At 43.2% G+C, this 144179-nt stretch overlaps 1 protein-coding gene across 1 annotated transcript; it reads left to right on the top strand.

Annotated features, from left to right (window-relative positions):
• Window positions 1–30709: 30709 nt before the first annotated feature.
• Window positions 30710–124639, top strand: PAX4 (paired box 4; the record flags this gene model as incomplete). The annotated part of the gene is made up of 12 exons (XM_082256298.1): window positions 30710–30926; window positions 33553–33683; window positions 37825–38040; window positions 39063–39141; window positions 48658–48810; window positions 67566–67648; window positions 68744–68822; window positions 77616–77710; window positions 79566–79668; window positions 81652–81767; window positions 105933–106226; window positions 124622–124639. The coding sequence occupies 12 exons, from the start codon at window positions 30710–30712 to the stop codon at window positions 124637–124639; spliced, it is 1584 nt and encodes a 527-aa protein (XP_082112424.1).
• Window positions 124640–144179: the final 19540 nt, after the last annotated feature.

Below are 144179 nucleotides of genomic sequence, written 5' to 3'. Positions count from 1 at the left end.
ATGCAGAGACCATTGTGCGTGCCCCCTTTCAATGCAGAGACCAACGTGTGTGCCCCCTTTCAATGCAGAGACCATTGTGCGTGCCCCCTTCAATGCAGAGACCATTGTGCGTGCCCCCTTCAATGCAGAGACCATTGTGCGTGCCCCCTTCAATGCAGAGACCAGCGTGCATGCCCCCTTCAATGCAGAGACCAGCGTGCATGCCCCCTTCAATGCAGAGACCAGCGTGCGTGCCCTCTTCAATGCAGAGACTAGCGTGCGTGCCCCCTTCAATGCAGAGACCAGCATGTGTGCCCCCTTCAATGCAGAGTCCAGCGTGCATGCCCCCTTCAATGCAGAGACCAGCGTGCGTGCCCCCTTTAATGCAGAGACCAGCATGCGTGCCCCCTTCAATGCAGAGACCAGCGTGCGTGCCCCCTTCAATGCAGTGTGCCCCCCCCCCCCGAGACCAGTGCACTTACCTGCAGCAGCAGCGGAGGCTTCTCCTCAGTCCCCCGGCGTCTCCTCGAGTCCTCCCTCCTCCTCCTCGGCCAATGGCATGAGGTTTGCCTTGCGGCCAATCAGGAAGCGGGTATTAGACCCGCTTCCTGATTGGCCAGGAGGAGGATCCGTGTGACAATAGCAAATTTTCATTCACTATTGTCACAAAATGGGTGGGCTCGGGGCACACTGCTCTGCGCCCCGGGTCCACCCTTCTGAAGCCTAGCCGGGCCGGATTAAAAGGTCCGCCGGGCCGTAGTTTGCCCATTCCTTTCCTAACTGAAGTGCTTATTGCCACTTTAACCACTTCAATACAGGGCACTTTCACTCCCTACCTCACAGGTGTCAAACACAAGGCCCGCGGGCCGAATGCGGCCCCCCAGGTCATTTCATGTGGCCCTTGCATCTCTCTTGCAGCTGTGGCACCCCCCTTGTCTCTGTCCCCACCTTGTCTCTATAGTTGGCAGAAGAGAGGACAGAACTCCCTTGCCAGACCCTGTGTAGAAAGGCTCATCTTTGCCCCCCTTCTCAGCAGTCCGCAGCAGAGAGGAGGGCAGAACTCCTCCTACAGATCCTGCACCTCTCTGTGCAGCCGCAACACCACCTTGCCTCTGCTTCCCCCCCCCCCAGTCTCAGCATACAGCAGACTCTGGAAGCTGACTCCAGCCCTCCTCTGGTTCTCCTCCAGACCATGCACTTCTTCCCAGATCCACCCGCATCTTCTTCCTGGCAGCAGCACAAGGAAAGGGTTGGCATTGTGATGTAAGGAAGGGTGGGTGACTCTTGACTGCTGATGGTGGGGGGGCTCTTGCACTCATGTAAGGGTGCGTGGGGTGCTCTGGACATCTTACAGATATAACCGGCCCTTTGGGGGCAACCATAAAGTTGATGCGGCCCGCAATGAAATTGAGTTTGACACCCCTGCCCTACCTGCCCAAGCCAATTTTCAGCTTTTAGCGCTGTTGCATTTTGAATGACAATTGCACGGTCATGCAACACTGTACCTTAACCAAATTTATGTCATTTTTTCCCACAAATAGAGCTTTCTTTTGGTGGTATTTGATCACCGTAAGGTTTTTTCTTTTTTGCTAAACAAATAAAAAAAGACAGAAAAGTTTGATAAAAAAAATTTTTTTTGTTTATTTTATAAAATTTTGTAAATAAATACGTTTTTTCCTGCACTGACGAGCACTGATGAGGCCGCACTGACAGGCACTGATGAGGAGGCACTGATGGGGTGGCACTGATGATGAGGCACTAATATGCAGCACTGATGGGCACTGATATGCAGCACTGATGGGCACTGATATGTGGCACTGATAGGTAGCATTGATGGACACTGATAAGCGGCACTGATAGGCGGCACATATGGGCACTGGTAGGCTGCACTGATGGGCAGTGATGGGCACTGGTGGGTGGCACTGATAGATGGCAATGATGGGCACTGGTGGGGGCACTGATAGATGGCAATGATGGGCAGCACTGATGAGGAGGGCACTGACAGGCTCCCTGAGCACTGATTGGCATCCCTGGTGGCCCTGGGTGGGCATCCCTGGTGGCCATGGGTGGGCGAACCCTGGTGGCTCCAGTGGCATCCCCCAAGGGTCTGCACTGGTAATCAGTGCTCTGATTACCAGCACAGACCCCCCCTGTCAGGAGAGCCGACAATCGGCTCTCTTCTACTCGCGCCTGTTAGGCGCGAACTGAAGAAAGCAGATCAACGGCACTTCCTATTTACTATGTGACCAGCTGTGATTGGACACAGCTGATCACATGGTAAAGAGCCTACGCCATAGGCTCTTAACTGGCATCAGAGATGCGGTGTGTCAGAGTGACACACCGCACCACCGATCACCGCTCTGCGTGCCCCCGAGCCGCCTGTTCTGCGGGACGTCATATGACGCCTAATCAGGATGGGGCAACCACTTTGCGGCTGTCATTTTGCTATATGACGGGCGGGAAGTGGTTAAAAAAGTTGCTAGCAGGCTTCAGCACTTCTTGAAGCTTGTTGAAGCCTGCCAGCAACTTGCTTAAAGTGGCAATCAAAATCTGTGTTCAAAATTTACAAACTGGAGGGGAATGGTACATTAAACACTTCAACAATGCTTGCTGAAAGCTCTGCAAATGCGTTGTCAAAGCTTGCTGTTCACACTGCTCTTAAATAAGCTAAAGACCGCATAAATCAGTCCTCTTGGAGTTGCTGTCAGTGATTTACAGTGAATCCGGAAAGTATTCACAGCGCTTCACTTTTTCCACATTTTATGTTACAGCCATATTCCAAAATGAATTACATTCATTATTTTTCTCAACATTCTAGAAACAATACCCCATAATGCCAATGTGAAAGAAGTTTGTTTGAAATCTTTGCAAATTTATTAAAAATAATAAACAAAAAATCACATGTACATAAGTATGCCATAACTCTCAAAATTGAGCTCAGGTGCATCCTGAATCCACTGATCATCTTTGAGATGTTTCTACAACTTGATTTGAGTCCCCCTGTGGTAAAATCAGTTGGTTAGACATGATTTGGAAAGGCACAGATCTGTCTACATAGGGTCCCACAGTTAAAGAGGTTGTAAACTCGTTTGAGTTTTTTTTTTTTTTTTTTACACCCTGCAAAAGAAAGACATAATGAGCTAGTATGCATCGCATATTAGCTCATTATGCAATACTTACCTCAGAACGAGCCCCCGCCGTGCCGCTCACTCACCTCTATGACGGGCGACATGTCTAGTCGCCCGTCTTCCGGGATCGCGGCATCCGGCCATCTGATTGGCCGGAGCCGCGGTGACGTCACTCCCGCGCACGCGCGCTAGAGCCGACAGTCACGGCACGGGGCTCTGAAGGAACGGCACGATCGGCCGTTCCTTCAGAGCGCATGCGCCAGTGACGTCACTGGCGACATGTAAGGTAAATATCTCCTAAACGGTACATGTTTAGGAGATATTTACAGTACCTATAGGTAAGCCTTATCATAGGCTTACCTATAGGTACAAGTTGTAGAGGAGGGTTTACTTCCTCTTTAACAGGTCTTTTCAGGGCTAAAATCAAGCCATGAAGTCCAAGGAATTGTCTGTAGACAGGATTGTTTGGAGGCACAGATCTGGGGAAGGGTACAGAAAAGCTTCTGCAGCATTGAAGGTCCCAATGAGCACAGTGGCCTCCATCACCCATAAATGAGAGAAGTTTGGAACCACCGGGACTCTTTCTAGAGTGGGCCACCCGGCCAAACTACGTTTTCAGAGGAGAAAGGCCTTAGTCAGGGAGATGACCAAGAACCCAATGGTCACTCTGACAGAGCTCTAGCGTTTCTCTGTGGACAGAGGAGAACCTTCCAGAAGAACAACCATCTCAGCAGCACTCCACCAATCAGGCCTGTATGGTAGAGTGGCAAGACGGAAGCCACTCCTCAGTAAAAGGCACATGGCAGCCCACCTGGAGTTTGCCAAAAGGCACCTAAGGGGGAATCTTAGACCATGCGAAACAAAATTCTCTGGTCTGATGAAACAAAGATTGAACCAAAGATTGAACCTTTTTGCCTGAATGGCAAGCATCATGTTTGGAGTAAACCAGGCACCCGGTCAATGCCTACAGTGAAGCATGGCGGTTGCAGCATTATGCTGCGAGGATGTTTTTCAGCGGCAGGAACTGGGAGACTAGTCAGGATTGAGGGAAAGATGAATGCAGCAATGTACAGAGACATCCTTGATGAAAACCTGCTCCAGAGAGCTTTGGACCTCAGACTGGGGCGAAGATTTATTCTTCTAACAGGACAACGACCTTAAGCACACAGGCAAGATAACAAAGGAGTAGCTACAGGACAACTCTTTGAATGTCCTTGAGTGGCCCAGCCAGAGCCCAGATTGGAACCCGGTTGAATATCTCTGGAGAGATCTGAAAATGGCTGTGCGCCGACGCTCCCCATCCAACCTGATAGAGCTTGAGAGGTCCCGCAAAGAAGAATGGGAGAAACTGCCCAAAAATAGGTGTGCCAGGCTTGTAGCATTATACTCAAAATGACTTGAGGCTGTAACTAATGCCAAAGGTGCTTCAACAAAGTATTGGGAAAAGGCTGTGAATACCTATGTACATGTGATTTTTTTTTTTAGTTTTTTATTTGTAATACATTTGCAAAGATTTCAAACAAACTTCTTTCACATTGTCATTATAGGGTATTGTTTGTAGAATTTTGAGGAAAATTATGAATTTAATCCAGTTTGGAATAAAGCTGTAACATAACAAGATGTGGAAAAAGTGAAGCACTGTGAATGCTTTCGGGTTTCACTATATGTCTTTTTTTTTCTGTGGAATACAATGTTGTATCAATTTATTTGAAGGTCTAATTAACAAACTGTATTGACCATCAAACACTTATTGGCTGTTTTCTAAACAGCGGGGTAACATGGTATCACCAAAACACATTTTCTAATATACACTATACTGTCAAAAGTATTGGGACAATACTCTGTGCATGACAGTCAAGTTCCTCCACCCAAAACTCGCTTGTCCATGTCTTTATGGATCTTGCTTTGTGCACTGGTCCAAATCATTTGGCGGAGAGGAGAAATATGATGTGGGGTCGTTTTTCAGGTGTTGGGCTTGGCCCCTTAGTTTCAGTAAAGGGAACACTTAAAGCGTCAGCACACCAAGACATTTTGGACAATTTCAACTTTGTGGTAACAGTTTGGGGATGGCCCTTTTCTGTTTCAACATGACTGCACACTAGTGCACAAATCAAGGTCCATGAAGAGCAAGTTTGGGGTGGAGGAACTGGCCTGCACAGAGTTCTGACCTCAACACCTTTGGGATGAATTAGAGCGGAGACTGCGAACCAGACCTTCTTGTCCAACATCCGTGCCTGACCTCACAAATGCTCTTTTGGAAGAATGGTCAAACATTGCTTAATGAAAAAATGGTTAGGGTCTTGTGAGACAAACAACCCCTCTTCGACAAAATATGGTCTCCCTGGCTTACCTATTTGAAAGGTTCCAGATACTAGGTGCTGATTCCAGGAGCAGTTGGCGGTAGATCCCCGGATGGACTCACCATCTTCTCCTCTTCCTTCTTCTCACTCTTTATTTCTTCCTCCCTTTCTTCTCTTTCTTCTTTTCTTTCTTGCTATGCTGGTCCTACGACCGATACCTGCCCCCCCCCCCCCACCCCTCTCCCCACCTATGATACATAAAGGATTAGTAGTGGGAAGTGTTCTAATTGTGTTGGGATAAAGGAGAAAGTAATTGAAGTTTACAAAGCAAGTTCAATGCTTTATATTTCTGATGAACATCCCATAAAGGTTTCACAGTATTGTTGTATTAAGCCTCAGAGCCTAGATATGTGCCATAAATGGATCTGTAGATCTGACCTGAGAGGGCTCCCAGATCTGCAGGTTTCTATTATGCAACTACCCTTTAAAAGTTAGTTTTTTTTATGTTTTTTCTTGGTATGTGACTATAGAGGACACCAACGCTGGTTTATCTTATCAGGTGCTCCTATTATGTGGTGCCCCCTACTTCCCTTTCTTTGTATTTTCTAATCATTTATGTTATAGAATAATCAGAGAGTGGCAAGAATTGTTTGCCACTCTACTTTTTAATGTTCATTTTTATTGTTCAGAAAACTTTAAATGAAAACAATTGAAACACAATGGTCAAACATTTCCATAGACACACTCCTAAACCTTGCGGACAGCCTTCCCAGAAGAGTTAAAGCCGTTATAGCTTCAAAGGGTGGGCCAACTCAATATTGTACTTTACAGACGCAGACTGGGAAGCCATTAAAGTTAATGTGCATGTAAAGGCAGGCTTCCCGATACTTTTGACAATATAGTGTATATTTTGGCCAGATGTATGGCCAACATTCAGAAAACTCATTGTTCATTTCTCTATTGACACAAAGCAGTGATTCGTAAAGGTAAACTAATGCCTTGCTTAAATAGTAATTTAGAGGTTATATTACAATAGAAAGTTAATTCTGACATACTTGTCAATAAACTGATGTCATTTTCATGCTCATGTTTCCTGGGGGAGTTGCAGATTATCCTTCATATAAGAATTTCAGATTATCCTTCATACAAAAATTGCAGATTATACTTTTATCAGCATTCTTACTGCACAACAGCTGTAATAAAATCAGTTGGATGGCACCCGGGTGACACTGATTTGAGCATACACATTTATTGGGGAGGATTTGTAGTTTAGAAACTATTAAAAATGATGATTGCAGTATTACCACCAAACGTCTGCAGTGCTTCCACATTTATTCCTGACTAACAGGGATATCAATAAATTTATAGCAGTTAATGTTCTCTTGTCATGTGATCCTCAGCACGCTGAGTTTTAAATGGAGCTGCTTATTGCCTGAAGCCTGTCAGAAAATATCTTGCTAGTGTGTCAGCCTAGGGCAGGCAGAGAGGCTTTAAAAATAGAGGTTCCTTATAATTGTCATTTTTGTTTCCTTTTATTTAAGAATACTAAACACAAAAAAAACAGGAAAAAAAAAAAAACAAAGGTATAATAAATACTATATATACTATAAATAATATATATTAAAATCCCACAGTCTGTTTAAAACAACTTAGCATCTGTAAGGAAGAGGTTAAAATCCATACTTTGCCAAAACCACTGGTATGTGAGTTATGCAGATTTATTTTAAACCTTACATTTTCTGTAGTACCTAAATTGGTTGTAAAGGTAGAAGATTTTTTTGCTTTGATGCATTCTATGAGACTTGATTCTTGAAACTTAAGATGAGACCCCATATTTTTGGAAAACTGCTGCTTATTGGCTGTCTCAGGACCTTCCATGAACCACATGTGGTGGTCAGCTGCAGGCACTCTGTTAGTGTGTTCTGCCCAGGTTGGATGGAGTAGGAGAGTTAGGCCCCTTTGACACATGCTGTCCGTTTTTCCGTTTTTCATGCATCCGTTGACGGATGAAAAACAGACATCAATGTATCTCTATGTAAAAACGGATGACAACTGATGATCATCAGTTAACATCCGTTTTCATCCGCTTCCGTCAATGTCCGTTTTTTTTGAACGTATGAATGCCCTATTTTTCATCCGTCAAAAAAACGGATGACAACGGATGAAAAACAGATGACAACGGATGACAACGGATGAAAAAACAGATAACTGACGAAAAATGGATGAAAAACGGATAACAACTGATGAAAAACGGATGAAAAACGGATAACAACTGACGAAAAACGGATGACAACTGATGAAAAACGGATGAAAAATGGATGAAAAACGGATGGAAAACTGATACATTTTGACGTGACTGAACTGATAAACTGAACGGACCGTATGTGTGAAAGGGGTCTTAGAAGTTTGCTTTTTGCGTGCCCCCTCCATTGTTTTATCAAGTCCCACTTTAGGGGCACCTTTGCCATGATCAGGCCCACAAAATACTATGCATATGTGGTTTACTGACAATAACCCTCACAGTAAGTCCAGAGGAGTAGCCATAGGTTTACATTTCCCTCTCCCTGTTTCTGATGTCCAGGACCTGGTAAACAAAAAGGGTAGATTTCTTATTCTAAAAAATAAAATATACAATAGATTGTTCAGATTGGCTAGTATTCATCTGTCCAATCAAGCACAAGGGACAGTGTTCACCTTCCTGCATTATGGACTAGGTAACTTTATGAAAATGGTTACAGTCTTCAATGGAAACTTTAAAGGCTAAGTCCAGATTTTTTGTTACTTTTAATTTGTTTGGACCAAGGTGACACAAATGAACCCTTTCCTTACTAGTAAATATGCCAGTTGTCAGCGCTGTATAAATTGCATCTAGCATCAGCTACATACAGTATAGTCATGTGTTGCAGCCACGCTATAGGGACTTCCTGTCCTATTCCTGGAACAAAATCATGTCGGGCTGTGTGCTGCTCAGCCATTCACAGGAAGCTTTGTAGTTTTATGAATAAACACAAGGCTTTTTCTGATTGGCTGGGGTGGAGATAATGACATTACAATTAGAGAAAGCTTTGTATTTGTTCAAGTCCCCACCTCTGGAAATTAGAGAAAGTCTTGTATGTATTCATAAACATACAAGGCTTCCTGTAAATGGCTGAGCAACACTCAGCCCAACTTGGTTTTGTTCTGGTAAACGGATGCAATTTAGGACGATGAAACACCTTTGGTTAATAGATCCCCAGATTATTTTACACCATCTAGATTGGGACTTTACCTGTCATTCACTGACACTCTCTACTATAGTAAAATTGACCATCATTAAACTTCTCATTCACGTTTTCAGCTGGCAGCCACAGGGTCTCAACTGTAGTTGGACCAATTTCCCATCTACTTTACAATTCAACTTATTAACACCTCTAAATCATTCTCCTTTTGGAGATGAACAAAACACTTTTGAAGGACTTGTTCACTAAAATAGCAGTAACCCAAGCTGTCTCTGATTTCCTTCAACATCATAAATATAGAAGTTCAATCCCTTGAAACATAGTATAAGCATACTAATGATTTAAAACGTTTTTCAGATCTTGCAACAGAAAATAATAGATCTTCATACACTAATGGACCAATCCCACCAGCGTCCTAAGAACTTTACCCATCAGGCTTTGGCAACAAATGTAGTAGGCCCTTAGCACAATCAATCAGCAAACAGATGCCAACCTACATACCTAAAGTGCATTGCTCAAATAAACAGATGGTACATATATCAGTAATGATTGCACTAACTTTCCATAAGTATTATACATATCTGTATGACATAGCAAATCAGGCAACAGAGTCCACCAATTTATTGAAAACTATGCAACATTTTGATTACATATCCCAAACTGCTCTGCCTCAAATAGATCCATCAGTCAGCACCATCATATTCGTGAGATTCATACCATGGTCCATTTTCTACCCTCCTATATAGAATACCACCTTTATTGCCATTTCAAAAGCATGCCTATTTCCCTGACAAACACAGGAGACACATATCACTTAAATCTCAGAAGATCAAAAAGGTCCTATGCAGTGTTGGAGTTATAGACCTATCACCTTGATTAACATAGACCTAAATATATATACACAAAATTGAATTGTCTTACAGTTTACAATCTTAAATTGCTATGTATATTAACCCAGAACAAGTGACTTTCGTACTGCAATGCGATGCTCGAGACACAACATTTTTAAAACACTCTTTCATATAAACTATTCTTGTAAATATAAAGCCTCAATGTTTATTGTCCCTAGATGCCAAGAAGGCAACTGACCGCCTAGATTGGAGATTCCTTGGTGACTTGGTTTTCATAAACAAGATTATGGCCTGATATGCCTCTTACATGATTACAGAGTCAGGATGAAAAAAGACACAAGTCCATCTGGCTCAACCAATAAAAAAACAATAAACGGTAAAGAAAACACAACCATACAATCCCATATACACAATCCTATACCCGCAGTTGACCCAGAGGAAGGCAAAAAAATCACAGCAAAGCATGATCCCAATTTGCTACAGCAGGGGAAAAAAATCCTTCCTGATCCCCCGAGAGGCAATTGTATGTTCCCTGGATCAACTTTACCTATGAATATTAGTACCCAGTTATATTATGTACACCTAGAAAATAATCCAGGCCTTTTTTAAAGCAATCTAGTTAGCTAGCCAGAACCACCTCTGGAGGGAGTATATTCCACATTTTCACAGCTCTTACGGTGAAGAAACCTTTCCGTATTTGGAGACGAAATCTCTTTTTCTCTAGACGAAAAGAGTGCCCTCTTGTCCTCTGTAATGACCTTAAAGTGCATCACTCAACACCAAGTTCACTATATGGACCCCTTATGTATTTATATATGTTGATCATATCCCCCTTAATCACCTCTCCTCAAGAGAGAATAAATTCGGTTCCCCTAATCTTTCCTCATAGCTGAGCTCCTCCATGCCTCTTATCAGTTTGGTTGCCCTTCTCTGCACTTTCTCCATTTCCCCGATTTCCTTTTTGAAAACTGGTGCCCAAAACTGAACTGCATATTCCAGATGAGGTCTAACTAATGATTTGTACAGGGGCAAAATTATAACTTTATCTCTGCAGTCCATGCCTAGATAGATAGATAGATAGATAGATTTAAAAAATCACAAATCTAATTTCCTAATAAATTTAGGCCAATATGTATTCTGCTACATGTTTTTGGTTCAAAAAATTATTCCAATAAGCATAAATTGATTGGCTTGCGCAAAAGTTATAACGTCTACAAACTATGGTGTATATATATTGGAAATTTTATTTATTTAATTTTTTTTAATACTAGTAATGGCAGCAATCAGCCACTTATAGCGGGACTGAGATATTGCGGTGGACAATCGGACATTAACTGACACCAATGACGCGGATACAGTAATCAATGCTTAAAAGTTGCACCGCCACTGTACTAATGACATTGGCTGAGAAGGGGTTAAACAACTAGGGCAATGAAAGGGTTAAATGTGTGTCTAACCAGTGTTTTGGTGCACTGTGTGTTGCTTTTACTAGAGGGAGTAAAGGATTATATTCCCTGCTTTTTGGGCAAAGAAAATCCAATACTTCCCCGCTGACAGGACAGAGCTTGGGCCGGTTTACATAGGCAGGGCTCTGTCCTGTGTGTCTTCCCGACGATCGGCGGGTGCCCACTGAGCCATATCTGCTGTGTCTAATCACAGCACAGCCAGGTCGCTAATCACAGCACAGCCAGTGATACCCATCTGGGGGACAGCAGCAGCCACCAGCCCTACCTCCCTAGGGGACAGCAGCAGCTAGGCATATCTACCTGGGGGACAGCAGCAGCCACCAGCTATACATGCCTGGGGGAAAGTAGCAGCCAGCCATACGCACCCGGAGGACAGCAGCAGGCAGACAGCCATAATCGCTGGGGGACAGAAGCAGCCAGCCATACCCACCTGGGGAACAGCAGCAGCCAGCCAGCCAGGCCCGTCTGGGGGACAGCAGCAGGTAGCCAGCCATGCCCACCTGGGAGACAGCAGAAGCCACCAGCCATACCCATCTGGGGGACAGCAGTTGCCGTCAGTCAAATCCACCTGGGGAGAGCAGCAGCCAGCCATATCCACCTGGGGGACAGCAGCAGCCAGCCATACCCATCTGGGGGACAGCAGCAGCCAGCCATACACACCTGGGGGACAGCAGCAGTCAGCCATACTAGTAGGATTCCTGAGGAAGAAGTGAAGATTGAGGTCAGTTTTTTATGAAAATCAAACAGCAATGGGCATGTAACGGACCACCAGGCACCCAGCTTGGGTGCCTCCATCAAGATATAGTTTCCTTCACTCCCGGGGCCAGGAACCAGGTATTATAATGGAATATTGACACTAGCTTAGGTGAAAACTACTACTTAATTTATTGTGATTTTCCTCTGACCATTAACCTGTACAAGATTAATATTACACCTTTCTAGCCAATCCAGAATGGAAGCTTTATTGTTCTTATTCAGGGAATTAATCCAAGCCTAATTCTCGGCATTCATCACGTTGTTGTCCATCATTAGAGAATGATCTGCTCTCTCCATAGGATCAAAGGCTAAACTGGGCTCTTCACCATGATCTGACCAGAAGAAGCAGACAAAATCCCTGGTCTCCTTCATGGGCTATAATCAGTGGATAGGAGGCTTGCTGATAAACCGCAGCTCATCAGTGTGAAAGTAGCCTTAGGCCGCTGTCACATGATCAGTCCGATTGGATCCACTTGTCTGTTTTTCAGGCAGACCCAATCGGACCCTCCATTCACCTCTATAGAGCCACAGATGTAAACGGATTTGTGTCCATTTATAAATATACATAAATATTTCTGGCGCAGCAATATTTACGTATTTTCTTTCTATGGTGTTTTGTGTATTGCACTGATTGTTTGCAGCCTTGTGCGTTTATTTATTCACCACATTTGTTCACATATATGGTTTGCGCTGATTTTAATCACTTATTACTGTTGTGTCCATTTATACCCCCCTACCTCCAATCCGATTCGCTAAAATAAACCAAAGGAGATCCATCCCCTTCCGTCTGGGCAGTAAGATTGGAGGACCCATAGAGTGAAACTGGCTGTGTCCGTGTCAACGCTGCATATGTGGAGTGGACAAGGAGCTGTCATCCACCCGCTCGTCAACGGTTACCAAGTTTCTTAAGTGGCCCTCGCACTTAAAAAGGTTTGGCACCCCTGTCCTACAGGATTGGCTTGCTACAGGTTACTGAAATGGAGTGCCTCTGAGTGCTCTTCGATTTTTCAGGCTACATGCTGACCTAAACATTTGACAGCACTGTCCCCTACAGACCTGCCTCGGCCAGGTAAATGCCTTCATTATCTGCAACTTAAAGGATAAGTTTACCTTTGGTGACATGTTACGCCAATATTACTGATTGACAGGACTATATGCATTGAAAACTACGAGGTCCGGCAGCCTTTGTGGTAGTTCATTCATGCTTCCTGTCAGATTGTATCTGCTTGCCCGGATGGGATACACTGGCAGATCTGCAGGAGACGTGTATAGCACCAGTGATCTGCTGATCGCTGGTGCAATACTTTATAGGCTCCAAAAAAATTAAAATAATAAATGCACTTTTTTTTTACCTGCAAGAAAATGTGCATTAATTATTTTTTCCAAAAAGTGAACCTTTCCTTAACCACATAAGAAACCGGAAGGTTTTACCCCCTTAAAGACCAGGCCCTTTTTTGCGATACAGCACTGCATTACTTTAACTGAAAATTGCGTGGTCGTGCAACTCTGTACCCAAATAAAATGTTCCCACAAATAGAGCTTTCTTTTGGAGGTATTTCATCACCTCCTGTGATTTTTATTCTTTGCGCTGTAAACAAAAAAAGAGCAACAATTCTGGAAAAAAAAAATATATATTTTTTACTTTCTGCTATGAAAAATTCCCAATAAAAAAAATAAAAAAAATCAAATGTTTTCATTATTTTAGGCCAATATGTATTCTGCTACATATTTTTGATTAGAAAAATCCCAATAAGTGCATATTGATTGGTATGCGCAAAAGTTATTGCATCTACAAACTAGGGGAAAGATTTATGTAATTTTTATTTATTTATTTTTTACTAGTAATGGCAGCGATCAGCGTTTTTTAGCGGGACTTCGACATTGCGGTGGACAGATCGGACACCTAACTGACATTTGACACTTTTAGGGGGACCAGTGACATTACTACAGTAATCAGTGCTAAAAATATGCATGGTTACTATACTAATGACACTGATAGGGAAGGGGTTAACACCAGGGTCAAGCAAAGGGTTAAATGTGTGCCTAGGGGATGCTTTCTAACTGTGTGGGGGATGGGCTCACTGGATGAACCTAGAGACCTGTGTTCTCAAATAGGAGGAACACAGGACATCGCAGCCGCCGGACCCGCTTATTGGCTCCCCCTCTAGCCAATTGGCGCATGCACGCGCCTACACTAATTGCTACACGAAGCGATGTACATGTACGTCGTTTCGCAGAACAGAGCTGACCTGCTGCTGTATAACTAAGGCGCCTGGTCGGCAATTGGTTAAAACACTTCCATGCATGACTTAGCACCATGGGACACCTGTCCAAGCCTCATATCTCAACAATATTAACTGAACACATGTTGTCTCTTAGACCTATAATATCCTACTGGCCTAGGGCTTCCCAGGTCAACCTTTCTACAGCAGGGACTGGGAGAGGAAACTGGGACACTCCATCCTGGATGCTGACTTTGGTGAAATTCTTTCTACTGTCCTTCAAATCAAGCATAGCCTAGTCAAACCCAGGAGAGGAATTACAAGTTGTTAACCAGATGGAATAGTTGCCAAGCTTTGTTGCACAAGCTATTTCCATTGATCTTTAATCTGTGTTGTGGAGGAACAGCAGGGAGGGTGATAGCATGCTCCTCGTTGCCGCTGTATTAGACCTTAATGGGGGGCACATTTTCAATTATCTCCTAACGCATGGTTGCAGCCTGGCTAGAGACTCCAGAGGTGGCCTTGCTGTCTTTCATCCCAAAGTATGTTACAGCTGTTAAGAAGTGCCTTCTTCTGCTGGCAGGGCCTTGATAGGCACTGGAGACCCATTCCTGAACATACTGCGAGGAAGGTGAAATTAACAGCTGACCTATGAGATCAATACACAAGCTTCATATAAACATGGAGCACTTGAAATCATTTTTCTAACTCTTCACACCTTCAGTCTTGCCTATTATTTGCATATGACATATCAGTGCAAGAGCATTGATGTTTTCAAACCAACACGTGGCCGGACACCCTTCCTTTTTTTCCTCTCTGTTCCTTTTTGTTCCCTCAACCTCATAAATGTTTGTATTTTGTATGTTGCACTGCATTAGCCTTATGCCCCATACACACGTGCAGATTATCTGCAGACTTTTGTCTGCAGACTTACCAAAACCATATAATATGAGGTCAAACCTAAACATTTTCAATTTGTATGCAATCCGGCAGGCCCTTGCACTACATAGAAAAGGTAAGTCTGCAGACAAAAGTCTGCAGATAATCTGCACGTGTGTATGGGGCATTAGGCCCCTTTCACACAGGCGGACCGTTCACATCCGCCTGTCCGTTTTTTTGGCGGATCTGAACGGTCCCCCCATGCATTCCTATAGGGCATCGGATGTCAGCGGAGACATGTCCGCTGACATCCGACCCGATCCGATCCGTCAAATCTGGACGGATTGAAACCCTATTTTCCATCCGTCCAGCGGATCGGATCGGGTGAGAGTGGACTGACGGTCCGTTGACATCCGATTTTCCCCATAGAGATGCATGGGGAACTGACAGCTGTGTCTCCGCACACAGCACGGAGACACAGCTGTCCTCCTGCTGCTCAGCGGGGGATCGGCGGCTCGATCCCCCGCTGAGAAAAACGGACTCCGTCCAACGGACGGAGTGTGTGAAAGGAGCCTTAGGCTACATTCACATGTCAGCGTAGCGATCGCGGGCAGAATCACAGCGATTCTGCCCGCGATCCGGAAATCATTGCAAATCGCGGGACGCCTGTGCGTTGCCGAATCGCGGTAACATCGCGCAAAAAAAATCGCGGGACGCATGGCGCCCAAAAAAGGTACAAGAACTTCTTTGGGGCGTCATGTGTCCCGCGATTTTTTTTTTGCACGATGGTACCGCGATTTGGCAGGGGGAAATTGCGGCAACATCGCACAGCGTTTGGGGTGCTATTGCAAATCACGGGCAATGCACAGGCGTCCCGCGATTTGCAATGATTTCCGGATCGCGGGCAGAATCGCAGTGATTCTGCCTGCGATCTCTACGCTGACATGTGAACGGAGCCTTAGATGGGTTTTTGCTGTAACAACCACAAGGGGGGTGACTAACTTTTGCCCATACACTCCTTTTCTTTCCTCCTTTTGTGTGTATCTAAGTTTGACTTTTTTTTTTTAAACTGTCATTTTTATTTAATTATTACAAACCATAACAGAGTAAAAGAGAGGGGAAAAAAATCTACAATAACATACAATCAGGGACTAATTTGTTTTATAATACATCTCATTCGGAGAGGCAGAGGGAAAATTCCCAGTTATTAAAAGTTCCACTCAAACAACCACATCAAGAGGTATAACAGGCATTACATCATACAATTAGGTTGAAAATGTAATAAAATTTATTCTTAAAAAAAAAATAGTATTGTGTAGTAAAATTATATAAATAATATTGATAATAATGGTTTTGTAAAAAGATATCCAATAATATCATTGTCTATGGAACTATTTTCAAAATTAAATTATACCAACAGTTACCGTAATATGCAAATATTATAAATTATGCAGGTACATATGGTTTAGTGAAAGGGTGTCATGTAAAAATCTAAGCTCATGCTTTGACACTGCAGAAGTAAATACAATTCTGCAGCTGTAGTCATTTTGATTATCTCTGGAAATAATGACTTACAATCACATCACAGTTCTTAAAATTCTTCCTTTGTGTTCATCTACTTTGGAAAATTAAAATGCATCTTTAGCATTGTGCCTTTGAAGCTTTATAACAATCTGAATCAATCTGAGCTGAAAATAGTGACACTATTTCAATTTACAATTATATGCTGAGTGATGTTCTGTTGTTCCTGTCTCTTATATAATTGAGATTAGAGAATTCTTTGTAGTAAAAAGCCACAATGCTAATAGTGATTCTAATATATTAGACAGAAGAGAGAAAGAAAGAAAGAAAGAAAGAAAGAAAGAAAGAAAGAAAGAAAGAAAGAAAGAAAGAAAGAAAGAAAGAAAGAAAGAAAGAAAGAAAGAAAGAAAGAAAGAAAGAAAGAAAGAAAGAAGTTTTTACAAAATATGCCTTTCGCTTGCGTATCTCAGACCATTATTTTGTTATTTTATATTATTACTTTATGCCTATGCATTGGTGGAATTCGGAAATTTCTACTAAGATTCTCAGGACCTAAGTGACTAGCAAAGCATCACTTTATTTGAGTGAAAAACATGTTTATATCTGATGTTCACATACACTATATCGATAAAAATATTAGGACGCCTGCCTTTATACACACATTTTAATGGCATCCCAGTCTTAAAGAGGAATTAAACCCTCCTCAGGAAGTTGTACCTATAGGTAAGCCTATGATAAGGCTTACCCATAGGTACTGTAAATATCTCCTAAACATGCACCGTTTAGGAGATATTTACCTTTAATGCAGCCAGTGACGTCACTGGCGCATGCGCTCTGAAGGAACGGCAGATCGTGCCGTTCCTTCAGAGCCCCGTGCCGTGACCGTCGGTTCCCGCGCGCGTGCGCGGGAGTGATGTCACCGCGGCTCCGGCCAATCAGATGGCCGGATGCCGCGATCCCGGAAGACGGGCGACTATACATGTCGCCCGTCATACAGGTAAGCGGACGGCACGGCGGGGGCTCGTTCTAAGGTAAGTATTTCATAATGAGCTAGTATGCGATGCATACTAGCTCATTATGGGTTTCTCTTTCAGGATGTAAAGAAGAGAAAAAATTTTTTTCTCGTGTACAACCTCTTTAAGCTTAGTACACACGCAACGATTATCGGCCAACCGATCATCCGTCTTTAGTTGGTTGGAATGTGCCTAGACTGCACACGAATTTTCTCGCCCGACAAAATTCTACTTCAGAAGTGATGTCATGTGTTGGTTTGCTTTCTTTGTGTTCTTTCTTCTCTGAGCATGCCCAGTCTTGCTCATTAGATTTTTCCCTGTCGAAATCTGTACTGACTGCACGAAAATCGGCCGTGTTTTGACGCCTGCACACCAGATTTTTTTCGGCCGAAAAGTCGGATGTCGGAAGCATCATACTAACAAGCCGAAAATCGGCAGATCGGTCGTCGGACAGAAATTCCCTGCCGATTTTCGACGCATGTGTATGAGGCTTTAGTCCGTAGGGCTAAATATTGGATTGGCCCACCCTTTGCAGCTATAACAGCTTCATCTCTTCTGGGAAGGCTGTCCACAAGGTTTAGGAGTGTGTCTATAGGAATGTTTGACCATTCTTCCATAAGCACATTTGTGAGGTTGTTTTTCAGAGGCTGGGCTTTGCCCCTTAGTTCCTGTGAAGGTGTCCACATACCAAGGCAGTTTGGACAATTTCATGCTCCCAACTTTGTAGGAACAGTTTGGGATGGCCCTTCCTGGTCCAACATGACTGCACACCAGTGCACAAAGCAAGGTCCATAAAGACATGGATGAGTGAGTTTGGGGTGGAAGAACTTGACTGGCCTGCACGGAGTCCTGACCTCACCCCAATAGAACACCTTTGGGATGAATTAGAGCAGAGTCTGCAACCCAGGCCTTCTCATCCACATCAGTGCCTGACCTCACAAATTTGCTTCTGGAAGAATGGTCAATCATTCCCATAGACACACTCCTAAACCTTGTGGACAGTCTTCCCAGAAGAGTTGAAGCTGTTATAGCTGCAAAGGGTGGGCCAACTCAATATTGAACCCTACGGACTAAGACTGGGATGCCATTAAATTTCATGTACATATAAAGACAGACGTCCCAATACTTTTGAGAAAAATTGTGTATTTTACAATGTTCTATTCTGCTGTGTTTTAATCCATCAACACAACAAAAAAGAAACATTTGAATAAAATCAGAGGACCATATTCTGTTTTTTTTTGGCTAAATATCTTTTTGTTTTTTTATTTTCTGATTTTAAGTTGCATTCTTCATAAAAGAACAGACTTCTGTAGTAAGGACAAAATAATACTTTGCTACCCTATTTTAGAGGCTCATGTTGGATGGACACTTGGTATAATGTACAATCATAAACAAATGTTAGGTATAAATTTTACTCCCGAAAGGTACATATTAACACATAGGAAGGTACATACTAACACATACGAAGGTGCATACTAACACATACAAAGGTGCATACTAACACATACGAAGGTGCATACTAACACATACGAAGGTACATACTAACACATACGAAGGTACATACTAACATATACGAAGGTACATACTAACACATACGAAGGTACATACTAACACATACAAAGGTGCATACTAACACATACGAAGGTGCATACTAACACATACGAAGGTACATACTAACACATACGAAGGTACATACTATACATACTAACATATACGAAGGTACATACTAACACATACGAAGGTACATACTAACACTTACGAAGGTGCATACTAACACATACGAAGGTACATACTAACACATACAAAGGTGCATACTAACACATACGAAGGTGCATACTAACACATACGAAGGTACATACTAACATATACAAAGGTACATACTAACACATACGAAGGTGCATACTAACATATACGAAGGTACATACTAACACATACGAAGGTACATACTAACACATACGAAGGTACATACTAACACATACGAAGGTGCATACTAACACATACGAAGGTACATACTAACACATACGAAGGTGCATACTAACACATACGAAGGTACATACTAACACATACGAAGGTACATACTAACACATACAAAGGTACATACTAACACATACGAAGGTACATACTAACACATACGAAGGTACATACTAACACATACAAAGGTACATACTAACACATACGAAGGTACATACTAACACATACGAAGGTACATACTAACACATACGAAGGTGCATACTAACACATACAAAGGTACATACTAACACATACGAAGGTGCATACTAACACATACGAAGGTGCATACTAACACATACAAAGGTACATACTAACACATACGAAGGTACATACTAACACAAGTTATAGACAATAATAAGTTAAAAATTTCCAAACTAGCCAACTAATCTGTTTAACATTAGTTACTTTTCTATTGTTCAGATCATAATCCACGTTTAGCTATTGGTCACACATGTACAATAATATGCACTTAAGGGGGCTTCAGAGGTCTTCAAGCCATTTACCAAGTAAAACATTCTGAAACATGCACCTATGCCCCAGGGCTCAAGTGTGTGGAGTTACTTAGCTGCTGTGTTCCTTTGCCTTTACTATTGTTTTTGGCTTTATTCTGAGCAAAGTAGCCAGGCTTTGCTCCTTAAACCCTTCATATAAATTAAAATGGATATTAGCTCCTAATGCTGCCAACAAGAACTAGGGCACTGTATTACCAGAGGGTTTAGGGCATAAACTTGAGTATTATACTAATTTTAAAAGCAATATTATGGCCAGGGCATAGATAAAGACTGGCCATAGATTTCCATCTAACCAATTTCCTCTCTGAAGCAGGGGAGTAACTACAGAGGTTGCAGGGGTTGCAATTGCAACCGGGCCCCATGCTCCAGGGGGCCCTGTGCGGCTCCCCTGTACACCTGGATAGGAGGGGCAGCAGGGTCAGCATGTAGAGAAATCACTTTCCTCCTTTTTCCTCCTATAGATGCAAGAGGAAAATGGAGGAGATTGGTTCCTCTGTATGCTGCCCCCGCCACTCCTCCTATCCAGTTCACTTGAGTTCTGTTTTCTGTCTGGGCCCCTATGTGCTCCCCTGGCCCCCACCCCCCACTGCGCAGCCCCCCCCCCCCACTGTGCTCCCCCCCCCCTCTCCTGCCGGCGGCGGCAGGGGATGTATCCCAATAGAGAACCAGGAAGGGTTCGGTAAATATGTAATTTACCAGCTCCTTCCTTTTCTGAATGGACAGAGTCATAGTCAGTGACCTTGTAAAAAATGAAAATAAAATGATAAAAAATAATACAATTAAAATACCAAAAAATAAAAACTACTGACACCAGTGGGTGAACTTCCAGGATCGCAAAGGTCACACTTGCAACCAGGCCCTGGCATTCCACCACCGTGTGGAGGCCCCAAGATGGCAGGAAGGGGGCCCACTGCAGAACTTGTGAAAGGGTCCCGCAATGAGAGTAAAGGGCCCCAGGATCAGTGGGAAGAGCCCCAGGCTTGAAGGGAAGGGCCCAGGCCAGGGGTCTGGGGGGCCCTTCACGGTTTCCTGCACTGGGGCCCTGAAGGTTCTAGTTACGCCTCTGCTCTGAAGTACCAGCTGTAAGAAAGCAGTAGATTTAAGGACTGAGCAAAGAATGTGGTACAAAAAAACTGTTGGAGAAATAGGGATAAGGCAGGCTAAAAAACCTTGTAAGGTCAATGTTGGTCCTCCTGCCACCGCTGGTGTATGTACCTGGCTGTATCCTGCTTCCTCCTGCTATCACTGTAGCATATACAAAAACACAAGGGCAACCCAAATGTTCATCAGTGCACTGCAGGTTTCATACAGAGACATAAGATTTTTCCCGCATGCCAACATGTTATTCCTTGTCTTTGGACAGCAAAAAAAAAAAAAAAAATGTCCATGTTGAGCTGAAATGTATAGATGTTCCCCTGGCTAAATTACCATAAGACACTTGTGGGAAAGTGCCTGTAGTAATAAGACAGAACCTTGGTGAACAAAAATCCAGTCTCAGTTTTTTCCCATTTCCACGTTCTTTTTTTCTGCTAATTTGAGGATACTTGTGAGAAAATTTCGCTTTGCAAAGAATATCATTTAGCCACTTGCCCGACCGCTAGCAGTACATATACTGTGGCAGGTCGGCTCTGTCCCACGAAACAACGTAACCGTAGGTCTCTTCATGGGACCATGAGTGGGGCGCGTGCACGCCCAATCGCCACAGCGGAAGCTGATCTGCGGGACCATGCGATCGCTCCCTATGGAGACAGAACTGTGGTCTGCCGTTGTAAACACGTCAGGCCGCTGTTCTGTCAGCAATGAACACAAGGCCTCCTGTGTTCCTCCTATTTAGGAACGCAGGTCCCTGTGTTCATTCCATAAGTACATCCCCTACACAGTTAGAAAGCACCCTGTAGGGGCACATTTACCCTTTGATCGCCCCCTGGTGTTAACCCCTTCCCTTCCAGTGTCATTTGTAAAGTAACAGTGCATATTTCTTAGTACTGATTACTGTAGTAATGTCCTTGGTCCACCCCAAAAATGTCAAAAACGTCAGTTAGGGGTCCGATCTGTTCGCCGCAATGTCGCAGTCCACTAAGAATTGCTGATCTCTGCCATTACTAGTAAAAAATAAATAAAAAATTACATAAATCTTTCTCCTAGATTGAAGACGCGATAACTTTTGCGCAAACCAATCAATATACTCTTATTGGGATTATCTTTTACCAAAAATTTGTAGCAGAATACATATTGGCCTAAGATGATTAAAAAATTTGATTTTTAATTTTTTTTATTGGGAATGTTATATAGCAGAAAGTGAAAAATATTGGGTTTTTTTTTCAGAATTGTTACTTTTTTTTTGTTTATAGCGCAAAAAAGAAAAATCGCAGAGGTGATCAAATACCACCCAACGAAAGCTCCATTCGTTGGACAAAAAGGACATCAGTTTTATTTGGGTACAGCGTCGCACGACCGCGCAATTTTCAGTTAAAGTAACGCAGTGCCGAATCACAAAAAATGGCCTGGTCATTAAGGGGGAAAACTTTCCGGTCCAGAAGTGGTTAAAGGCTGATTTCTATGGGTCCTGTCACTTTAAATAGTTCATTTGGACCAAACTGGTACAAACAAACTATTTATTTTACACTTGTGCGACTTGTCATGCAACTCTGGACAGATAAAGTCGCATGACAACCAATGGCCCATGTATTTCAATGGAAGCCATTCAAATATTAGACTTAAAGCCACAGTGACTTTAAAAAGGTTCCTGCACTACTCTAATGCAACTGTAACACTACTTGAGTGCCATAGACTGCAATGTAAACTCTCAAAAGTTACATAAAAGTAACATTTTAATGTTATCAATGACACAGTTGTGCAACAGTCAAAGCCAAAATCGCATCCAAATTGCACCCATCCAAAGTTGCATCAAGTTTGCATCAAGATTGCATCAAAGTCGCAAGGGAAACCGCATGACTTTGGAGTCTCACAAGTGTGAATGGAGCCTAAGTGCTGAACTGGCTATAAGCATTAAAGTTAAGTATTAAATGTAGCTTCAGCTACTTAAAGTACACAGTTGTGGGTTCCAGCTGTGAGACTTCTCGTCTTACACCCGGAACAATGCAGAGGCAGTCTGAGTAGTGCTCAGCCTTTCATAGGCAGCTTTGTATTCTGTGTTTTGTTTCGGATGTTAGATTGAAAGTCTCTATCTCACAGCTGGGACCCAGCACTGTGTACTGTATGTAGCTGAAGCTTCATTCAATAAATCAATGCTTAGAGACGCTGCAGGAATGAGTGAAGGAATATTAGTTTGGACCAGCTTGGTCCAAACAATCTATTTAAAGTGACAGGAAACATGGAAATCAGCTTTAAATATCATTGATCAAAAGCATCAGTGCTCTGCATCAGCTACATTTATACATAAACAATAGTGATACCTGGTAAAGGTAAAAGTCGAAAATGCTATATTTACACACAATAATAAAAGCAAATAGGCTGTTCACTTTGCATGGGAATGTGTCCCAGAGTTTTGGGAATGTGGTAAACTTTCATTTGACAAAGAATACACAACCATGTGTAAGGAATTTAAATAAAAAAACAGCATTTTTGATGGCACTGATTGGATGATGGAAGTTAGCATAACTTCATCCTGTTCACGAAGCTCTAGGGAAAATTACCCAGCAAAAGAAACTTTCTATTTAGGACACGTGTAAACACAAGGCCCGCGGGCCGAATCTTGCCCCCAAGGCTATTTCATGTGGCCATCGCACCCCTCCTGCAGCTGTGGCACTACCCTCGTCTCTTCACCCACCTTGTCTCAGCCATTGGCAGCATAGGTGGGGGACAGAACTCCTCCTACAGATTCTGCGCGCCTCCATGCAGCCGCAGCATGCACTGGTCTCACCCTTCCCTGGTCTCAGCATTCAGCAGACTCTGGCAGCTGACTCCAGCCCTCCTCTGGTCCTCCTTCAGACCCTGTACTTTTTGCTTCCCAACTTTGCCCTGAGCGACCTACCGGCAGCAGCACAAGAGGAGTACACTGTGATGTAAGGTGTGGTGGGGGACTCTTCACTTCTTTTGGTGTGGGGGGGCTCCTGACATCTGATGTAAGGGAGGGTGAGGTGCTCTGGACATCTGGTCTTACAGATACAGCCGGCGCTTTGAGGGAAACCATAATGCTGATGTGGCTCACAATTAAATTAGGTTTGACAACCCTGATCTAGGAGAATAGTAAACCAGGGATATTTTGGATGGAATTTTAACAAAAGGAGCAAAGAATACTGGGTATCATATGAGATTAAGCATAGGTGTTCGCAGCCTATTAAATTAGGGTGTGCACCCCAAAGCTCCAACACAAGTGTTTGTGTGTGTCTACATACTGTATATATGACCCCAGCACATTTATCTCCCTTTCCGGCACATTGAAAGGCAAGTGACTAAAGACTTCTCTTATGGCAGAGCCAGTAAGAGAGAGATTTTTGCCATCTTCCTGCCAGCACAAAAAGTGATAATGTTAATGTACATGGTGTGATTAGGGTGTGCCCAGGCACACCTGGCACACCCTGTGCGCACGCCTATGAGATTAAGGTAGAATTTGGAGCAGAAGTCAGTTTAGTGGACTAGTTCAGAATATTGGTCCTTTGAGAATAGCTTAAATGCATCATTTGTAAGTTTTATATACTTTTGTGCATTTAAAAACTAAACTATTTTTTAAGCCCTTGTTCAAAACATCAGTCATTTCTGAAAACCGCTCATGCTGCCCAGAAGGTGTAGAATTTGGCACAAATGCAATTTCTATACGCTGATTTGTGTGCTTTTATCTCCAGGTCAGAAGACACATCCTTGGAATGCTTCGGTACAACAACAATTTATCTATTTTTACACAATGATAGGGGCTACAGAAATTTACAACTGAGAAATAAAGCCTTCACAGAATGTCACAGAGATATGTCTCCAAGTTTTATATGCTTGCAAGGCAATCAGTTACAGATATGTCAGCGCTAGAAAATAAAGTCAGCTATCAACTTTTCATTTCTGGACTGGATTTTTTATCCTCAATCATTAGGAGATAAAGGATAAAAAAAAAAAAAAATCAGAATAGGCTAAATGCATTCATTACTTCAAATCAGCACCAAAATATAAAAATAATACGTATACTCAATGCTTCATGTTTATGGTCCAACACATTGTTAACCTTCCATGTAACACATGTGTGTGGTGGCAAAGAGGGTGGGCATTAATGCCCACTCACTGCACATGTGTCCATGGGTGGTAGAGGTTTCTGTACTGAAAGTGTGCTCACTAAGTTGTCTAAAGCTGGCCATTAATGGTGGGATTTTCTTTCCTGTGTTGATTCTCCCATCAACACAGTCAGTGCTGATGTAGAAAGCCTCCTGCTGCGGGGGGGCCGTGGGGAGCTGGCCCTGCCAGGAGAACACACAGCGATTATTGCTAGTGGCTATAGCCACTGGCATTAATCGCATGAAAAATCCAACATGCTGGTTGTACTCAAGTTAATCGATCAATCAACTTGTGTACAATCAACCTGCCCATACATGGTTCAAATCTCGGCCGATCCCTGCAGAAAAGGCTACAATTCTGTCTATGGCCAGCTTAAGGTCCGGTTCACATTAGTGCGATCACAGAGATCGCATGTAATTCAGAGCGCACTGCTCCTAAATTACATGCGATCTCTGTGCGGTGCAAATTTTGGCCATACAGTTCATATGGCTGAATTCACACCGCATCCACACTAAACACGCACATGACCCGTTTTTTTATCCGCAGCAGAATCGGATCGCATGGTGGTTCACACTTGTGCGATCCGATTCTGTGCGAACTTGCAGATCGCACTGCAATATGCAATCTCAACTGGGGGTGTCGTTAACTTTTAATTGACACTCCCTGCGTATCGCATATGGCAGTGTGAACTGCCAAAGGGTCAGATGCGATGCGGGAACACGCTGCATATTCGCAGCATTCCCGTATCGCAGATGTGTGAACCGGGACTTAAACAGCTTCCAGTCTCTAACAATGAACAGGAGCCAGCAAGACTGGCTCCTGGTCATGTGACCACTGTGACAGCTAATCACAATGGTCAAGAAATCAGGCAGACCTTCCTACCCCCTTTGCATAACAGCTCAGTTTAAGGGATGCCTGGCTAGGCAGGCAGGGCTTAACCACTTTCCAGGTGACAATTTAAAAACAGGGACAGCAGTTATTTGTTTAAGCACCATCCAAAAATGCTACAGAGAGTGTAGGTTCCAGGCAGCTTCAGCAATGGAAGCTGGCAATACACAGATCAAGATGTTGACAGTTCAGTTGAATTTAATTCCCATTTGAGAGGAGTTGATCCAGTGACAGTTTCTTCCCGGAAGGGACTGTAGGTATATTTGTCAGTAAGGCAGAGATTGGTGTCAGTAGAGAAGTGAATGGTGTCAGTCAGGAGAGCAGTGGACAGAATCAGTAGAGCAAAGGTTGGCATTAGTGTGACAGTGGATTGTGTTAGTAGTTTTTTTATTTTTAATATTTTATTTTTTATTATTTTTTGCAATTTTATTTTTATTATTTTTTACGATACAAATTTTTTACAATTTTTTACCGGGGGCCCATCAGGGGGGCTTTGGTAAAATATCAGATCCCTAAACAGGTCCCTCTATTCTCACTTTTTAGACAGAGAAATGGAGAGAGATTCTATGGTCCCTTTCTCTGCAGCCTCAGCTGCGCTGGACAGTGAGTAAATGGGAAGCACTGAGCAGTTTTCTGATCATTTACAAACTGAAGCATAGTAAACACAGTTTACTGTTCTTCGGTTATGAATGGACACAGGAGCGATCAGTACCAATCACTCACTGTGTTCAGGAAAAGGAAGGGGCTGGGAAATATGTACTGTGGAACCTAAGGGGTTAATCCTCCACATTGTGTAAAAAGGCTGTTTGATCCTATATGCACAGATCTGCCTCTTCCTGCATTGTCCCAATAACATGTCCGGATAAGACAGAGTCACTGGAGTCAGGCTGAACATGGTCAGTTTGGTGTGTATTGCTAGTGTTTTTTTTTTTTCTTGAAAGAGTGCATGTGATCAGCACAGGGCCAATAAGCACTGTCCAGACAGAAGGTCAGGGGTCCTGCATCCTGATAGGACAGCCAGTGCAGTATGAGAACTCCTCCTTCAAGTTTTAACCAGGCACTGATAGGAGTCACAAGACTGCTATACAGTATACTGCCCAATATGGACATTTTCACTTAGGGGTGTACTCACTTTTGTTGCCAGCGGTTTAGACATTAATGGCTGTGTGTTGAGTTATTTTGAGGGTACCGCAAATTTACACTGTTATACAAGCTGTACACTCACTTTATTGTAGCCCAACCATTATGGTGGAGCACTCATGGTAATATCCCTTTAAGAACTGGTGCAGGCACTGTCACTGTATTACTTATGGACAAATCTGTCTCTCTTTTAGCAGGGTTGACCATTGGCCTCTCACCACTCTGTGTAACCAGGGAGATCTCCTTCTGCTCATTGGCAAAGTGCTCAGCATCCAGTTTCTTAATTAGGCAGCAGGCTCAAACAGCATTCCGGGCATCCTCTGGTGCTTCAGAATGGCTGCCACTGTGTCCTTCTTTCAGTCAGAGGCAGCAGTCCCCTTGTAGTCTCAGTTTTCTTGCCAAGATGTCTATCCTTCCTTTCCTCACTGGGAAAGATGCAACCATTCCTCTTTTTTACCACAGAGTCTTTGGGATTTCAAGTTCAAGAACATAACTGTAGTACAGGCAGGGCCGGTGCAAGGATTTTTGACTACACAGGCGAAGATGCATTTTGGTGCCCCCCCCCCCCCCAGTCCACTCTTCTCCCGCCCCTCTACCCAGCGGCAACAGGTTAAGTCTCTTTGGGGACTACATCTCCTGCAGTCCTTTACACTTCTCTGATTTTCGAGCAGTTTACATCCTAAGTGCACACCCTAGTGGATGGAAGGTGGCTTGACACTGGCTGCTCCATATTCTGCAATTGGAGTCTCTTCTGCATTCATGCATTCCCCAGGCACATAGGGGTTTATTTACCAAAGCTGGAGAGTGCAAAATCAGGCTCAGTTCTGCATAGATACCAATCAGCTTCCAGGTTGTATTGCCAAAGCCTAATTGAGCAGGCTGAGGTTAGAAGCTGATTGGTTTCTATGCAGAAACCAGGCAGATTTTGCACTCTCCAGCTTTAGTAAATAAACCCCATAGTCCTTTTTCTGCCTAAATACACAATTAGTACTGTAGTGACACAACTAGGTATATACAGTTGTGATCAAAAGTTTGCACACCCTGGCAAAAATCATGTTATTTTGGCATTGATATGAATGATCATGCCAAAAATATGTATTTTATCTAAGGATAGTGATCATATGAATGATCACTAACATGTCACAATTTAAAATTTGTGCACACTCATGGAATGGTGACTAACTATGGTACTTAAAAATGTCCAAAGGCGACATTTTAAACGCCTTTACAGGTCACCTGTTTAGAGTTACAGAGGAGGTCTAGTGCTCTTGCTCCAATGATTGCAGCGATACCTAACTTGTGGTGCGAACATTGTTTACAGTGCCTTGCGAAAGTATTCGGCCCCCTGGAACTTTGCGACCTTTTGCCACATTTCAGGCTTCAAACATAAAGATATAAAACTGTAATTTTTTGTGAAGAATCAACAAGTGGGACACAATCATGAAGTGGAACGAAATTTATTGGATATTTCAAACTTTTTTAACAAATAAAAAACTGAAAATTGGGCGTGCAAAATTATTCAGCCCCCTTAAGTTAATACTTTGTAGCGCCACCTTTTGCTGCGATTACAGCTGTAAGTCTCTTGGGGTATGTCTCTATCAGTTTTGCACATCAAGGGACTGAAATTTTTGCCCATTCCTCCTTGCAAAACAGCTCGAGCTCAGTGAGGTTGGATGGAGAGCGTTTGTGAACAGCAGTTTTCAGTTCTTTCCACAGATTCTCGATTGGATTCAGGTCTGGACTTTGACTTGGCCATTCTAACACCTGGATATGTTTATTTGTGAACCATTCCATTGTAGATTTTGCTTTATGTTTTGGATCATTGTCTTGTTGGAAGACAAATCTCCGTCCCAGTCTCAGGTCTTTTGCAGACTCCATCAGGTTTTCTTCCAGAATGGTCCTGTATTTGGCTCCATCCATCTTCCCATCAATTTTAACCATCTTCCCTGTCCCTGCTGAAGAAAAGCAGGCCCAAACCATGATGCTGCCACCACCATGTTTGACAGTGGGGATGGTGTGTTCAGGGTGATGAACTGTGTTGCTTTTACGCCAAACATAACGTTTTGCATTGCTGCCAAAAAGTTTGATTTTGGTTTTATCTGACCAGAGCACCTTCTTCCACATGTTTGGTGTTTCTCCCAGGTGGCTTGTGGCAAGCTTTAAACTACACTTTTTATAGATATCTTTAAGAAATGGCTTTCTTCTTGCCACTCTTCCATAAAGGCCAGATTTGTGCAGTATACGACTGATTGTTGTCCTATGGACAGAGTCTCCCACCTCAGCTATAGATCTCTGCAGTTCATCCAGAGTGATCATGGGCCTCTTGGCTGCATCTCTGATCAGTCTTCTCCTTGTATGAGCTGAAAGTTTAGAGGGACGGCCAGGTCTTCGTAGATTTGCAATGGTCTGATACTCCTTCCATTTCAATATTATCGCTTGCACAGTGCTCCTTGGGATGTTTAAAGCTTGGGAAATCTTTTTGTATCCAAATCCGGCTTTAAACTTCTCCACAACAGTATCTCGGACCTGCCTGGTGTGTTCCTTATTCTTCATGATGCTCTCTGCGCTTTAAAAGGACCTCTGAGACTATCACAGTGCAGGTGCATTTATACGGAGACTTGATTACACACAGGTGGATTCTATTTATCATCATTAGTTATTTAGGTCAACATTGGATCATTCAGAGATCCTCACTGAACTTCTGGAGAGTTTGCTGCACTGAAAGTAAAGGGGCTGAATAATTTTACACGCCCAATTTTTCAGTTTTTTATTTGTTAACAAAGTTTGAAATATCCAATAAATTTCATTCCACTTCATGATTGTGTCCCACTTGCTGTTGATTCTGCACAAAAAATTACAGTTTTATATCTTTATGTTTGAAGCCTGAAATGTGGCAAAAGGTCAAAAAGTTCAAGGGGGGCGAATACTTTAAATTATTTTATTTTACTTTTTATTTTTTGTCTTTACACTGTCCCTTTCATTTTTTTTTTTCATCACTTTTTTTCCTATTACAAGGAATGTAAACATCCTTTGTAATAGAAATAAGGATGACAGGTCCACTTTATGAAGAGATCTGGGGTGAAAAAAAACACAAATCTCTTCTTTACCTTTAAAAGCAAATGATCAAAAACAAGAAAAAAATAAAAATGATTTACTTCCAGCCTGGACCGGAAGTGACGTCATGATGTCGCTCCTCCAAGGCCAAAGAGTCAATCAAAGAATATCTAGTCTTTTATCACCTATGGGAGCAGCCGGCCGCAGCGTCAAAGCGGGTGGAAATGAGAAACACCGGAAAGCAGCAGGAGGGGGGGATGTCCCCTTCCACTGCTTCAGAAAGCATTCCAGTGGCTCATGAGCTACTCAGAATGCTTTCATGGGAAAGCCGGCTGCTGACTGCAAAAAACAGTACTGGGGTTTTGGCTGATATATAATATATATGTATTGCGGTCGGAAAGTGGTTAAATTTCAATTAGTGTCTGTGTATAAATAGTCAATTTGTTTGTTAGCACTCACGTGGATGCATTAAGCAGGCTAGATACTGAGCCATAGGGAGCAGAAAAGGACTGTCAAAAGACTTGAGTAACAAGGTCATTTACATTTTTAAAGATGGAAAAGGATATAAAAAGATATCCAAAGTCTTCAATATGTCAGGCAGTACTATCCAACCACTTATTAGAAAGTGGAAAATTTGAGGATCTCTTGACACCAAGCCAAGGTCAGGTAGACCAAGAAAGATTACAGTCACAACTGTCAGAAGAACTGTTTGGGAAGAAAAACCAACAGGTAACCTCAGGAAAAATAAAGGCTGCTCTGGAAAAATACAGTGTGTTTTTTTTCAAGAAGCACAATACAAGGATACTTCAACAAAAATGAGCCGTATGGTCGAGTTGCCAGAAAGAAATCTCACAGCTTCTGGCACACTGCAATCTTGAATGACGAGACCAAAATAGAGCTTTCGGGTCACAACCATAAACATTATGTTTGGAGGGGTCAACAAGGCCTATAGCGACAAGAATACCATTACAACTGTTAGGGGAGGGAGCTCTAAAGGCTTAGGGAATCTTGTGAAAATTAATGGTAAGATGAATGCAGAATATTATCAGAAAATACTGGCAGTCAATTTGCATTCATCTGCACTAAAGCTGCCAAGGGACGCTCATGGACTTTCCAGTGTGACAATGACCCTAAGCACAAGGTTAAGTTGACCCTCCAGTGGTTACAGCAGAAAAAAGTAAAGGTTCTGGAGTGGCCATCACAGTCTCCTGACCTTAATTTCATTGAGCCACTCTGGGGAAATCTCAAACGTGCGGTTCATGCAGGACGACCAACGACTTTGCATGACCTGGAGGCATTTTGCCAAGACGAACAGGTAGCTATATCACTTGAAAGAATTCAGGGCCTCATAGAAAACTATTACAAAAGACTGCACAATTTCATTGATGCTAAAGGTAGCAATACACATTATTAGGAACTAAGGGTATGCAGACGTTTGAACAGGGTTCATCTTATTTGTTTACTTGTTGCCATGTTTTGTTTTATGATTGTGTCATTCTGTTATCACCTACAGTTGAATATGGATTCCCCAAGAAATAAAAGAAATGTGTTTTGCATGCTCACTCATGTTTTCTTTAAAAATGGTACAAGCAGTACAATACCGACCCTACCCTAAATGTTCCTGCAGAGACAGAATCCATTCTGGAGTGACACAATCACAAATGTGTTCAGAGGAAAATATGTTTTGATGTAGCACTTTTAGTTCTGCTGTGATTTTAGTATGGTGATTGGAAAAGAGGTAGTGTTTAAATGCTTTCCATCTGTCAAATGACAGCTGAGAGGAAGCTTTCCCATCCTGGGTGGACATTATATGATGATCTCCCAGTCACACCCTGCAGCTCGATCTGTCACCCACTATGTTCACATTTTTCTTAGTTTCTGTTATAAAATTTGGCAAACAAATAATCCTTCTTCAAAAATGTAGGCCAAAATGTAGTCTGCTACATTTCTTTGGTAAAAATAACCCAAATCAGTGTATATTATTTAGTCTTTGTGAAAGTTATAGAGTCTACAAACTATGACATATACAGTATATTTGAAAATTGATCAATCCTGATGTATTGATGGAATATCTCATATCTTGAGGCCCTAAAATGCCAGGGTAGTACTAATAAATGACCCCTTTTTGGAAAGTAGACAGTTAGTCTGTTTAGTAAGAGGCATTGCAAGTTTTTTGAACTTGTATTTTTTTTTTTTACATATTGTCACCAGTGCAGTACAGCATCATTATATGACTGGTGTGGGTGTGGTGGTGATCAGGATTACTAACTGGTGACAGTTTATATAAAAAAAGAAAATTAAATAAATAAACTACAAAAAATATAATAATTTTTTATTACACTTTTTTAAAACATTTTTTTTTACATCCTATCATCAGAGTGGTTCAATGTCACCATAGTGACACTGTACTACTCTGAGAGTGGGGGGAAGGGGGGGGGGGTTATTGGCAATAGTTTTAGCTGTCATGAATGGCTTTCTTTCATCACAGCTTGCTTACTATTGTGATGTTTTCATGCTAATCATGTGATCATAGAGATCAAATGATACCCTGGCTGCTCACAGTGGCCAGATACTGATTACCATGTGGACACAGCAGTCACGGGTTTGCACCGATGCATGCTTCAGGTAGGCACGCAAGTGCGCATGTGCTCAGTTATGTACCATTATGTTGCTGAGCCTGCAGCTGCCACCCACTATCATTCTTAGTTCAAAAGGTTTCCTTTGCTGAGTAGTTCCCTTTAAGAACCAAAACATTCATGTCTTCCATAGTGTGGCCTGGTTGAAATGATGTCCCACAGGTATGCAGAAATCATCTTCCTTAAGTCCCTAATTGTGTTTCTGTGTGAATTCATTCTTTTTTTTTTGTAATTTTTGGTTTGTAAAAAATGGCATGTAAACAAAGACATTTTTTGAAGGTAGTTCAAGAATGAAAAGACACAGACACACACACACACACACACACACTTTTTCCAGCATCTGAATCTTGTATCAATTTTACTTCATTGTTATTGCCAATAGTAACACGCAACCACACCCCACCACATGTCTATTCCAGGGTGGAATTTTAGTAGTTCCAGCAGCAGCTCCTGCCGAATAGCTAAATTTGGCCAGCAACTACTGCAGTAATTCTATCACCACACAATCCACCACATTTCTGTAATTGCAGCCGGCGTGAAATTTTAGCTAGCCTGGCAGCACTCTTACAGTACACCCCTTTCTGCTGGAGGAAAGGAATGCTTGTACTTTGTCTCTCTATAAACTGCAAGTATAAATGTCAAGTGCCCTGGTCACCTAAACACCACCCCTCCAATGCATGTTGCCTAGGCCAAGGCTTATGTGGCCAATAGCAAATCTGGCCCTGCCTGCAAACTCAAATCCATTTCTGTTTCTTACAGGTGCAAGCAGTGTGAACCAGCTCGGTGGGTTATTTGTGAATGGACGCCCCCTGCCCACATGTAAGAGGAAGAAGATTATAGAACTTGCATCAAATGGAGTGCGGGCCTGTGATATTTCCAGGATGCTGCAGGTAATTTTTCTTTGCTCAGTTTATGCTTTAATATGTACCCCATTAAACCTTCCTATTGGACAGTTAAAAGAGCTTAGAAAGAAGCTTAAAAGAAGAGCTTAAACAGAATTCAAACTTTTTTTTCACTAGAACTGAATGGAATAATCAATCCCAGCATAGATCATACCTCTGTATCATGTTGCCCTGCTGTCTGCAGATCCCCTGATATTCTGGATTTAGTTGTAGCTTTGTATCATGTGACAATCTGTATATCCTCCTCATAGACTCTGTCCTTACCAAAGCCACTTCATGAAGAGATAGAGTCTATAACAATCCCCTTTGTAGTCTTTTAGACTCTGTAATTAATTTTACTTCCTTTACAGCTCTTTACACGAAGAGTACAAACCTCCCAAGTCCCGCCTCACAGATCACAGCATTATTCAAGAAGGAAACACCTTCATACACAGCCTGTTCTGAAAGCTAGCTGTGCTACTGCTATACAGTATTTATAGGATCACAATTAGAATCCATTCCTGCCCAGTTGAATATGCCAACCACTGCCAGTGTGAACAGGGGGAGTCCCACCCTTAAGATCCTGCACTCACAGAGACCTGCTCTCTGTGAAGTAATTATTTACATGAAGGAAACACCTTCACAATAACCCCCATAGCCCTATCACTACAGACTTGCAGTAAGCCTGCTAGAAACCATTTGTTAGAAACTGCTAATTGGCTAATACGAATTAGCCAATGCGCTAGTCATGCGTTCTCACGTTTGCACGCACTGACCCAGACGTTCTGGCGCCAAAGAAGGCCTATTTAAAGGCAGCTGATGCACTGGCACTTTGCTGTCTTGTCTTCAGCTCTTGCCGTTGTTCCTGAACCTGTGACCTGTTTCCTGCTGATTTCCTGTTGACTTTTGGCTTGTTCCTGACTTCGCTCGTCTGCTGCCCGTCCTGACCCCGGCTTGTTTGACCATTCTCTCGGATCTCCCTTGTCTGTTTACCTGCCTTCAGACCTTGACCGGTTCTCCCTTGGTGGGGCGACCCTGAGGACCGCGACCTGGTATCCACATGCAGCAAAGTCCATCCTCACCACCAGAGGCTCTGGCGAAAACCGGTGGATACTTAGATTCCGCACCTCAGGCTAGCCTGTGTCACTTACCTTGGGGGTTCCCATCCAAGCTCCGCCCTCTAGCGAACATCGGAGCCTATCTCTGCCGTCAGGTTACCACCAGCACCCTAACAAAGCCATTCTTTGGCATGCTACAAGACAGGAATGACACAGGAGGAGGTGTGACACATTTACACCTTTCACCACCCACAAGCTACAGCGGCTCAAAGGATCATGGGACATGTATCAGGACTGGAAAATAAAGGAAACAGGAAGTCAGATCTTTTAGAAAACCAGGAGGAGGGGGTGACATCACAGATACAGATACCTGCTGTATACAGCTAAAGGAGGTGTGTTAAACACAAACTGACAGCAGGATTGTGATTCATTCACAAACCCAATACATCTGTTGTTTTGGGGAGGAAAAGCTGGAGTTCTCTTTAAAGCTTTAATAAACCCAAAACCCAGAATTTATATATAGTGTAGCTTAAAGATATTTGTAAACGATCACCTTGTAAAAACATCCCATTCAGTTTAAAATAGAAATGAAAGGCAATAGATGTAAAGATATTTAAAAAATCAAACATTTTAGAGTTGTCCAAATAACAAAAAGTGAGGGAAACCTTCTAATGTGGACACCAGTTCCAGGAAAAACTGTCTAAGAGGGGAATTGCCTCACTTTAGGAGATTTCCTCTAACTTTTTGTTGAATTCCTGAAACAGGAATTAAAGGGAAATGTTCTCAATGATACACAACAGTGTAAAAAAACTGGTAGGGGTTTGAACCCTTCTATACTCAATCCAAAAACAAAATAAAAATGCTTTGGCTATGCATACACACTTACAACTGTTGGTATCCTAAAGTGATCCTGTTTTTCATGGATTCATCTATTTACATCTGTTTATGTCCATGGCTGTTAAGGTCCTTTGTTTGAACGGAACAAGTCTCTATTTTTGTTCTGTTTAAAAAGCAAAACTGAACCTAAATGGACAAATAGTTAATGTTTGCATTGGCTGTTAGGAGCCAGCTCCCGATGACTTCCTAACAAACAGTGACAGGCAGCAGTAATGAGTCATTGGTTGTTAAGGAACCTGCACCCGCCAACTTCCTAACAATAATGAGTCATCTATGCTGTCAGCAGGGAATTCTTCGCTGACAACAGAATGTAAATATAAGAGCTGAAAAAAATGCACGAGGCCCCCCCCCCCAACCCATATCAGGCCTTTCGGGTCTTGTACGGATTTTGGGGGGGACCTCACACCAAAAAGTAAAAAAAAAATGGTGTGGAGTCCTCCCAAAATCCATCCCGGACCCTTATCTAAGCATGCAGCCCAGCAGGGCAGTAAAGGGGGGGGAGGGACTGAGTGTGAAGAGGTCCTCCCTAGCAAAGCACCTTTTCCCCATGGTGATGAGGACATAGGCCTCTTCTCCACAACCCTGGCCCAGAGACTTTGGGGGGTGTGGGGGGTGACTTATCAGAATCTAAAAGGAGATCCTTAGAACCCACTCTCAAGTGAATGAGTATGCGGTACATAGTACACCTACTCATTCACAAAAAAAATGTACTGGTGTAAATAAACACAGAACACAGTTTGACAAAATTGTTTATTTAAAAAAAAAATGTCCCCCAATGTAGATTCTTTATCAATCACGTCAAGCGATGTAGGTCCATGTCAATCACGAGGAATAACGGCGAGTGCTGGCTCCTAACAACCAATGCAAAAGAGGACCGTTTGTCCATTTAAATACATTTAGATCTGCATCCTAAATGGACATCCGTCAACGAATGGATGAAAAACAGACAGACAGAACGCCCATGTGAAAAGACCCTTACTGATGCCCACTCAACCAAACACCAATGTGATAAATAAAACAGGTCCCCAGAAATATACTGGTAAACTGACACTCCAGGAAGTGGAGATGTCCTGGGTTGTTCCCACAGCTCTTACTGGTTCCTTCCTCAGAACTCACATCACCACTCTCTCCTGCAGTGACGTGAGGTCAGAGGGAGGAACCAGAGAGAGCTGCAGGGGACCCAGGAGATGTTTGGGTAAGGTGAGTATCTACTGCCTTATTTCACAGGTAACAGATGTTTTAACAAAAACGTTTTCCATTCTTATAGCAGTAATATATCTATACCATCTATTAACATTCAGTTCTCAAACCTGTATACCTCTTATGAACCAGATTTTTTTTTTAAATTTAAGCAATGGGTCTATTGATTTGACAATAACCTTGTAATTATTTAATGTAACAAATTAATGGATACTATACTGTATATGTCGTTTTTTATACACCTAGATATAAAAAATAAATAGAAACGTTTTTTTTCTAACTTGCATGCATACTTTAATTGACATCATATGCAGAGCATGCAGGATACAAATGAACTAGACTAGAGCACTTACAATGTAGCAAAATAGAATTGCTACATTGTAATTCTTCTTGACTGCAGACGTTATTCTGTAAGTGTCAGACCCCGTTCAGACAGGGGCGACGCGACTTGCTGGGGCGACCTGTGAAGTTGCGGTGCACAGCGTGCACCGCGACCTTGGCGCGACATGCACGGACTTCATATCATTGAAGTCAATGCAAGTCGCCTCCAGGTCACCCCAAAGTAGTACAGGACCCTTTTTCTAAGTCGGAGCGACTTGTGTCGCTCCTATTAGAACGGGTCATGTACTAATCAATGGCAGGTGACCCACCGCGACTTGTCAGGCGACCAAGTCGCCTGACAAGTCGCGCTAGTGTGAATGGGGACTCAATTTACACAGAAGCAGCAAGTTCTGCATATGTTGATATTAAACTAAGTCCTGGGTGTCAAAATGGCATCTGGGATTTTGCCAATAAAGAGCTTTGGGGAAGAAAAGGTAACAAGGCGTACCACACAAGCCCTGGAAATAAGGATTACATTTTTTGGGTGTGTGTGACACACCAAAACTCCTAGTTTGGTTAATAGTGTTAGAGAAGAGAGAATAAGCATATATTGTACATTTCATAGTTATCAGTATAGACCCTAATTACTAGATATATTTGTTGTCATGTTGCAGGTGTCTAATGGCTGTGTAAGCAAAATTCTTGGTCGCTACTACCAGACTGGTTTTGTAGAGCCTAAGTCAATAGGGGGGAGCAAACCAAGACTGGCAACCCCCAAGGTGGTCATGAAGATTGCTCAACTCAAGTGGGAGAATCCATCAATCTTTGCTTGGGAGATACGGGACAAGCTGTTAGCTGAAAAGATTTGTCCTGAAGATAAAATTCCTAGTGTAAGTAAAAGTTTCATACACCTTGCATCAGGGAGCCATACCATTTTGTTACTGTATAATATATCCAGATTTTGGATCCATTGTTTACAAAATTGTTGCTTCTATGGTTAAAAATAAAATTAGCTTTTTTTTCAGATAAATATTCAGTTAAAACTGTATAAATTAAACTGCAACAACAAGTACATCTGATTACCTTTTATAGCTTCTTGTAATTATTTACTAAAGATTTTAGATCAGCTATTCAGGGTAATACTGTCACGTTGTCCTGGGGGAATTTTGCAAAAAATGAAAAATAATCACCTCTGACTCTTACCCACTCTAATGAAAACCAAAATGTTTCTGAAATAATTATACCCTATTTTATTGGCTCTGCCCCATCTACTCTTGGCCAGTCACGAAACGCATGACTGACCAAAGTGTTAACACAGCATACAGTATAGTTGAAATGCTGATATGCTACAGTATAGGTAAATTTATATCTTGCCTGAATTAACTTATGACTGGCATTTATTATTTGTGGCTGGCATAGGTATAGGGTGTGATGTTGATAGGTAACTGGCTAAAGCTTGGAAAACATTGCAGAAGAAAATACAGTGCATATTTTCTATAAAGATTAATTAAGCTAGCTTTGATGCCCAATGATGTTAATACAAAGCATCAGGCTGATAAGCTAATGGATTTAGTCAATATATTTAAGATTAAGCTTTTCCACCAGATGCTATGACAGGGAATGTATTTTATTTGCCTTTGACAAACATCATGCCATAAAAAGCATTTCTTATAATTGCAAAATTCAGAGTTCAATATGTTTATGACATACATTAAATAGTTGTGGCTAGATCTTAGCTACTTAAATCAAATTACGAACATCTTTAGCAACAGATAATTGACAGTGATAAAGAGATATTAGCTAGATATTGCAACTTGCCTCTTTAAAAGCCTTATGTGTACATGCACAGGGAAGATTTAAAGGTATATGTATGTAAATATGTAAAATGTATACCTACACTCGTTTCTCTTAGGTATCATCTATAAATAGAGTCTTGAGGAATCTGCCAATAAATATGAACTTCCCAACCCCTTGGGATCCATCAAATCAGGGTGAGCAATATGTTTACATGCAAAATGCATTGTTGTAACTGCAGAAGCTTAATGCATTTATGGTGCATTTACTGTATCTGTAATGTATAGTTTCTATAATACTAAAGTAAAAGTTTAAACAAATACAATTATGAGCCTGCTTTTGGCTCCTTGATCCAAACCTACACTTCAGTTGAAATAATGATCCTCTGCCTTGCTTTTTCCTGTCAAATACAGCAACTGAAGCTCATAACTACAACATATTACAGACGTTAAACTGTTTTATGTTAGCCTCACACATACGATAATATTATGGAACACAAGTGGAGGGGATGGGATGTCCAAGACAAAGTTAAAAACATACCTTAACTGTCCCTATTCTAGCTGGATGTTTGTGCTAATTGTCACCGTTGCCATTAAGAACTTTTATTTCTGATCTTCTTTACAGTCCCCAGTGAGCTACTATGCTTCTGATCTTCCATTCAATTATATTTTCCACTACTCTTCTTCACTGTTTCCACCCAGCTCCTGTGTCTCTGCTCTTCTTTACTGTCTCCACTCAGCTCCTGAGTCTCTCTTCTTCTACACTGTCCCCACTCAGCATCCTGGTGACGCTTTCCTTCACAACCATGCTGAACTCCTGTGTCCTATTATCTTGTTCACTGTCCCCACTTATTTGTTGTGATTCTACTTTCCTTCAATGTCTCTTCTGAGCTCCTCTGCTATGTTCTTCTTTATCCCCGCTAAACATATGAGTCATCCTACCTACTTAACTTTTGCATTTCTACTCTACTTCACTGTCCCTGCTAAGCTCTTGTATATCTACTCTCATGCACTATGTCATGTATCTTATAGCAGAACCTGATGTGTAGAGGGAGGCCTCACTTACAGCCTTGGCTCCATGACCACTGATGTTGAGACAGTTGTCATGAGAGCCCGACAATGTATGAGTGCCTGTAAGGTGTCCAGCCCACCGTAGAGGTGAGTAGCAGGTGCTGCTTCAGTGATCGTTCAGATAGCCAGAACAGCAAGTGGCAGCAGGAGCAGCAGACCTTGGACTTGGCAGACAGCAGGCAGGCAGTTGCTTGGCTGGTCAAAGCTGTAAAAGAGGCTTGCAGCATGCAGCAGGTGAAGGACCAGCAGGAACCAGGTAGCCTGTAGAGCTGAGCAGATGGATAACTGGATGCGTGGTCAGACGAGCCATGTCAGCAACAGATGGTCAGATACAGGAATGGACGGCAGGCATAGAATGGTCAGCATACAGGCAGAGGTCAGCAATGGTGGAGCAGGCAGATAAGCAGAAGGCAGAACAGAATCTAGAGACAGGCCAAGGTCAGGGAATGTAGTGTTTAAGCATGGTCAGGACCAGCCTAGTCAATCACAGAAGTCAAACACAGGAACAGATGCAGGAACATGGGAATAGCTGTATATTAGACAGCACTGACTAGTACAACTGCTGCGCTTAAAAAGTCCATTTGACGTCAGTGTTAGCAGGGAATGCGTGCGTGCCCGCACATGCTCATGCACATCTGCGCACATCCATGCACAGAAAAACCAGCACCCGCCACCCTGCGCCTGCGCATTTGTTTGCACCTCGAGCCTTCATTTGTACTATGGCCAGTGTCTTTCTGACATTACCTCCTCCTTACAGGCAGCCTCCGGATGCCCAACCGGCTTCCCTTCTCTGTATGGTTATGAAAGAAGGCACGAATTAGCTCCTTAGTGTGGACATTCTGTTCAGGCTCCCAGGAATTCTCCTCAGGACCATGCCCCTTCTATTGAAGTAAATATTACAGCTGTTTCTTCCTTCTCACACAGTCCAGAATGGTCCCACAAACTTGGCGTAAGTTTCTTTGACTGACGCGCCACCTTGGGTTTCACTGTAGAAAGCCATACTCGTTTGCCTAATTGGAGACTCTGTTCCCCCTTTTCTTGTTGCCAAATGCTTTTTTGTAATCTGCCTGTGCCTTAGTCACCACTTCTTGCAGCAATTAATTATTGTGGTTGAAGAAGTCCACCATGCTTTGCACAGCTGGATTCAAAGTCAGTAAGAAAGGACGGATGCAAGCCATAGTTGGCTGAATGACTAGCATTATTGTAGGCTAATTCAGCGCACTATCCAATGGACCTGGACAAATGATGTGAAACATTGAATGTCTCAAGTGTCTGGCTGGTCCTTTCTGTTGACCCATTGGTTTGTGATTGGTATGCAGAAGACAAGGAAAATTCAATCTTCAAGACCTTGCATAAGGCCTTCCAGAAGCATGAGGTAAATTGAGCACCTTTATCTGAGACGATATTTAATGGAACCCCATGAAGTCTTACGATTTATTTGACATAAACTTGAGCAGTCTTCATGGCAGAAGACATGTTCTTTAGTGGCAGAAAGTGGACCATTTAGGATAATCGGTCCACCACCACAAAAATACCCTTGCACCCTTTGGATGGAGAAAGTTCCACTCTGAAATCCATAAATATCATCCTCCATGGTCTTTCAGGAACTGGCAAGGGTTTGAAAAGACCACATGTTCTCATACTAGTGATCTTACTCCGAGTATAAATGGTACATGAGTTCACGTGTTCCTTACAGTTCCTCTTCAGATTTGGCCACCAGAATATGCGCTGCACTAGTTCAAGTTTCTTGTGGACTCTGAAGTCGCCCGCCAAGGGGTAGTCATGACAAAGTCTCAACACAGCTACCTGACCAGTTTCTGACACAAACGCTTTATTCTCTTGCCACAGCAATCCTACCTTAGGAACCAATGTGACTCTAGTAGGACAGGGAACTACCACAGAGGCTTGCCTAATATGCGAGAGGAGATAAGTTTGTGAAAAAAAGTTACCTGCCTACAGCGTGGTTCCTTAGGGTCATCGTACATACAGGAAAGTGCATTCGGCTTGACATTTTCTTATCCAGGTTAAAAGGTAATATGGAACACAAATGTTGACAAATACAAAGCCCATCAAGCTTGGTGTGGCTTCAGGTATTTAGCAGTCCTTGGATATTCAAGATTTTTGTAGTCAGTATAAATTAGTATCATAATTTCTCTCTGCTTGAGAGAGCTTATGTGAAAAGCAGGCCACTGGGTGCATTAAGTCCTCGAGACAGTGGCATTGTGATACAACTGCCCCTGTTGAGGTTTCTGATACATCCACTTCAAGTACATATGGCAGGGATGGATCTGGATGACTTAGGTTAGGGGCTGATGTATAAAGTCTCTTTAAAGTTTCAAAGGCAGCCTGTGCCTCAGGTCCAGCAAAAACAAATGTTCTGCTTAGTCAGTTGTGATGGGGCCGATGATGGCAGAGAATCCTTTGATGAACCTCCGGTAGAAGTTTGAAAACTGCACAAAACACTGCACTCCTCTTTTTTCTGTAGGTGCGACCCAGTCTAGGATGGCAGAGATCTTTTGGGGGTCAATCTTATTCTCCTCTGTGAAAACCACTAGTCCCAAAAATTGGATGTTCTGTTGCTCTAATTCACATTTTCCGAGCTTGGCATACAGTCCATGTTGGCAGAGCTGGCAGAGAACACTCTTGACATGCCCCTGGTGTAGATCAAAGGACAGAGAAAAAAATCTAAATATCGTCCAGGTATACAAATATGAAAATGTCCAAGAAGTCTCTTAAAATGTTATTAATGAAGTGCTGGAAGTTGGCAGGAGCATTGTAAAGGTCGAAGGGCCTTACTAAACATTCAAAGTTGCCAAATGTGGTACGAAAAGCAATCTTCCACTCATCCCCTTCGTGAATATGGACCAAATTGTAGGCCCCTCACAGATCCAGCTTGGTGAAAATGGTTGCAGATGTTTTTGGAACAGTTCAGTTACAAGGGGAAGAGGGTAACAGTTCTTTACCATAATCCTATTAAGTTCCCGGTAATCTACACATGGCCAAAGGGAGTGGTCCTTCTTCTCCGGAAAGAATATTCCTGTACTCGCTGGAGAAGTGGATGGATGAAGCCTTTCTAAGTTTTCCTCAACATACTCTTTCAAAGCTTCCTGCTCTTGTTCTGACAGTGGAAAGAATTACCAAAAATGAATCTCCTCTCCTGGAAGTAATTCAATTGGGAAATCTTATGGTCGATGTGGGAGAAGGATGTCTGTTCCCCGTTTAATGAATACGTCAATATTTTCATAAGACTCAGGCACCAGCTGACGCATTACACTATCAGAGCAAGGTTGTAGGAGTGTTTGGTGATTCTGGCAGACAATGCTCCCAACAGTAGGTTATTTGGAACCTGATACAGTGCCTTGCGAAAGTTTTCGGCCCCCTTGAACTTTGCGACCTTTTGCCACATTTCAGGCTTCAAACATAAAGATATAAAACTGTAATTTTTTTTGTGAAGAATCAACAACAAGTGGAACACAATCATAAAGTGGAATGAAATTTATTGGATATTTCAAACTTTGTTAAGAAATAAAAAACTGAAAAATTGGCGTGCAAAATTATTCAGCCCTCTTAAGTTAATACTTTGTAGCGCCACCTTTTGCTGCGATTACAGCTATAAGTCGCTTGGGGTATGTCTCTATCAGTTTTGCACATCGAGAGACTGAAATTTTTGCCCATTCCTCCTTGCAAAACAGCTTGAGCTCAGTGAGGTTGGATGGAGAGCGTTTGTGAACAGCAGTTTTCAGTTCTTTTTACAGATTCTTGATTGGATTCAGGTCTGGACTTTGACTTGGCCATTCTAACACCTGGATATGTTTATTTGTGAACCATTCCATTGTAGATTTTGCTTTATATTTTGGATCATTGTCTTGTTGGAAGACAAATCTCCATCCCAGTCTCAGGTCTTTTGCAGACTCCATCAGGTTTTCTTCCAGAATGGTCCTGTATTTGGCTCTATCCATCTTCCCATCAATTTTAACCATCTTCCCTGTCCCTGCTGAAGAAAAGCAGGCCCAAACCATGATGCTGCCACCACCATGTTTGACAGTGGGGATGGTGTGTTAAGGGTAATGAGGGTGTTGCTTTTATGCCAAACATAACATTTTGCATTGTTGCCAAAAAGTTTGATTTTGGTCTCATCTGACCAGAGCACCTTCTTCCACATGTTTGGTGTTTCTCCCAGATGGCTTGTGGGAAACTTTAAACGACACATTTTATGGATATCTTTAAGAAATAGCTTTCTTCTTGCCACTCTTCCATAAAGGCCAGATTTGTGCAGTATACGACTGATTGATGTCCTATGGACAGAGTCTCCCACCTCAGCAGATCTCTGCAGTTCATCCAGAGTGATCATGGGCCTCTTGGCTGCATCTCTGATCAGTCATCTCCTTGTATGAGCTGAAAGTTTAGAGGGACAGCCAGGTCTTCATAGATTTGCAGTGGTCTGATATTCCTTCCATTTCAATATTATCACTTGCACAGTGCTCCTTGGGATGTTTAAAGCTTGGGAAATCTTTTTGTATCCAAATTCGGCTTTAAACTTCTCCACAACAGTATCTCAGACCTGCCTGGTGTGTTCCTTGTTCTTCATGATGCTCTCTGCGCTTTAAACGGACCTCTGAGACTATCACAGTGCAGGTGCATTTATACAGAGACTTGATTACACACAGGTGGATTCTATTTATCATCATTAGTCATTTAGGTCAACATCGGATCATTCAGAGATCCGCACTGAACTTCTGGAGAGAGTTTGCTGCACTTCAAGTAAAGGGGCTTAATAATTTTGCACGCCCAATTTTTCAGTTTTTTATTTGTTAACAAAGTTTGAAATATCCAATAAATTTTGTTCCACTTCATGATTGTGTCCCACTTGTTGTTGATTCTTCACAAAAAATTACAGTTTTATATCTTTATGTTTGAAGCCTGAAATGTGGCAAAAGGTCGCAAAGATCAAGGGGGCCGAATACTTTCGCAAGCCACTGTATCTCTCATAATCAAATTGATTTGTGGATTGTTTGCCTGCAGCCAGGGTAGGCCCAAGATAACAGGAAACAGCAGGTTTGAGATGGCATTGAGACTTAATAGTTCTTTGTTTAGTAGGGGTAACAAGTAATGGAGGTGTCTCCTGAGATAGCAGTTCTGACTTGATGAAGGAATCATCTGCCAGGTATACTGAGAATCCCTGAGTCTTTGGTTGTAATGGTATGTGTTGTTGTTCTGCGAAGGCCAAATCAGTAAAACAACTTCCTGCCCCGGAATTAATAATTACGATGACCAAGATTGCTCATTCCGGAAGCTGAAATGTGATTGGGAGAGCTAGGTGAGTTTCACTGGCAGATAACAGTGGCAGTTTAGCAGGAGAAATAGACAGTTACGCAGCTTCGCAGGTCATGTGCATACATAATGGCCGGCATCCCCACAGTAACAGCAGAGGGTGTTTTGCCAAAGACATAGGTGGTCCTCAGATGACAAGGAAGGACTCATCAACCCAAGTTGCATAGGCCCCGAAGTCTTAGATGAAGGAGAAGTAGGACTGGCTGAAGCAGAGTTGACAGGAATGGATTTGGCAAGAGCAAAATGAGCAGGAACCGGAACTCTAGGCATCATCCATACAGGACAGGACTGCTGGGTAGATCTCTCCAACCTGTGCTCACGGAACTGCCGGTCAATCTGGATGGTCAAAAAAAACAGAGCCTACAGGGAATTTGGCACTCCTATCTGAGCTAACTCATCTTTTAGGCTTTCACAGAGGCCTATGCAAAATTGGTTCCACAGAGCTATATCGTTCCAATGCATATCTGTGCTGCAGTGTCTGAAGTCTGTAACATAGTCCTTGACCACTCTGCCACCTTGCTGGAGCACATGGAGAGCAGCCTCTGCTGTAGCAGTTTGTAGTGGGTTGTTGCACAGCTGGGCCATAGCATTGAAGAAAAATTACATAGTATGTAGCTGTGTATTATTCTCTTCAAGCAGCCGATAAGCCCAGGTCTGATTTCACCTTGGAGCAGTGAAATAATGAACCCCACCCTGGTGGTTTCCATGGAGAAAGTCTGTTGTTGCAGGAAGAAGTATAGCTGGCATGCCTTATGGATTGCTCTGATTGTACTTCGGTCCCCTGAGAACCTTTCCGGTGTGGGCACCCTTGGTTTAGGAAGCAGCATCATCACTGTGGGTCTGGTAGCAGTCTCTGTTTGTGCTGCAGCAAAAAAAGAGGTGGAAACTGTGTCAAGGGACTGCAGAGAATAGTCAGAATACAGGCAGAGGTCAACAACACTGGAGCAGGCAGATAAGCAGAAGGCAGAGCAGAATCCAGAGACAGGCCAAGGTCAGGGCAGGTAGTGTTCAAACACAAAAGTCAAACATAGATCAGACAGCACTGACAAGTACAACTTCTGCACTTTAATAGTCTATTTGGTGCCATTGTTGGCTGCTGGTGCCCCTGCATGCTCATGCGAACATGTGCGCGCATCTGCGCACTTCTACCCACAGCAAAACGAGCATCCGCAGGCCTGCACATTTGTATGCGCCTTGAGCTTTCATTTGTATTATGGCCAGTTTCTACCTGACACACTGTCTTGACTCTTCATCTGTGTTTTTATTCTCCTTAACTGTCCTCATTCATATTTGGTTTACCTGTTCGCCTTCATCGTTTCCACCTCTTTCTTTGTCTCTTCTCTTATTCACTGTCCTCAGCTCCTGTTTTTCTGCTCTTCTTTGCAATCTCCACTCAGGTCCTTTGTCTCTTCTCTCCTTCACTGCTTGCAGTCAGCTTCTGAGAGTCATTCTCTCATTCACTCTTCCCACTCAGTTTTCGTGTCTCTTGTGTTGTTCACCGACCCCACTAACCCTCTGAGGGAGATTTACTAAAAGTGGTGCACACAGAATCTGGTGAAAATGTACATAGTAACCAATCAGCTTCTAACTTCAGCTTGTTCAATTAAGATATGACAATAAAACTCAGAAGCTAATATGTACAAAATTCCTCAGCCTTACGCCTAAACTGTGAATTAATCTCCGCGCTCCAGGGAGCACCAGCACACCGGCTGGTAAAAGTTAAAACCAATATAGCAGCTACTTAAACAAATATACAGTATATTTGATGATAGAATGAACAAAGAATAATAGTAGCGCTTGAAACAATGTTAAAAAGTCTCTAAAAATAAACCATAAAGAATTCCCCAAGATGCCAGTCTGGTTAGTGTCAAACTCCTCCCAGCATATGGAAAATAGTCCTGCAAGGTTATTCAATGTTGGTACATCAGAACATCCGTCCCCTGAGACTCCAAAGCTCCAACAATTCACAAACCGCAAATCATTCGTGTAGTTCAACAGGGTCACCACTATTCCACCACCAAGTGCAGGGGGACAATAGGTAATGGCCACTCACCAGATCATGTTGCTCACTTACTCTCATAAGTGAGCACACCTCGCATATAATAGATGCCCACGTGAGTATAGATCAGCAAGGGTTAAATCCAAGATTGGTTCAGTGGTTCTCTTCCTCTCATGCTCCCATGTGCGTGGAAAACATACTAGTGGGGAATGTTTTTTATGTTTTCCATGCACATGGGAGCATGAGAGGAAGAGAACCACTGAACCATTTATTATATGCGAGGTGTGCTCACTTATGAGAGTAAGTGAGCAACATGATCTGGTGAGTGGCCATTACCTTTTGTCCCCCTGCACTTGGTGGTGGAATAGTGGTGACCCTGTTGAACTACACGAATGATTTGCGGTTTGTGAATTGTTGGAGCTTTGGAGTCTCAGGGGATGGATGTTCTGATGTACCAACATTGAATAACCTTGCAGGACTATTTTCCATATGCTGGGAGGAGTTTGACACTAACCAGACTGGCATCTTGGGGGATTCTTTATGGTTTATTTTTAGAGACTTTTTAACATTGTTTCAAGCGCTACTATTATTCTTTGTTCAAAACTCAGAAGCTGATTGGTTACTATGCACAGCTTCACCAGATTCTGTGTACACCAGTTTTAGTAAATCCCCCCCTCTGTGTCCATTTTCTAATTTATTGTCCACACCCTGCTCCTTTTATCTCATTCATGGTTTAAAGGATAAGTTCACCCTTGGGAATGTGTTACATGTTCCACCCATTTTTACGGGGGGAACATGTAACATGTTCCCACTGCTGCAGCCGCTCCCCACTGCCTTCTGTCCCTGTGACAGAGGTATGGGGAGAAGTTCTCCCGTACTAGTTGTCACTTTTTGAACAGTGTGGCCGTACAGAGTTCTGTGTATGAACTACAAGCCTCGACATCCTTTTCAGCTGTCGGTTTGTAGTTTTCAATGAACTACCACAGTGCTGTTGAGCGCTGCGGTAGTTCATTGAGTCCTCCTGTTAGTGTGAAACTGCCTAGCATGTACGGCCAGATAGGTGACACTGACAATCTGCTGATTGCTGGTGCAGTGCTTTCCAGGCTCCTAAAAAAAAAAAAATGGTAAATGCAATTTTTTTTTTTAACCTGGAAAAATGTGCATTTATGTTTTTTTTTAAAGTGAACTTGTGCTTAAAAATCCAAACTCAGATCCTTTACAGTAGCTCTCCTCTTGTCCACTGTTCCCACTCAGTTTTCCTGTTTCATTTTTTATTCCCTGTTCCCACATGTTTTATTGAGCATCTTGTGCAGGTTCACTGGATTTGAACTGGACCACTGTGAAAATTCCATATAAAAACCTATGTGCAAGTAATACCGAGACTCAGTCTACAGTACTTCAACCAAGCAACCAGCACCGCAACAGGACCATATTTTCAACAGAGCAAACAGATATCCTGGAAAATGGTACGATACAATTTCCAAATTTGTGGTCAGTTTATATAGAAATTCAAAAGAGAAAGGTGCCTTTTGACAAATGACACAATACTAAAATATAAAATAAAGTTAGCCTGTCAATGGAAACAAACCCAATACAAGGCATATTAGATGAAAGACTCTTTTGGTCTCACCACAATTAGAGGTTAACGCCATACCCTTATGATGCTACAAACAATTGTTTCATTTTTAGATTCGATGGATTGCTCTGAATGAATCCAATATCTAGCGAAAACTTGCAAAATCAAGCTCATGCTTTCAGTGTTTACAGTGCAAAGTCTTTTCTGCTGAAAGTGTGAGTGCAGTGCTGCAATAAAAAATGAAGGCGTAGAAAGTAAAAGAATGTTAGGAGACTGTAAATAGTAATATTAAAACGTCTCCACTTTTGCGTTAAGCTTCTCTAAAAATTGTCCCCTGTGTGGTCTTATAACCTAACTCTAGCTAAATTTTTGATTTTGAATAAGTGTGGGAAGAACAAATATTTCTGTAAATTGTTTATTGCTGTCTGTGATACCATTTTGGAAATTGAAAGCTCTGGGAACATAAAAAAAATCCTCCTTTGCAGTGTGTCCAACACTGCAGCCTCCTTGCTTTATCATACAGGGTTAATGCCCCTGTATAGTACATGATGACGCTGAGGCTGTGCCCACAGATTGGAGCTTTAAGCGGAGCAAGGAATCAGGTATTTGAAACAGCCTTTTCATCTCTCCCCTAGACTTAACAAGCAATAACCCATGCCCCACTGCAAAGGTGGATTTTATTATGTTCCTGGAGTTGGGCTTTAACTTCACATTTTCTCCCTGTGACAATGGGACAAGAATGGGATAAGAGGAGTGGTCATCACCAAGACAGAAGCAAAAAGAAAGTAATAATTTACTGACAAAGACAGATCTAACTATTAAGTATTCTTCTAATAGAAAAAATTATTTCCTGACACAAACATGACAGCATAAAGGTATGGGTATTGGCTCCGCCCCTGACCCAAACAGGACTGGGTATACTATATAAATGAGTTGTCTCTCCCAAGGTGGCATTCACTTTTTGTTCCTCAAATGCTCAACCAGTTATTACTATGGAAAGAAGATTTTTTATTTTTGCCCTCACCTTGCCGGGTTCATACGGTCAGCCGCACAGGTTCAGCCTCTCCTGTGTCAAAGTTTCCTCCGTTTGGGTGTAAACTGCCTATACGAGGGAAGCTTCCCCCAGGTCCAGTAACTGGGGGTAGGATACTGGTCTCTGGGGACAGGTAAGTAACTCCTCCGGGGACATGGGTTTCTCTCTCCTTTGTCATGGCTGTAAGCTTCCCTCAGGCTGCTGGGTTAGGGGATGCGCTGTTTTGGGGGTGCAATTCCAGGCAGACAGCAGAGAGATGACCGGCATGGTAGCTGCCTAGTTCCAAGATGGCGTCCAGTGACTTCTGGCAGGCCTGCTACAGACTACCCTATCCAAAATGGCGCCCAGTAGACTTTCGGTCAGAGGAGCTGCACCAAGATGGTGCTGGGTGACTTCTGGTTCGCCGTTGGCTGCCGGGAAGCTCTGGGAGATGCTCAGACAGCAATTAGGGGACACCTGGAAAGTGGGCAGGACCCCCTCTCCCCCCTTTATAGTGGGGGAGTATGAGACAAGCCAGGTGCACAAGACAGGAGAAGATGCAAGTGGCAGAGGCCATGTAAGGGAGAGCATCCGGGGTTGCTGGGTAGTATGAAATGTGTGGTATGCAGGTTGTGAGAATCTTCCTTGTTTGAACAGATTGTGCTTGTTTTGTGCCGTTCCTGTTCAGAGCTCCTGTGGAGGTAAGACATGTGCTATTGATTACATGCAAGAGTGGAGATAGTATGCTTACCTAAACCTTTTGTTGCAGATTCTTAAAAGCATACCATGAGCTCTCCCAGAGACCAGCCACACAATATAAGGTGAGGGTCAGGTAAGTAGGTATTAAATCCATTAAAAGAGAGTGCATGGCTAATGAAATGCTTCTAGCCCTCACCACCAGCACTGTTCCTCAAGACGTGCAGACAGAAGCCCTTCTATGGCTGCAAGCTATTCAAAAGACCTCCAGGAAGGCCGGCAAGCAATGGTGGAGACACAGGCTGAGGAAGGCGCAGAGGATCAATGTTTGGGCTGCGACCTAAAGGCATTACCTAGGAAGATATTAGGTCGGTCTTGTCTGCTAGGAGCAACAACAGATAAGAAAGGTGGAAAAGGCAAATATGATCTCCCTAATAAAAAAACCTTTAAAGATTCCCTACAAGAAATGGCAGAACCAGCCCATCATCAGCTCAGAAGCTCCTAAGGGAACCATCACCAGTGTCGGGCTCGGGAGATGAGTCCCCCTTGGAAGAGGAGTTGTTTATCGGTTTCGACTTCACCTTAGTGCAACCCCTGATAAGAGCAATAGGAGAAGCTTTTGAATGGGAGGAGGAAATCACGCAAACCGGAAAAACTAGAAAATATCCACAATTAAAAAGGTCGGCACTCTCATTTCCATTGATTGAGGAGGTGAAGGATATTATCTATGATGAATAAAAGAAGATAGACAGAAAACCGTCCTTATCCAACAGGTTTGAGAAGATGTATCCCTTCAAGAAAGAAGAGGTCAATGCACTGGAGATGCCACCACTAGTGGATGCAGCTGTTATTTGATTGGCCAGACATGTCGCATTATCTATGGATGATGCAGTTTTCTTCAAGGATGTTTCAGAAAGGAAGATAGATATAGAGCTAAAGAAAATATATGCATCAGCAGGAAGTGCCTGGCAGCCATTTTTGCCACTGACATCAGTAGCCGAGGCAATAAAAACACGGGCAGAGAGCGCAGAAGCGGAGTTATCCACAGAGACCGAAAGTGCCTATGTACTGAAAATACTGAACAAAATCAAACTGGTGGGCGATTTTGTAGGTGAAGTGGCGATCGACACACGGTGTTTAGCCAGAGTAATGCTATTATCAGTGATGGCAAGAAGAGCATTATGGCTCAAACCATGGACGGCAGACTGATTGTCAAAATCCAACTGGTGCTGTATCCCTTTTGACGGAGCAGCCTTGTTTGGCAGCAAATTGGAAACTGCTATTTCGAAGGTGACAGGGGACAAGTCAGGGTTGATTTCCCAAGATTTGAGACCAAGATGCCAGCACCAGTCACAAAGGAGACAATTTATAAGTAAAATAAGGGACACATTATCCTTTAGAACAAACAGATACCAAGAGAGGGTGGAAGAACTCCCCAGACATCGGTGGCTCAGTTGAACAAATCAAGACAGAGCACAACACAGAAACCCTCTTGATGGTTCCTCCATCCAGACTGGTCCGGTTTGTACCCGACTATGCCAATTTGCGTCGGTCTGGGCGGAGAAAATCAAGGACCCTTGGGCCATAAAGATAATCCGGGAAGATCATCACTGGGAATTTGTGACTCCTCCGGAGGTTCCCCATTTTACCCGCACAAAGATCCCTCAGTGGCGACAGAAGATACAGATAATTTTTGAATATGTTCAATCGCTCCTACAAGAAAGAGCCATAGAACCAGTCCCTATGCGAGAAAGACATCAAGGATTCTATTCTCCTCTTTTATTATTAAAGAAAAAACAGGCCAGTATTAGACCTTCGGAAGTTGAAAAAGTACATCCAAGTGCAAAGCTTTCAAATCGAGTTGCTGCAGTCAGTCATACAAAGCATCAGACAGGGGGAGTGGCTGTTATCTTTAGATTTGAAAGATGCCTACTTACATGTCCCAGTTTATCAACAATGTCACAAATATTTATGCTTTGCGATAATGGAATACCATTTTCAATTCATCTGCCTACCATTTGGCCTGTCAAAGTCACTGAGGATATTCTCCAAGGTGCTACTCCCAGTCATAGCCATGTGGCGCAGACAAGGTCCACAAGTATTCCGCTATTTGGATGATGTCCTCCTAGTAGCCTAAAACCCGCAAATCCTGACAGAACATCGGGAGATTTTGGTCTAAACCCTACTGAGCCTAGGATGGATAATTAACTGGCAAAAGCATCAACCAGTGCCCACGCAGAGAATGCTGTTTCTGGGGGCAATCCTGGATACCTGCAGGAACACAGCAGAACTCCCTTCAGAGAAGGCAACGGCGCTTGTCTCTCAACTAGAAAAGATATTGACACTCTCATACCTCATGGCCTCCCAATGTCTCAGGCTGTTAGGATCGCTAGCGGCTACAATACCCATGGTAAAGTGGGCCCTCTGGCAGATGAGGACCTTCCAGGGGGAATTCCTGGGACAATGGAAGAGCCACTACATGCTTCAACGAATCAGACTGTTACCAGTGATGAAGCGTTTCCTCAATTGGTGGCAGAAACCAGCCAATTTGTCAAAGTGCCACTAACTCAACTCACCGACACCAGTAGTGATAACATTGGATGTATCAGCGGTAGGCTGGGGAGCACATTGCAACGGGCAACTAGCCCAAGGCTCATGGAGAAGCAGACAGAAGGAAGTTTCCAATGTATTAGAACTGAAGGCAGCCTTTCAAGCTCTAAAAGCATCTCAAGACCATGTCCGAGGTACCAGTGTAATACTACAGATGGACAACAGGGCAGTAGTCACCTATGTATGCCCCCCAAGAAGGAACAAGGAGTCAAGCACTCCTAGTGGAGGTCGTGCCCATTATGAACTGGGCTCAACAGAATGTGTCAAGCCTATCAGCCACTTACATCCCAGCTCAACAGAATTACTTGGCGGATGCACTGAGCTGAAAAAACATTGGACAACAACAAATGGGCACTGAACCAGTCAGTCTTCCAGTGGATTTGCATTCAGTGGGGTCATCCAGACCTCGACTTAATGACATCCCCGACCAACAGAAAATGCAGACATTTCTTAGCGAGAGCGAAATTCCCACAGAAGGAAGCGTTAGATGCACTCAGCTCCAATTGAATCTGTACCCTAGCATACATATTTCCACCAACACCTATAATTCCTAGGTTACTCTACAGAATACGCAAACACCCAGGGGTGGTGATAGCAATCATTCCTTGTTGGCCCCACTGGCCGTGGTTCCCACTACTACAGTCTACAGCGTTGGAACCCCCAATCCTACTACCGGGAATACCAGATCTCCTCCAGCAAGGTCAGTTGTGTCACGCGAATCCTACCAGGCTTCATCTTGCAGCATGCAGATTGTGAGGAGAAGGCTAGGGGAGGCAGGTTGCTCGGCCTCAGTTATCGAAACCTTGCTGAAAGCAAGAGCGGCAATGATGAACAGTACCTACTCGACTATATGGGAAAAGTTTGCCACCTTTGCCGAGTCCAGAGGATTCGACCTATTAATGGCACGGGAATCACAAGTGCTAGAATTCCTTCAAACAGGCCTTGAGAAAGACCAACAGGCAAACACACTCAGAGTCCAAGTCTCAGCCCTTTCGGCCTTGTCAGGGGTAAGATGGGCTACCCAGCAGTTAGTACACCAATTTCTGAAAGCTTGTAGTTTGTCCTCAAAGAAGGTAATTTATTCCTCCAAGGGACATAGAGGTGGTATTACAGATGTTGTCCCAATCTCCTTTTTCAAGTGACCAAGCAACTTCATTGTGGAATATAACGATGAAAGCAGTTTTCCTCACTGCCATTATATCAGGGAGAAGAATATCATATATTTAGGCCTTAAGATACAAACCTCCTTATTGTTGATACCTTCCGGATAGAGTGATTTAAGAACTCTGCCATAACATCTGCCAAAGGTAAACAAACCATTTTATTGGAAACAGGACATCGTTCTCCCAACAATGCGGATAGACACATCTAACCAGACGCATGAGTTAGATGTCGGGTCTATCTTGGAAGTATACATACAGAGAAAAGCCCCTTTGAGAAGAACAGAAAACCTGTTTGTCATCCCAGGTGGGAAAAGAAAAGGACTAGCAGCATCTTGGTCAAGACCATCAAGAGGGCTTATAAGGCAAGAAGTCTAGAATGTCCAACCGATGTAAGGGCTCACTCGACAAGAAGCCTATTGGCATCCTGGGCAGAATTCAAGGGTCTATCCTCAGAAATAATATGTAGAGCCAACATGGTCTAGCACATTTTTGACTCACTACAAATTAGACCTGGCAGCCTTAACTACTGTAGAGTTTGGGAGTTCTGTACTGACCGGAGTTAACAATGAATAAAATACTTCAGCATACCCCCTTGTTTTTTTGTTTTTGGACATGCTACATCCCATACGTGTATGCTGTCATGCTTGTGTCAGGAAAACAGAAAATGTTATACTTACCCAACGGTAATTTTCCTTTCCTGATGCGTAGGCATGACAGCATACAGGTCCCTCCCTTGGGGGCTTTGCATTTGAGCATAGTTAAGAGAATGCCACCTTGGGGGAGGTGACTCGTTTATATAGCATTACCAGTCCTGATTGGGTGAGGGGTGAAGCCTATACCCATACGTGTATGCTTTCATGCTTATGCATCAAGAAAGGAAAATTACCGTCAGATAAGTACTGTATAACATTTTCCATTTTTTTTGTGGTATAAATATAAAATTGGCTGAAGTTTAAAGCTTAACCAAATGAGAAGTGACAGAAATAAAACTTGACTTACAAAGACTTTTCTAACTTTATCCCAATTGATTTTGAGAGTGCAGATTAGTTACAAGCACTGTCGGGCGTTTAATGCTGTCTGTCTATGCTAGGGAGATTCATCCTGTCTATCTATCTAGGTGGCTATTTACATTGGTACAGAATGTGAAGGGAAAACTGGATTTTTGTCTTACCGTAAAATCCTTTTCTCTGATGTTCATTGAGGGACACAGCTCCATATCTTCTTTGACCCTTGGGTTATGCTGCTCTCCTTAGGAGTAGGACACTAGGCGCAAAATAATTGTTAACACTTATAGGGCAGTCCCAGGGGGTATACTCCCACTTCCTGCTATAGGACTTCAATTTTGTAACAAGCAGTGCCGGAAGAATAGAGATGTATAGAACTGTTCGCCGGCGAACAGTTCCCGGCCAACTTAGCATGTTCGCGTTCGCCGCTGCCGGCGAACATATGCGATGTTCGGTCCGCCCCCCATAAGACATCATTGAGGCAAACTTTGACCCTGAACTTTACAGTCAGCAGACACATTTCCAGCCAATCAGCATACCTCCCTCCCACACCCTCCCACCTCCTATAAATAAGCAAGGGCAGCATCCATCTTAGATCATTCTGAAGCAGTGTGTGTAGTGAGAGTAGGGAGAGAGCTGCTGCTGCTGCTGCTGCTGCTGTTAAGCTAGGGACAGTTAGTCAGTGTTCCTGGTCTTGCAGTGTTCTTGGTCCACTACTGCTGTAATATCAGCACCCCAAAAAGCCCTTCTAAGGGCTGGTATTTGTGTTTTTTTTTTTATATATATATATATATATATATATATATATATATATATATATATATATATATATATACCTAGCATCCCCAAAAGCCCTTTTAAGGGCTGGTAATTGAGTTGTTTCTTCTTATATATATATATCTATCTATATCTATCTAGTGTCCCCAAAAGCCCTTTTAAGGGCTGGTAATTGAGGATTTTTTTTATTTATATATATACATATATATATATATATAGTGTCCCCAAAAGCCCTTTTAAGGGCTGGTAAGGTAATAGAGTTTTTTCTTTATATATATATCTATATATATCTATTGTACACTGCAGTTGCCTGCCCGCTGTGTGTGAGAGGCCACAGACCTACCACAGACTGTACTGTGTGCACACCACACTCATTTCGGGTGGCACAGGCACAGTACCTTGCATTTTAAAAAATATTTTTTTTTTCCTCTGTCATAATTGCAGTGAGTGCTGTGTCAGGTCCACAGAGTGCACTGTACCCACTGCAGTGCACTGCCCACCACTGATATATATACGGTGGCACAGCATCTTGTTGCAATAAATTGAAAAAAAAAAAATATTTTTTATTATTGCAGTTGCCTGGGCTGCCAGTTACTGTCAGGTCCACAGAGTGTACTGTGCCCACTGCAGTGCCACTGTTTGCCCACCCACCACTGATATATAAGGTGGCACAGCAGCTTGCAAAGTAAAAAAAAATATATTTTTTTTTAATTGCAGTTGCCTGGGTGCCAGTGACTGCTGTCAGGTCCACAGAGAGTGTACTGTGCCACTGCCCACCCACCACTGATATATAAGGTGGCACAGCAGCTTGCAAAGTAAAATAAAATATATATTTTTTAAAATTGCAGTTGCCTGGGTGCCAGTGACTGCTGTCAGGTCCACAGAGAGTGTACTGTGCCACTGCCCACCCACCACTGATATATAAGGTGGCACAGCAGCTTGCAAAGTAAAAAAAAATATATATTTTTTTAAATTGCAGTTGCCTGGGTGCCAGTGACTGCTGTCAGGTCCACAGAGAGTGTACTGTGCCACTGCCCACCCACCACTGATATATAAAGTGGCACAGCAGCTTGCAAAGTAAAAAAATATATATATATTTTTTAAATTGCAGTTGCCTGGGTGCCAGTGACTGCTGTCAGGTCCACAGAGAGTGTACTGTGCCACTGCCCACCCACCACTGATATATAAAGTGGCACAGCAGCTTGCAAAGTAAAAAAATATATATATATTTTTTAAATTGCAGTTGCCTGGGTGCCAGTGACTGCTGTCAGGTCCACAGAGAGTGTACTGTGCCACTGCCCACCCACCACTGATATATATGCCTGCAAGAGAAAAAGCCAGCCGCAGAGAAGCCGTATTCCTGAAAATATAAGAAAAATGCTGTTTTTTAGGGGTTCTGGACATGCTACAGAGCTGAAACTTGACAGGTACACTTTTTAGACCCCCCAGACACTAAATACAAAAAATGACATGCCTGCCTAAAAAAATGCCCGCTAAATGCCTGCAAGAAAAAAAGCCAGCCGCAGAGAAGCCGTATTCCTGAAAATATAAGAAAAATGCTGTTTTTTAGGGGTTCTGGACATGCTACAGAGCTGAAACTTGACAGGTACACTTTTTAGACCCCCCAGACACTAAATACAAAAAATTACATGCCTGCCTAAAAAAATGCCCGCTAAATGCCTGCAAGAGAAAAAGCCAGCCGCAGAGAAGCCATATTCCTGAAAATATAAGAAAAATGCTGTTTTTTAGGGGTTCTGGACATGCTACAGAGCTGAAACTTGACAGGTACACTTTTTAGACCCCCCAGACACTAAATACAAAAAATGACATGCCTGCCTAAAAAAATGCCCGCTAAATGCCTGCAAGAAAAAAAGCCAGCCGCAGAGAAGCCGTATTCCTGAAAATATAAGAAAAATGCTGTTTTTTAGGGGTTCTGGACATGCTACAGAGCTGAAACTTGACAGGTACACTTTTTAGACCCCCCAGACACTAAATACAAAAAATGACATGCCTGCCTAAAAAAATGCCCGATAAATGCCTGCAAGAGAAAAAGCCAGCCGCAGAGAAGCCGTATTACTGAAAATATAATAAAAATGCTGTTTTTTAGGGGTTCTGGACATGCTACAGAGCTGAAACTTGACAGGTACACTTTTTAGACCCCCCAGACACTAAATACAAAAAATTACATGCCTGCCTAAAAAAATGCCCGCTAAATGCCTGCAAGAGAAAAAGCCAGCCGCAGAGAAGCCATATTCCTGAAAATATAAGAAAAATGCTGCTTTTTAGGGGTTCTGGACATGCTACAGAGCTGAAACTTGACAGGTACACTTTTTAGACCCCCCAGACACTAAATACAAAAAATGACATGCCTGCCTAAAAAAATGCCCGATAAATGCCTGCAAGAGAAAAAGCCAGCCGCAGAGAAGCCATATTCCTGAAAATATAAGACAAATGCTGTTTTTTAGGGGTTCTGGACATGCTACAGAGCTGAAACTTCACAGGTACACTTTTTAGACCCCCCAGATGCTAAATCCAAAAAATGACATGCCTGCCTAAAAAAATGCCTGCTAAATGCCTGCAAGAAAAAAAGCCAGCCGCAGAGAAGCCGTATTCCTGAAAATATAAGAAAAATGCTGTTTTTTAGGGGTTCTGGACATGCTACAGAGCTGAAACTTGACAGGTACACTTTTTAGACCCCCCAGACACTAAATACATAAAATGACATGCCTGCCTAAAAAAATGCCCGCTAAATGCCTGCAAGAGAAAAAGCCAGCCGCAGAGAAGCCGTATTCCTGAAAATATAAGACAAATGCTGTTTTTTAGGGGTTCTGGACATGCTACAGAGCTGAAACTTGACAGGTACACTTTTTAGACCCCCCAGACACTAAATACAAAAAATGACATGCCTGCCTAAAAAAATGCCCGATAAATGCCTGCAAGAGAAAAAGCCAGCCGCAGAGAAGCCGTATTACTGAAAATATAATAAAAATGCTGTTTTTTAGGGGTTCTGGACATGCTACAGAGCTGAAACTTGACAGGTACACTTTTTAGACCCCCCAGACACTAAATACAAAAAATTACATGCCTGCCTAAAAAAATGCCCGCTAAATGCCTGCAAGAGAAAAAGCCAGCCGCAGAGAAGCCATATTCCTGAAAATATAAGAAAAATGCTGCTTTTTAGGGGTTCTGGACATGCTACGGAGCTGAAACTTGACAGGTACACTTTTTAGACCCCCCAGACACTAAATACAAAAAATGACATGCCTGCCTAAAAAAATGCCCGATAAATGCCTGCAAGAGAAAAAGCCAGCCGCAGAGAAGCCATATTCCTGAAAATATAAGACAAATGCTGTTTTTTAGGGGTTCTGGACATGCTACAGAGCTGAAACTTCACAGGTACACTTTTTAGACCCCCCAGATGCTAAATCCAAAGAAATTTTTTATTTTTATTTTTTTTTAATTTTTCCAATAATTGGCTCTCTATCAAAAAATTATAATTTTTAAGAACTTTTTTTTGCGTGATCCCTCTCCGGCATGCCACAGTCCAGGTGTTAGTCCCCTTGAAACAACTTTTCCATCACTATTGTGGCCAGAAAGAGTCCCTGTGTGTTTTAAAATTCGCCTGCCTATTGAAGTCTATGGCGGTTCGCCCGGTTCGCGAACATTTGCCGATGTTCGCGTTCGCCGTTCGCGAACGGCGAATTTTAGGTTCGCGACATCACTACGGAAGAATACATAACCCAACTCAACAGAGGGGTGGGTGCTGTGTCCATTAATGAACATCAGAGAAATCCAGTTTTTTCTTTTGTTTATTGACAGACACAGCTCCATATCTTTTTTGACCCTTGGGACATCCCAAAGCAGTGTCAACATGAGGGGTGGGAAAAACACAGCAATAAACATATTTCCCAAAGGGCTAAACCAGGTAAACCAGGAGCTTAACCAGGAACAACTGGAGCTCACCTACCAGGAAAAAAACCCTCAAGAGGCAGGAGCATCTGCAACAGCAGCCTGCAAAACTTTGCGGCCGAACGCAACATCCGCAGATGCTAGTACATCCATCTTGTAAAACTTTGTGAATGTGTGTACAGACGACCAGGTGGCTGCCTTGTAAATCTGGACCACTGACGCCTGATGACGGAAGGCCCAGGAGGCACTAAGCACCCTTGTAGAATGCACCTTAACAGGGAAAGGAGGATCCTGACCCTTGATAGAATAGGCCTGCACCACCGCCTGCCTGATCCATCTGAAAATGGTTGCAGCAGATGCAGCCTGCCCCTTACCAGAATCATCCGTAAGGACAAACAAGGAATCCGATTTGCAAATCAAATCAGTCGCCACCAAGTACACCCTGATGGCCCGAACCACATCCAGGGAATGCAAGAAAATTTCTTTTGGATGTTTCGGCTTAGGATATAATAAAGGCAACACAATGTCTTCATTTAGGTGGAACCCCCGAGACGACCTTAGGAAGGAATGACTGACAGGGACGTAGTACCAATTTGTCCCTGTGAACCACTAAGTAAGGTGACCGATAGGACAATGCAGCCAGCTCTGAGACCCTGCGTGCAGAAGTAATTGCTACCAAGAAAGCCACCTTCTGTGACAGAGTAAGGAGAGGAAGTTCACGAATATTATTAAAAGGTGGTTTTTGAAGGATTGACAGTACCAGATTAGGATCCCACGGAGGCATCGGGGACCTTACCAGAGAAGCCAGATGGCAAACCCCCTGCAGGAAGGTGTGAACCAAGGAATTTGTGGCCAAAGGGCATTAGAAAAAAATTGACAAAGTTGAAATCTGACCCTTGATGGTGCCCAGGGCCAAACGCTGATCTACACCTCTTTGTAGTAACTCCAGCAGACGTGAAACCGAAAAGGAACGGGGGGGAAACTCCCCAAGACTCACGCTAAGTAATGTATGCCTTCCAAACGTGATGATAAATCTTCCTGGAAGTGTACTTCCTTGCTTTTAACCGAGTAGGAATTACCGAATCTGACAACCCTCTGTTCTTCAGTACCTGGCTTTCAATAGCCAACTGCAAAGTAGGATGGAAGATCGGTCCTTGGGACAAAAGATCTTCTCTGAGGATAAGTCACCAAGGGGCATCGGCTACCAGTCTGACCAGGCCTGCGTACCAAGACCATCGAGGCCTTGATTTTGCTTAGAAGTCCCGGCAGAAGCTGTAGCAGAGGAAAGGCATACATTAGACGATTCTGGCCCCATGGGGGCCACCAGAGAATCTGCGGCGTTTGCCAGAGGATCCCAATACCTTGCTACAAACCTCAGAACCTTTTGATTAAGGCGAGAGGCTAACAGGTCCACATCAGGGGTCCCCCACCAGAGACACATTTGTTGAAACAACAGGTGAGGGGACCATTCGTCAGGCCTGCTGACTAAGGTAGTCCGCCTGCCAATTTTCCACCCCTGGAATGTGCAGAGCAGAGAGGGCTGGAACAAAGTATTCTGCCCACCTTAGAATGTAGGACACCCCTGCAGACGATCCTCCACTTGGACAGGCAAAGCCTGATCGTCCAAATTTCCAGGATATTGATTGGTAGGCTGGACTCCTCCCAAGACCAAACTCCCTGGGCCGATTCCGTGCCCAGGACACCTCCCCACCTGGACAGGCTGGTGTCCATGGAAACCACCATGGAGTACAAGGGAAGAAAGGACTTTCCCTGCTGGAGCGCAGGGGTACGGAGTCACCACAGCAAGGATCCCCTTGTACCCTGGCACAACAGGACCAGATTGTCCAGAGACCAAGGATTCTTGTCCCATTTGGTCAAAATCTCCTTTTGCAGAAGTCTAGTATAAAAGTGAGCAAACGGAACCGCCTCGAAGGTGGGAGCCATCAAACCCAGCACCTGCATGCAAGTCCTGAGAGATGATCGGTAGTTGGATAACAGGAGCCGAATCGCATGCTGAAACTTCAGCACCCTAGCTGAGGCTGAATCCAGGGTCAGGCCCAGGTAGTCTAATTTGTTGGATGGAGTCAGAGCTGATTTCTGAAAATTCAGTGTCCAGCTGAACTTTTGCAGAGTTTGCACAGTGATGTCCAAATCGTCCTGTAGGACAGAGGGAGACTCGCAGAAGGTACCCCAGTACCGCAATCCCCCTCTGCCTGAGCAAGGCTAACACCTGGGCCAACAATTTTGTGAACACCCAAGGAGCTGAGGCAAGACCAAAGGGTAATGCCACAAATTAATAGTGCTCCTCGCCTACGGCAAAGCGAAGAAAACGCTGATGCCCGACATATATTGGGATATGAAGGGAAGCATCCTTAATATCGATAGAGGCCAGAAAATCCCCTTGATGAAGGGATTCCACTACCATGCAAATGGACTCCATTCTGGATTTCTGAACTCGCACAAAGTGGTTCAGGGCCTTAAGGTCCAAGATTGGACGGACCTTGCCCTCCTTCCTGGGGACAGTAAATAGGTTTGAATAAAAACCCTAAAAAAAGTTCCAACTCTGGAAATGACTCCTTGTGAGAGCAAATCCTTAACCGCCCCGAGAAGGCCCTGTAGCCGATCCAGGGACAGGCACAGGCTGGAAGGAAAGAACCTTGCCTGAGGCAAGGACCGAAACTCGATCTTGTAACTGGACCGAATCAACTCGTGGACTCATTTGTCTTGAATGAAGGAGGTCCACGGGTCCGGAAAGAAACAAAGACATCCAACCACTCCATGTACGGATGAGGGCGGCCCTTCAGGCAGAGGAGGACTTGTCTGCTGGGCCAGCAGAGCCCGCTTTTGATTTACCAACCCAGGAACCTCCTGAGAATGTATGGGAGGATTTAGAACCCTTGTCCTGTGACCCCACAGGATGAAAGGGCTGCTTGGGGGCCAAGGAGACAGGACCACATTTGCGGCGAGGCTCTCTGCTTTTAGTAACCTGCGGAAGCAAGGTGCTCTTACCTTCTGTGAGACCTTTAATGATCTCTTCCATAGAAACTCCGAACAAGTGGCCCCCCACAAAGTGGAGATCCGTCCGCACCTTTTTGAAAGCCTGGTCCGCAGACCAGCATTTCAGCCAAATCATGCGGCGAAGAGTCACTGCTGTCACAGACACCCTGCAGGCCAAAGGGGCCACATCCAGAGAGGATTTACAGATATACTGTAACCCCTGTATCAACTGATCCGCCAGCTCAGGGGGGATGCTGACCCCCTTCCAAATCCTGGCATAGAAGCTTTTACCATTTCGTCAAGATCTGGGAGTTCAAGGTTATGGCAAACACCGGTAAAAAGGTAGGGGACCAGAGATTCCGCCTTCCGGTCTACAGGGTCTTTAACCACTTTAAGACTGCTCACGTTGCTGCTACTGTAGCACAGTGGCAGCCCTGGGTCCAGCGACGTAGACCTACGTCGCTGGATTCCTGCCTGTCTCAGCAGCGTGCGCGTGCTGCCGGAGGCCCGCTCCCGCTGTGTCTAAAACCGTCTCTCTTCCTCGATCATTGGGGAAAGAGTGAGAAAATCCGCCCGCTTGTGTAAACAAAGCAGGCAGATCTTCTCTGTGACAGACAGGGACAGATCACAGGATTCAGCATAGCTGAACCTGCGATCTCTGTCTCTGTCACAGAATCCCCTCACCCCACACACGTCAGTAAGCATGAGGCACACATTTAACCCCTTGATCACCAACAGTGTTAACCCCTTCCCTGCCAGTGTCATTATTACAGCAACAGTGCGTATTTTTAGCACTGATTACTGTAGTAATGTCACTGGTCCCCCCAAAAGTGTCAAAAATGTCAGTTAGGGGTCCAATCTGTCCGCCGCAATGTCACAGTCCCGCACAAAAATCACAGATCGCCGCCATTACTAGTAAAAAAAAAAAAAAAACAATAAAAATGACAAATCTTTGCCGTAGTTAGTAACTTTTGCGGAAACCAATCAAAATACGCTTATTACGATTTTTTTTACCAGAAATATGTAGCAGAAAACAAATTGGCCTAAAATGTTAAAAAATTTTGATTTGTGCGGTTTTTTTTGGGAATGTTATATATCAGAATGTGAAAAATATTGTTATTTTTTCAAAATTGTCGCTCTTTTTTTCAAAAATTAAAAATCGCACAGGTGATCAAATACCACCAAAAGAAAGCTCTATTTGTGGGGGAAAAGACGTAAATTTTATTTGGGTACAGCGTCGCACGACCGCGCAATTGTCCGTTAAAATAATGAAAATCTTCCGGTCTTAAAGTGGTTAAAAATACGCTCATTGAGAATTTTTTTGTCATAGACATGTAGCTAAATACATTTTGGCCTACATATATTACAAAAATTGAATATATTGGATATTTTTTAACTGTCAAAGTAGAAAATGAAAATCTTTCGCAAAATTTTCGCTATTTTTTTATTAATATCGCAAAAAATAAAAAGCGCAGAGGTGATCAAATACCACCAAATGAAAGCTCTGTTTGTGGGAAAAAGAGGACGTAAATTTTGTTTGGGTACAGCATCGCACGACCGCGCAATTGTCCGTTAAAGTGATGAAAATCGTCCGGTCTTAAAGTGGTTAAACATACGCTCATTGAGAATTTTTTTTGTCAAAGACATGTAGCTAAATACATTTTGGCCTAAATATATGACAAAAATTGAATATATTGGATATTTTTAACTGTCAAAGTAGAAAATGTAAATTTTTTGCAAAATTTTCGCTCTTTTTTTATTAAAATCGCAAAAAATAAAAAGCGCAGAGGTGATATAATACCACCACAAGAAAGCTCTGTTTTTGGGGAAAAAAGGGACATACATTTCGTTTGGGTACAGCATTGCATGACTGGGCAATTGTCAGTTAAATTCGCGCAGTGCCAAGTTGAAAAAAGTGGCCTGGTCATTAAGCAGCCAAATCCTCCGGGGCTAAAGTGGTTAAAAAGACAGAGGCGTCCTCCACTGGTAATAGTGTGACTTTATTTAACCTGGAAACCTGAGAATCCACCACTGGTGGATCTGTCAGTTTCTTTAAGAGCGACTCCTCAAAAGGATACTTCCTAGCTAAACGTTTGGTATCCCAACCATGCGTTTCGGGGAACCCCACTGACTAGCGATAATCTCGTCGAAATAGGCAGGAAAGGGGAACACCTTAGTCACCTTGGATGGTCTGCGGGTACCAAACTATACCGGCGCAGCTGACGCAGCATTAGCTGTGTCCTCCATTTTTAAAGTTTCCAGCACTAATACAATCAGTAAGTCCCGGTTCACATTTCTGCGATGCGGGAACGCTGCGAATATGCAGCGTGATCCCACATCGCATCCGCACCCCTGGCAGTTTACACTGCCATATGCGATACGCAGGGGGTGTCAATTAAAATTTAACGACGCCCCCTGTTGCGATCGCATATCACAGTGCAATCTGCAAGTTCGCACAGAATCGGATCACACTAGTGTGAACCACTATGCGATCCGATTCTGCTTAAAAAAAGGTCATGTGCTTGTTTAGTGCGGATGCGGTGCGAATTCAGCCATACAAACTGTATGGCTGAAATTTGCACCGCACATAATTTAGGAGCAGTGTGCTCCGAATTACATGCACTTTCTGTGATCGCACTAATGTGAACTGGGGCTAACTCCACCAGTGCCTTTTCTTGCGCAGATGTAGTGGAAGAGGAATCATCCTCACTGTCAGAGCACTCCAAGTGCATGGACTGAGACCCTGTGGGGTGACTCACATCTGCAGCGGCCAAATCAGCCTCAGAATCTGAGGATGCAAGTGAAGATGGGGGCGCTTTGTGCCAGGTTTTTTTGAAGAGCCATGTCCACTTTGGACACCATGGCGGACTGAGACCCAGAGGGTCCCACAGCTTCTGAGAGTGGGTCAGGTGGTGACATGTGCTCTAGGGACTCCATAGTAACCTGGGGACCGCCAGCAATAGCTGTACAAAAAAGCTGTAAAAACGCTGTAAAACCTACTTCTGCACCGATGGCACCACAGGTTCCAGTGCACCAAGCAGCGCTGCTATAGCAGAAGAGGGAGTATGTATAGCCCCAGGGACTCACCACCACCAACTTAGGAGGGACAGAGAGTGCCAAGCTGCCTGCTGCATGCCGATCAGAAAGGAAGAGGAAGCGGAAGTACCGCCACTAGGGCCCACCGCTGAGCACCGCTTCATTCGGCTAAGAAAATGGCTATTGCATTGATTTAGATGGGAAACCAATAAAACATGTACACCAGACTACACAAACATGGCCGCCATGCTCCCATGCAGTCAGCCATGCATGATTTCTGAGACCCTTTAGGTACTTAAGCCCAGCAAGGGGGGCTTATCCAGGGACCCCCCAGGACATTTTTTCCCATAAAAATGGCAAATAGAGCCGCCGCAGCACGCTCCTTCCCCCCCCCCCCTAGCCACAGCTCACCTTACACCCCACACAAAGGACAGTACAGCCACTCCAGAAGTGGGGACTAGGGGGGTGGTTGTCAGTGCAGGGGAACCCTGCTAGTTAGGAGGGGGTGCCATTAAGATAGGAAGGACACATGGGAGTTCTACCAACCCAGGGAGGGACACACGTCCACCCCGAAATTTCCCAGAGGGTAGAGGGGACACTACTCACCACACCTTGGGACTGGCAGGCACCACTCCGGGTAGACCACCTCCCCATTTTGAAATGGGGGGGGGTGCTGCGGGCCAGAGGTAAGCTGCGACTCAGGCCACGACCAGGTCGTGTGCATCCTCGCGAGGTGTTTCAATCGCAGGCCAGCTCCCGTCCAGTGGGGCTATGTCGCGGCTGACCTAGCGTGGAGCTGCAGTCTGCATGTACTCGCTGGCCAGACTGGGAAGACCGTAAGTATCTAGAATATTCAGTGCGTCACCCAGTCCGGCAGTTGATTGTAGTTCTCACTGGAACACACTTGATTGTAGAAAGAAAACCACAAAAGGAAAAAAAAGTTCAGTTGAAAAAGGAAAAAATGCTAGGACCAAAGATCCTAGCAGGGAGCTAGGTCCTTACTCCTGACTAGGCAGAAAAAACTGAAGCCCTATAGCAGGAAGTGGGAGTATACCCCTGGGACTGCCCTATAGGCGTAGTCAATTCTTTTCCGCCTAGTGTCCTACTCCTAAGGAGAGCAGCATAACCCAAGGGTCAAAAAAGATATGGCACTGTGTCCGTCAATTAACAAAAAATAAATCTATAATTTTTAGTTGTCACCAGAACAGGAATATGGAGGAAATCTTCCAATGGGGACTTTAATTTGCATTAAAACTTTCTAAGAGGGGATTTCCCTAAGTTTGCAGAGATTTCCCCTCACTTCCTGTTGTGTGTGCAGGAAAAAAGTGAAGGGAAATCTCCCCAATGGGCATAGATGGAAAAATAAAACTGGGAGGAATTTTAACCAATCTATTTTGTACTTCGTACTGCTGGGCAGACTCTCCTTTGTTTCCAATTTCAGAGTTTCTACGAGTTCAGTATCCAGATATCGTCACCAGGGAGAAGCTTGCAGCAAACACAGAACTTCCTGAGGTTACCATAAGAGTGCGTACATTTAAAGGAGATGTAAACGCTAACTGAATGACATTTCGTTTGCCAAGGCATGGTGTATCATACAACATAACAATTGCCATTTTTTTTTTTTAAAACAAAACACTTGTTTCACTTTTGTTTAATTCTTTGATGCATCCCAGTGCTGTTGATCTTCTGCATCAACTTCATGTCTACATACATGCACTTGTGATTGATGGCTGCATGGATGATAGTCACATCAGTGGACCATGCTTACATAATGTGTTTCAAAAAACACTCCTTTAGATGCCTGTGTGATATATTGACAACACAGGAAGACAACAGGGACACATTGACAGAGCGTTGTTGCCCTATTACAGGAAGTGCCTGAACAAGTACATTTATGGCAGGGTCATTAGATATTGTTTTAACGAAAGAGGCAGATTTAGAGTAGTTAAACATTACTGTTAAAATTACATTAACAGGTTGTATATTAAATGTGATTTTAATGATTCAGTTTGCATAAATACCAATTAGGAAAATTTTTTTCCCTAAAAATATGTAGAAAAAGGATTCAGGTATGCAAATAAATAGAATTATTGTTAAGTTATCGAACAGATACTGACACTGCTAAATTTGTCATGGGTATCTAGGCATCAAAGGCATTATTAACTTTAATAGTACTATAGTAGTAGTAATAATAATAATACATTTAACAAGTATAATAATTAATTTTGCTATTGCTTATAAAATGTAATCTTCATTATCATCAAAGCTGAATTTCCAACAGTGTTTGCAAAACATGGCTATTGTAATGATGACATTACCTTATTACGTATACTATGCATACCCTTTTTAAAAAATAGCAACACCAATATCTTACTATGCAAGCATAGTTTGCAAAAATCTGTCATGTGTTTGCAATTCAACAACCACCAAATTAAGCATTTGGTCCATAACTTGGCACTCTTATTAACATGTGAAATATTAACATTTTTAAAAAAACCTAATTCACCACATCATTAATTGGACAAAAACATATCAGGAATAACATGTCATCCAGAAATGTGCTCAGCAACATCTGTATTTAACAAGGTATCCTTCTAAAATTTGTTTCACTCTTCTCAGATTTGGTTTTCCAATCGAAGAGCAAAATGGAGACGTGAAGAGAAGGTGAAGAGGATTGTGCAACTTTCAGGTGGCTCAGGTAAATTTTATCCATTTGGTTGTTTAAAAAAGTAGACAACACCAAAGATGAGAGATGTTACAATAAAATGCATTCCATGTGCTACAGTTCACTAAATAAAAAGGACCTATCTGCAAAAGAAAATGTAAAAAGTAGAATCTAAGAAGATTTGTTTGCCTGGATTATACTGTATCCTTTTCCAATGATGGGTGCTTAGTCTGAATTACTGGCATATGAAAATTTAGATTTTAGACCAGTCATTGACAGCAAATCTAACACTGGTTACATCTTAGCGAATGTTACTGTAACTAAGATTTCCCACTGAAAAATGTGAAACCCAAGATACAGAGCAAAATCAAGGAATGTCTTGATGATACAAATAGGTAAATTCAGAAGGTGGATGAATGTTAGAGAGTGCTTAAAGCTAAACTCTGGGCAAAACAAAAACACTTTAAAAACATTATTTTTTTTTTTACTTACATATAGTAGTTCCTTTATGAGGATAATCCAAGTTTTTGTCTTGTGACATCATCACAGGACCCCCTTCCAGATCTCTGCAGCAGTAGAAAGTTGGAGGAATTAGCATGGTGCCCTATACGTCTTCCCGTACATAGTAGACATGTCCTTCCAGATGAAAGATACAGCTTTTGTGGGTGATCCCCTGTCAATGTTCTCCAAGGAAACTTTCCACAACAGAACATATACTCACAACACCACAAGTCCAGCTGACACTTTCTGGTCCTTAAAAACTGTGTCCCCGTTAGCCCTGCAGACTAACCGAAAACAAGTGTTTTTCAGCCTGCTCCAGCACTCAAAAAAGTAACTGCGCTGTTTGGCTGTGGCTGAGAAAAGCAGGATTTGTCTTCTGTCAGATTGCTACTGTTCTTCCCTGATGGAGTGTGCAGCATCTGTAGTTGGCTGTATATCAACATGAAACACTAACAGCTATGCCCAAGGTAACAGAATAGCGATCTGGCTGCAAACAAAGCCTGCCTTTCCCTATCTTTGTGCAGAGTTTATATATCCAAATAATGGGGTCGCTTGTTAAAGACACCGCATGCCCAATTTTAGCATATTTATGTTTGATCTCACTGGATTTGTAAGATGTCACACCCATAAATAATATTATTTTTGTTAAAATTATAGTTTTATTTGATGTATTAATAAAGACACTAATTAATAATTATTAAGTATTAAGTATTATTAAGTACTAATTAAGTTTAGTTTATTTTAAGTTTAATTAATTATATTAAGTATAATAATTAAGTATTATTAATGTATTAATAGGGACACTAGTACTCCCAACAATATGTTGTTACAGCATTATGAACAGTGTGCAATCCACATATACTACCCTTAAGAATTCCCCTAAACAGCTATTATGTTCTGAGAAGAGGAAAATATCCTTTCAGAATATGCTGATAATCATTACAAAGTTGGAGGGTATTAGTTTCTTTGACATATTTCCCACAATAAATCAGTTTCTTCAGAAATATGGGACATGTATTGGAGAAGAAAGGAAGGCAAAACCTGTTTAATTTTAATAGACCCACCTAAAGTAAAGAAAAACTACATGGGGTTACTGAGGGGACTGGCCCCCTTGCTTCACATGCAGCAGACAGAGGTGTTTAGTCCCCTGGACAGGAGACGCTGGGGAGAAAGCCTCTGAAGAGTGACTTCAGGAGATAACTCAACATTGCAAAAGAAAATATTTTATAATAGGACAATAGGAGATGCTATCTCAGATGCAAAACTGACCTCTATACTAATATAATACTCCTCAGCAAACATTTCAGGACAACATGGCAATGAATAGAAGAACTCTCCATCCAATAATTAAAGTGGTTGTAAAGCCACTTTGTTCTCTTCATATAATCCCCAGTAATAGATAACATTATGTGCCCCAGTGTATGTGCTTTTTTAAAAAAAGAAATGCAGTTTTATACCTTATTTCAGAGCGCCTCTTGGCGCTCACGTGACTTCCACACGCTCTCCTCTCCCAATCTAAGAAATACAGTGGGAGGGGCTAAGAGTCCCCCGCTGATGTCAGCCTGGAGGAGGGGAGGAGAGGAGGAGAGCGGCGGGCGGTCACTTGATCACTGAGCAGCGCTTTGAAATAAAGTATAAAACTGCATTTTTTTATAAAGCACATACACTGGGGCATATTTCAGTTTACAGAGGGGAGGGCAGCACCAGGCAGGATCAACCAGGTATTTTAGATGATACAATGGGGCAAATTTACACAACACAAGCACTGTGCTGTTAATAATGTTTTTAAGAAACCGCAAGGTAACAACCGCTTTAAGGATACAAATTATTACTTGTATAATTTCATTAAAAAATCCAATATTTAAAAAGCCAGGAGAACAAAGATGGGAGGCGAAATGTGCAAGTGAGAGGGGTGCCATATTCAGTTTACTCTTCTGATATTAAAACATGCAAAAAGACCTAAACCAGCCAATTTGAATGTTCAAAAGGCAATCCCTGGAATTCAGAAAGTCTGGCACAGACAGATTTTGCTAGTCTGTGTCTTGTGTGCATTCTAAAAGTGGTGCAGCATGCGCCAAATTCATGTACCTGTCTAGAATGGACGCGAGACACTTTTGCAAAATCTATCTGCGCCAGGGTCTCTCTGTACGCCAAAAAGAGTTGGTCTTAATTAGATCCACTTTTATAAGTAACAAACTGTCGGTATTTTATTTTGAATTTGTCACATTCATTGCACCACAATGTAAAAGTTGCGCATTTTATAACTACCTGAATTTGGCACATGGTTGCTGTCAGAACCAAAAGTGTTAAAAATGCTTTATGAATATGGTGCAGTGCATTACCAAGAGCGAATAATGCCAGAAAAGTAATGCAGCAGCTTTATTGAATACCCCCCAATGTGCTTTGGCTTTAAAGTGGGCGTAACCTCCCATGTATGATTTTTACCTATAATAAGGCTTACCTTAAATATCAAGATATTTACTTTAGATGCAGTCGGTGACATCACCAGTGCATGCATTCTGAAGGAACGGCATACCTGTGCCGTTCCTTCAGAGCCGTACCGTAAACAGCAACTGCAGCACATGAGCAGGAGTGACATCATCACCAGCTCGGCCATTCATTTCGCCGAAGGCCGTGAACCCAGAAAGAAAACTGGGTGAAGATGGAAGTGCCTTCAATGGTGACAGCGCTGCAGGGCTTTGTTTTCTGGTAAGTCTATCATAATGTGCTAGTATGTGATGCATACTAGCACACATTATGACAAAGTAGTTGTAAAGTCAGAAGGTTTTTTTATCTTAATGCATTCAATGTGTGCAGCTTCCGCCCTCAGCCCCCCTAATACTTACCTGAGTCCTATCTCGATCCAGTGATGTCCACTGTCCAAAACTCTCCCTCCTGTTTGGTTGAGACACAACACCGGCGCCATTGGCTCCTGCTGCTGTCAACCAGAGTCAGTTAGCCAATGAGGAGAAAGAGTGGCGTGGTCAAACCACGGCTCCGTGTCTGAATGGATACACAGAGTTGTGGCTCAGCTCAGGTGCCTCCATAGCAAGCTGCTTGCTGTGGGGGAACTCAAAAGGAGGAAGGAGCCAGAAGCGCAGATGAAGGACCTGAGAAGAGGAGGATCTGGGCTGCTCTGTGCAAAACCACTGCACAGAGCAGATAACTAAAACATCTTTGCTATTTTTATAGTAATAAAAACTGAGACTTTACAATCACTGTTGCATCTGAGGCAGTTTAGGGATTGGATTGCTGTTCTGCAAGGTTCCAGAAGCTGCAGTGCTGGGACCTAGAAGCAGCCTGGATCTGACTGCAAGCTTTCTTCAAAGGATCTGGTCTCCCTCACAGATTCTTTTCCGAAGGAAGATGGAAGGGGGCAGCTGTCTTGGGGGACTTGTCAGTACAGACCCTAAAAGTGATCCCTGTGACTGTATAGCGCTCTGAAGATTGCACTGGGTAACAGCATTTATACTTTGGAACAAGTTAACTAGATGCCAGCCAGGGGCTTTTAAACTAGGAGACGGGGGGGAGGGCTCAGAAGTAGAGTCAGTCAGGAGGGAGCAGAGGACTGAAGGCAGCTGTAGGGTCAGCAGCGACAGTAGGTCCACAATGTCAATTGGCAGGTCTGTGCGGCAAAATCTCAGACCAAACAGGAATAAACATAACCGCCAATTGCGCTTAACTTCCGTAAAACTAAGAGGGGTATATGCTAATGCCAGGAGCCTAGCTAATAAAATGGATGAGTTGGAAATATTGGTACATGAGGAGGACATAGACCTTGTGGGAATAACAGAGACTTGGTTCGACCCCTCACATGACTGGCTGGCCAATATCCAAGGGTAGTCGGTGTACCGGAAGGACAGGGTAGGAAAAAGAGGGGGAGGGGTATGTCTCTATGTCAAGAACAATATAAAGGTGATAGAAAGGAGTGACATTACGGATTGGATGAGCATGGATTTAGAATCTGTGTGGGTTGAACTCCATAGGGAAGGAGAAAAGGGGAAAGTAATTGTGGGGGTTTGCTATAGGCCACCTAACCAAGGGGAGGAGGTAGAGCTGGAATTCTTAGCACTAATGAGTAAAGTGGCAAAATTGGGATCAGTCATCATATTGGGGGACTTCAATTATCCCGACATTGACTGGGACGAGGGGACTACACACTCACAGAAGGCCCGCCTATTCACGGAAACCTTACTGGATAATTACATGTCACAGTTGGTGGATTTCCCTACCAGAGAAAATGCAGTCCTGGATCTATTGCTCACTAATGACCCAGACCTAATCTCGGAGGTAGGAGTCCAGGACAACCTGGGCTCTAGCGATCACAGGATGATCACATTTAGTATAAATAACAATATAACAAGGCAAGTGGGGAACATAAGAACCCTAAACTTCAGAAGGGCAAACTTTCCAAAATTGTACTCATTGATGGAAAGGGTAAACTGGGACCAAACCCTGGGATCCCTGACCACAGAGGAAAAATGGGAATGCTTTAGGAACATATTAGGCAAAGGCATCTTCAAGTGCATTCCTATGGGAAATAAATTTAGAAGAGACAAAGCCAAACCTGGCTGGTTAAACCGTAGCGTCAAAAAACTTATTAGGGGAAAAAAATTGGCCTTCAAGAAGTATAAATCAGAGGGCACAGTATCGACTTTCGAGCAATACAAGGAGGCAAATAAGAAAAGTAAACAAGAAATCAAGATGGCTAAAATCAACTTTGAGAGACAAATAGCGGAGGATAGTAAAAAAAACCCAAAGAAATTCTTTAAATATATCAACAGCAAAAAAACTAGGGCAGAGCATATTGCACACATAATTAACAATAATGGGAGGATGGTTACAGAGGACACTGAAAAAGCAACCGTGCTGAATGCTTTTTTCTCGTCAGTCTTTACACAGGAAACGGAGGGGTACACTGACCATGACTGTATGGTTAGTAGTAATACACAGGACTTGCCACTATGGCTAACAGAGGGTGAAATCAGGGAAAGGCTGGATAAACTTAACACAAACAAATCACCAGGCCCGGATGGCGTACATCCGAGAGTACTCAAGGAACTCAGTAAGGTTATATCCAGACCACTGTTCCTGATCTTTTCTGACAGTATTAGGACAGGACATGTACCAGGGGATTGGAAGAAAGCTAACGTGATTCCGATATTCAAAAAGGGCCAGAGGCATATCCCGGGAAATGATAGGCCTGTCAGTTTGACATCAATAGTATGTAAACTTCTGGAGGGGATGATAAGGGACTATATCGTAGAGTTTGCTAAAGACAACAACATCATCAGCAGTAATCAGCACGGGTTTACAAATGGGCGTTCTTGTCAAACCAATCTATTAACATTCTACGAGGAGGTGAGCTGTGAGCTAGATAGGGGGAGACCAGTGGATGTGGTGTACTTGGATTTCGCTAAGGCGTTTGATACAGTTCCCCACAAGCGCTTAATTTATAAAATAAGGTCTGCAGGTATCGACAGCAGGGTTTGCTCTTGGATACGGAATTGGCTTAAAGGGCGTGTCCAAAGGGTGGTAATAAACAGCGCATACTCAGACTGGTCTGAGGTTGTAAGCGGGGTGCCCCAGGGCTCAGTCCTGGGACCAACCTTGTTCAATTTATTTATAAACAACATTGAGGTCGGGATCAGTAGTTCAATATCAGTTTTTGCAGATGACACAAAATTGGCCAGGGCAATAACTGCACAGCATGAAGCAGATATCCTACAGAATGACCTGGACAAAATTACAGAGTGGGCAACGACATGGCAAATGAGGTTTAACGTGGAGAAGTGTAAGGTTTTGCACTTGGGGACTAAAAACATAAAAACACAATACACGTTAGGAGGGGAACCCTTGGGGGAATCAAAAATGGAGAAGGATCTGGGAGTCTTGGTTGATGATAGATTAGGCAACAGCATGCAATGTCAAGCGGCAGCTGCCAAAGCCAGCAGAATATTAGCATGCATAAAGAAAGGGATGTATTCCAGAGATAAGACTATAATCCTTCCACTTTATAAAACTCTGGTCCGACCGCATCTGGAGTATTCTGTCCAGTTCTGGTCGCCAGTCCTCAGGAGGGATGTGTTGGAGCTGGAGAGAGTCCAGAGAAGGGCAACTAAACTAATTAGGGGATTGGAGCACCTTGACTATGAAGAGCGTCTACAATCGCTCGATTTATTCTCCCTGGAGAAGAGACGTCTGAGGGGGGACATGATAGCAATTTATAAATATCTTAATGGGGATCCCAGCTTAGAAAAAAAGCTGTTCATTCGAAGGGATTGCATGAGGACTCGAGGGCATACAATGCGATTAGAGGAGAAGCGTTTTAACCTCTGGGGGGTTCTTTACTGTTAGGGCTACAAGATTGTGGAATTCTCTACCACAAGAGGTGGTTTCTGCGGGTAGTATGGTGGCTTTCAAAAGACTCTTAGACTTACATCTCAAGGATCAGAACATTCAGGGGTATGTGAGATGATTACAGCCACACACACCTACACAGGTTGAACTGGATGGACTATTGTCTTTATTCAACCTCACCTACTATGTAACTATGTAACTATGATTTGACCCTAAATGGTCTTCTGCTGTGACTAAGAGCCGGTTCACACTAATCCGACTCAAAGTTGCCCCGACTTTGCCAAAAAATAGTGCAGGAACCTTTTTCTAAGTCGGAGTGACTTGAGTCGCTCTGATTAGAACGGTTTCATTGCACAGCATTGGGAGCTACTTGTCAGGCGACCAAGTCACCTGACAAGTCGGAGTAGTGTGAATCGGCTCTTAGACTGTTCATTGTTCACATTTGCTTAAGGAGAAGTCTGTCCTGTTTTTGCTCAGTACTAGTCAATTTAGAGTATCTTATGCCCTAATGCTTCTGTTATAAGTTTTACCAGCAAAAAATTATAAAAAGACAAACCCCCTAGACTGTTTATTGGAGCCAAAATGAATGGAATGTTGCTTGGGAGACTATCGGCCTCTGAATTGCTTGGGAAATAACTCATAGGCTCCTGCAGGGGTAGCACTACACTTTTTAAAGTGGTTCTGGTGGAAAAATCAAACCTTTATTGCGCCTTCTTTGCTGAAACATAGATAAACTGTTCTGTATATATTCTTAGTGGGATGACCCACAATCATAATAAATGCGACTATAATGTCAAACATATTAACACGTTTTGTCAAACATATGAACAAGGAGCAGGACATTGTATGCAATGAGCCATGCTTCTTTCTGACCCTGAAACCAAAAAAGCTTGTGGCAAACATAAATATTTTAAATATATCATGATTTGTAAGTGTAGGTGCATATGGGTTTGTGGGCCCCCTAAGACCCATCTGCCACAGCTGCCTACTGAATTAGCTTGAACAAGAGACAGAGTTGTTCTTGAACTCCCTGTCTTCGTGGCATTATGTAATCTATGAACAGTGCTTCCAGATGTACTGTACATGGGGAATTGACTGTTTTGCCAAGTACAGTAGGAAAATTTTCAGTATTCAAATGCTTTCCACTACAATAGACTTGGAAAAACAGTCAAGCACTAGAGTACACTTCAGGAGGTACTGCTTTTGGTGTTCAATAAACTTTAGTGGTAATCATAGGAGGGGCACTCCAGCTCCAATTCAAGCTGTGCTGACTGCAGTCAGAGCATACTTGCCAACTGTCCCTTTTTTCCAGGGACAGTCCCGGCAAAAAGGAGCCTGTCCCGGGTAATTTACATTGTCCCTGGAAGCGCCTGTTAATCGGGCTGCCCATAAATGTTACACAGAAGCAGTGTAGCTGAATTTGAGACTTATTCCAACCTCTGCTACTTTGGCCTTAAGTTTGAAATTCCCTTTTCAGTTTCCTGTAATTCTCTCTATATTGAGCAGACCCTATAATCTGATAAGTAGACGGAGTGGGCGGAGCTTCATGGAAGTGGGTGTGGTCAGTAATTGATAGCTGTGCGGCAAAGTGTCCCTGTAAATTTTTTTCAAATGTTGGCAACTATGTCAGAGGCAGGTGGGACTTGGGCATTCTACAAAGGCACATGTATTCTTACCTTTCTTCTACTGGATTTTTCATTCTCACCTATATTATCTTTGTGCTTGAAATGACATGCCACCAAAAAAAACTCCAGCCAATAGTAGGCATGTGGTTAAGAATGGCTTAGTGATAGCTTTAAATTTCAGAGGAGCCTGATAATATTTTATTTTTATAGTAATGCATTCTAGTTGCACTTTGCAATGACTAGATTGTGCTAAAAGTGACTTTACTGTAAAATCACATTCTGTGGATGTAATTATAATGTGTATGGTGCTAAGATGCTGTTGTCTAATGTTTCTTAACAGGTTCACGTTGTGAAGTGATTTTTCCGCCTTTTACAAGTCTAACGCTTGGTTTTACACCTTATTCCTCAATGTTGAACAGCTGTCTGTCACCTCAGGTAATAAAAGTTGACAGTCAAAACATTTTATCTTTAAAAACTTACATTGATTCTTTACTGAGACACACATGGACTTTACCATTGCTCCCTTCCTTCAGAAAATGCTAGTTGCCTGGCTATTCTGTTACCACAATGCCTTCAGTACTTTCATGGTCACTGTCATGGAACAAGTGTGTAGATCAGATTATTCAAAGTAAAGCCAGAGATCTTTATCTGCATGCAAGTCCTGGTTTAGTGAACAAAATATTGAAGTCAGAGGGTCAGCATGACAGCCAGGCAACTATAGATTGCAGAATGGGAAGTGGGTGATGGCTGCCTCCATGTTTTTTTTAAAACCGAACTCCAGGCACAAAAACATATTTAAATGCATTCCTCTATAGCCACATGAGATATATATCTATTTTGCCTGCATCTAATACTTTTGCAAACCCAGATAATACTATATAAAAAGTAGCAGTGACATGATCCTTGTGCTGCCCATAGCTTGTGCAGAGAGAAGAGCTGTGGAAGGGATCCAGCAGATCCACCCACTGCAGGCTGAGTGCAGAAAATGAATGCACACAGGAAGTTTTCGTTCAATCCATCGGGCTGAATTAATAAAAAAGTACAGAATGCCTTACAAACACTTCCTATCAGGGGAGGGCTGCCAGCCTTAGGCCTAGGGGGCAAGTCCAGTCAAGTGGCCCATTGAACCATCGAATCCATTCACCATCCATGCCCACCTGGTTTTATAATGGATATTGATGGTATGAAGAAAGACAAACATGATGCAATGTGGTAACATCATTCAATGTTAATAGCAACAAAGGAGGTTTAAAAAAAAATTAAAGACATCATGCCAGGTGGGGCCTAGGAAGCTCCTGTCTGGTGGAGATCACTCTGCCTGACAGGGAAGTGACTGTGTTAGTATTGTGCTGGCCGGGTGCAGGAATGTACTTTGCACACTCATACCGCTCCGCTGCAGCTCTGCAAATATAACATTGTGTAGCGGCGACCAGCAGCTGTAGCTGTATACAGTGTCTGGCCCCTACATTAATCCAGCCATGAGTGCGGCCTTTTTACCCAGCATCAGTGCGGCCCGGGGGGGGGGGGGGGGGGGCGATTGCCACCCTGCCCCCCTTCCCAGTCCTCCCCTGCTTCCTATGCTAGTGCAGCAACCTCCCCGCTGAGATATTGTGTTCTAACAGGGGGACTGCCCCCCCTCCCCCCCAACCCCCTGCCTGAACACACTGATCAGCGCTCACAGCCACCGGCTGTGAGCGCTAAGCAGATGCCTGTTTTCCAGCATGCTCATTCGACACTTTCCGAAAGTCAGCCAGTTTCTGCCAAACTGACTGTTTTTGGCCCGTGTGCACCCAGCTTAAGGGTGGCTGGATACAAGGAGAGAAGGCAGCAGTGAAGTTTCTCATTGAATTACTACACAGGTGTGGAAAAAATGCACACAAAGATTTAAGTGAATACACATGCATATTTTATTTAGACAATATTTGCCTATCTTGGTTTTGGAATTAATCCTAAATTACATGTAGAGTTTTGCTATGCATTATTTAATGGGAAATTTGGGCAAAAAGAACATTAAGGGCAGGCTGTAGTGACTGCCCATGGGCCTAACTAATGAAAGATTCAGCAAGATCATACATGTGCTTTTGGCCTTATTTAGAAAAAGGGAACACGTACTTGAGCCTTATTATAATGGTAAAATATCACATACATATTTGCCCTAAATAGATATAAGTCATCCAACGGAAGTAAATGTGTCATCCAATTAGAAGAGGTTAGAAGATATTGTGAACTTACCAACACTATATATAATAACTGTCTTTGTAACGTACACCATATTCCTGCTTTTTCATAGAGAGAGGCAACAGTGAATACTGCATCCTTTGGACCAGACAGAATCGCACCATATAAGTGTCACCCTAGTGCTTCCCCACCATTCACAGGAGAAGAGGCTCCAAGTAAGAGTTGTGCCTAATGAGAAATAGAGGCTTGTGAAAACCAAGCCAATCTATCGTGCTCCAATGTATCTAATTGAGTAACTAGTAATAATGGAAGGGACTGCAATAGATTCTTGTTTATAGCAGAAAGTAGAAAAGAGAAAATCTGAAGTTCAGAAACACAGAATTTTTCCAGGATATCAAACTTGGCTATATCATGTTGAGCTCTTAAAGCTAATTTAAATCAATAAATAAAATCATCAAACACTTTTACCTACTTCCCTTAAAATGGGGAGCAGCCCACATGCAGTTCAGAACATAATGCCGTTAGAGTGGGTTTTCATACACTATATTGTGAAAAGTATTGGGACACCTGCCTTTACACGCGCATGAACTTTAATTGCATCCAAGTCTTAGTTCCTAGGGTTCAATATTGAGGTTGCCCACCCTCTGCAGCAATAACAGCTTCAACTCTTCTGGGAAGGCTATCCACAAGGTTAAGCAGTGTGTCTATGGGAATGTTTGACCTGTCTTCCAGTAGTGCATTTGTGAGGTCAGGCACTGATGTGGGCGAGAAGGCCTGGCTCGCAGTCTCTGCTCTAATTCATCCCAAAGGTGTTCTATTGGTTTGAGGTCAGGACTCTGTGTAGGCCAGTCACATTCCTCCACCCCAAACTCGCTCATCCATGTCTTTATGGACCTTGCTTTGTACACTGGTAAACAGTCATGTTGGAACAGGAAGGAACAACACCAAACTGTTCCCACAAAGTTGGGAGCATAAAATTGTCCAAAATGTCTTGGTAGGCTGATGCTTTTGCCTTGCTTTGTGCACTGGTCCAAATCATTTGGTGGAGGGGGGGATTATGGTGTGGGGTTGTTTTTTCAGGGGTTAGGTGTGGCCCCTTAGTCCCAGTGAAGGGAACTCTTAAGGCGTCAGCATATCAAGACATTTTGGACAATTTCATGCTCCCAACTTTGTGGGAACAGTTTGGGGGTGGGCCCTTTCTGTTCCAACATAACTGCGCACCAGTGCACAAAGCAAGGTCCATAAAGACATGGATGAGCGAGTTTGGGTGGAGGAACTTGACTGGCCTACACAGAGTCCTGACCTCAACCCAATAGAACACCTTTGGGATGAATTAGAGCGGAGATTGTAAGCCAGGCCTTCTCGTCCCATCAGTGCCTGACTTCACAAATGCGCTTCTGGTCAAACATTCCCATAGACACACTCATAAACCTTGTGGACAGCCTTCCTAGAGGAGTTAAAGCTGTTATAGCTGCAAAGGGTGGGCCAACCCAATATTGAACCCTACGGACTAAGACTGGGAAGCCACTAAAATTCATGTGCGTGTAAAGGCAGGCGTCCCAATACTTTTGGTAATATAGTGTATGTACTTGGGTGTGCCAATATTTTCTCATTAGATATGCAGGTTTTGCCTCTAGCTGTGGCTTGCTGATCCTCTTATCTCACTTTATGTGAACCACTTATAGTCAATATGATTTAAAACAATAGACACAAGCTCAAAATGCTTGTTTACAGGTGTTTGACTTTTTTTTCTGCCTCTAAACACCCCTCCATGTTAGCCTATGTGTACATGCACATATATAGGCATTTACAGGAGTTTAGTGGCAGAAGCGTTTTGAGGCAGAAAAAAAAAACATCACTTATGTGTTCATGAGAGGAGCATTTTGGCTGAAAAAATGCAAAAACCGCACATAAACACATGTAAAGAGTTTAATTATTTTAATGGCCAGAATAAATAATTCTGGCCAATGAAATAAATGAACCACCAAGTGCCTAACCTACCTAAACACACTTAAGCAACATTTTTGTAAATAAGTTTAAGAGCATTTTTGAAGCTGCTTTTCTCCTGCCAGGAGAAAAGAGTTTAGAAGAGCCCCAGTGTGCATGGGGCCTTTTTGTATGTTGTAAAAATATCTGTTCCCTAATAGTAGAGATATAAACTATGATATTGCTGTGTATGTTTTTATGCTTTTCTACAGGATTTTCCTCGGTTTCCTCACAATCAACTCTTACCACCAATGTCATACAACCCTCTGATATTCCATTAAATGCAGAGATACCCAGCTTAGATGGAATACCACTTCATGCCTCCATGGCAAGACAGCCACTGTCTTTTCCAGTTCACCACAGTGTCCCGATGCCTAAGAGTTTCCCAATATCACTCCTAAATATGGACACTTATGGATTCCAGAGAAACCATCACAGCGACCAGTCACCATGGACATTTGAAGGATTATACACTGGTTATACCTACTAAAATCAGGATAAATCAACACATTCTGGCTACTCTCTCAACACGATTGAAATATGCACAATTTGAACTATCTTATCTGCCAAAGGGTTTGTAATACTCAGACGGTTTTGTCAGGCAGTATGGCCAGGAACTGCTAATTGAATTTAAAAGAAATAGCAACACACTGATTAAGCCGGCCATACGTAGATTGAAATTTGGTCGGTTCAGCAGGGACCAGCCAAATTATAATACATGTATGAGCAGGCTGATTGTACCAAAGTTGATCAGAGTTTTCTATATGACATTCAATGGCAAGCTCATTACTGCCAGCAGCTGTAGGAAAGTTCCCTGCAACCCCCCAACCTGCCAGCAGAATACAATAGTGCTGTGGCACTGGCTGTGTTGATGGGGGAATCTAGTGATTTTCTTTTCTTCCACAAATGAAAATCGAGTAATCTATGGGCTGCTTTAGGTATCAACTCTGCTCTGTCTTTTCTCTCCTTCTGTTGGTAAAGCTGGCCATAGACGGGTAGAAACTTGAACAAAAATTCTACGCAGGAGAGCACACCGTGGACAATTCTCTAGCTATGCTGGGAACTTAGTGTACTCTCCTCAAATTATAAGACTTGTCTTGACACGCCCCTGCTGCACAGACATTCATTGGCAAGCTCAGTGTGCTCCTGCTTCTCCTCCCCCAGCTCTTATGCAGCTGGGAACAGAGGGAATATGATCACTTTTAAAAAAAAAGGGGAAAAAAAGGTACCGTATTTTCCGGCGTATAAGACAACTGGGTATATAAGACGACCCCCCCTAATTTTCAAGTTAAAACATAGGTTTTGGGCTATACTCGCCGTATAAGACTACCCTCCTTCCGAAGCAAGGCAACACCATTGAAAAGCATCAGATTTCTCATAGATCTCCAAGGTACCCTAGTACTGTAATACATGTAATCTCTCATAATATCTCCAAGGTACCCTAAGTATTACCTGTAATCTCAAGGCGCTGGCTGTGCGGGAATCCTGTACCGGTATACCGTATGTACCGTAGCTTCGGCCTCATACAGTATACCGCTCTGAGCCATTCACAGCGAGCGATGTATTCTATTATTGAATGCAATACCTGCTTGGATTGGCAAAGTCAGAGAGGCGGGCTGATGTTACTCCGCCAATCCGAGCAGGCTTTGCATTCAATAATAGAATACATCTCTCTCCCTGATTGGCTCAGCGCGGTACACTGTATGTAGCCGAAGCTACGGTACATACGGTATACTGGTACAGTTTTCCCACACAGCCAGCGTCTTGAGAGATTACATCTACCGGTAATACTTATACTTAGGTTAACTTGGAGATATTATACTCGGCGTATAAGACGACCCCCCATTTTTGGGGGATTTTTTTGACGTTCAAAAGTAGTCTTATACACCAGAAAATACAGTATTTATAATGTATTTTTATATCTATACACAAATGTTTTGCCTTTCATTTCTATTTTAAACTGAATGGGTTGTTTTACAAGGTGATTGTTTACAATCACTTTAAGTGTGCTTGTGGCAGAGCCTGATTATCTCCTAGCATTGCCCCTCCATCTCTCAATGCAGCTGGACAGCGGATGACAGAAGATGCAAATCAAGACACATTCAAGTACTGTACCTATGCTAGTCAAATGTGATGGGTGTTTTTTTCTGATGTGTATTTATAAATAGCATATCCAAAAACCTACATGGGCAGCCAGTGCTCCCATTAATGACTGTGATCTGAGTTGTCATTATGACTTAGATTACAGGCACCGTGGACAGAGCCAATCAAAGCATCTCTTTACCTTGTGATTGTTGCAATAGCCTATCACAGGAATCAAAAATGTAAACAGTACAACTGTTTACATCTGAGAGTACTCACCTACCTCCCACAATAGAGAAACATAAGGAAGTAGTATTTTACCAATGAGGGTGTCATGTACGAATAAATCAGCAGCTACAGATTCAGAGATGAACAGTTTGAACTCACTTTTTCTTAATCCTTTCACCCACTCCTATACGTCTCATCTCTATGCTGCCTTTCTATGTGACTTTTATATGAAACCTTCACTTCCCTTATCCTGTACAATAACCCCCTCCCCTCATACCTCCCATTGTATGTGACCTGCATATTACCCCTTCACATCCTCCCCCCCGGTGTATGACCTGTACTTTAATGATGCACTGTATCTAATTTACCATTACCAAGCATTATATTTTACCCACCTCAATACCACTTGGGGTACCTTTCCAAAGCAGGATCATTTTGGTAGTGTTGCTAACTTTTTTTTTTTGTATTTTTATTTGCTATTTTTTTTTTTTTTTAAGCAAGGACGAGACAATCACTGTCTGTTTAATTTTCAGAGTGTTTCCTTTATATAGTAAAAAATAAAATAAATAGAGCCTCGTCTGTTTGAAAAAAAATGACAAAAAATTTATTTAGGTACAGTGTTGCAAGACCAAGTAATCGCCAGTGAAACTATCGTATTACTGAAAACCGAAACCAGAAAAATGGCCTGGTAATGAATAGGTATTACAGGATGGTACTCGAAATACAAAACTGCATTACATGATGTTTTTCATATCTCTGTAAAGGGCATCTTGAACAAAAAAGAACATTTGAAAGCATACGAAAAAAAATTCAGAATGCCAGGAAATGATTGATGCTTATGGCCCTTACACATGACCTGAAAATTGCACGAAAAATAACACTTTCAAAGCGATCGTATGATAATCTGATCAATATTTCAACAGCTGATCACGACAGTTCTTAGGATATTATCCAATGGGACAACCACAAAAAATGTTCTAGCATGATACCAGATCCTTTGATTTTGTAATTAATATATTTATTTAATTTTTAATATTTTTTTTCTCAAAAGGCAGGTTCCATGTTAACAGAACAAAGGTAATGAATTATTGACATAACAGTATACATGATACAAGATTATGAAATCCAGGTTGATCAGCACATTCTCAGCCAATATAAACTCAAAATAAACAGTCCGTTGCCTCGTAAGAAGCTGAGATTGGAAGTTAAACTGGTCACAGTAAGAAAATAGGAACCGCCTAATCATTTTTTCTTTTTTAACCACTTGCCGCCCGCCCGCCGTCAATTGACGGCGGGACGGTGCGGCCATTGTTCTGGGAAGATGTCATATGACGTGATCCCATTCAGCAGGGCAGGCGCCGCCCTGCACTGCCGGTGTCGGCGTGTCCCCGGGACACCCCCCGTCACCGGCAGGGGGGAAACAGCCAATGGGCATGGCTGTTTCCCACGTGATCAGCTGTGTTCCAATGACACAGCCGATCACAATAGAGGAGCCCACAAGATGACCGCGCATGCGCGATCGGGAGCGCGCAGCGCGGTCATGTCGGTGGTTCTGTGTTCCCTAGGAACACAGCTAGTCACCGGCAGTAGTAAACAGTCACTGACAGTGACTGTTTACTATGTGATCGGCTGTGAATCCATTCACAGCCGATCACAAAATGTAAACAGAGAGCAGTAACTCACTGTTACTAGCTCTTCTCCCCTCACACAGTTTCCAATGTGAGAAGAGCAGAGCTAGAAACAGTGAGTTACTGCTCTGTACACCTGTCAAAGTAAAATCACACAAATAAATGTCCCCACACAGTCCTCAGCACCCCCCCCCCAATTGCACCTGTCACCCAACAGTCACCTCATCAGTGCCCAGAAATTGACACCCATAAGGCTACGTTCACATGTGAGCGTAGCGATCGCAGGCAGAATCACTGCGATTCTGCCCGCGATCCAGAAATCATTGCAAGAGCTTCTTTGGGGCGTCATGCGTTGTTTGCGCGATGTTACCGCGATTCGGCAGGCGGAAATCGCAGCAACATCGCACAGCGTTTGGGGTGCTATTGCAAATCACGGGCAACGCACAAGCGTCCCACGATTTGCAATGATTTGTGGATCGCGGGCAGAATCGCAGTGATTCTGCCCGCGATCACTACGCTCACATGTGAACATAGCCTAAAGTTCACCGGTCACCAGAGACTGCCATCAGTACCGCCGTGCACCATCGCCCGTCACCTGTCACCCATCAGTGACCATCGCCCGTCACCTGTCACCCCATCAATCACCGTCACCTGTCACCCCATCAGTCATCATCATCTGTCACCCTATCAATCATCGTCACTTGTCACCCCATCAGTGAATGTCACTTGTCACCCCATCAATCATCGTCACTTGTCACCCCGTCAGTGATTGTCATCTGTCACCCCATCAATCATCATCACTTGTCACCTCATCAATCATCGTCATCTGTCACCTCATCAATCATCGTCACCTGTCACCCCATCAGTCATCGTCACCTGTCACCCCATCAGTCATTGTCACCTGTCACCCCATCAGTCATTGTCATCTGTCACCCCATCAGTCATTGTCATCTGTCACCCCATCAGTCATCATCACCTGTCACCCCATCAGTCATCGTCACCTGTCACCCCATCAGTCATCGTCACCTGTCACCCCATCAGTCATCGTCAGTCATCGTCACCTGTCACCCCATCAGTCATCGTCACCTGTCACCCCATCAGTCATCGTCACCTGTCACCCCATCAGTCATCGTCACCTGTTTGCCATATACATGCAACCACTTACCGACCGCCTAACGACTATATGCGTCGGCCATTAAAAGCTAAAAACTGGGGTTATGGCAGCAGATAGCTGCCATAACCCCGGTATTTTTTTAAACGGCGGGCGGTCGGCTTTCAGATAAGGGTGATCCCAGTGGCGGATTCGCCGCGGAATTACCCTTACGGTGCAGGGGAAGAGGTGCCCCCCCCTCCCACCGCGTCCCAGACGTTTTCCCAGCTTACCGGACCCGCCGGCAGCGGGGAAAACTATCCGGTCCCGGATCCTCAGAGACAGGAAGTCGAGTGAGGGCAAGATGGCCCTCACTCGACTCTATGGTCTTGGAGGACCGGAGCTACGTCAAAAGTCGTTTTTTCCCTTTTTCAACAATTTTTTATTTTTTTTATTTTTTAGTGTAGTTGTGAGGTGTGAGGTCTTTTTGACCCCAGATCTCACAATAAAGAGGACCTGTCATGTCTATTTCTATTACAAGGGATGTTTACATAAAAATGATCAAAACATTTTTTTTTAAACTGTGTAAAATAAAAAATAATAAATAAAATAAATAGGAAAAAAAAAATTAAAGCGCCCTGTCCCCGTTAGCTCGCGCGCAGAAGCAAACGCATACGCAAGTCCCACCCACATATGTAAACGGTGTTCAAACCATACATGTGAGGTATCTCCACGATCGCTAGAGCGAGAGCAATAATTTGAGCCCTAGACCTCCTCTGTAACTCTAAGCTGGTAACCTGCAGACATTTTTAAAATGTTGCCTATGGGGATTTTTAAGTACCAATGTTTGGCGCCATTCTGTGAGCATGCGCAATTTTGAAGCATGACATGTTGGGTATCTAATTACTCGGCGTAACATTATCTTTCACATTATGGAAAAAAATTGGGCTAAATTTACTGTTTTCTTATTTTTTAGTTCAAAAAAGTGAATTTTTTTCAAAAAAATTGCATTTGGAAGACTGCTGCGCAAATATGGTGTGATAAAAAATATTGCAACGATCTCCATTTTATTCTCTAGGGTCTCTGCTAAAAAAATATATATATATATATAATGTTTGGGGGTTCTAAGTAGTTTTCTAGCAAAAAAAATGATTTTAGCTTGTAAACACCAAGTGTCAAAAATAGGCCCAGTGTTAAAGTGGATAAATGGACAACTTTGTGAAAAGGGCTACTTGGATGTTAGGCCTCTGTATGTGGCTAGGCTGTGTAAAAGTGTTACACATGTGGTATCGCCATACTCAGGAGGAATAGCAGAATGTATTTTGGGGTGCAATTTTTGCTATGTACATGCTATGTGTTAGAAATATTGCATAAATTGACAGCTTTGTGTAAAAAACATGCGTTTTCATTTTCTTTCCACATTTTCCAAAAACTTGTGGAAAAAAATGACATATTCAAAAGACTCATTATGCCTCAAAAATTATACGTTGGGCTGTTTGCTTTCCAAAATGGGGTCATTTTATGGGGGTTTCCATTGTCCTGGTGCTCCAGGGCCTTCAAAAGTGCCATAGGTTGTCAGGAAATTATATGTGTAATTTGTGCTCCTAGAATGCCGGACGGTGCTACTTGGATGTTAGGCCTCTGTATGTGGCCAGGCTGTGAAAAAGTCTCACACATGAGGTATCGCCATACTCAGGAGAAGTAGTAGAATGTGTTTTGGGGTGTAGTTGCAAGTATACATATGCTGTGTGAGAGAAATAACCTGTTAATACGTCAATTTGTAAAAAAAAAAACAAATCTTCATTTTGCAAAGATTTGTGGGAAAAAAATTACAACTTCAAAAAACTCACCATGACCCTTATTAAATACCTTGGAATGTCTACTTTCCAAAAAGGGGTCATTTGGGGGGTATTTGTACTTTCCTGACTTTTTAATGTCTCAAGAAATGAGATAGGCCTTCAGTACATCAGGTATGATCAAGTGTGATCAATTTTCAATGATTAGCACCATAACTTGTGGACTCTATAACTTTCACAAAGACCAAATAAAATACACTTATTTGGGTTATTTTTACCAAAGATAAGTAGCAGTATAAATTTTGGCCAAAATTTGTGAAGAAAAATTACTCATTTGCTAAATTTTATGACAGAAACAAAGAAAAATGCGTTTTTTCACAATATTTTCAGTCTTTTTTTATTTATAGCACAAAAAATAAAAAACCTAGTAGTGATTAAATACCATCAAAAGAAAGCTCTATTTGTGTGAAAAAAAGGACACAAATTTTTTATGGGTACAGTGTTGCATGACTGAGTAATTGTCATTCAAAGTGTGAGAGCGCTGAAAGCTGAAAATCAGTCTGGACAGGAAGGGGGTGAAAGTGCACTGTAGGCAAGTGGTTAAACACTTATTCATAGAAAAAGGGAGAGAGAAGAAAGATGAAAGAGGGAAAGATAAGGCGTGGGAGGGGAGAAGGAGAGGACAAGAAGAAGGAGGATGAGGGGGGTAGGGGGATTGGGTCTGGGGAAGAAAGGGGGAATGGATCCTAGCCAGATCATACAATTTTTTTTTTAGTACAGTTGTTGTTCGAAATAACAATACAAATACACTACAACACATTACATCCCTTCCGAATTTTTATTCTGTTGTACTTTAGTAAACTCATTTTCGATATGGGACTAGCAACCAAAAAAGCCAACAATCTGTTGTATAATTTTCAGATCGTGTATACAGGCCATTAGAAAACTAAACCCAAACTTTGTGTAGAAAATGAGGTCCTCCCTATGGTCCTTTAACCTATACAGCAATACATTAAATTAAACCTGTGCCCAGACTATGTACTCACTGCAGCAAAAGCACTTTAAAACAACCACCATTCATGTCTGTAGTTGTAGACATTGTGAAGATTTTTATCTTCAAAGTTTATCACAAAGACTCTATAATCACCGCTCAGCTCCCCTTATTTTCCTTGGCAGCCTGCTAATCTTCTAATGTAAAGATATAAATGTTCTGCTAGGTCCCACTTTTGCATTGTAGTAATGCATATTGATGCACTGCAATGCCTTTCATGTTTGCTTTGCTTTCCTGAAATAAGGTCCAGTGCAGTTTTTGCTATACTGCGCTGCATTGGAGGTACATTCAATATGACTGAGCTGCCTTAACTGTAAGCTCACTGTAACATGCATAAACTTATGTGCAATAACACAGTGATGACTTGGTTTAGGCCTCTTTTATGGCTTGTTTAGAATAGGTCTGTGTAAAGTTAATTGTCTGGGAACAGTTGCACTTTAAAGAGGAGATCCAGCCTCCTTCAGAAAAAATTTAAAGTCAGTAACTTCAAATACTGTAGCTGCTGACTTTAAATATTAGGACACTTACCGGTCCAGGAAGCCCACATGGTCAGCCCCCCAGCCGATAATTACATCGGCTCTATGAGGTTTCTAAGGGAAACTGGTACAGCTTATGTTGATGCTTGTCACTTAATTTGGCATACATGTAAGGGTTTTCAACCACTTACAGTGGTTTAACAGGACAGGTTCCACTCAGAACAGGCCTCGTCATGGTTGACCAAAGGAGTTGAGTGCACGTGCTCAGCGTCGTATCCAGAGGTTGTCTTTGGGAAATAGATGTAAGGGCTCTTTCACACGGTCCGCCTCCCCGCGGATCGGTGTTGCTCAGCGGGGATCGATCCGCGATTCCCGCTGAGCCGGCGAGTGACAGCTCCGTCTCCACTTGCAGAGCGGAGAGGGAGGTGTCTCAGCACCTGCTGCCCTCTATGGGGGATCGGATGAGAGCGGACCGCTTGTCCGCTCTCATCAGATCCACTCCGCTCCGATTACTAAACGGATGGAAAAATAGATTTCACGCACAGGATCGGATGCGGATGGCAGCGGGTATCAGCGGAGGTGTCTCCGCTGACATCCGCTGCCCCATAGAGCTGCATGGAGGATCCGATCAGATCCGCCTAAAAAACTGACAGGCGGATCTGATCGGATCGCCCGTGTGAAAGAGCCCTAAGAGTGCTGCCAGCATTGCTGCAGAGGTTGAAGGGGTGGGGGGTCAGCCTGTCAGTGCTCAGGCCATATTCCGCACACTGCATCAAATTGGTCTGCTGGCTGTTGTCCCAGAAAGAAGCCTCTTCTAAAGATGATGCACAAAAAAGCCCGCAAACAGTTTGCTGAAGACAAGCAGACTAAGGACATGGATTTTGGAACCATGTCCTGTGGTCTGATGAGACCAAGATAAATGAATTTGGTTCAGATGGTGTCAAGGGTGTGTGGCAGGAACCAGGTGAGGAGTGCAAAAACAAGTGTGTCTTGCCTACAGTCAAGCATGGTGGTGGGAGGGTCATGGTCTGGGGCTGCATTAGTTCTGCCGGCACTGGGGAGCTACAGTTCATTGAGGGAACCATGAATGCCAACATGTACTGTGACATACTGAAGCAGAGCATGATCCCCTCCCTTCAGAGACTGGGCCGAAGGGCAGTATTCCAACATGATAACGACCCCAAACACACCTCCAATATGACCACTGCCTTGCTAAAGAAGCTGAAGGTAAAGGTGATGGACTGGCCAAGCATGTCTCCAGACCTAAACCCTATTGAGCATGTGTAGGGCATCCTCAAATGGAAGGTGGCGGTGCGCAAGGTCTCTAACATCCACCAGCTCTGTGACATCATCATGGAAGAGTGGAAGAGGACTCCAGTGGCAACCTGTGAAGCTCTGGTGAACTCCATGCCCAAGGGGGTTAAGGCAGTGCTGGAAAATAATGGTGGCCACACAAAATATTGACACGTTGGGCCCAATTTGGACATTTTTACTTAGGGTTGTACTCACTTTTGTTGCCAGCAGTTTAGACATTATTGGCTGTGTGTTAGTTATTTTGAGGGGACAGCAAATTTACACTGAAATACAAGCTGTACACTCACTACTTTTCATTGTAGCAAAGTGTCATTTATTCGGTGTTGTCACATGAAAAGATATATTAAAATATTTACAAAATGTGAGGGGTGTACTCACTTTTGTGAGATACTGTATTTATTTTTATATCATATACAATTTTTATGTATCTTTTTTTAACATATCTTCATTGGTATAACAAGGGTCTAATAGGCCCCCTATGTGATGACATTGTCTGGTGACAGTTCTCTTTTTAAAGACATCAGGAGCCTATTAGACCCCTAATATCTCCGCTGCCGACCTCTCTAGCAGATCAAGCACTGTGCTTAATGGGCTGTTTATCCAGCAAACCAGCTGGGATTTGACAGCTCTGAATCCAGAAATGCTTAGAAGTGAGCATTTCCAAATTCATTAATCGTAGAGATTAGGAAATGGATGTGCCCTGAGCTCCTGCTAGCCATCCTGACACAGTTTATCACTGTACTGGGCTCCTTGGAGAAGTGGGAGAGCTCAGGATCCTCAACAGCTCTTGTGTGCCAGGATGACTGAAATCTAGAACCTAACCCTATCATCAACCCTTAATTCTCAGCCTAGCCCTTATTTGTGGACAGGCTATAGAGATTTTACATATTCATTGCATATTCATAAGAAGCAGAAAATTAGCCATTCAACAAGTCCTTACTGACCCTGTATCTACAGGCACTTTGGTGAAATTAATTCTTGAAATAAACACTAGAAGCACTGGAGTACTTCTGTAAGGGATTGCTCACACCATCACGGTATGACTGCACTAAAATGTCTGTTCACAGTGATCACGGGTGCAATGCTTTACAAGCTCAAATGCAAATAAATAATAAATGCACAAATGTATTTTTTTTAAAAAAATTGGATGCATTTAATTTTTGTTTTGCAAAAAGTGGAATTATGCTTTAGGGCTCTTTCACACGGTCCGCCTCCGTAGACGGATCCGTGCTGCTCAGCGGGGATCGATCCGCGATCCCCGCTGAGCCGGCGGATGACAGCTCCGTCTCCGCTTGCAGTGCAGAGAGGGAGGTGTCACAGCCCCCGCTGCTCTCTATGGGGAATTGGATGAGAGGGGACCGCCTGTCTGCTCTCATCCAATCCCATCCGATCCGATCCCCAGGACGGATGGAAAATAGGGTTTCCATCCGTCCGGATTTCACGGACAGGATGGGATGCGGATGGCAGTGGGTGTCAGCGGACATGTCACCGCTGACATCCGCTGCTCCATAGGGCTGAATGGGGCATCCGATCAGATCCACCTAAAAAACTGACAGGCTGATCTGATCGGACCGCCCGTGTGAAAGAGCCCTTAGGTTACTGCTTTTAAACTGTAAAACAAATCATTTTACATTATGGTGTTTGGTTCATTGGATTGATACATTTTCTGGGAATTGACAAGTAGTAAGCACAGTTTGACCTATTTTGTACAGAAGAGTTAGAAATATCTTCTCATGAGATTAGAGGTGAAAGAAGTAGTGGGAATACTTGTTGATTTGCTGAGCACTTTAAAGAACACTGTTTGATATAAAAACTAAAGAACACAATAGCTAATTGGATTTTTGGGACTTATTTGCATTGAATATTATACATATATTTGACAGGATGTAATTTTGGCACTTTTGTGTATTTAGATGTATTTATTTGGGAACATTATATGAAATTTTTATAACCTCTTTTTATAGTAATGTAATTAAACATGGCAGACACATCAATCAGGACAATCACTGAACACTTGTTAATTTATTTTATTGCGGCAGCCCTAACACATCATTTTAGGTACATTTAGTATTTTTTGGAAAAATATGTCAGAAAAGTAATTGCCTTTTAAAAGATGGGAGGCCTGAAGCAACTCTGCTTCTTTCTCAGCAACTATAAATTGATGTGCAAATCTAGCCAGAGATAGTTAGTTTAGCTGAATGAAAAAGAAACAGATGCCTTCATCCACACAAACTGGGCGGATAGGGAGTCCTCCCTTCCAGGACGTTGTGTTCAGAATACAGTGATCAGCAGTTGCAGCCACTGATCGATAAACATTTTCCAGCAAGTCCCTTTGACAAAAGTTGATCAAGCGACTAACTTCTGTCAAGCAGGGATGGTCATACTGGCAAAAAGTCCCTGCTCAACTGAACAAATTTCAATCACTGTATAGCCAGCATAGGGGGGCAGGGATCTCAACAAGCTAAACCCGTACGTATACACAGCTCACCCGAACAGATAAATAGGGCAGATATACTTGCACCAGAACACAGAAAAGAAAACAAACACAAAAAAATAAAGAGGTAGGCAGTGAAGCCCAGCGAAGACAGAAGGAAAAGCAAAAAATGCAACAGCCAGCACACGCAGGTACATTTCTGATGTCCATCATATCTTCATTCTTAGCTGCCATTTTTTTTTTTTCAACTTCATTCAGCCAACCCAATAACAAATACAGTAGTTGGTTAAATTCAACATTATCTAAAGAAAATGTAATATTTGGTAACGCGTTATGAGTGACTGCAAACATTGAGAGCCATCAGAATTATCACAGGTATTCATTAGTGATCCAAGTACCATCGGCAATGAGGATCCCGTTTGTATCACTCTGTAAGAAAAGTCATAGTGAGTTATAATGGTTAGAATGGATGCCCTCTAATATCAATATTCCTGGGAATTGTCCATTGCTGTGAAATGTTTTATAGTTGGTCCTGTTCCATAATTTTTTGTCCTTGACCCAGAAGAAAACAAAATGTACCTATTTTATTTACATGCTCTAATACTTTATAAGAAAAGCACTTGGGAAAAATAGTAAGTAGGAAGAAGTTTTCATTTCTGTCAGACAGCTGTCCTGTGTACACTAAAACTAAAGGGAAAGCCAGTTCAACTGTGAAAGTGTGTTACTTATGTAGAGCAGGCCCTTGACTGGTCCTGCTGATTTATCCAAGGTTCTCTTCCCATCTGGGTCCCCAGGCAGCCATGCACACAACATGTGAACAGTCTCACTAAAAATAACCAGGCATTAGATATCTTTTCAGGCTTCATTGCTGGTTAAGCTTGGGTGGGCTGTGGGAAAGCATTGGGATACTCCAGAATTTAGGGCACAAAGTGGAGGACTATCTTAATTCTGTCTACTCTCTTCAGGTATATCCATCTCAGAGAATAGAAACACAAGTACATCTGGGACTCCCAGCAGGGCAAATCCCACTTTAACAAAACTGACACAGTCAAACAAGGGGTTAAGGAGCAGACAGTCACTAGGATCCAACTTCCAGGCCTATACTCGCTGTGTCCCCAGATAGGAGGGCAGGAGCTGCCAAGTTAACTTTTAACAACCAATCACAAGCTGGCAGAGTTGTATAAAGTACTCGAAACCCATACTTGAGTAAAAGTACAAGTACTCGATCAAAAAGTGACTTGAGTAGAAGTGGAAGTGCTCGATCAAAAAGTGACTTGAGTAGAAGTACAAAACTATTCAACATTTTTTGTACTTAAGTATTGCAAGTCGTTTTTTAAAAAATTATGCTACTCAAGTACTGAAAGTAAAAGTACAAGTAGTTTTGAAAAAAAATTGCTATTCAAGTACTGAAAGTAAAAGTACAAGTACTGTGTTATGTAGTTATTAAAGAAAGAAGTCAAAAGTTTGAACATCATATTGTTTTTTATTATTTCAAATGCAGCTTTTATTTATACATACAGTAGCATTTATTTTCGTATGCGCTGATAATACATGTTTTGAGCTTCATGAAACCTGCCATCTACTGTTCTGGCAGTGGTAATTTTTATGATAGTAACGAGTAACTATGCAGCACAAAAAAAAAATATCGGAGTAGAAGTATTAAAAACATGGAAAAAATGTAGTGAAGTAAAAGTGGAAGTCGGAGAAAAAAATTCTACTCTAGGAAAGTACAGATACCGCCTTTCCGTACTTAAGTACAGTAGTGAAGTAGTTCTACTTAGTTACTATACATCTCTGCAAGCTGGTTACCAGGAAAAGTTGTGCAGCTCCCACCCTCCTTCTGGAGCTGTCCTGCTTACAATATCATCCTCCAGCTGTAAATGTGGAGCTGACCTGCCACCGATGTCAGCCTCCTGCCATCCATGCAGAGCTGTCCTGCTTCCGATGTCAGCTCTAGATTGATGTGCCTCTTGCCTTCTGCCCTGTGTAGGTAGGAAATTAAAAAGAGCTGTCACTGCTGTGAAGGATGTGGGGGAAGCCAAGGATGATGTGAAGGGGGCCCAAGGACAGGAATATGGAGGAGAGGGGTGATGACAGAAATGTGATGGGGGGAGTGAGGACATGAATGTGAAGGAGACTAAGGAGAGGAATGTATTGTTAAGGGGAGGGGGGGTGAGGAATGTAAAGGAGTAGGGGGGTGAGGACAGGAATGTGAATGGAGGCAGAAGACAGGAATGGACAAGGAGGGGGGGGGCAGGAATGTGAAGGAGTAGGGGGGTGATATAATGGGGGGATGATGACAGGGATGTGAGGGGGTGATATGAAGGGGAGGCTGAGGACAGTAATGTGAAGTTGGAGGGGGCTGATATAAAGAGGGCAGAGAACTGGAATGTGAAGGGGAGGGGATATTAATAAGGGGAGTGATGTGAAGGGGGGTTGAAGACATTGCTGCAAAGGGGGGACTGTGATAAAAATTGGTGATCTTGATGTAGAGGGGACAGAATCGTGATGTGAAAGGGGGCTATGATGTATAGGGGGGTTTTGATGTGAGGGGGGCTGAGAACATTATTGTAATGAAGGGATTGTGATGTGAAGGATCTGAGACTAGGTTTATATTATTGCTTCTGCGTTTAGGCAGCCCATTCATTTCAATGGGCTGTCTCACATGCAGAAAAGGAAGTCAATGCCAATTTTTTTAAAATTTCGGCGCACAAAGCTGGTTTGGCACTTACAAAATTGTGTGGCATTTGCCGATGCTTCAAGGTGCCATTAAACCAAATGTGATTCGGACCGCTGTTGGAAGAAAGTTTTAGTGACTGGACCTCCGTGAATTTAATTCAATACCCCTGGAGTAGAGCATGATAACTTTGCAAAGTAAATTCTCACTTTGGAAGGTAATTTGCATACAGAGAAAATTAAAAAAAATAGGGTTTTAGCTTGCACATAATTGGAAGATTGAACCCTAAGCAGATCATTAAATCATTCACTAAGCTAAGGGGAAATTCCTTTGCAAAATGTAAATGTACTGTAGTTTTGTGAACAGCCTATAATCGTTTAGTAAATTAACCAGAGTATGCTGCAAAGAAATCCTTTTCTTATAGAAGAAAAATGATGGGAGAAGAGTTATAAGAAAAATAATCTATCAGATTAAAAAAGACCTGGGCTAAGAGAAACCTGAAGTGTGTGACTGCTGACCACTTCTGAAAATCCTATCTGCTGGCAATAATGGTGATACTCTGACTTTAATACATTCTGAACCACTGTTTTATAACAAACATGCAGCAAATGAAATTAGCATTAAGTCATCTTTAGCTCCTCATCTTTTTGCTTGTTCTTTATTAATGACTCAGAAAGAACTGAAAACACAGGATCAGCATTGCAGCTAGGCAACTAGCATTGTCAGAGAGGGAAATCAGCAATTGCAGTCTCCAGATTTCTCCCAAGACAGGTTTCATTTAAACTTAACAGAAACTCTGTGAAAAGCAAGCTGAATAGATGACCCTTTAAACATGAGATGGAGGGGAAAAGATTTGAGCAATGATAATTTTTAAAAAATGATCAGTACAGAACATGCATGCAGGCTGTGCATCCTCCAGACATCCATGTTGTGGGACCTCTTTTAGGGTGACGAGCAAACTACTGATAAAATCCAACCCCAAAGTTAATTTCCAGAACTGCCTGGCCATAGGGTGTGTGCTTATGTTGCATACTACTTATGGACATGGTGGTCCGTTCTCATCCGATTCCCCCATAGAGAACAGCGAGGATCTGACAGCTCCGTCTCCGCACACAGAGTGGAGAGGGAGTTGTCATCCACCTGCTCAGCGGGGATCGGCGGATCGATCCCCGGCTGAGCAGCACGGAGTCCGCCGACGGAGGCACACCGTGTGAAAGGACCCTAAGGATACACCTTGACTGAAAAATACATACTGTTTCTAAAAACCAAAAACATTTGTGTCATCCAGTTCGCTGATGACATAGAGCTTTTTTACCAGCCTTTTACTACCACTGATTGTAAACATGACTATTACTTTTTCTATTTATGATATACTGCGTGTATTACCTCCTATCTGTTATTTTGACACGTTTTTTAATCTATTATAAGTTATAAAAAATGAATTTATAACAAAACCTATAGATGAAAAGGGGTGGACAAAGGCAACAGAATATATGCAACTACCATATTTATCGGCGTATAACACGCGCCGGCGTATAACACGCACCTCAATATTAGTAGAGAAATTTCAGGAAAAAAGCTTAAATTGACATCTCACCAGTGCCCATGAATGCAGCCTCATCAGCAGTGTCTAGCAATGCAGCCTCATCAGCAGTCTCCAGCAACGCAGCCTCATCAGCAGTCTCCAGCAATGCAGCCTCATCAGCAGTCTCCAGCAATGCAGCCTCATCAGCAGTCTCCAGCAATTCAGCCTCATCAGCAGTGTCCAGCAATGCAGCCTCATCAGCAGTGTCCAGCAATGCAGCCTCATCAGCAGTGTCCAGCAATGCAGCCTCATCAGCAGTATCCAGCAATGCAGCCTCATCAGCAGTATCTAGCAATGCAGCCTCATCAGCAGTGTCCAGCAGTGCAGCCTCATCAGCAGTGTCCAGCAATGCAGCCTCATCAGCAGTGTCCAGCAATGCAGCCTCATCAGCAGTATCCAGCAATGCAGCCTCATCAGCAGTATCTAGCAATGCAGCCTCATCAGCAGTGTCCAGCAGTGCAGCCTCATCAGCAGTGTCCAGCAATGCAGCCTCATCAGCAGTGTCCAGCAATGCAGCCTCATCAGCAGTGTCCAGCAATGCATCCTCATCAGCAGTATCCAGCAATGCAGCCTCATCAGCAGTGTCCAGCAATGCAGCCTCATCAGCAGTGTCCAGCAATGCAGCCTCATCAGTAGTCTCCAGCAATGCAGCCTCGCCAGCAGTGTCCAGCAATGCAGCCTCGCCAGCGCAGTGTCCATATATGCAGCCTCGCAAGCGCCATTGACACTATCCGAATACGTTTTTAAAAGGGGCCGTGAAGCAGCGCCGAGAGCAGAAGGGGGCGTGCTGGGCCGAGGAGAAGGGAGAACGAGCACTCGCTGTCATCGGAAGTCCCACCTCCTCTGCCGAGATGTGTGACGTCTATCATAGGCGGACTTCCGATGACAGCGAGCGCTCGTTCTCCCTTCTCCTCGGCCCGGCACGCCCCCTTCTCCTCTTGGCACTGCTTCCTGGCCTTTTGTTTTTTTTAATATCGGCGTATAACACTCACTATTGCTTTTTCCTGTATTTTTAGGAGGAAAAAGTGCGTGTTATACGCCGATAAATACGGTAATCAGTTTGTTGCTTGCAACATTTGGAGTTTGAGGAGTGTGTGAGTGATAAATGTTTGGAATGCTTGTCATAACCAAAACACATTTCAGGATTCAACCTTTGGATTTGGGGTTAATGGGTGGACACCAATCCAAAACCTCCCTCTTTTCTGATGGCCAAATGCACATTCACCCAAAGACACAAAAATCCTCTGGGCTGAAACCAGACCCGGCCTCTCAGACTCATGGACAACTCCTCCAAATTATTCCTACATCCTGCACATCTCCTAGGGCAAATGACAACCACTAAATACATTTATGTAGCATGCAAACAATTAATTTCTCTGGTACAATAATTTGTATCAAAAATCGAAAGGAAATACTGTACAAGAGTCACCCTTGCAGCGGGCCTTATACTGTACAGTCACATGTAAATGAAAATTGTTTACACCTTCAATCCGCAATGATTGAAAGAGGTGGGTGCATGCATGACAGTATAATGAACAAGGTTTCAAGGATTGAACAATATGGCCACATGGCAGGGCTGTCGACATAAACAACTGGCTGTGTTAAAAGACCCAGGCATAAGAGCATGTGAGGAAAATATTAGGAGGAGGCCAGCAAGGGAGGTAGGAAAGAATGGGATACAAAGTAAGAAAATGAGAGAGAAAAAGTAGAGGAGGAGAAGAGAAGAGAGGAACCCACAGGTCCTGGTATTAGTTCACTAGGGGGTTACAAGGTGCCGTAACTGGCTGGGTGTAGTGTAGGGAAAGTGTAAGATAGCCATGGTTCCCATATTATTAGGAATTTAGAGTGCTAGTTATGCAAGGTGCTGGATGTCTTTCCGTTGATTATCATAGTGGTCAAACAGTCTTTCACAGCTGCAAATGAGACTGTGGGTTTCTTCCAGGCCTTGGCATGCTTAGCCGCAAGAAACATATAGGTTGCCAGTTTTTGTTGATAAGAAAATAGACCCAAGACAGGGCAGTGCAACAGGGACAACTTTGCACCCTTGTGGTGTAACGCTCCTGCGTTTTACGTATGATGTGGATTTTCAGCTGCAGAAATATTCCACTTCAGTAGTCATGTAGAGAAACGATGAGACACCATTCCCAACTCTCAATGACTCATCATGTGTGGATGATCTCAATTCAGCAAGTAAATACACACACTCAATAAGATGTTTCCTAGAGTGACTTATGTATATAGTAACACAGTGATGATAGGCTGAAGAGACAGGTTGGGTAGAGATGGTAGATGACAGACACTTGAAAGGAAATGTTCTTGAAAGTAAGATAGTAGCAGATGGGATGCAGATAGGTTTAGCAATCATGTATGGTAGTAGATGACAGAGTAGCAGGTGGACATACAAGAGAGATCAACCCAGTGCAAGAACAGGTGGCAGTAGGCTCAAGAGCTAGCAATCTTAGATAATGCAGATGTAGTAATAGTCCTTAGTATGCAGAGCTAGATAGTGTAAGCTTTAGTATAAAGGTTATAGAGGTTTCCCCTGTGGGGTACTTATCACTAATAGCAATGTAGCAGAGGAGAGGTTCGGCAAGAGCGGATGATCCGGTAGCGGGATACAGGGATCAGCGCAGCGTGGTTCCGACAGCGAGGTATGCTTGCAAGCATGTGAGCTTCAAGACAGGTTAGCATCAAGGCACAAAGCAGTTTGAACGAACACATGTGAGTGAGAGCCGGCGATCTAAATAGCCATCCAGTGATGACAGCATCAGTCTTAAAGGTGTATGCGCACCTTACCAAAAGAGAATGGTGGGGCGCATACACTTATGAAAGAGTAATTAGGGTACCCAAAGGTACCAGAACATTACATGTGGATGCGTAAATGAAATAAGGTAGGCAGGAGTCTGAAAGTCTTAGACCAAAATCCAGATCTCCACGTTGGCCACAGCCCATAAATCTATCACTATATGAAGGATTTGCATGTGTTATTTGGGCTGGAATCCAGCACCATCTTAGTATAACTTTATATGCTGCCTCCAGGATCATAGTATTAAATGAGTATTTTGCAACAGAAGACTAGACTTTGTTCTGGTCCTAAGCTTTGATAAAGGTCACCAAAAAACACTCCCAAAGAGACGAGTAGTGGGAAGAAGATCAAGGGGTACCAACTACGCTCAAGGAGAGTAATTTGCTAAGATAGTTCTTAAAGCCCTAGGAGAGTGCAAACAGATGTGCCATTGGCTGCAATCGCTGATTGGATGCTGGTTTTCCAACATGCTTGTTCGACAGAAGCTGATAGACAGAAGCTGATCTGACAGTAGACCAGCTTCTGTCACACAGGGAGCTGTACACACAGGCTGAAAGTCAGTCAGTTCCTACTGAACCGGCCGTTTTTCAACCCATGCGTACCCAGCCTTAGGCTGGCCATAGATGCTTCATTTTTTCGATCAAAACCTATTAGCAACTTTTGGGCTGACAAATACCAACTTTTCTCCAGTATTTTCTGATAAAAAATGATGCACTTGTGTGTGTAATCCAACCACATACGGGCACTTTTTCTGCACAGGATAATACAGAAACTGTTTAGCATCACACAGAACACACACACAGAGTACTTCAGTCATGTATTTTTTCCTTTAAAAACGACTCATCTGAATGTATTTTCTTATTACTAGTTTTTAGCTGGATTGCTTTCCCAGCACAAATAAATTACATATTATAGAAAGCATTCGCTGCACAATACATTTGGAGGTAACCAAGCAAAACAAGTTCTACCAGTTATTTTCACAACTGTCGAGAAATTACATTAAGTAATTGTGGAATTATTAGAGTTGTAACACAAAATCGAAGGGGGAAATGCTGTGTAAACCTGTTATTTTCACATTAGGCTTAATTACTTCTTGTAGTTATTTAGAGTTCTATTATTTCTCAGTAGGAATGATAAAACAAGCTTCGGTGAACAGGGATGTTTCTCCAATAAAAAAAAATAAATATTTTTCTCTGGGGAACAGAGACTAAGTTTGATACACAGTAAAGTGTGATTGCAGTATTACAAAGAAAATATTTTATCTACCTATCAAGTGTTTGCATTGTAATAATTTTCATATACTGCCTTCCAGAGAAAAAGTGAGCAAGAAGCAATGAAAATGCTTTACAAGCACTGGAACTAAAGTAGAGCCGTGGTCCATAGCAACCAAGTTTCATCAATCTCAAATCAATGCTGGGAAAATGAACACAAATTATTTATTTGGTTGCCCTGGGCAAAAGCTGCACTTTTCTTTAGGTTTTCCAAATTGGGGTTTTCTGCCTCATGCCCCTGCAGGTTGGTTCATGTTTCCATGTACACATAGGCCTTTAAAGACACGGGCATTTCGAGGCAGAAAAAAACCCCCACATCCAGTGAGACCAGGAATAGCAGCATTTTGGCAGAAAAAAAGCTTGTGCATGTAAATGCATGCAAGCACATCTAAATAAGCATTAACAATAGGCGTGTTTACCGCTTGAGCATTAATTTATTTCAGTGGCCAAAATACATTACTCTGGCCAATTAAATTAAATATTACCCAAGAGCTTGATGCGCTTAAATGCATATACAACGTTAAGTTGAAAGACGTCTCGGGAAGATGACAAAACGTCCTGTGTGTGCAAGAGGCCTTAGAAGCACAGAGGTACATTTTTCTTAAATTTCCAAGGAACTTTAAAAGCTGTTCCTTTTTCATTTTTAGACCCATTGGCAAGTATAGTGTCTCCTTTTCTCTATAATAGCCATATAATAAAAATAACAGCGAGCTTATTGAGAACTTTGTGAATAACACATACAAAATATCAGTGCTATAAAGTTTACTAGTGTCATTACTGTATAAGACCAGATACTATTACCATTATATTCTGGGTTATTTTGGCAACAAATTCCTTAGCAGAAACCATATATTTATTACCACTATAATAAAACGGTATTAAACCCAAAACCAAAAATGTAATAAATTGCAGCTTACCAAGATGGTGACTGCATTAGTTTGCTTTAGCTTTTTTTCCGTTTTCACCTGGTGATCTGGCCATAACACACCTCCTGTATTAGAGTGCACTGCTTACACTGTGGATAAATGAGCACAGAAGACAGCAGCATTGTCACTTGAGAGGCGGGGAGGGTAGTGTTCTGTACTAGCAGATTTAAATACACTAACAGTTTGAAGCCAAACTCCAGCTCACACATTATAATCAGTTATAGCAAACTGTTTTTTTCCTTTTGGGATACATAAATAAATAAAAGCTGGCCATTGTGAGCACCCCTGTTAATGTTAAAGTGGTTGTAATAGTTTAATAGTAGCACAGCGTCCAGCCCCTCCCTTAAATATTTATAGATGCATAGTTGGTAAGGCTAAAAAAAAGACACCACTCCATCCAGTTCAACCTGTGATGTGTGAGTGTGCTTGTGTTTGTCAATAGTAAATTGTATATCCCTGTATTTTGTGATCGTTAAGGTGCCCATCTAATAGTTATTTGAAACTATCCATGCTCCCTGCTGATACCACTGCTTGTGGAAGAGAATTCCACATCCTTACCACTCTGACAGTAAAGAACCCCCTACGTAGCTTAAGGTTAAACCGCTTCTATTCCAATTTCAGTAAATGTCTTTTTAAACTTCCTTTCACTGAAAAGTTTTTTCCCTATGCTAGGGTCACCAGTACGGTATTTGTACATCGCTATCATATCCCCTCTCAAGTGTCTCTTCTCCAGAGAGAATAAGTTCAATGTTTTTAGTCTTTCCCCATAGCTGAGATCCTCTAGTCCCTTTATTAGCTTTGTTGCTCTTCTCTGGACTCTCTCCATTTCCGGCACATCCTTCTTGAGGACTGAAGTCCAGAACTGGATGGCATACTCAAGATGTGGCCAGACCAGGATCTTGTAGAGTGGAAGAATTATCGTTTTATCTCTGGAGTGAATATCCTTTTTTTTTTAACAGAAAAGTTTATTAAACAAACAAAACATAACAAAGGTATCACATACAGGCATAAAATAAATGCACGACAACCCTTAGATGCTCAGTATATTGCATGCTATGTCTCCTAAAGACTTAACCCAGCCCTCCCTCCCCGCCGCCACTATACAAAGCAAAGAATACAGAGGTCCCGGGACTTTGTCCGCATAGTAAGAAAGGCAGGAGAGTACACCTAGCCCTCCGCATCTATCCAGCTGGACCAGATTTTATCAAATATTTTTGGGCACTTCCTACTCTCATATGTAAGTCTATACAGAGGTAAAGCTGCATTGACCACCTCGTCAGGAGCCGAGGGTAGGTAGTCTCCAGATTTCCACTTCAGTAGGATCTCTCTTCTAGCATAGAACAGGGTGAAAGTTAGTTTAGTATATCTGTCCCCCTCTATATCATCGAGATGACTCAATAGAAGGATCAGGGGTTTCAAGGGAACCATCACATTCCACAACCCACCAAGGGTTGACGCCACCGCCTCCCAAAAGGCACGGATTCTAGAGCAGGACCAGACCATGTGCCAAAAGGACCCAACCTCCAGGCCACACCTAGCGCACTTAGGATTTGGCTAGGGATATATGCGTGATAGCCTAAGTGGGATGTTATACGCCCTATGGAGAAACTTAAGCTGTATGTATGTATCTTTGGCTGCTATCAAGGAGGGAATAAAAGTAGCAACACAGTCCTCCCATCCCTCCTCACCTGTCAAATGATCTAGTCGGTTTGGTGCCATGAGCTACAGTCAGGTACAGGGTAAACAGTGGTTTGCTCAGCACTCCAGAGATAAGAAGCCGCTCCACCGAGTCTGACTACAGAATTACAGGTTTCGGGAATCGGACCCCAATAGCATGCCCCAACTGCCAAAACCTGAACTCAAATCAGCCTCCCATCTTTCATCACATGTTTGAATACCCTTTTTAATGCAGGCTAATATTCTGTTGGCTTTGCTTGTAGCAGCTTGGCATTGCATGCCATTGCTGAGCCTGTCATCTACTAGGACCCCCAGATCTTTTTTTTCATCCTGGATTCCCCCAGAGGTTCTCCCCCTAGCAAGTCATTTGTGTTCATGTTTTTAGCACCCAAATGCATTACTTTGCATTTTTCAACATTAAACCTCATTTGCCATGTAGCTACCCAACCCATTATTTTACATAGGTCTTCTTGTAAGGTTTCCACATCCTGCACAGAAGATATTGCCCTGCTTAACTTTGTATCATCCGCAAATATTGAGATTGAACTGTTTATCCCATCCTCTAGATCGTTTATAAATAAGTTAAATAGAATTGGTCCTCCAGGGGCGTGGCAGGAAGATGGTGCCGTGAGGAGGCTCGCTGAGGAGCTCCGTGCTCTCTGTAACGGCGTCCGCCCGTAATTAGCGGTTGTCCGGCATATCCCTCCCCGGAAACCTCGCGGGACCATCGGCTCACCTCGGAGCTCACACACCGCCTCTTTGCGCGGGGACATCTGAAGCCGGACGGCGTGCAGCTCCGCAAGCGGGGGTACGAGTGGCGGCGGAGATACACCATTGAAGCCACGAGGGTACCCCCGTGCTAGATCGGATCTTGGCTCCGTGACTAGAGCGGCGAGCGGAGCTGGAGGGAGCCTCACAGAGGATCGAGAGTCTCCTAGCCTCCAGCCTGCCGAAGGAGCCCCCAGCTGCAGAGGATTGAATGGTGGTGGATTTCCCTCAGAGGTGTAAGTAGAGGAGGACACCTAAACAGCGCTCGCGACCAGCTCATGCAAGCTGGAGAAGTGTCCGGTGCGAGGAGCCAAGGCCTGACGGTCCGGAGCGTGGATATCTCCACATATTTCCTCCGGGGGTCTCGGAGTGGAAGGGTGGAAGAACGCGCTAGTATGGCGCCAAAGCGACCGGTTGCAAACACCGAGGTGGCGGTAAAAAAGGACGCTAAATGCACAGGTAACAGCAAGGAAATCCAAGAGCAACCTATAGGCGGAAAAAGGGATGAGACATCCACAGTTTGTTATTGAGTGGCGGACAGCACAGTCTCCATCACCTCAAGCCCTGCAAACGCAACCAGAGAGCTGGAAGGAGATCCTAGCCATGATGCCTACTAAGAAGGACTTGACGGAAATAGCTGCAAATATAGTAAGTTCTTTAACTACTGAAATAAACTTTTTAAAGGGACAGATTAATAAATTGGATGGCAGGATTGTGGTGGTGGAGAATGGACAAAGTCAGCTAGAGAAGAGAGTGAAACATATTGAGGTTGTTCAGAAATCAATGGCTAATAAATTAATCATGCTACAGTTACAACAGGATGACGGGGAGAACAGACAACGGCGGAACAATATACGTCTCAGGGGTCTCTCTGAAGACATCCCAAGTACGGAATTAAGGGGCAAGCTCGGTGAAATATTCAATGGCCTACTGGAACGGCCCCTCACAGAGGCCATTGAAATAGACAGAGTCTATAGAGTGAGAGCTCCCCGCAGTGTGGGGGCGGATTTCCTCCGGGACGTATTAGCAAGGATTCATTTTTTTGCTCAAAAAGAACAAATTATGTTGAAAGTGTGGGATAGGGGCCCCTTTGATTACGAAGGGTCAAAGATCAGGATCCTGCCAGACCTTTCTAAGAAGACACTAAGAATGCGTGCAGTGGTCAAGCCTTTGCTTGAAGAAATTCGGAAAGCAGGGGCAATTTACCATTGGGGACACCCATTCCACATAAGGATAAAGAAGGGGGACTCTATGTTTATTTTGAGATGGCCTGATCAGTTGCAAGGACTTTTTTCCTTTTTAAAAATACAGCCAATTGAGGTAGCAGATTGGCTAGATGTACTAACAGCGTAGAATAGCTCTTGAGGAAAATAAGCAGCATGAGGGAGAGGGTGGAGATGTAGACGGGCTGAAGCTGGGATGTGTTGAATAATAGCGGGTTAGCTAATTCAAGTGGCTGGGTAGACAGGTGTCAGCTATCTGTTAATTGTAATGGCCGTAATTACGGGGAGGGGGTTGTGCTGGGTTATACATACAAGGGGTTGGGGATAAGGGATGGAGGGGGGTGTCATAAGATGGGTTTGGAATTAATAAATTAATGGGTGTTGTGATATATGACAATGTGGTGAGTTGAGATATAATGTATTATTAAGCGCAGCATGATACCCATCCAGAACCCCCCAAATCCAAACCCACCCGATACAGTTGTGCGAGAAGGGCGGACGCCCAGGGACGCACGGACCCTCGGAGGTCCGTTGTTATGATTTTTGTCCCTTTTTTTTTTTGTATTCTGTGTTTTTTTTTTAAAAGTTTGTGTGTTGTGTTGTTTGTAAAGGTAGAAAGAAGTCCTCCTCACGGCGCGCATATTGATTGCCCGCCCAAATAGGACGCGTCTTGGTACGCAAGGTCAAGAGTAGACCAAAGATAGTCAAACACACTGACACACCGGTAGTGGGGGGAGCGGAGGGCGGAGGGGAGCGGGGTAGGGGGTAGGGGGGGGGGGTTACCCCCCTTTTTTTTTATCTTCTTTCTTCTTTTTTTTTTTCGCTTTCTCCCGGTTTTTTCTTCTCTTGCCCCTTCCCTCTCTCTCTCCTTCTCCCCTCTCCCGCCCCAGTCCCCTCTGCACTATATGGTGGAGTATTAGTGGGAGGGGAGTCGTGGGATTCTTGCCTGGTTAGCAAGACAGGAACATAAGACAGGGAAGGACCAGGCAAGCAGGTGGAGGAATGCAAGGTACTAAAATTACGTCCCTAAATGTCAGGGGGCTTTCGACCCCCGAAAAAAGATCACGATTGCTGCTGGATATGAGACGCAGTCGAACGCAGATCGCATTTATTCAAGAAACATACTTTAAATATGAAAAAATTCCGAGGCTACACAATAAGAACTTCCCGTGGGCATACCATGCCCCATCCCCAATAGCAAAGTCAAAGGGAGTTAGCATTATTATAGCAAAAGAGGTGGCGTGGACCCATATTGACACGCGCTCAGATCCACAGGGCAGATATTTAATGTTAAAAGGCAAGATTGGGAATAAAATGATCACTTTGGTAAATACATACTTCCCTAACAGTAGCCAGCTGGCATTTTTACTACTTCTGACACCAATAATCCTTGAATTCCAAGAGGGTTCGCTAATTATGGGTGGAGATTTCAATTACGCGGCCGAGCCTATGTTGGATACGTCAATGGGAACGTCACATCTACCATACGCTCGGTTGAAAAAACTCAGCAGGGAGTTGTCCCTGCTCAATTTAATTGATCCCTGGAGAATAATGCATCCAGAGGAGAAAGACTATACTTATTTCTCCCCAATACATAATAGATTTTCTAGGATTGATCGGATTCTGATTTCACAGACAGAGCTTTCCAGAGTAGTGTCGTCTCAGATTGGATCTTTCTCCATGTCGGATCACTCGCCTATCCATATCACAATAAATTTTGAAGCAGGCCCAAAAAGGTCACCGACTTGGAGATTGAATGAACTCTTAGTACAATCAGTGGACACAAAAATGGAGATTCAGACAGAATTAGAAATGTATTTCCAGGAAAACACGAGTGAGCAAGCGACGCCATCGAGCATTTGGGAGGCACACAAGTGTGTTATCAGAGGGGTGATGATACGGTTGGGTACCAAACGTAAACGCGAAAAAGAGAGAGAGATTGCTGAGTTGTTGGCTCAGATAGAGACTTTGAGTTTAGTGCATAAAAAAACAGTAGCGAAGATACAACTGTCGCCCCTAACGAAGGCCAGGGAAAAACTCAATGAATTGCTATATGAGAAAGTTATGAGATCTTTAGTGGCACAAAAAAGACATTTCTATGAATATTCAGACAAACCGGGGGCGATGTTGGCCCGAGCCTTAAGGGGACCGCAGAAACGAACGGTAATCAACCATATACGTGTAAAGGGGGGACAAAAAATATCTGGAATAGCAGAAATTGCAGAGGAATTCAGCAGATTTTATCAAGGACTATATGACATCGCCTCCTCGGAGCCAGCCAGAGGGGGAGAGGCTGGCTTCGATGAGGCGATCAAATATATCAAAAATTCGGACATGCGGGCATTGGACCCGGACCAGGCGAGCGTAATGGAGGAGAGGATCTCAGAGGAAGAGCTCAAGTTGGCCCTCTCGCAAACAAAACCACACAAAGCCCCCGGCCCAGACGGTTTTTCTTTTCTATATTATAAGCAATATTTTGAGATCCTAAAAGCTCCTCTATTAGCGCATTTGAATTATATTGGGGAGGGAGGAAGCATGCCAATAGATTCACTACGGGCGTACATCACCCTTATCCACAAAGAAGGGAAGGATGCAACGATATGTGGAAGCTACCGTCCAATTTCCTTGTTGAATTTGGATACCAAGTTATTCGCAAGGATGATTGCGAATCGGCTTCTTCCATACATACCGAGCCTAATCCATTATGATCAGGTGGGGTTTGTCCCTACAAGAGAGGCGAGGGACAATACCACCCGAGCAGTGGACCTAATATACAATGCGCAACGACGGAAAGTGCCAATGATGCTGTTGGCCATAGACGCCGAGAAGGCTTTTGACAGGGTGGCCTGGAATTTCATCAGGGCCACCCTGACTCATATTGGCCTAGGAGAAAGAATGTTGACTTACATCATGGCATTATATTCTAGGCCCTCAGCGGCGGTTAGGGTAAATGGGTGGAATTCTGACTTCTTTCAGATTAAAAATGGCACCCGCCAGGGATGCCCTCTGTCCCCATTGATCTTTATTCTTGCGCTAGAGCCCCTGTTATGGAATATACGTCAAAATTCGGAAATAGCAGGACCTAATGTGGCAAAGGGGCAACACAAGGTGGCAGCGTATGCAGACGATCTGCTATTCTTTGTGACAGAGCCCGAAAAAACACTCCCACAAATACTAGACGCTATCAGTAAATATGGGGAGGTATCATTTTTTAAAATAAACATATCTAAATCATCGGCACTAAATGTCTCCATACCTGCAGGAAAATATAAGAATTTGCGGCAATGTTTCCCTTTCCAGTGGAATAATCAATCAATAGAATACTTAGGAATACATATTACTTCAAATCCTTTGGATTTGTTTGAGGTAAATTTCTCTCCACTCCTGAAGACACTGAGGACTGATGTACAGAAATGGCAGACATTGGTATTGTCATGGTTCGGCCGTTGTAGTGCTTTAAAAATGAATGTGTTGCCCCGACTTTTGTACGTTATACAAGCTGTACCAATTACAATACCAATGGCTTTCTTTGTTCAGGTTAAAAGATTATTTCGAAATTTTATTTGGGCTAAAAAATCTCCCCGTATAGGGATGCAGATCTTAACCCTCCCGAAGGCAAAGGGAGGGGTAGGATTGCCTGACTTGTTACGGTACTATAGGGCTGCCCATCTCATGAGGGTGTATGATTGGCACTGCAACCAATCACACAAACAGTGGGCACACATGGAAAGAGAGATTATGAATTCCCCTACACCATTGGCCCCATGGACTCCCATTCTGAAAACAGATAAAATACTTTCCCACTCGACAATAGGGGCAACGCTACATATAGCAACAAAACTACAAAACCATCAAGCAGTAGCACCTCCGATCTCACCCTTGACGCCTTTGGTAGGAAATTCCTCTTTTATCCCTGCGAATACCAATGGGAAAATCATAGAGCTAGCCAAGGCGGGCAGAGCACGTCTGAGGGACGTATGGACTCAAAAAGATCCACCAACTACTGAAGAGATAATGACATGGCCCGAAGGGAAGTTGGACATTTTTAGTGCATTTCAAATCAGACACTATTGTAAACAGTTACAAAATAGGGGGTATATCCCAAGGTCATTAACACCATTTGAGTCTCTATGTGAGGGTGGGGAGCGAATTCCGCATGTACTATCTTACATGTACTCGCTTTTAGGGGGTACACAGGACTTACACCGCCCGAGTTTTGTGCAGAAATGGGAGAAAGATCTTGCTGTCTCTCTTAATCAACAACAAGTAAACAAAATCCTGAGACTCGCTCATAAAGCATCAATTGCCAGCAGATATCAGGAGATTAGCTATAAAGTACTAACCAGATGGTATAGGGTGCCGAGGATCCTTCACAAAATGGATCGAAAACACTCGGACAAATGCTGGCGTTGCGGAGAAGTGGGGGGGACTTTGATACACATATTTTGGTCATGCCCAGCAATTGGGGAGTTCTTGAACGAGGTTGCCCGAATAATTGAGAAATTAACAATAATTAAGGTAAGAGAAGATCCGGCATTGTGCCTATTACATTGTACGAGTAACTCTATTAAAAGATATAGAAATTCTATTTTGATACATTTATTGAACGCAGCGAAGGCTTGTATACCAGCTATGTGGGGACAGACACAGAGCCTAACAGTACGCTTGTGGCTCTCCAAAATAAGGGAGATTCAGAGGATGGAATCATTAACAGCAGCACGGTTAAGTATGGAAGAGCGACATAGGGTACGATGGCAACCTTGGACGCTGTTCACATGCTCAGAGGAATACTTACAGGCAGTAGGTTAGGGGGGGGCGCGGGGGGAGGGGGAGGTGGGCTGGAGAGGGCGGATGAGAGGCCATTTTTATTTCAATTTTAATTGTCTTAATTTTTTTTTTTTTTCTCTCCTCCTTTCTCCCGCGATCCTCTGTCTTGTTCTCTCTATACCTGGTGTGACAGTGGAGGAGGTAGCTCTGGGAGGTTTGACAATTAGGCGGGTTATTTGGAATATATGTTGTGTATGTCTTGTCTGGGTTGGGGATTCACCTCCCCCCATCCCTTTTTTTTTTTTTTTTTCCTCCTCTCTTCCTCTCTTCCTCCGTCAAGGACGGGGGGAGAGGAAGGGGGAGGACTTTCTCCCTTGTTCCGAGAAAGAATGATTTCTTTGTCGGCGCTTGTGTTTTTTTTTTTTTTTTTTTCTCTCTCTTGTAGTAGTTCACGGATGTGTTTGGATTTGTGCGGTCTGGGGACACGGGGGGTCAATTAATGTGTTATGGTGTGGGGTCCCACGAACTGAGTGAAATGTTCACGGTATATGACATGGGGGGGGAGGAGGGAAGGGTTCCACCTCCCCTCCTCTTATGTTTTTTTTTTTTTTTGTCTTTGTTTTACATTATGTTCTTACTCACTGTTGGGAGAGTACAAACCTCCTTCTGCCTGTCGGGCCGAAGGTCAAAGTGCACTAATAGAAATTGAAGAAGGTATTTTGATCTCTTTTGTTTTTTGTTTTTTTGTTTTTTTTCTTCTTTTTTTTTTTTTTTGTTTTTTTCTTTTTCACAGGTTGCCATCTGTCCGTCGGACAGAAGGCCAGAGTGCACTAAGGGAATTATATGGTGTGCATCCTCCAAAGGAGGGGGGTTTTTTTTCTTTTTTTTCACAGGTTGCCCTATGTCCGTTGGGCAGAAGGCCAGAGTGCACTAAGGGAACTACATGGTGCGCATCCTCTAAAGGATGTTTTTTTTTTTTCTCTTTATCTGTGTCTTGCTTATTTCTTGTTGGGATGGGGGGAGGCTGGGTGAAGTGTCGATGTAAATGTTGTCGATGTAATGTAGATATGTATATAATATGTAATGTATTTGAAAAACAATAAAATGTTGAGTTAAAAAAATAGAATTGGTCCCAGGACAGATCCTTGGGGGACTCCACTTATCATACCACACCATTCGGAGTACTCGCTGTTTATCACCACCCTTTTGGACCCACCCCTGTAACCAGTTTTCAATCCAGGTACTCACCCTATGGTCCATGCCGAAAGACCTCAGTTTGTAAAATAAACATTTATGGGGAACTCTATTAAATGCCTTTGCAAAATCCAGATATACCACATCCACAGACCTTCCTTTATCTAGATGGCACCTCACTTCTTCATAGAATGTTAATAGATTGGTCTGGCAAGAACAATTTTTCATGAATCCATGCTGATTACTACTAATGATACTGTTTTCATTACTAAAATCTTGGATATAGTACCTTATCATCCCCTCCAATAGCTTGCAGACTATTGATGTTAGGCTGACTGGCCTGCAGTTTCCAGGGATATATCTCGGTCCTTTTTTTAAATATTCATAGCACATTGGCTTTTCCCCAATCAGCTGGTACCATTCCACTGTCCATAGAAATTAGGAACAATAATCTAGCTATCATCCGACTAAGTTCCTTAAAGTGATTGTAAAGTCTCAGTTTTTTTTTTAAATAACAAACATGTTATACTTACCTGCTCTGTGCAGTGGTTTTGCACAGAGCAGACCAGATCCTCCTCTTCTCGGGTTCCTCATTGCTGCTCCTGGCCCCTCTCTCCCATCGAGTACAGCTTGCTATGGGGGCACCCGAGCCAAGCTGCAGCTCTGTGTGTCCATCCAGACGCTGAGTTGCCATTCAGCCCTGCCCCCTCTCTCTCCTGGTTGGCTAACTGACTTTGATTGACAGTCAATGGCGCCACGTCTGTGTGTCAGCCAATCAGGAGAGAAAGAGTCCCGGAGGGCTGAGGGACTCGTGGACATCGCTGGAGAGAGAAGGGGCTCAGGTAAGTATTAGGGGTGCTGGGGAGGCTGCTACACATAGAAGGATTTTTATCTTAATGCATTAAGATAAAAAGCCTTCTGACTTTACAACTCCTTTAAGGACCCTCGTGTGTAAGCCATCTGGTCCTGGTGACTTATTTATGTTAGGGTTTTCAAGTCTATTTCTGATACTGTCTTCTGCTATCCATGAGGGTGCATTCTGTGATGTGTTATTAAAATACTATACTATATCCCCTCAATTCCTTTGTGAAAACTGTGAGGTGAAGAATGCATTTTAAACCTTTGCCTTCTCTTTGTCATTTGTAACCAAATTCCTTTCATCATCCTTTATGGGGCCAATATGCTCTTGCCTCACTTACTGTAAATATATTTAAAACATTTCTTGTTTTTTTTTTACTTTCCTCCGCTATGTGCTTTTGTGGTCTATTTTAGCCTCCCTGATTGTGCACGTCTGCAGCAGCTCTTCTCCCCAGTCCCTGCACTCAGAGGCTTGGCTGAGAGCAGTGGGAACCAGTCAGCAGAGAGCGGGGGACGGGGCTGACCCAGGCTATGTTTCTGAATAGATGCAAGCAACCCGGTCGGGATCAAGCACGCACAAGTGCCCCCCTAGAAAATGGCTTACCATGGGGGTACCTAGCGAGAGGAAGGTACCATGAGCACCAGTGGAGGACCCCCAAAAGAGGAGGATCCGGGATGATCTGTGCAAAACCATTGCACAGAGCAGGTAAGTATGTCAAAAGCTCCTGATGACGCGTTGGACAGCCATAGAGCTATTACCTCAATGCCTAAGGTCCAACCATCACGCCATTTATGAAGTGGTGGCTTTTGGTGTGAGTTTTTTTACTGTTATGTTTTTTACTATATGTACACTGTATTGGTTGTCAGTGTTACAGTATTTTATTAAATTTCAACTTTTACTTCATACTACACCATGAGCCTCTTCCTTTTTTTTTTTAACTCTCATGTGATGTGTTGAGCTGACAAAATTACTGGAGGGTGTCCCTGTGGCCGGATGTCGTTGAAAACCCAGACTTCTAGAGATCCCGAGGTTTATTGTCAAATACCCTATTGCTGTCCTATAACGTAGACAGCATCTGGCTCTGGTGAGTTTAAAATTCACTTATACGGTGGTGGACACAGCTACACATGTGAACTTTTACGATTCATCATTTGCACTGGGATATTTTTATGAACTTTTGAATTCTTTGAATGAACAATCGTTATATTGTATGTTAAAATCCATCACTGGGACAATGTACGTATACAATTGATGCACTTTAATATGTTTTGCACTTTATTTTATTTGAGCGCTGCAATCCTTTTTGTATATTTGACATTTTAGTGTATGTATATTTTGCAATTTTTTGCTAGCAGCTTTTCACTTGGATCATAAGTGCTGATTCACATTCTTTTGTTTTTTATAGGTAAGTATGACATGTTTATTATTTTTCTTTACTATAAATGATTTGTCGCATCCCTGTAAACTGGTAAATCTGGAAGAGAGCTTGTTCTTTTGAAAAGCAACAGACTTACTGACTGGATCACCAGATGAAAAGAAAAGAAAGAAAGCCTAAAAGAAAACAAATACTACCATTACATCAAATAATTGGTAAATTGCAATGTAATAAATGTTTGCTTTCAGGTTTAGTACCTCTTTAATGTTATTTTCATCACTTATGTTTGCTTCCCAACTTTGCATTTGTTAACACACGTATTGTCTGTTGTTGTGGTGTGCTGCTTTTAAACAGCCAATTCATATTGAACAGGCTCTCAACACACCCCAATAAAAAAAAAAAAAAAAAAAAACATCACTAGTTTTGGTAATACATCTGTTTGTTGTGGTGCACTACAGCACAGGCCCAATTAGGTCTACTGTAAATGTGTTTATGTGAGTTGGAGTGCCATTTAAAATTAATACTGTGTTACTGTTCATGTGGTATTGTGCATAAAACATGCCTGCACTGCAAGGGTTAACTTATCATTTATGCCTAGGGGAGGCAGGTAAAGTAGTTTTACTTAGCTGATCCACTTCTGGTGCCTGGTCCCTGCAGCCTTTTATCCCTGCACTCTGGCAGTCAGATGTCTCTGCCTGATCAGTATTGATGGAGGGGCAATAGCCCTGCATTGGACATGAGGAGACAGAAGGACAGACCACTGTTGCATAGGGGAGCACTGTTTGCTGGGGAGTTGAGAATCGGATAAGTAAAACTGTTTTTTGGATTCCCTAGATATAAATGAGCAGTTACCTCTGCCGTGTGGGCATAGCCCCACTGAAAGAGAGGAGTTTTTCTTTTCCAAGATATGGGCTTTAATTGTAGATTTTGTCTTGGCATTTTGCTAAACCTCCTTAGTATTGCTGGGACCAGAAGAAGGGAATGGATCTCTTGAAAACTTGTCCTAAAAAATAAAATGTTATTCCAAAAAAAAAAAAAAAAGATCATTATCTGGATGATAAAATGCAGAATCTCACTTGCTTATGTAGCACTACTACTGCAGGGACTGCCAAGTATAGATCTATCTTGGGTCTCCTTCTGATTATCCTGTTGCCAGATACCAGGTATTTTCACAGTGGCCAGGTGCACACACACTCTTTCGCTCCTTGTCTTTAATTGACCATTCTAGGGGATTTGTTTTTGGTGTTTTATTTGGAAAACTTGGATAGAAGAAGGGATTAGTGGGATACTCCAAATTCAACTATGTACAGGTGAGGACAACTGTCACTTGGCCTCCTAGTGGATCCTTTGCTGAACCCTACAGCATTTGCATGTGAAGAATAAGTCCTTTGCTTGTGTTAGCAGCAAACTCAGGGATCTCCCTATCTTCGGGACACTAGCCAGTATCCCCTTTAGCTTACACCCAGCCTGCTGACTTTCTAGCATCAAAAGGGGGATTTTAACAGCAACAGTCTCTTGGATCCGCGTGAGAAGTCTGTACTCACAAGACCCTGTTCGCAGGTCACCTTCCTCCATGATACCAGATGAGATCCATGGACATCCTCCCTCAGTCAGCCCTCAAAAGAGTCCCTGGGTTTCAGCATCTCTGTTTCTGGCCCTCAGGTCGACCCCCTGAGGCCTCATGGCAGCATGTGCTGGGGAGATGCAGCAGCCCCTCCCCACCTAGACTCAGCTCTCCAGCCAAATACCAGGAGCCACATGCACACCTCAGATATAAGTACAGTCAACCAGCATGCACCGGGGCACTTCCCATGCCTATTGGCCAGGGCTGTAAAGATATATGCTGCTCTCATCTGCACGGTTTTCCTCCCACTGTTCAATAGAGTAGAAGTATTGGATCAGTGTGAAACATCAAGCCAGGATGAACAGTATCAGAGCACACTGGGCAGGTCCTATCTAACAATCACAGCTTCCTGTTAAGCAGACAGCTTCTAGATTTACCTGGCTGTCTCCCTGTTAGGCAGAGAAACCAAATACTATATACTCCAAAGTAGCACCTACTTAGGAGGGTGCTACACTGATAAGGGTCATTTTGCAAACCTGTAGCTGGTAAGTTCACCAGTGACATTAATGCTCATGTGGAATGACTATAATTCCTAACGGACAATGTGCGTTTAGCCCTGATGTATTGGACTCCAGCATATACAGTAGATGCAAGAAGAAGGCACAAGTACAACATCCAGCCCTGCTGCTGGCAGCCTGTAAAACTCTATATATATATATATATATATATATATATATATATATATATATATATGAAGTACTCCATCCAGCTGAAGACTGCTATGAATAAGTGCTAGTGTAATGTGAAACATGTCAGAGGATCATCCTGCTCCTCTGCTGCTATTTTCTTAATCCTTTTACCCTGTTTGGTCATTTTTTAAATGTAGCACCCTCTAGTGTGCTAGAATAGGATGTACATAGTTGTTAGTGTAGGCAAATTTTAGCCTGGCTGAGAGCCAGGCTGGGTTGAATCTGGGTCAGGGATAAGGGACTCAAGGAAGCTGAAAGACCCATCAAGCAGCACCTCTGGTAACCCTGCTCTCTGGAACCTTGGAGAAGCTTCCAGAAGTGGAGGAGGGAGTTCAGGAGGAGCTGCTTGGAATATTTAAGAGGGCCCCAGCCAATCCTCAGCAGGTGGGCTGGTAGGGGGTGGGCACCTCTTTAATACTATGGTGTCATACCAGCAAGGGGCAGTTGGGTGGAAGATGGAGAAGGAGTGCTGAAGAGGCTGTTGGTGGCCCTTGAATGTGCCCCCTAGTCTGAGGGGGTGACCTCAGGCCTGGGTGCTGGAGGGATCCTCTACAACAAACAGAGGAGTCTTTGCTCGGATTCAGCACGTCCAGGGGTTCTCCAGGAGAAGTCAGCCGGGTGGGTTGGTAAGTGCGCAGTTTGGGAGGACTGTGGGAAGTTTCCAGGAGGGCTAGTGAAAGGGGCAGCTGCAGCCAGGTGGGCTGGCAGTGCCTGGAAAGGTGGTGCTGTGATCAGTAGCCACGAGGATGTAGCTGAACACTGGACTTTTTCTCTACGCATCAAATGGGCCCATGGTCCCTGCCTGTTAAGGGGTTTTGCTTTGATTTGGCGTGTTTGACCAGATCCACTGAAAGTTTCCCAGCTGAGTCTGTGTTTTCTGCAAGCAAATGAGTGCTGGAGGAAGAGAAGTTTATATAGCTGTACATAGGAAGAGTTGTCCCTGAAGATGCCAGAGGTCAAGTGGGCATCCCATAATCTCCCTAATCCCTATTCTAATATCCTAAAATAGGTTTTATCCCCTCAAAAAAATAAAAAACAAAGTGCTGGACTGTTTCCTGACTCTGGCTTACGTTTTCCTTTATCATCAGCTGTGAGCTGCGCTGGCATCTGTTCAGTGGTATTGCAGCAGTGTGTGGCTGGTGGAACTTCCTGAATCAATTACTCATAAAAAGCATACAGATTATAAATCAGAATTCCTAAATGCCCTACTTGTTCCAGCTCAGTGTTGCAGAATGCATTAAAGCAGAGGTGTCCAACCTTTGGCCTTCCTGGGCCACATTGGGAGAAGAGGAATTGTTTTGGGCCACACATAAAACACACTAACAATAAAGATAGCGGATTAGCAGAAAAAGTCAGGCAGATCACAAGTTAAGGATCACTAATATAGCTATTGTACCTATCTGGGTAATAAAACTATATTTTTTTGTAATATTTATTTTTAGTGTAGCACTACCCTCTTGGGGATTGATGGGTGTTCTTCAGCACTACTGTGACCCTGTAAACTGTCCGTCCAGCCCACTCTAGGTTCAGACATTGTGTATACACCTTTAAGAATTACACTGACACAGCACAAATGAGTTTCGACTTTTACTCAGTGAGTAAGCACGTGAAATTATGTCAGTCAACTGAACCCCCACTTAAACCATCAGGGTTCAACCAGACTGACACAGAAACAACAGAAAACAGTAAGTTATAATATCAGGGAACAGTATTGTAAATAAAGTTCTGTATCCTAGAAGTGTAACGAATACTTCCTGACACAATAAGATAATGAACTAATACTCAAGTTGAAAAAGAACTCTAGGCTAATTTATACTGTCAGTCTCCTTTTAGCAATATGGCAATAAACTAGAACATGTCCCCTTTAAGAGCTACTGTGCATCAATGTCCCTCCCTTTAGCAAGGCCTTGCTATGTTCTTCACCGGCAGTTGAAGCTCATAGATAATTTCCACTGTGGTTTAAAATAGCAAGAGGATCAGATTGTAATCCTAAGAGAGTTGATGTCTGTTGCAATGTCTGCAGTAGGGATGGACCGATATCGGCTTTTCATTGCTGATACCGATACCGATAGTTTGGCTATTGCATATCGGTATCGGCCGATATGGGCCGATATTTTGAACATTTAAAGTTTTGGAAAATAAACACAATTTTCGACACAAATCTGTTACTGAACATGTTAATGTTTGTTTATCAACATTTTCAACATTAAGGGCTCGTTCTTCACACCTTAACTGCATGAAAACTGATAGGAAAACCGCACTTGCAGGGACATCAGTTTCACATCATCTGATTGTGAATGATGCAGTAGTGCACTCACTCACTGCAATAATTTTAAATCACTACTGCAGTGCAATCAGTGCAAAAATGCTAGAAAAAAGCTAAAGAAACAGCTAGACAGTGGATTGGAGTCAGTGGACTACCGCTGCAGTAGTGCACTCACTGCAATGATTTTAAATCACTATTGCAGTCAGTGCAAATTAAACTACTAGAAAAAAGCTAGACAACAACAAACAGCTAGACAGTGGATTGGAGGAGTCATTGGACTACTGCTGCAGTAGAGCACTCACTGCAATGACTTTAAATCATTAACTGCAGTCAGTGCAAAACTGCTAGAAGAAAAGCTAGACAGTGGGGAGTCAGTGGACTACTGCTACAGTAGTACTCACTCACTGCAATAATTTTAAATCACTACTGCACTACTGCAGTGACTGCACTGCAGTAGTTATTTAAAATTATTGCAGCAGTGAGTAGTGCACTACTGCAGCAGTAGTCCACTGACTCTAATCCACTGTCTGGCTTTTTTTCTAGCAGTTTTGCACTGACTGAGTGGCTGGCTGGCTGGCACCCTGTGGTGGGTGACTGGCTGGCACCCTGTGGTGGGTGGCTGGCTGGCACCCTGTGGTGGCTGGCTGGCTGGCTGGCACCCTGTGGTGGGTGGGTGGCTGACTGGCACCCTGTGGTGGGTGGGTGGCTGGCTGGCACCCTTTGGTGGGTGGCTGGTAGGCACCCTGTGGTGGGTAGCTGGCTGGCACCCTGTGGTGGGTGGCTGGCTGGCACCTTTTGGTGGCTGGCACCCTTTGGTGGGTGGGTGGCTGGCTGGCACCCTGTCGTGGGTGGCTGGCACAATGTGGTGGGTGGGTGGGTGGCTGGCTGGCACCCTGTGGTAGGTGGCTGGCTGGCACCCTGTGGTGGGTGGGTGGCTGGCTGGCACCCTGTGTGGTGGGTGGCTGGCTGGTACTGGCACCCTTTGGTGGCTGGCTGGCTGGTACTGGCACCCTTTGGTGGCTGGGTGGGTGGGTGGCTGGCAACCTGTGGTGGGTGGGTGGCTGGAACCCTGCGGTGGGTGGCTGGCTGGAACCCTGTGGTGGGTGGCTGGCTGGCACCCTGTGGTGGGTGGCTGGCTGACTGGCACCCTTTGGTGGGTGGCTAGCTGGCACCCTGTGTGGTGGGTGGGTGGCTGGCTGGTACAGGCCCAGGGCCTGTGGCTGGCTAGCTGGTACAGGCAGGGCCTGTGGCTGGCTGGTACAGGCCTGTTGGTTTGTGTTGGCTGGCTGGCACCAGGCAGCTGTGGGTGGGTGGGTGTATGTATGGCGGCTGTGTTAAACACACTGTACTGTACATACTGTACACTCGCTGTGGGGCCGAGACTCCCTGACTCCAGATGAGGCTGAGAGAGGTGGCCTAAGATGGCAGAAGCTTTCCCAGTGCACTGAGACGCGTGGTGCAACATACGCAATGATGCCACGACAATATCCGCAATATCGGTAACCTCCGGGGCTGATTCCGATATATCGGGGAAAGTGCATATCGGCCCTCGATATATCGGCCTTGCCGATAATCGGTCGATCCCTAATTTGCAGTCAGTGTAAAGATGAGATGTTATACTTGCATTCTGAGCCAAGCATAGGCACCCTCTCTCCAACTTGGATGTCCGTCCATGAGGGTTTGCTGGAACAGGCGATGTGATTTCCCACGCTCCGGCATCTGGAAACAGGCTGCGCTCTGCCACCTAAGGATGTCCAACTGACCTCCACTCTCTCTCTCCCTCCACTCCACTGAGGCTGAGTTCCGCGTGCAGGCCTTGTGCACTAGGCCACAGGTTGCTGTCAGTCACACACTCCGCAGGCTTTTGTGCACGCGATGGGTCCCAGGAGCAAGAGAGTTTTCACGCTGTGGAGAAGATAGTTTTATAACTTCTCCCATGATGCTCCGCTCCCCCTTTAGCCTCCTGAGAAGATAGTTTCCTCGGTTATCCAAACAATGATCAGCTCGATGCAAGAGACTACAGCTCCCACAATCCCAATCCTCGACTTCCTGCCAGAGGACAATTCCATTTGAAATCAGCTTTAAAGGGGCACAGGAACAATTCCAACAACAATGATAAATCTGTATATTTATAATAATAGTCCGATCCCGGCTACATTAGTGCGATATTTGACATAGTTGTTGATTAAATAGTGCATCAATATCTGGTTTGATGGATGTGGTAGCAACTCTTAGGGTGCTCATCAGATGTTTTGGTTCTAATTTTGCCCTTCATGTGCTTCAGCCTTGAAAATTGTGGCTTACAAAGATAGGTGCTGCCGAAAACTGATGACATTAATAAGGCAAGATTGTGAAGAGTGGAATATTTTTCCTTGGGAAGATAAGCGTCCAGTAAAAAGACGCTGTCAAATTTTTCTTTGACCACATGTGTTTGCTAAGTGTAAACGCATTTCAAATTTTTTAAGTAAGTTTACGGTTTTGTGTTAGGGCCGCATTGATAGCCAACTTGGCCTGCAGGTTGGACACCCCTACATAAAAGGATAGGTTCACCTTTGGAAAACATGTTACGTGTTTCACCTGTATTTAGGGTGGAGAATGTAACATGTTCCAGCTTCTGCGGCCTCTCCCCCCACTCCCCCACTACCTGTGACAGTGGGTGCAGCTCTTCTCCCCCCACCTGCTGTCACTTTTTGAAAAGAGCATGGCTGTGTGGGACTCACAGTTTTGTGTGAATGAACAAACTATAAGCACCGTCTGCCGCTGCGGCAGATGGACTTGTAGTTTCAATGGGCTGCAGGAGCACCGAAGAGCAGTCTGGCAGTCCATTGACATGTCCTTTTGCTTACAAACAGAAAGTCTGTGCCTCTGTATGGCCGAAGGCTGCATGGCATGTCGACAAAAGCCCTCATTGCACCTGTGATCTACTTATTGAGGGTGCAATATTTTCCAGGCTCCTGTTAGAAAAAGTATTAAATGCACTTTTTTCTCTGCAAAGATATGTGTATTTTTTTTTCTATGAAGGTGAACTACTTCCCTACTGGGCACTTTTACCCCCTTCCTGCCCAGGCCAATTTCTAGCTTTCAGCACTGTGGCGTTTTGAATGACACTTGTGCAGTCATGCAACTCTGTTGTAAAAAAATAAAATTTTTATCATTTTTTTTCTAGTCATATAGAGCTTTCTTTTGGTGGTATTTAATCACCACTGTTTTTTTATTCTTTGCTAAAAAAAAAAAAAAAACGAGAAAAGACCGAAAATTGTTTAAAAAAAGTTTTTCTTCATTTCTGTTAAAAACATTTTTGTAAATAAGTAATTTTTCTCCTTCACTAATGTGAACTGATGAGGCTGCACTGATCGGCACTGATAGGCTGCACTAATGGGCTGCACTGATGGGCACTGGTGAGGCGGCACTGATGAGACGTTCACTGAAGGGCACTAATGAGGAGGCACTAATATGCAGATCTGATGGGCACTGATAGGCAGCACTGATAAGCACTGATAGGTGGCACTGATGGGCACTGATAGGTGGCACTTATGGCACTTTTCCACTGCAAGTACCGGCTCGTACCGGCTCGGCTCTACTCGGCCCTGCTTGGCCCGGTTTGCTTTTCCACTGCTGGTACCGCATGGTACGGTGTTGGAACGGTTCGGTACGGTACAGTATAGGTTTGCTTTTCCACTAAAGTAGTACTAAAGTTAAGTGGGTGGGATAACAACGGGGTGGGTGGGATTCTCTGACCAATCAGTGGCTAGTAGTGACTGCATGCAAAGGATTGTGGGATATGGTCCCAGTTTGGTACCTGTTGGAACCACAATCGAGTAGGTACTGTTTTTTCAGAGCTGTACCGTACCGTACCATTCGATTCCATGCAGTGGAAAAGCAAACCTATACCGTACCGTACCGAACCGTTCCGACACTATACCATGCGGTACCAGCAGTGGAAAAGCACAAAAGCGTGCCGAACCGTTACGGTTCCATGCAGTGGAAAAGCGCCATTATGGGCACTGATAGGCTGCATGGATAGGCACATTTGTGTGTTCTAATCCATCTTCACTCGGTTCAAATATAAAAAAAGTTTTGCCTATAGTTGTACTTTATTTACCTCTGTTGCTGAAAAGAAAAAGCTTCCCCTATATTCTAGGGCAGGTCTCACCTTAGTTTCTGCTTTCTTCTATAGAAAACTCTTTCATGACTTCCTAGTCTCGGTCCTGCAGGACATAAAAACTGTTAGTAGAGTGAGGAAGTACTTCACCAGCTGACCTCATAAAAACTCGCCCTGCACCTGCCCTCCCCCTCCAGGTGATTGCTCCCATCCACCTCTGGAAGAAGTAGAAAAATGGGTAGAAATAAAAAAAGAGGTGGTATAGTAATGAGGGGGGGGGGGGGGGGTGTGTGGTTCAGAGAGGTAAAACACTCTCTATACAATAAAGCAGTGCACAGTGGGATATGAAGTCTCTGGGATGGTCACATGATGCTAAAAAAAGTCAGGGGCTCAGAATACATTTTTTTGTGCATCTGAGTTTCCATGTTCTGTGGATATAAGATCAGATGCTGATGATGCTACTAAATACTATGATAGTCTAAATTTAATTGCATGAACAGTAAAGCTTTCTTTCTCATGGCCGGATGACAGCTCAGCTACCGAAATCTTTGGCAGCCACAAAACGCACAGAAGCCCGATTTTGTACACAACAATCTCCGCAGCAGTGCTGCACTGAGCATAAATATACTACATGCTGAGCTGCTTCTGTCTGATTGGCAAATCTACCACTCTAAATGTCCTACAAACTTGAGTGAAGGAGCAATATACTGGGTAAATATCTGAGTGATTGCCTGCAAAGAAAAAGTAGTAGGCACTTTTGTCTCCATCTCTAAAACAGATTAACAATTAGCTTCTGGATTGCTTGATTAATTCCCTCCAGAAACTTGTAGCGCAGCAGACAGAAGTAGAACTGTGTCAATTTGAAACATACCCAAAGGCAAGGTCAGATAGATAAGCCTGCATGCCATAATTTTCCAAACAGAAAATAACTGGACTGGCAGCTGTTAGAAGAGCCAGACATTGGCTTAAAAGGAAATTGACACAGTGCTGTTACAGGAGTGTGGGGAAGAGCTATCTTTGTTAATGTTCAGTTTCCTACTGAAATTGAGAGTAGACCCATGCTTTAAACTCCTCCATTTAGTAACCTGTAGAGGCTTTCCTCCAACATTTTCCTTGTAAGTAACTGCAGGATATTGATTATAATAATAAAGAAATAACAGCACTCATTTCTTTATCATTGTTTGTGATATCCCCAACTTCCCCTGTTCTGGAATGGGCACACTTTTGCTGGTCATATTTTTTCTATATTTGTATAACTATTGTTATATCTGTAGAATGGTTTCACTGTGTAAGTACATATCCACCGTCACATTTCTCTGCAAAAATAACTTCATATTAAACGTACCTTTAGGATAGTAATGTTGCCATTTAATTTTACTTTACATTGATTTTTGAGTGTATTCATACTGCATACAGTATATTTAGCTACAGTCTCCAGCCGCATGCAATAATGATTAGAATGAATAGGTTCTATAAAACCTTAATAAGTATGTAACTATTTATTGATTTTGCATTTAACCAAGCAGTATCTGCAGTGCTAGAGGCAGTTTGTCTAATGTAGTCTGGATAGGATAATGCTTTTAACTGGGATAGTCAACCAACTACTTAAAGCTTTTTAAGTGACTGTACATGACCAAAGCAAAGGTCTTTACTGGAACATAACTGCAAAAATCCTTAAATCCTCAAAAGCAATCTAGATCAAGGAGGACTTACACCTAGCATTGAGGAAATAAATCTGAGAACAAGAAAACATTGTGATTTATTTGTCTGGATGCCTATATATGCAGGATCGCTCCGTACGTGGAAAGTTCTACAGTTTATGAATCGCTATTGCCTGGTTCTCTGGACATCAGATATGCATGCAAATATTCAGATGGATCAAAACTATTAATGAATCATTGCATGCTCTTCTAATTCAATCATAACTGCTGGTGACTTTCTACTTTGGAAAAACTAGCCTATCCAATGACACTGGAACATGGTAGAAATTGTATAGGGAAAGCATACAGCCACAGAGATCTGGGGGTGTGGATATGAAACCAGGATGCAGCGAGTTGGACAGTGAAAATAATGTGCCAGGGTGTGGCTGCTGTGGTGACAGCGTGACTTACATATAGCAGCATTGCCGATGCAATAAACCATGCCGGATTGTAAACCATCTCCTTGCAAAACAACCCATTCAGTTTAAAATAGAAATGAAGTGCAAAACATGTTTGTATACATATTTAAAAAAAACATTATAAATACATTTTTCCCTTTTTATAAATTATCACATTCCCTCTGTTTTTGGCTGCATAAAGGCCCGTACACACGATATGAAAATCTGTAGGGAAAATTAGTCCGATGACCGATCTGTCGATTTTTGGATTGTTAGTATGGTGCTTTCGACAGCCAACTCCGACTTTTCGGCTGACAAAATCCTGATGTGCAGGCTATAAAATTTTTGTCGTCCGTCAAATCAACGTCCGATTTTCGTCTCATTAGTACAGATTTCGACAGAAAAAAATCTTGAGAGCAAGACTAGGCAAGCTCAGAGACGAAAGAACACATACAAAGCAATCCAACACATGACCTCACTTCTGACGTAGAATTCTGTCGTACGGGAAAATTCGTATGAAAATAACCTCTTCACTTTCCACATCAGACTAGCATGCCACAAAAAACGGACGACAGATCGTTCGATAATCTGATCGTGTGTATGGGGCTTAAGAGCTGGGAAAGGAGCAGCAACAGTACACAGAGCTTGCCAGTGAATGGCTGTGCAACGGGGGGGTGTCAGGACAAGTCTGATCATTGGAGGAGATTTCCCAGCATAGCCAGAGAACTGACCACAGTGTGTTCTCCTGCTTAGTGTGGTGAGTTTTTATTCGGAAAGCAGCGGGGACAAGCAGGAACACCAGAGATTTCACATAAAGGAAGCAGTACAAAGAGAACAGGATATGTTCTTATACAAGTATATGGTATAGCAGGCACATATGAGAAATATGAAGTGTTGGGGTAACAAATGCTTTAAGAAATTTAAGAAGACGTGTGCAGGTTTTACAAAATTACAGGCGGTTAGCTGTTACCATCAGTTCCCTATGGAAGAATTTGTTAAGACAAGAAGGAATTTTTCCGACAAATAACTATTCTTGGAGAAAGCAGTAACAGTAGAAAAAAGACTGAGCATTAGAGAATATTCTGAAGGGTTAATGCAGCTATCTTCAACCTTTGAAGAAAATTTCTGGTCTCAGGAAACCCCTACTGCTCAGGGCTGCACCGATACCAGTATCGGTGCCAATACTAAGTATTTGCATGAGTACCTGTACTCTTGCAAATGCTCCGATACCTAAAACCAATACCTTTGCGGTGTGATTTGAGCCCATACAAAATTAATGGGCTAAAATTGCACTGCGAAGAATTGCATGTGATTTTAACAGGAATGTGGTGAGATTCCTGGCTGAACACCGCACCTGATTCAGATAGGAATCACACTGCATTCCTGTTCAAATCACATGCGATTCTTTGCCACTGTAGTGGTGATAGTCTCTGAGAATCTTCCAGGCATTGAAGGATGGCCACATATCATGATCTGCAGGTCCACTTAGTCCTCGGGTGGCCTGTCAGATGGCAGACTGGGAGTCGGAGAATCCCATATATGTAGAAACAGGTCACCGCTGTCTAAGCTATAGGGGGGTGGGGTGTGCTTTGGCGATGGTGCAGGCTGTGAAGGTTCCAGCTGCTGTTCCTGCCACCGTTATCTTGGAGCGGCCGAGTTAGGGGAAGTTTGTATCGCTGGCTTCTTCACAGGCACATGAGAGTCCATGTCTTTTCCTCCTATTAGTGCTCATAGCGGAGGTGGCAGCTGCAATTCACCAGAATGCAGGGTGAGAGACGGGAGCTCAGCATGAACACGTTCTCACACCGCCATGTCCAAACCACGCCCCTGCGATTCTTTGCAGTGCGATTTGAGCCATTCACTTTGTATGGGGTCAAATCGCACTGCAAAGGTATCGGTAATTGGTATCAGCGAGTACTTGAGCACAAGTATCGGTAATCGAACTTGCCGGTAAAAAAAACAGATTTTGGAGCATCCCTACTACTAATGATTGCTTTATCTAAAACTCATGGTGAATTGGTGCAGTAGTCACTTGGAAGGATGCTCCTTACATTTGTGGTCATTGGGAAGAATCCTCTATTATAGATAGAAAAGAGCAATACTGTCAGTGGTTTCTTATCTAAGAGGCAGAAATTGTTGATTGTTCAAGGAAACCCTAGCAACCTCTGGATGAACCCTGGTTGAGAAAGGCTGGGTTAATACAAAGGGCAAAGAGGAAAGTGATGCAAAGAGACAGAGATGAATTACTGGAGAGCAAACAGTCTGTGAGAAGCAAAGGTTTAAGGGAAAGTGTCACTTTTGTCTCTTCTTACCTTTTGGAATTCACCTGACTATGGATATGATTCAAAAGAGTTTACTTATTTTTGTAAAAGGACAAGGAGCTATGTGGGGTTAAACAGAAGGGTGCAGATCCTCTAGTCATATGGAATCTCCTGTAGGCTCCATGTTATCTCCTTGTTATTGTAAAAGAGAGATAAATGAGAAAAACACTTAGATGACAGCAAAAGGTTCCTTATACCAGGTATTGCAGGTTTTACGAAAAAACAAAGGTACTTAGATCTATGGTGACAGGAGAGATGGTCGTGTAGCTGGTGGAAATTGAGCTGAAGAGGGGACTCCTCCTGCACCTCTTGGGCTAAGTGGGTTAAGCCACACACGTTGTGGATTCCTGATCGATCGGTGAACTCTCCCTGATTGGCCCAGCAGTTCTTGATTGTTGTGTGGGTACATAATAGCTATGAATAAAGCTTTTTCACTGAAATGCGTTAGACATATTGCTATTGTCCAATGTTGCAGCCTTTTACTAAGGAAAGGATTTTAAGTTTACAGTTGGTTTCCCACATCTTCTATTTGGTCTAGGAAGGAGTGTGAATGTTTACTACTGGGTTTCCAGTATCAATTGATGAATGAATTTTCAGAAACAGTTAGACAACAAAGCTATAATTGATACCCCAGCTTCTTGGCACACTAAGCTAAACTGAGCTGTCATAGCATGTGCAACCAGGGGGCCATATTACCAAAAGGGGCTTGGCCCCTCTGCATAGTGTCCAATCCTGCTGCGGGTGGCAACATACCCATATGTAGATGATTACAGGGCAGTGTCTTCAATATATAGTATGCTGAAGAAAATTAAAAATGGTTTGGACTAGCCTTATGCTAGAACATGGTAGAAATGGGTAAGAAGGGATAATTTGTAAATACATTTTAGCTCCTTCAACACTTCCTCATTCGTAGTTGTCAGAGAACCGAAGCCCAATTAGTAGTAATGCCCAGAATTATTGTGAGCAGAGATCTGCCAAATTAACACCTACCCACTACTGTCTCCATTTTTAATGCAGTGTAATCAGCGTATTCTTAAATTTTAAATATCCTAAACTACATATACTGAAAGTGTTTATTTAAAATACACCACATGTTTCTGGTGCTACACTCTAAAATGTGGTTTATAAATAGTTCATAAATAGAAGTCATTCCACTATTTCTTGCTGGTCATGAGGAGGTACATTTTTAAGTTGGGTAGTTCAATTTAGATATTTTGTTTCAGTGTTTCCTAGTCCTGACAATTTGGCACACTGTAAATAGGCATGACATTTGTGTAGCTAGAATTGTTGTGATAGTGTTTATTGCTTTGGCATCATATATATGAGGTTTAGAATCTAGAGTATGATTTGGGTTTATGGCTTAGGATGAGGTAAAAGCTGAAGTTGAGGCAAACAGCTAAATACACAGATAAAGAGCATAAACTATATTACCAAAAGTATTGGGAAGCGGAGTTCCGGGCACAAAATCGACCTTTTTTTTTTGTGCCCATCCGCTTGGTCTCCTTCACCTGAAAAGGAATTGGATAGTTAGGCATTTTTTTTTCACTCACCTTGTAATTGTAGATTGAAAATACTCACCTATTCTGTACTTCCTCCCTCTGTGCCGCGGCTCTGCCGTCACTTCCTGTCTTGCGATGATTCCTGGGAGCTGAACGTCATCGCTCCCAGGAATCAATGCGACGGCACCGGCCCCGCTCGTCACTTCCGGGGCGACGCAGCATTCCCTGCTAAACAGCTTCTGGGCATGCCCAGAAGCTGTGGAGGAATGCGGCGCCCCACCGGAAGTGACGAGAGGGGCCGGTGCAGGCGCATTCTGGGAGAAGAAGGCGCGGAAGAGGACGCAGAAGAGGATCGCGCCGGCTTCAGCTGCCCACAACAGAGATGGCAACGCTGGAGAAGAAATTTTAAAAGTGAGTATTTCTTCTTGTAGGTAAGTGCGAACCGGGACAGATCAGAGGCTAGCCATTGTGGAATGTACTAGCCCTGACTGTCCCGGGGGTATGTTCACTGAAAAAAAGTTTTCGTGCCCGGAACTCCGCTTTAAACACACATGAACTTTAATGGCATCCCAGTCACATTCCATAGGGTTCAATATTGAGTTGGCCCACCCTTTGCAGCTATAACAGTTTCAACTCTTCTGGGAAGGCTGTCCACAAGGTTTAGGAATGTGTCTTTGGGAATGTTAGACCATTTTTCTAGAAGCGCATTTGTGAGGTCATGCACTGATGTTGGATGGGAATGCTTGGCTCGCAGTCTGTTTGAGATCAGGCCAGTGAAGTTCCTCCACCCCAAAGTCTCTCATCCATGTCTTTATGGACCTTGCGTTGTGCACTAGTCCAAATCATTTGGTGGAAGAGGGATTATGGTGTGGGTAGTTTTTCAGGTGTTGGGCTTGGCCCCTTAGTACCAGGGAATTAGGGAACTCTTAAGGCGTCAGCATACCAATATGTTTTGGACAATTTCATGCTCCCAACTTTGTAGGAACAATTTGGGGATGGTCCCTTCCTGTTCCAACAGACTGCGCACCATTGCACAAAGCAAGGTCCATAAAGGCATGGATGAGTGAGATTGGGGTGGAAGAACTTGACTGGCCTGAACAGAGTCCTGACCTCAACCCGATAGAACATCTTTGGGATGAATTAGAGCGAAGACTGCAGGCCAGGCCTTCTCATTCACATTAGTGCCTGACCTCACAAATGCGCTTATGGAAAAATGGTCAAACATTCCCATAGACACACTCCTAAACCTTGTGGACAGCCTTTCCAGAAGAGTTGAAGCTGTTATAGCTGCAAAGGGTGGGCCAACTCAATATTGGACCCAATAGGCTAAGACTGAGCTGCTATTAAAATTAATGCGTGTGTAAAGGCAGGCGTCCCAATATAGTGTATATTAATCCCAGTTTTACCCACCAATCACTTTGTATGGAATTCTGTCCATCCAGTCCACAGATTCACCCATCTCTGTGCTTCCTCTCCCTGAGCTCTGCTTTACAGTCTGTACAATAAATGTAAAAATCAGGTAATTACATTTCTTGGGTTTAAAAAGTACATGTGTATCAATGATTATTGAGCTGAATTAGTTTGTGCATTTTATATCTGTCTGGCATTTAGCTTTAAGGCAGTAAAATTAAAATGATACTTGTCTTGAAGCTCTTAAGGTTGGTACACACTATAAGAAAATCAGACAAACGATCATCCAGTTTACCTCCATGTTTCACAGTAAGTCGGAACTGAGGATGGAAATAATGTACGAAAATTTTCCTACGACAAAGTCTTTTTGTTATTATCATTTGTTTCTAATCAAGTGCAGTCTTTCCTATCTGATTTTTTTCCATACAAAAAGCGTACGAAAATAGTACACGTAAGACGAAAATAGTTAGTTCTATTTGCGTATGAGAAAAATTTTGCCATTTGTCCCTTTGAAAATTTTCGTTTGGAAAGTCTGAATTGGATGTTGATGTGAAAAATGAACGATCACACCTCGTACGGAATTTTTCTTCAGATTTTCTCATAGTGTGTACCCAGCTTTATACTGTGAGAGAGATGTCACCAGCACACCAAGATCTCCAAAATGGGTCCAAAGCTTTATTCAGCAATCACATCATTACAGCAAATCTCAAAACATTTCGGAGCCACACAGGACCCCTTAATTAGGCAAGTGGTCACATGTCTGATAAAGGGGTCCTGTGTGGCTCCAAAACTTTACAATATGCTGTATTGATGTGATCACTGAATAAAGCTTTGGACCCATTTTGGAGATCTTGGTGTGCTGGCGACACCTTTTGTCTCTGACTATTCACGGTTCCAGGAGGTCGCTTCAGCACCCACTTTCATATACAGCCATCTCTACAGGAAGGTGTGCATTGGAAATAGTGCGTTGGCAGATTTGGACAGTGTCCCAACTTAAAAATAATCACAATCAGCATTCGAAAAAAGAGAATCAGGGACCTAGAACAAAAAGGTAACAAAAAATGAGGAACATGTTTTATAAAAATCTAGTATTTAATTATTCTCATTAATTAAGTTTTGAGATGTATAATGCCACACAGAGTGTTGTGACTGTATCTATTTGCACAAAACTCTTTAGGCATTTAGGTATTTCAAGCTTTTTAGGGCCGGTTTACACCATGAATCGCACAAGAATGCACTGTGTTTCTGTGCAATACACATGTGATCAGGGTGCAGTGTGATTTGAATTTCATTTTAATGGGCTGAAATCTCACCAGACCACACCAAAAGTAGTACATGCACTCATTTTTAAAATGTGCAGCAACGGGATTGCATGGTATCCAGTGCAGGCAAAGGCACTGCGTTTGCGGCCTGCATTTGGGGTGTTATTACCACTGACACCTGCTGCAGATTACAAGTGCAGTGCGTTTTGGTGTTACCTAGCCGTAAGGTGTTTGTAAAGTCACATTGTGACTTTGCTGGTATCCCCTCTGGTTTATACAGTCATAAACTACTGTGTTTTTTTTTAAAATGACAATGCTAAATACCTTTTCTCACACCGCAGCTGTGCAGTCTCGAGATCCTCCTCCGCTCTCCTTCTAAGGAGAGCAGTGGGAGGGGCTGAGATTCCCCTCTGACATCAGCCTGCCAGGAGAGGGAGGTCACGTGACCGTACAGCTGCGGTGTGGGAAAAGATACCTAGCATTATCATTTTAAAAAATTACACAAACTGTAGTTTATGACTTATAAACCAGAGGGTATACAAGCATTTTTGCTACATATTGCAGCAGAAATATCGGTGGGACGGGCGGGGAGGAGATCGTCGCTTACACTGACAGGCAGGGAGAGAGGGGGAGAGGGGAGACACTCAGAAGACACAGCGGGATGACCAAGGCATGTAAACTGACCAAGACATCATGGTTCAGTAGCTTTAATGAGAATAATTAAAAACTTGATTATAATTTATTTATTTATTTTTTTTTCCAAAACATAATTTATTTTAAGCTTTGTTGATTTTTGCTTGTACTCTAGATCCTTTTTTCTTATACTGACCGGAAAACATATTTGTGCTGAAATATTACGTGACAAATTTTTTTTACATCAAACTCTCACATCTAAAACTGCCAAACTGATTTTCAGAAGCTGAAAGCTTACTGATCTGGCTGAAAGAATATTTACGCTGTAAACCAAGTATAAGTATAATGTTGTCCCTGCTGGTTCTATGTAAACTGTTTGGTACAGTCGGTTGAACAGTAAAATGATATTACAGTAATGCTAGAAGCACACATGCTCTGATTGTAATGCATCTTCCATCACTTGGATAAAAAACTGTATATGATCTGTGAATGGATCTCGGAGTAGGCAATGAGAAAAACAGCAAAGAGCCATGAAAGTTATCTAATAGACCAGTAAGCTGTATATTCTATGCTGACATCTCTGTTAATGATTACTACCAATTTATGATTTCAGCAGAATGTTGTAGACAGGATAACAATCAGGCAGAAGATCTTGGAGATGCAAGCAATGAGGCAAACAGGACCTTCTATGTGTAGGAGTACAAGATTATAAAGCAGGGTCACCTGACTAAATGTCTATGGCTAGCCACAGATGGGCAGATGTCTTCCTGGGAATAATGAGGTAGGGAGACATCTGCCTGTTGTCACTACCACAGAAACCCAGCACTACAGGTGCATCTCAAAAAAGTTTGAATATCATCAAAAAGTTAATTTATTTCAGTAATTCAATTAAAAAAGTGAAACTCAAATATTTAGATTCATTATTCACAGAGTAATACATTTGAAGCATTTATTTATTTTAATTTGGATGATTATGGCTTACAGCTAGTTAAAACCCAAAATTCAGTATCTCCGAAAATGAGATTATTACATAAGGATTATTAATACAGAAATGTTGACTTACTGAAAAGTATGTCCTTGTACAGTATAGTGTGCACTCAATATTTGGTTGGGGCTCCTTTTGCATGAATTACTGCATCAATGCAGAGAGGCATGGAGGCGATCAGTCGGTGGCACTGCTGAGATGTCTGCATTGTTGTGTCTGGTGTCTCTCATCTACCTCTTGACAATACCCAACAGATTCTCTATGCAGTTTAAGTCAGGCGAGTTTGCTGGCCAATCAAGTACAATGATACCAATAAAGATCAATAAGACAGGTATTGGTACTTTTGGCAGTGTGGGCAGCAGGGACAAGCCCAAGACATTGTGCTGCCTGGGTCCGAGAATGAAATGCTGCCCCCCCCCCCCACATCCAAAAAAAAATCTCGCCCAACAAAAGGCCCCCACATCCATTATTTTATATAAATATAACATTTAGAAAAATATTATTTATACTGTTATCTTCTTCCATAACTCACCACTGGACCGGTCCACCAAACACCCACTGTCTGTCCTCAGTCCTTCTGTCACTCCTGTGTCTGCCGTGCCCACCGCCCTAGAAAATCCAGCCTGCCCTGCGTGAGATGGAGTGCGCTGATATCTGACATCACTGCGCACACCACATTACGTGAGGGACGTTTCCAAGAAGAGACACTCCGCCTCCCCAAAACTCATCAGTTTGCACTACAGGCGGCAGTACGAGATGGGGAAATGCCGCCCGTAATGCGACGCAAATTAATGACACACAAAACTGCCAGAAAAAAAATCTTGAGAGTCAATTTGCCGCCCCTCTCCAAGTTCTGCCTGGGTCCAATGGACCCAGGGGGACCCATGGTAGGACCAGCCCACTAAGTCCTGCTGGAAAATGAAATCAGCATCTCCATAAAGCTGGTCAGCAGAGGGAAGCATGAAGTGCTCTACAATTGCCTAGTAGAGGGCTGCGCTGACTTTGGACTTAAAAAAACACAGTGGACCAACACCAGCAGATGACATGGCTCCCCAAATCATCACTGACTGTGGAAACTTCACACTGGACCTCATACAACTTGGATTCTGTGCCTCTCCACTTTTCCTCCTGACTGTGGGACCTTGATTTCCAAATGAAAGGTAAGTCACAAAATGGCATTAACTTTCATCCAAAAAGAGGACTTTGAACCACTGAGCAACAGTCCAGTTCTTGTTCTCCTTATCCCAGGCAAGACGCTTCTGATGTTGTCTCTGGTTCAGGAGTAGCTTGACACAAGGAATGCGACAGTTGTAGCCCATGTCCTGTATACCTCTGTGGGTGGTGGCTCTTGAAGCACTGACACCCGCCGTAGTCCACTCCTTGTGAGCCCCCCCAAATTCTTGAATGACCTTTGCTTCACAATCCTCTCATGGCTGTGGTTATCCCTGTCCTGGTGCACCTTTTTCTACCACAATTTTTCATTCTATTCAACTTTCCAATAATATGCTTGGATACAGCACTCTGTGAACAGCCAGCTTTTTTTAGCAATGACATTACCTACCTTCCTTGAGGAGGGTGTCAAAGACTATCTTCTGGACAACTGTCAGCTGATTAGAGTGTGACACCATTGATCTACAATATTGAACTTTTTCACAACATTCTAAGTTTCTGAGATACTGAATCCTGGGTTTTCACTAGCTGTAAGCCATAATCATCAAAATTAAAAGAAAGAAGTGCTTGAAATGTATCACTCACACTTAACTTTTTGATGGTATTCTAATCTTTTAAGATGCACCTGTACATCTTATGCATAGATACCTAAAACTGTGCATGCCTGGTTATGGCTTTCCTTCCATCTTCTCACTAAAAATTGAGGATTAACCAGGTTACACAAATTCTTACTGAATAAAGTGAACAACTGCTGTAAACATACATCAATATAAATAAACAACTAAACAAACAAATACCCAGCATGCTCGAAAACAAAAAATGGGTAAATTGTCTTATTACTGGATTTCAACATAACTTTCTAATACTTTTCAGTATATTATCCTAGATCATACATATATTGATCAGTTCAACTCCAGTGCGCATAAAGAAATAGGTGCTTGGTGATATATAACAGACTTCATCAAAAAGTTTCACCCCTGTGTGATAATTATGCTCTCACTTCTGTTGTTTACCCATAAACATTTATAGGTCATATACAGTGCATTGCGAAAGTATTCTGCCCCCTTGAACTTTTCGACCTTTTGCCACATTTCAGGCTTCAAACATAAAGATATAAAAGATATAAAAAGATATAAAAAGAATCAACAAGTGGGACACAATAATGAAATTTATTGGAGATTTCAAACTTTGTTAACAAATAAAAAACTGAAAAATTGGGCGTGCAAAATTATTCAGCCCCCTTAAGTTAATACTTTGTAGCGCCACCTTTTGCTGCGATTACAGCTGTAAGTCGCTTGGGGTATGTCTCTATCAGTTTTGCACATCAAGAGACTGAAATTTTTTCCCATTCCTCCTTACAAAACAGCTCGAGCTCAGAGAGGTTGGATGGAGAGCGTTGGATATGTTTATTTGTGAACCATTCCATTGTAGATTTTGCTTTATGTTTTGGATCATTGTCTTGTTGGAAGACAAATCTCCGTCCCAGTCTCAGATCTTTTGCAGACTCATCAGGTTTTCTTCCAGATTGGTCCTGTATTTGGCTCCATCCATCTTCCCATCAATTTTAACCATCTTCCCTGTCCCTGCTGAAGAAAAGCAGGCCCAAACCATGATGCTGCCACCACCATGTTTGACAGTGGGGATGGTGTGTTCAGGGTGATGAGCTGTGTTGCTTTTACGCCAAACATAACGTTTTGCATTGTTGCCAAAAAGTTCGATTTTGGTTTCATCTGACCAGAGCACCTTCTTCCACATGTTTGGTGTGTCTCCCAGGTGGCTTGTGGCAAACTTTAAACGACACTTTTTATGGATATCTTTAATAAATGGCTTTCTCCTTGCCGCTCTTCCATAAAGGCCAGATTTGTGCAGTATACGACTGATTGTTGTCCTATTGACAGAGTCTCCCACCTCAGCTGTAGATCTCTGCAGTTCACCCAGAGTGATCATGGGCCTCTTGGCTGCATCGCTGATCAGTCTTCTCCTTGTATGAGCTGAAAGTTTAGAGGGACGGCCAGGTCTTCGTAGATTTGCAGTGGTCTGATACTCCTTCCATTTCAATATTATCGCTTGCACAGTGCTCCTTGGGATGTTTAAAGCTTGGGAAATCTTTTTGTATCCAAATCCAGCTTTAAACTTCTCCACAACAGTATCTCGGACCTGCCTGGTGTGTTCCTTGTTCTTCATGATGCTCTCTGCGCTTTAAACGGACATCTGAGACTATCACAGTGCAGGTGCATTTATATACGGAGACTTGATTACACACAGGTGGATTCTATTTATCATCATTAGTCATTTAGGTCAACATTGGATCATTCAGAGATCCTCACTGAACTTCTGGAGAGAGTTTGCTGCACTGAAAGTAAAGGGGCTGAATAATTTTACACGCCCAATTTTTTAGTTTTTTATTTGTTAACAAAGTTTGAAATATCCAATAAATTTCGTTCCACTTCATGATTGTGTCCCACTTGTTGTTGATTCTTCACAAAAAGTTACAGTTTTATATCTTTATGTTTGAAGCCTGAAATGTGGCAAAAGGTCGCAAAGTTCAAGGGGGCCAAATACTTTCGCAAGGCACTGTATGTGCCTTCCCCTTTATGGGTTATAGCCTTACTCTCCCCTCTTCTACCTTCGAAACTCCCCTTTTCCTCCAATTCCACTTTCCAACTTATATCAATTCTTTTCCTTTAAGTGGTTAATAGCTCCAAAATCCACCAGACTCATAGTGGGTCATAGTGCTTTTTGTATCACACTTTCCTTAATTAAAAATAGTAAAACCACACTTACACTTACTTGTATCTAGGCACTAATCCGATGCACTGTGGTACTACTCAGCCTAGTGCCCGCTACTTTGGGTAACTGTGTGATCCTTTGAAAAAGTCATGTGTTTGGTGACTTTGAAAAAGTTTGGAGGGATGCATTGCGTCAGGTAGGAGAAGCTTGTGACATTATCATGCAGGTCCCGCTACAGAGTCCTGGGTCTGTTAACTGATGTGAACTGTAGTTCCCAGTGTACATGCATGAATACTTGGTTTTATGTGGGTGTATGTGCAGAAATGTATGTCTATTTTAATAAATAGTCAGTAAAGCACTATGGAGTCTCTCTGTATTTCCACCCCAAACTCGCTCATCCATGTCTTTATGGACCTTGCTTTATTCATTGGTCCAAATAATTTAATGGAGGGGGGATTATGGTGTGGGGTTGTTTTCCAGGGGTTGGGCTTGGCCCCTTAGTTCCAGTGAAGGGAATTCTTAAGGCATTAGCATACCAAGACATTTGGACAATTTCACGCTCCCAACTTTGTGGGAACAGTTTGGGGTTGGCTCTTCCTGTTCCAACATGACTGCACACCAGTGCACAAAGCAAGGTCCATAAAGTCATGGATGAGCGAGTTTGGGGTGGAGGAACTCGACTGGCCTGCACAGAGTCCTGACCTCAACCCAAAAGAACACCTTTGCGATGAATTAGAGACTGCGAGCCAGGCCTTCTTGTCCACATCAGTGCTTGGCCTCACAAATGTGCTTCTGGAAGAATGGTCAAAAATTCCCATAGATACACTCCTAAACCTTTTCTGGGTTGAGTGATTCAAAGGGGAGGAAGCTGCACGGTGGTTAGATCACTTAAAGGAATAGTATGGCAATAATATTATTGATGGATGTTTACAGCACCTTTATTCAGTGAGATTCTTTCTTTCATGTAGGAACACATGTCAGCGCTGGCTAACTGCTGAATGAAATATTTGATGTACATTTATGGTCATTTTATTTTAGATAATATTTTGGTTATTGGTAAAGTGATTGTAAAGTCTCATTTTTAAAAAAAAATAACAAACAGTTGGTTTTGCACAGAGCAGCCTGAATCCTCCTCTTGTCAGGTGCCTCTTCGGCTCTCCTGGCCCCTCCCCCCTGTTGAGTGCTTCCCACAGCAAGCAGTTTGGTATTCAGGCACTCGAGCAGAGTCACAGCTCCCTGACATGAGACCAGGCCACGAACAGGCCTCACCTCCTCTCTTTCCTGATTGGCTGAATGATTTTGATTGACAGCAGAGGGAGCCAATGTCAGGGCTGGGCTTTTAGCAGCTCTCCTCTCAGTGTTCAAGGCTGCTAATCTGTCGGTAAATTAACAGCCACTAATTATTTCCACAGTGACTCACCTGGTTACCAATTCCTGCCTCGTTAGTCCAGCCTACAGCCAGCCCCTTCTGGCTATTTAAACTGCCTTGTTCATTCCTTCGTGCCTTTGCCTGGTCAACATATCCTGAGTGTCTCGGCTCCGTTCCTTTTAAAGCCTTTGCCCGGCTGACATCCCTTCTGGTTCCTGATCCCGACCTTCTGCTTCTGACTAGGCTGATCTCTGGCTCCCTGATTACTGGCTCCTCTGATTACCCGTTTTGTCTTCTGTACCCTGGATTACGTTTTGACTATGTTTCTGATCTGTACTATTTTTACTATTACATTAAAGGTGTGATTTTTACTGCATTTTCTGTCTCAGTCTAAATCATGGTTCCTGACAGCCAATCGTGTTGTGCCGCGCTGCTGTCTCAGCCAATGAGGAGGGGAGCCCTAGACAGTTTAGACACTCCTGCAACATCACTGGATAAAGACAGGCTCAGATAAGTATTAGGGGGAGGGGGGCTAAAGGGGGCTGCTGCACACAGCAGGTTTTTATCTTAATGCATAGAAACCTTCCCAGTTGTACCCCTAAGCAACCTTTTATTGTGACCCAAGTGGTGCAGTGAGCAACAGGGCTGGTACAAAATCAGCTTGTTTATGGGCAGCTTAAAGCTTCATTTATTTGAGTCATTTTCCTCATCATTCAAAATCATGTTGAAAGAACTGGGAAAAAAATGAGTTTTTGAAACTTAATTTATGTGTTCTTTAGCTTAAATTGGTTGTAAATCCCATTCATGAAATCTGGCCTGGGCACATATATTTGTGGTGTTTACTTATTCCTCTCCAAAGCTCTGAGTGCCCTGTCTTTCTGCTGCTCTGTTTCTCTGCTATCAGCATGATAACTTCTGACAAGCTCTCCGACACATGAGATAAAAGCAGCTGGAAATTTGTGTCAGGGAGGGAATATATTCTATCTATCTCTAAGTAGCTGTAGATCTATTCAGACTACAGCTCTGCAAGTTTCTTCTTTCCTCTGCCTATGTGGAGGGGGGTGTATGCCTTTCCTCCAATCAGCTCACACACAGTGTATGCCCAGACTCCACACCCACTGCTGAATGAGGAAGAAAGATTTGTAACACAATGTGCACTTTCTAAAGAATGTAGTAAGGGAAAGACAGCAGACACCAGAGCTTCACAGATTGCCACTGGAGTCTTCTTCCACTCCTCCATGAGGACATCACAGAGCTGGTGGATGTTAGAGACTCTGCGCTCCTCCACCCTCCTTCCGTTTGAGGATGCCTCAATAGGGTTTAGGTCTGGAGAAATGTTTGACCAGTCCATCACCTTTACCCTCGGCTTCTTTAGCAAGGCTGCGGTCGTCTTCGAGGTGTTTTGGGGTTGTTATCATGTTGGAATACTGCCCTGCGGCCCAGTCTCCGAAGGGAGGGGATCATGTTCTGCTTCAGTATGTCACAGTACATGTTGCCATTTATTGTTCCCTCAATGAACTGTAGCTCCCAAGTCCCTGCAGCACTCATGCAGCCCCAGACTATGACACTTCCACCACTGTGCTTGACTGTAGGCAAGATACACCGGTCTTTTTACTCCTCACCTGGTTGACACCACACACACTTGACACCAACTGAACCAAATACGTTTATCTTGGTCTCATAAAACCATAGGACTTGGTTCCAGTAATCCATGTCCTTAGCCTGCTTGTCTTCAAAAACAGCCATGCAGACCAATTTGATGCAGCATGCGGCGTATGGTCTGAGCACTGACAGGCTGCCCCCCCCCCCCCCCCCACACACACACACGCACACACCTTCAACCTCTGCAGCAATCCTGGCAGCACTCATACGTCTTTTTCCCAAAGTTAATCTCTGGATATGACACTGAGCACGTGCACTCAACTTTTTTGATAGAGAGCCAATTATTGAAAAAATTATTGAAAAAAAAAATGAGATTTCTTTGGATTAAGTGTCTGGGGGGTCTTAATTTCTTAGAATTATTAGTAGCACAGGCATAGGGCTCCTCTCCACCTGGGCGTTTTTGTTGCAGGCATTTATCGGGCATTTTTAGAGGCAGGCATGACTTTTTTTGGATTTAGTGTCTGGGGGGTCTAAAAAGTGTAACTGTGAAGTTTCAGCACTGTAGCATGTCCTGAACCAGAAAAAAGATAATTTTTTCTAGAATTTTTAGTAGCACAGGCATATGGCTTCGCTCCACCTGGGCGTTTTTGTTGCAGGCATTTATCGGGCATTTTTTGGGCGTCTTTTTGTTCAGATCTTTGAGGTCCAAAATCGGCAACACATCTCCGTTCGGCTTTGGGACTATGAAGAGATTAGAGTAAAAAACTAGGGATTGTCGCACTGGAACCAATTTAATTACCCCCTGGGCCAACAGAAGATCGATTGCCTAAAACAATAATGCCCTTTTCTGCTGATCTACAGGTACTGTACATTTGAAATCGTGGTGCGGGGAAGGTCTGAAACCTATACCTGTGAGAGACTGTGGAAAGGTCCCATATGTCTTTGTCAGGCTTCCAAAAAAAAACAGCAGCCCCCCCCCCCCCCCACCAGAAAGAGTAGGGGTGCCCCTTCACAATGACGAGGACTTGGTTTTCCGGTTTACCTGACTTGGCCAGGACCTTTTTCCCTTTGAGTTCTCCGCCTGAACCCGGCTGTCTGGGAGTGCCAAAAAGGCTACCTAGATGAAGTGAAACCAGAAGCTGGAGGGACAAAACCCATATGTGCTGGAGGCTTGCTATTTTTCTTAAGTGGCAAAGGTTGTACCTGCTTATCTGCAGTCATCTCTTCTCTGCATCTGTTCAAAGTGCAGAATTTATAGCTTGTATAAGCTATCAGAAAAAAAGGGGGCAGAGATCTGAAATTACACTCTGCAAAACTCAGTAAGGAGAGGTCTGAAAGCTGATTGGAGAGAGGGGACACCCCCACCCTTCACATTGCACACAGAAACAAAGCTGTCAATCAACTGGAGATCCCTCTCCCTCACCGTTTTTCTCTTGGCATCAGAAGTGATTCATGCTGGGAGCAGAGGAACAAAGCAGAAGACAAAAAAACACTATGTGTACACACTATAGAGGGATATGCTTTGTTAATATTTCATGTCTGAGGTTTACAACCACTTAATGGAATTCTTAAGGCTTTGACAAATGCAGATGGCTGCCATCGCTGACTGCATAGCAGAACCCGCCAAGGCAAAGGAAGCTTTTAACAGCGTCTCCATTCTCTTGTCAGCTTGGTCTTTGAGGACCTGGACATCATCAACCAGGCAAGTCAAATTCCTAATGAGATAGGAAACTGTTGTGTCAACTGTGGGCATGCTCCACTTTTTTAGAAAATGTTTTGTCCATTGGATAAAGTTTAGAAAATCTCTTTGGGGGCACAAAAACCCTTTCTGAGTGATCCCAACATCAAATCATACAACATCTTATCTAAGAGAAGAGAAGAAGCAAGGAAAAGCCTGTGCATTATGTGGCAGTCGTAATGATCCCAAAGAGAAATATCCCTAATAGACAAGGATTTGGTAGGAGGCAACCTGAAATCCAAAGCAGAAGCTAAGTCTACTTTAGTAACACCTGATGGCGGCGCCCCTGTGCCCTTCCCAGCCATGGTCCCCTCCCTCCCCCTAATTTCTCGAAGACATCTTCCGAGCCTGCTGTTCAAGTAATAGAGCTGTGCTTGCAAGGCTACCCCACCAGCAGAGGAGATCTGCTTTGGTACAATATCCTTGCATTGGGTCCATAGGGGAACCACCCAGCTGCCAGCGCCTCACTCCTCACTGGTGTAGTCATGTGCCCAGAAATTCAACAGCCTGCCCTGGGCCCCTTTTGCTGCACCATTGCAGCCTACATTGTTGAAAGAGAGCCTGGGGAGATTGCTGGCTTCATATTCTTTACCAAGATGTCTACCGGCTCCTCCCCGTGACGTTTTTCCATTTTGCATGCAAGCAACCATTATGCATGCCCACCACTGCCTCGGCTGCAGCCATAGACAGTAAAAATAACATGGAGGAACCGCCACAGAAAGTGCACATCCAGTCAGCAGGATTAAACCACTATCAGGAACACAGAAGATACACACTGGACACCACTGCCGACAGTGGCAGAACAGTGAAAGGACATCCTAAACAACCCAAAATGTACTCTCCAACTAAAGAGCACTAACTGTAGGAACAATTACTATCCTGACACAGGAGCCTGCTGACCAGAGCAAGGACCCAATCTTCACCCAATATGATGGGCTATGTTCCACTGGACAGTCAGGGACTTGATCCCCCACTTTCTATTAGGTCCAGTGCCCTGGACCTGCACAGCACCCCACCGGAAAACCTTTGGTTAGATATTACTACACAGAGTTGTGTATCTGCAGGGCCCAACGCCACCCGACTCCATTAAAGGCAATCCCCGCTTCAACTACCACTTCCATTGTAGGTGGGCTCTAGTACCATCCAGCTTAGAGTCCCAGCTATAGGAGTAGATCCAGCCGACCAATCTCCTGATCCCTGCTGGAACCACTTGAGAATCTGATATTACCATACAGAGTTGTACTTCACTGACCATCACCTTTCAGACATTGGTGAGGAGTTAAATAGGGGGACGTCCTGCCTTTTTTTTTTTTTTTTGCCAGCATCCACTTACCTATAGGTGGTGCATAAACCCTGGTACACACAGATAGTTTGTTTTCCCTTCAACTCAGCAGGCTGAATGAAAAAAAAAAACTGAAGAGGTTGCAAGGAGCAATTGTACTATGTGATGTTAATACAGCGATCTCCCCACTGAGCAATTGTGGCCTGACAGGAAGATGGACGTTAGGCCGGCTTCTATCGGACAGGCTGCTGTACACACTGGCCAAATATCGAACGTTTTTTTTGTTGAACCAGCCAATATTCGACCCATGTGTACCAGCCTTAATGCATGTAGTCACGATTTATAGCCTGCTCTGTGCCCCAAGATGTAAGAAAAAGAAAAAGTTATACGTATCCTTTAAAGGTGTGAGGGGAGATTATAGTGCCACAGACCGTAAATGATAGTAGGATTTTTTTTCTTAAGGTAAAAGAAATGAAGAGTAAATGTAAGAAAACCCAAATATTTTTATTTATTTCCCTATATATATAGTTGAAAATTAAAAAACTGCGTGAAAAAAAAATCCCCAAAAATCCCCCAAAAGAAAGCTCTAAATACTTACAAGCTTATGCTCGCAACACAAATATCAAGCCATCAAATGGCTGAAAAATGAACTGATCACATGTGCAGCACCATGACAACTACAGATCAAACAGAAGCTAAGATGGCAGCTTCATGGGTGTAAAAAAAGGAGGGT

This window comes from Pelophylax lessonae (genome assembly GCF_965119305.1).
Source record: "Pelophylax lessonae genome assembly, chromosome: 4".
NCBI lineage: Eukaryota > Metazoa > Chordata > Amphibia > Anura > Ranidae > Pelophylax > Pelophylax lessonae.
This window is presented reverse-complemented; position numbering and strand designations above follow the sequence as displayed.